Here is a 104,555-nt window from a genome sequence, read left to right as displayed (position 1 = left end):
CCTGTCCTGGGGGACCCCCAGCCAGTCAGGTTTTCAAGATATCCCTAATGAATATGCATGAGAGAGATTTGCATACCTGTCACTTCCATTATATGCAAATCTCTCTCATGCATATTCATTAGGGATATCTTGAAAACCTGACTGGCTGGGGGGTCCCCCAGGACAGGTTTGGGAACCACTGGATTAGAGCAATGGTCTCAAACTCAAACCCTTTGCAGGGCCACATTTTGGATTTCTAGGTACTTGGATGGCCGCAGAAAAAATAGTTAATGTCTTATTAAAGAAATGACAACTTTGCATGAGGTAAGCACCTAGAAATCCAAAATGTGGATTATCTGAAATTATCAGAAGCAATTAAGGAAAGATTTATAAACCATAGTTTATAAATCTTGCCTTAATTGCTTCTGATAATTTCAGCTATACACAGCTGAAAGCAGTACAACATTCAGAAAGTGAAAAACTACCAAAGTGTCAACTGCAAGAGACAAGATTTTGGACCAACTATTTTGAGGCCCTTGGTATTATAAAGAATGATTCTTTATGGAAAACTTGTGCTTTAAGTGTCCGGTGGTCGCGTCCGCAACCGCCTTCAGCTCTCACCTCCTCCAGCGCCAGACACATACACAAGCTGCATTGCCTCCAATGGTTACCTTACGTTCTGGAATGATGCCCGCCTCACTGCCGTAACCTCACGCAAGCACTGTCCTGCGTCTCTGTAGCCTGTACGCGATTGTGAGATAGAGTGGAGAGGACAATCGCGTACAGATGCAGGAAAGTGCTTGCGTGAGGTGACGGCAGTGAGGCAGGCACTGTTCCGGAACGCGACAGCCGGACAAGACCGCCGGACACTTAAGGCATCTGTTTTCCATAAAGAATCATTCTTTATAATACCAAGGGCCTCAAAATAGTACCTGGTGGGCTGCGAGTTTGAGACCACTGGATTAGAGGGAAATAGGATGGAGTGAGTCCATCTTTTCATGGAGCAGGGCTGATATTTATTGTCCAAGGTTAGACGAGAGAAGTTCAGGGTAGGATTTTCATGTTCTCCAATCTTTCCTTGCAGTATTCTTAATATTTCCAAGAACTTCCTCCTGACCCATATAGCCATTTAACAGATTGAGTGATCAGGCTTTAGCTAAGTGAAAACACCCTGCATAATGAAGGAACATTTATTTGAAGTGGGAGCTGGAAAATCTACTGTAGTAAAAAGAACATAAGAACATAAGCAGTGCCTCCGCCGGGTCAGACCATAGGTCCATCATGCCCAGCAGTCCGCTCCCGCGGCGGCCCAAACAGGTCACCTGTCTGAATCACCAGAAGGGGCCTCCTTGCCATCCTGGTTTCCCATTGAAGTCCTATCTTCCCATCTAAGTCCTAACCCTCCGGTTTTGCACATGCACGACCTGGTCGGGTTTCTATACTTATTTCCTGGATACTTCTCTCAGTATCCCACGATCCCTTTATCCCTCAGGAATCCGTCCAATCCCTGTTTGAATCCCTGTACCGTACTCTGCCCGACCACCTCCTCTGGCAGCGCATTCCAAGTGTCCACGACCCTCTGGGTGAAAAAAAACTTCCTTGCATTTGTTTTGAACCTATCTCCCTTCAGTTTCTCCGAGTGCCCCCTCGTACCTGTTGTCCCCTTCAGTCTGAAGAATCTGTCCCTATCCACCCTCTCTATGCCCCTCATGATCTTGAAGGTCTCTATCATATCTCCCCTGAGCCTCCTTTTTTCCAGGGAGAAGAGCCCCAGCTTATCCAACCTCTCGGCGTATGGGCAGTGTTCCAGCCCTCTTACCAGTTTCGTCGCTCTCCTTTGGACTCTCTCAAGCACCGCCATGTCCTTCTTGAGGTATGGCGACCAATACTGCACGCAGTATTCCAGATGCGGACGCACCATCGCTCGATACAATGGCATGATGACTTCCCGCGTCCTGGTTGTGATGCCCCTCTTTATGATGCCCAGCATCCTGTTGGCTTTTTTCGAGGCTGCTGCGCACTGTGCAGATGGCTTCAGTGATGCATCCACCAGCACACCCAAGTCTCTCTCAAGTCTGCTGTCTCCCAACAATGCCCCCCCCATTTTGTAGTTGAACAACGGGTTCTTTTTCCCTATATGCATGACCTTGCATTTTTCCACATTGAAGCGCATTTGCCATTTGTCTGCCCAGTCCTCCAGCTTCTCCAGGTCCCTTTGCAGGTCCTCACACTCCTCCCTGGACCTAACTCTGCCGCACAGTTTGGTATCATCTGCAAATTTTATGACCTCGCACTTTGCCTCTTTTTCCAGGTCATTGATAAATATGTTGAAGAGTAACGGCCCCAGCACCGATCCCTGTGGCACACCGCTCGTGACTCCCCGCCAGTCAGAATATTGGCCCTTTACTCCAACCCTCTGCAGTCTACCCGACAACCAGTGCTCGATCCATCTGTGCACATCTCCTCCCACCCCGTGGTTCCACAGCTTCCTAAGCAGTCTTTCATGTGGCACCTTGTCGAAAGCCTTTTGAAAATCGAGGTAAATGATGTCGATGGGTTCCCCATTGTCCACCCGACTGCTTATTCCCTCAAAGAAGTACAGAAGGTTCGTTAAGCACGACCTTCCCTTACAGAATCCGTGCTGGCTTGTTCTCAGTAGACCATTTCTTTCAATGTGCTCGCAAATGCCGTCCTTGATCATAGCTTCCACCATCTTCCCTACAATTGAAGTCAGGCTCACCGGCCTGTAGTTCCCAGGGTCACCCCTCGATCCCTTCTTGAAGATAGGTGTGACATTTGCCAATTTCCAGTCCTTTGGTACCTCTCCAGTTTTCAAGGATAGGTTACAAACATGCTGGATTGTGCCCGCTATTTCCTGTCTTAGTTCCTTCAGAACCCTTGGGTGGATCCCGTCCGGACCCGGTGATTTGCCGCATTTTAACCTGTCTATCTGTTTGAGGACATCCTCCTTACTTACCTCTATGTGTTCCAATTTTTCAGCCTGTTCCCCACTCATGAGCTCCTCTGAGTCCGGTATATTAGATGTGTCCTCTCTCGTGAAAACCGACGAGAAGAACGTGTTCAACCTCTCAGCTACCTCTTTATCCTCCTTAATCACTCCCTTCCTATCCCCATCGTCCAACGGCCCCACCTCCTCTCTCGCTGGTCGTTTCCCCTTTATGTAACTGAAGAATGCCTTGAAGTTTTTCGCCTCCCTGGCCAGCCCCTCTTCGTATTTCCCTTTTGCTTTTCTAACCTCTCGGTGGCATTCTTTTTGGTATTTCCTGTGCGCCTGGTGGTTTTCCTCCGTTGGGTCCTTTTTCCATCTCCGGAAGGATACTTTTTTGTCATTTATTGCCCTCTTTACTTCTGCTGAGATCCAAATCGGGTCCTTTGACCGCTTGTTCTTGCAGCCTTTCCTGAAATTGGGGACGTACATTTTTTGTGCTTCTTGCAGGGTGTCCCTGAATAGGGTCCAGGCGCTTTCCACAGTCTCCATCCTAAAGATATTTCTGAGCTTCTTCCCCACCACAGGAGGAGAAAATGTGTGCAATAATATAATTAAAAAAAAAAAAAAATCTTTATAATCTTTATCAACTTTTATTCAACTACAGTTTGTTTACTGGGAGACCTTCCTTGCTGTTGGGGGGCGGGAAGGGGGGGAGAGAGCTTTTTACCAAAACTGTGGAAAAGAGAGGATCAGGCTGCCAGAGTCAATACGTCATGCTCCGACTCTAGCAAGGCTGTGGAGTCGGAGTCGGAGTCGTGAGTACCAGAAACTGAGAAGTCGGACTCGAAGGATTTATCTACCGACTCCACAGCTGCGATTTAAAAACATATAGCTAAAACCAGGGCTGTGGAGTCGAAGACAATTTGGGGTACCTGGAGTCCGAGTCATGGGCACCAGTAACTGAGGAGTCGGAGTCGAAGGATTTATCTACCGCCCTGGTCTCTAGCAGTATTAAAATCCACTCTTAACTCCCACTCGCTGTCAGATACCTTTACCCATTGTATCATTTCCTCTACCAGAATCTCTCCAATCCTGAGATATCCTGTCTGTCCAAATTAGATTGTAAGCTCTTCAGAGCAGGGACTGTCTATTGACTGCTAAATGTACAGCGCTGCGTACACCTTTCAGCGCTATAGAAATGATAAATAGTAGTAGTATTAGGATCAGTTTACTCCCACCTGTTTCTTTTTTTGTGGGGGAAGTCTTGAATCTCCATTTCCTCCTTTAGTTATCTTGCTTCTGAGTCACCTCCTCCCTCTTACTAGTATCAGGAGTAGGGTTGATCCTGTTAAATTACAATAAATCATTGGCTCCCTCTGGGCTTCCTTCTGTCCAGTAACTGAGAACTGGTCACTAGAGAATGACACAGGGACATAATTTTCCCCGTCCCCGCGGGAACTCATTTTCCCGTTCCCTGCCCCCATTCCTGCAAGTTCCATCCTCATTCCTGCACAATCCTCAAACACTTTAAAATCGTAAGTAGCAACATTCTAGAGCTCAGATTGTGATGTCATAATGCCTCATTCCACCAATGCCTAAGCTCCGTCCTCACCTGCACAAGCCTCAAACGCTTTAAAATCATAAGTAGCAACATTCTAGAGCTCAGATTGTGATGTCATAATGCCTCATTCCTCCAATGCCTAAGCTCTGTCCTCATCTGCACAATCCTCAAACACTTTAAAATCATAAGTGTTCGAAGCATGTTCAGTTAAAGCAGAGTTTACAGGAATGGGGCAAAAATTGCAGTGACAGGATGGGGAATTTGAATTCCTGCAGGGACGGGGACAAATTTGTCCCCGTGTCATTCTCTACTGGTCACTGACATTTTCACAAGGTTCTGCTTGGGTACAAAGTTATACAACAAGGCCTTTCAGAAAAAAAAAATAAAGCTCTCCCCTCCCCTTTCCCTTGAAGATCTGCAATAGCACATCATAAAGAAGTGTTTCTCAAAAGTCATAAACATTATCTTGGGAAGAAGCCATTTTTAATCTGTTGCTTTATCCAAAAGTTTCTTCCTGGTTTTTTTTTTGTAATTCCTGCTCAATTATTACTAGGGCTGGTACAGGGAGTCCTAAGCCTTCATCTGCAATTACTCAGTGGTTTAATCCTGTTATATATTGCCCTTCAACATACTTGGTCTAATCATTGCTGTGACGGTCCTGGGCCGAGGCCATCAATGCTGGATTAACCCCGTCAGCAAAGTAAGCACGTGCTTAGGGCATCAAGGGAAGGGGGCACCACAGAAATGTTTCATCGACAAATTGATCGTTTAAATTAATTCAATTTTTTAGCCATTTTCCAAAATTCAACGAAAAATGAATAAGTTCTGTTTCTAAAGTGTTCTCTCTTGTGTTTATCCTGCAAAATAAAGTACACTGTGCTCGCAGATTGGAAGCCGTACAAATTTTGAACAAGTCTTGACACGTTTGGAACAGCGCAAGTGACGGGTACTAGCTCAGAAGAAGTTCTTCGTCTAGTTGCCAACTGTCACGGGTGTTAATTGCAGGTGCATTCAGAACCTCTTCTTGCTTTCGAAGCCTCAAACAGCCTAATGACTATTCCAATAGCACACTCAGTTCTGGCTCTTTAATCTATTAAAATGGAAGTACGTTTTGAATATTTTAAATGCGTTTAATTCTATTCTTGGATATGAGCTCAGACATTTTGGCGCACTCACCCAACGGCGCCGTGCGCCAAACATGCGTTTCGTGCGAAATGTGCTCGTGTCCACTCATGTTGCACAGTCTACTCTTTCAATACTATTTAGTTCTGTTTGTTCCAGCCTTTTTTGATAGAACATAGTTAAATTTATTTCAGTTTTACAAGCGTTGTTATTTAGGAGTATTTCTGAAACACCAATGTATTCTGAAATTCTGAAACAAAATCTCTATTAATTAAAGCACATGATTCAGCATCAGCACTAAGCTGGGAATTACATTGTCCGTATTATTCTGCTTACGAAATGTGTAACTATGTTGAATGCCGCATAATAATTCAAACAAAATATCCTTTTTATTTCTATATTTAACAGACTAGTGTTTCAATCCGTTAGATTAACAGGTGCTAGAATAGATGTGCAGACAACAGTTTTAAAAAATGTACTGAAAACTTACCGTGAGAGCTTTAATATCCATTGTACGATTGATTTCTTTTAAGTTTTTCTATTTTTCTTATTTGTTGTTGGACACTGTGGACCTTAAAAATTGTTTCCCATTTTTCCAGCAGACCGCTGTGCCACTCGGGCATAGAGGTGAAATTTAAAAACCCCAAATGCCTGAGAAATCTCCTCATCTCGTGAGATCCTTCTCTCCTGCAACAATCTTATTCCAAACTGCTCCACCCTCCCCAACTAACTATCCATACAAACATGCAAACATGTAGACCAAAGCCTCGGTTACCCCAAAGCTCCAACTGAACATAACACACATACTTTTGAGACAACCCAAGAAACCCTGACTAACTCAAGAGTGTAAAGGAATGCCTGGTGCTCAGATGCTTCCCTGTTTGGTGGTTATATTATATTGTGTTTGTGCAGGTAATCTTACCTACTCTAACTGTATTCCATTTGCTAATATCACACCGTTCGGCACTGTCAGTTTACTATCCAACCCGTAAGTTCCCCTAGGATTCTATCCAGCTACCCCCCCCTTAAAAAAAAAAAAATTGTATCTTCACTGGAAAATGTCCAGTCAAATCTTCTGTAATCCGCCTTGAACTGCAAGGTATAGGCGGAATAGAAATCCGTAATGTAATGTATGGAGTGTAAAACTGAGCATGTGTAGTTAAGGTTTTTATTATTATTGCTAATAGTAAGATAATTTTTTTATTTTTTAATGTTGTATATCTATAAAATTTCCTTATAGATAATATTCCTTGTGAAGATTCTGTTTGAGTTTGGTAATAGTTTTCCTTGGTTAGGGCCGTCTACAACTGTTATCAGAATGTCAGAAAAACTTCTAACTCTAGAAAAAGCTACATATAAATGGCCATGGCTGAATACTGGTTCTGACAAGTAAATGCCCACTTTTTCTAAAATTTGCCCCTGAGCTTTATTAATTGTCATGGCTAAGGCTAATGTGACCGGAAATTGTCGCCTTCGTAATGTAAAGGGCAAATCAGTGGATATTGGAGCAAAATCAATACGTGGAATAAAAACTAATTCTCCTTCTGCTGAACCAATGTAAGATCACTCCCTGCCCACCTCCCCAGCACACTCCTCCTCCCAAAGTAAATTAAGATTGTTCCTTGCCCCCTACTAACCATACCCCTCCCCTCAAAGCAAAGCAAGATCACTCCCTGATTCCAACCAAGCACACCCCCTTCACCCAAACCAATGCAAGATCACTCCCTGCCCCCATCCCTAGTACACCTCTCACCCAAACTAAAGCAAAATTGCTTCCTGCCCCAAGCACAGAGGTTTACGCTTATCTGAGAAATCTCCCGTTTTCTAAAGCAGCTCTGATGCAGGCTTCTTGTAGCGATAGGGAAACTGCTGCTGGAGGAAACAGCCACACACAAATCACCACAGTTGCTAGCATAGATGTGTAGAGAGAGGAATTTCCTTATTTTTTCATTTCTGTATGAGTGACTTTCTGTCTCTCTCCCTTGCCCACTGTCTGTCTGTCTTTTTTTGGTTTCTCTCTCTCTCTCCTTGGCCGCTGTCCATCTGTCTGTCTTTCTTTCTGTCTGTCTCTCTGGCCCCCTGTCTGTCTTTCTTTCTGTCTGTCTCTCTGGCCCCCTGTCTGTCTGGCATGCTTTCTTTCTCTCTCCTTGGCCACTGTCTGTCTGTCTTTTTTTTTCTCTCTCTCTCTCTCTCCTTGGACGCTGTCTGTCTTTCTTTCTGTCTGTCTCTCTGCCCCCCTGTCTGTTTGTCTTTCTTTCTCTCTGTCTCTCTGGCCCCCTGTCTTTCTTTCTGTCTGTCTCTCTCCCTGGCCCCCTGCCTGCCTGTATTTCTCTGTCTCTTCGTGGCCCCCTTCTGTCTTCCCCCCAGAGCAAAACATGATTGCTGTGTGCCCTCCAGCATACCCCTTCCCCCAAAGCAGCCCCCTTTCCCTCTCCCCCTCCACTTCCCTGAGCAGTAGCAGAATTTTTACCAGCATGGTAATTTTTATCTCGTAGCACCTACACGACATCCTCCTGCGTTCCTCTAGGTGCCAGCTAACAGGAGACAAACCGCCACTGCATGACACCCTCCTGCCGTTCCTCTAGGCACCAGCTAACAGGAGACAAACCACCACTGCCATTGAAATCGCTGCACGCGCCACAAGCCGTCGCAAGCGCCTCAAACCGTCACAAGCCGTCACACGTGTCTCAAGCTGCTGCATGGGCCGCAAATAGAATACGTCCATGGAGGCACACATCACGGCAGTGGGGATCATGCCATTTCAACTGCGCATGCATGGGTAAGGGTTTTATTAAATCTCAAGAACCAAGATGAAATGGGTTCAGTTAAGTGGTAAACAAAAACAATCAAACAAGAGAAAACTTTAGAATGAGAGCTCAAGACTGCAAAGCTAACTGATGTCTTCACCCAAGTTCCACAACATGATATACAGATTCCGGGTCAAAATCAATCTCCGTCATCAGAAGTGGACACAAATATGGCAAATACCACTCTGATCACTTCAGAATCAAAATGTGATTACGTTAGACTCACTAAGGTGTCACAAGCAGGTTCGTCTAGCACATGTCTCATAACTAATCTCACTTTGCCTGTAAATTCTCTTGATACGGATACCTCTACTGCACATGTTGATTCGAATGACTTTACAATACAGTTTGGGGCTCAAATAATTGCTGAAAATGAAGGGTTAGTGGATCATGGCAATGGCAGTGAAATTATTCTGTCTGTAAAAGATGAAGAAAATTACAATTTAGCTAAAGATCCAGGGTTGTGGCTTGATTTCTCTGCTGATGATGTGGCTTATTGGATGGCTTGTGGGCCCAGTAACTGTCAACAGCACAATGGGCCATTTGATAAGTCTTACTGGCATTTTAGTAATGGCAAAGCAGTAAGGTATTGTTCACAGAAACTTTTTAATGGGACAAAAGCCAATAGTGAGAAATACAAGAGAGAGTGGTTACTGTATTCACCATCAACAGGATCAGTTTATTGTTTTGTTTGTAAACTGTTTGCTCCTAAAAATTTCTCAAATTTTGCCATAAGAGAAGGGTTCAGTGACTGGCGAAATACCATTGAAATTGATAAGCATGAGAAAAGCACTACTCACCGAGACTCTTTGCTAACTTATTTAACTCGCAGACAAGGTGCGGGTTTGAAGTCATGGTTGGAGAAATAAATTCAGGAAGAGTGTGATTACTGGGAACATGTCTTGAGGCATGTCATAGATGTTATTTGTATGTTAGCTGAATGTGGTTTGGCTTTTCGAGGAACAGAAGGTTTGGATCATTGAAAAATGGGAATTTTTTTACGGCTGCTTGAACTCATAACCCATTTTTAGCCTGCCATATTTCGAAGTATGGAAATTCCGGCAAAGGAAATCCTTCTTACCTGTCAAAAACCACCTGCGAGGAACTTATTCAAGTAATGGCACAAAAGGTCCATGCGTTCATTGTTGACAAAGTTAAATAAGAACATAAGAACATAAGTGCCTCTGCTGGGTCAGACCAGAGGTCCATCGTGCCCAGCAGTCCACTCGCACAGCGGCCCAACAGGTCCAGGACCTGTGTAGTAGTCCTCTATCTATACCCCTCTAGTTATTTTAACTTGTCCGTTGATTCAGCACCAGATCTATCACATATCGATCAGTTAAGTGTTGTACTTAGGTACTTAAAAGATGGACAGCCTATTAAACGCTTTTTAACCTTTTTGGAAATAAAAAGCCACACTGGCGAGAAAATGGCAAACCAAGGGCTCCTTTTATGAAGGTGCATTAGGGCCTTAACACGTGGAATAGCGTGCACTAAAATGCCCCGTGCACTAGCCGCTACCGCCTCCTCTTGAGCAGGTGGTAGTTTTTCGGCTAGCGCACGCTATAGCACGCGCTAATCCGGTGCATGTGCTATAAATGCTAGTGCATGTTCAGAAAAAGAGCCCCAAGTCTTGCAGTACTTACGTGAAGCTTGTAGACTAAATTTTTCAAAATGTAGGGGTCAGTCTTATGACAATGTTGCTAACATGTCTGGGCGTTATAAGGGGATGCAGCAAAAAATTTTAGAAACAAACAAGTTTGCTATATATGTGCCATGTGCAGCTCATTCACTAAATCTGGTTGGCCGAAGTGCTGTTAGAAACACAGAAACATAGAAGATGACGGCAGATAAGGGCCATAGCCCATCAGGTCTGCCCACTCTACTGACCCACCCCCCAAGTCTACTATCCTAGGGATCCCACTCCTGGTGACAGGTTCTCTTGGCTTAACCCTCTAAGGGATCCCACATAGGCATCCCAATTGCTCTTAAATTCTTGCACGCTGCACGGGAGCTCGTTCCAAGGATCAACCACTCTCTCGGTGAAGAAATATTTCCTGGTGTCGCCATTAAATTTCCCGCCCCTGAGTTTGAGCGGATGCTCTCTTGTGGCTGAGGGTCCTTTGAGAAAGAGAATCTCTTCTTCCATCTCGATACGGCCAGTAATATACTTAAACGTCTCGATCATGTCTCATCTCTCCCTACGTTCCTCGAGTGAGTACAGCCGCAAATTTTTCAGCCTTTCCTCGTACGACTGCTGTCAAGAGGCTGTTAATTTCTTCTCTACAGTACAGTTACTCTATACCTTTTTTTCAGCCTCAACCAGCCAGCAGATGGGGATAGAGAACAAACTTTTCAGTGGCTTCACTCAATCTATAAGAGACAAATGTAGGTATAGAAAACAGACTTACCAGTATTTCTTTGTCTCTTCTTGCTCTTTCTTCCTTTCCTCCCAAATTTTCCTTCTCCCTGTCATCTCCCTTCCTCTTTCGCGCCCATTATCTCTTTCCCATCTGTGTCCTGTTCCTTCTTGGAGTCAAATTTTTCTAGGACAGAGACCCTGTATCAGTGAGGTATGCCAAAATATGTGTCCTGAACTGTATGGGGGATATTCTGTGTTCAAGGCACAGAATGAGTGTGTTACTTATAGATTCAGGTGATAAGAGTGGTATCCTTTTTACTATGCGACATTAAGGGCCTCTTCTATCAAACTGCGCTAGCAGTTTGTAGCGTGGTGAGCCGTGCTGAATGACTCGCACTGTTCCCGATGCTCAAAGAGTTCCTATGAGTGTCGGGAGCAGCGCAGGCCATTTAGCGTGGCTCTCTGCGCTAAAAACTGCTAGCGCAGTTTGATAGAAGAGGCCCTAAGTGTTAACATATGCATAACAGGGGAAAAAAAACCCCATGGTAATTTACCTGTCAGTGTGAGCTAATTGTGTGCTATTTAAAAAAAAAAATTTCAGAAGAGGGAATGTCATGAGTGGGGAACGGGCCTGGAAGTGTTGTCCAGTAATTTGTGTTGACATTAGCTCACACTAACTGGATAAAGCTGACTTAAAAGCAGGAGCACTTAGAGCCAGATTCCACAAACGGCAATGTAATTCAGGGCTGCCTGCAAAAACTGTGCCAGTTGCATGTCAGTCACATTATAACGCTGTTTGAAGAATTGCAGCTAATGTCAAAGGTAGGCACCAGTAATGTAGGCCTTCATAACCTTAGCCTACATTTCTGGTGCCTATTTTTTCTTTTCTTTATTATCTCATGGTATCCTTAGATGTCTCTGGGGCATTTGACTCTGTAAATTTAGAAATTTTATTAATGAAATTTAAACAACTAGGTTTAGCAGGAGATGTATTAAAATGGTTCACATCTTATCTAAATGAAAGAGCTTTAAGGGTGAGAAGTAAGGGTGTGGTGTCAAGAATAGTGGAAGTTAAAAAAGGAGTCCCACAAGGGTCAGCCTTATCGGCAATGCTGTTTAACATCTATATGGCCTCACTGGGGAAGAAATTTAAAGAATACAGAATATATGCCGATGATATTCTGTTCTTCCCAATAAAAGACATCCCTAATATCGATCTTTGCTTGCAAAAGTACTGTATATGGAAATGATCGGAAGTTGGATGAGTGAACATGATTTGAAATTGAATGTTAACAAAATGGAGGTAATGGTGGTGAAAGGTCAAAGAGACAATTTTGAGTTTAAAAATGTGGTTGTTATGGAGGAAAAACTGCCGGTAAAAAAGGAGATGACATCTTCAACATCTTTATAAATGATTTGGACATTGGTACGACGAGGGAGGTGATTAAATTTGCAGACGATACAAAGTTCTTCAGAGTAGTGAAGACACAGGGTGATTGCGTAGATCTGCAACGTGACATAAGAACATAAGAACATAAGCGTTGCCTCTGCCGGGTCAGACCAGGGGTCCATCGTGCCCGGCAGTCCGCTCCCGCGGCGGCCCCCCAGGTCCATGACCTGAAAGTGTTTCCTACCTAACCTGAAATATCCATACCCTATTCGCTCAATGTCCTGTACGGTAAACCTCTATCTGTACCCTGTTATCCCCTTCGCTTCCAGGAAGTCATCCAGTCCCTTTTTGAACCCCAGAATTGTACTCTGTCTTATTACCTCTCCAGGAAGCGCGTTCCAGGTGTCCACCACCCTCTGAGTGAAGAAGAACCTCCTTGCATTCGTTATGAATCTGTCTCCTCTCAGTTTTTCTGAATGACCTCTTGTTTTAGTTGTCCCTGCTAGTCTAAAGAATCTGTCCCTCTCCACCTACTCTATGCCTTTCATGATTTTATAAGTTTCTATCATGTCCCCTCTCAGTCTCCGCTTCTCCAGGGTAAAGAGCCCCAGCCTGTCTAACCGTTCGGCATATGAAAGGTTCTCCATACCCTTTATCATCCTCGTTGCCCTCCTCTGGACCCTTTCGAGTATTGCCATGTCCTTCTTGAGGTATGGCGACCAGTATTGGACGCAGTATTCCAGATGTGGGCGCACCATTGCTCGATACAGTGGCAGGATAACTTCTTTTGTTCTGGTAGTGATACCTTTTTTGATAATGCCCAACATTCTGTTCGCTTTTTTTGAGGCTGCTGCACATTGTGCCGCCGGCTTCATTGTGTTATCTACCAATACCCCCAGATCTTTTTCCTGGCTGCCTTTCCCGAGTACCCTCCCTCCCATCGTATAGCTGTACATGGAGTTCCCCTTCCCTATGTGCAAGACCTTACATTTCTCCACATAATCAGGCTCGAGGAATGGGCATCAACATGGCAGATGAGGTTCAACGTGGATAAGTGTAAAGTGATGCATGTCGGGAACAAAAATCTCATGCACGAATACAGGATGTCCGGGGCGGTACTTGGAAAGACCTCCCAGGAAAGAGACTTGGGAGTTATGATCGACAAGTCGATGAAGCCGTCCGTGTAATGTGCGGCGGCGGTGAAAAGGACGAACAGAATGCTAGGAATGATAAAGAAGGGGATCATGAACAGATCGGAAAAGGTTATCATGCCGCTGTGCCGGGCCATGGTGCGCCATCACCTGGAGTACTACGTCCAGCACTGGTTGCCGTACATGAAGGAGGACACGGTACTACTCAAAAGGGTCCAGAGAAGAGCAACTAAGATGGTTAAGGGGCTGGAGGAGTTGCCGTACAGTGAAAGATTAGAGAAACTGGCCTTTTCTCCCTCAAACAGAGGAGATTGAGAGGGGACATGATCGAAACATTCAAGGTACTGAAGGGAATAGACTTAGTAGATAAAGACAGGTTGTTCACCCTCTCCAAGGTAGGGAGAATGAGAGGGCACTCTCTAAAGTTGAAAGGGGATAGATTCCGTACGAACGTAAGGAAGTTCTTCTTCACCCAGAGAGTGGTAGAAAACTGGAACACTCTTCCGGAGTCTGTCGTAAGGGAAAACGCCCTCCAGGGATTCAAGACAAAGTTAGGCAAGTTCCTGCTGAACCAGAACATACGCAGGTAGGGCTAGTCTCAGTTAAGGCGCTAGTCTTTGACCAAGGGCCACTGCATGAGCGGACTGCTGGGCACGATGGACCACTGGTCTGACCCAACAGCGGAATTTCTTATGTTCTTATGTTGTCCTGGGAGTGTGCTTAGATAGCTGTTTGACAATGGGAAACCAAATATTAAAAAATAATCAGGGTGGGATACATGCAACTTCAAATGCTTTATAGATTGAAGCCAATATTACCAACACACGATTTCCATACTATGGTTCAGACATTGATCCTGAGTAGGGTGGATTATTGTAATTCACTATACCTAGGAGTTGTGAAAGGGAAGTTGAGGGCTTTGCAAATGCTTTTCAACTCTGCTGCAAGATTAATCACAGGGGTTCCTAGGAGTACCCATATAACTCCTGTGTTGAAGAAACTACACTGGTTACCTATGCAACAAAGAACGCAGTTTAAGATTGTTGTGATTATACATCAGACATTGTATCATGCTTCCCCAAAGATCTTACAAGAATTTTTTGAGATCTATAAACCAAGAAGAGAGCTTAAAGATGTAAATGGGATGAAATTAAGTTTGGAAGGTAGAATGTCGACTATGCATGCTAGGATCGGAGCATCAATGATATCTGTGGCTGGAGTACAACTATGGAATGCCTTGCCTGGTATCCTGCGGTTTTGTATGGAGAGGTTGAATTTTAAGAAAATGCTGAAAGCTCAATTGTTTGCTAATGCCTTCTTATCCTAAGATGTATTTCAGTTGATAATCACCTTCTAGAATTTTTCTGGCATCGAAGTATGATTTAAAGCAGGGGTGTCCAACCTTTTGGCTTCCTTGGGCCGCACTGGCCAAAAAAAAATGTTTCTGGGGCCGCACAAACGCACAAATACTGCAGCAAGACAGAGGAGGGAACTGGCAAGATGGTAAACACCCGGGGGCAGCAGAGGAAAACACTGCATCGCCCTTGATCGGGGCCGCCCAAAATAGTTCATGGGGCCGCATGCGGCCCTCGGGCCACAGGTTGGACACCCCTGATTTAAAGCTTGTTTGTACTTCTGAACTGATCAAATTTGTGCTCTATCCCTATTATACAGGGACAATTAACGATGTTGTCTTGATATGTCTGTTATACATGACAATCAGAGGGAAGCAAGATTCTATGTATGTCATTTGGAAACCGTATAGTTGTATGCGGTATATAAATTTTTTAATAAATATTTGTTAATTTTAAACATACAGAATCAAGTTTCAAGTTTATTAGGATTTTATATACCGCCTATCAAGGTTATCTAAGCGGTTTTTACAATCAGGTACTCAAGCATTTTTCCCTCTCTGTCCCGGTGGGCTCACAATCTATCTAACGTACCTGGGGCTATTGAGGATTAAGTGACTTGCCCAGGGTCACAAGGAACAGTGCGGGGTTTGAACCCACAACCCCAGGGTGCTGAGGCTGTAGATCTAACCACTGTGCCACACACTCCTCCTCAAGAATCAAGAATTAATCTTGTACAGAAAAGAAAGTATTAGCTAAGAACAAATGATACATAATCTATATCTAAAAAGAAAATACATAAGCTAATCCATCTCAAGTCCACAACATGGTTGAGATCCTTGATTACTTGAACGAAGAAAAACAAATTTGCAAAAATCTAAGGAAAACTAAGGGCTCCTTTTACTAATGCCTCCATAGAGCTTGCGTTACTATTTTCCATTTAGCGCGGGGTTTGCACGCGATAATCTTCAGCGCATGCTAAAAACACTAGCGTACCTCAGTAAAAGGAGCCCTAAGTACCAACATCAGAACCAGAATTTAATTTCTGAGTTCAATAACTTCAAACCCCTTCGAGATGCTTTAGTGACAGAAATGCAGTTTAGTGTGAAGGTTCGAAAAATACATATTTCAGGGATTTATATTTCACTACACATTTACAAGGGCATCTTAAATAAAAGGTGCCTCCTAAAAGCAAAACTTCAGGTTTTAACATCAAGAATTGTCTTCGCTTTTGAGTATCACGCAAAACATCTGGGAAAATCTGAGTTTTTAAACCCAAAAACTCTGTGTCTATTTTGGAAGAACATCTTCATTATCCAAAATTTATCAGGTAGAAGGGCAACCAAAGATACTAAAGTAGATGGTTTAGCAACTTCTTTATCGGATGTCTCTAATATGGTTGAAATGTCTAATACATCTCCTTTGGGATTTTGATATTAGTTTGCTGATCTTGTAATTATTTTGTGGTACATAATAGCCTAAGGAGAAAGGGGAGGTACCTATCTTTGACACGAATCACGCCTACAGAGGCACCTAAAGGCGCCTGTTATTTCCGGCGCAAACCATGCCTACTTCAACTTTAGACATGATGCTGGCACTGTTTTTGTAGGCACCTACATTTTTTTAAACAAGTTTTTAATTGTTTTTTAATCAGCGCAATTACTGTGCCAATTGAACCAACGAAGGGCTCCTTTTACAAAGCTGCAGTAGCAGCTGCTGCTGCGGTAATCGTTATGAAGCCCACGGGGACTGAACGGGCTAGAACATTTGTTGCATAACAGCCGCTACTGTGGCTTTGCATAAGGGCGGGGGGTAAGTTAGCCAGCTGTACCACCTAAATTACAGCATTTAAAGAATTTGGGCCTCAGGGCCTTCTAAACTAGAGAGTTGCGTGGGGACAGAAATCCCACCCATCCCCGCCCGTCCCCGCCAGGATCCTCTCCGTCCCCACCCGTCCCCGCCAGAATCCCCATAAAAAGCAGCAATTACTTCTGACAGGATCATCAATTCCATAGTTTCTTTTGTGTTTGCGCTGCTGTTTTCCTTGTGGAATCTCTTTGGTGGAACCCTTTTTTTTGTTTTCTGTTAAGGTAATTAACTTATAAACCCTCTCTTTTACTAAGGCTGACGTGTCCATTATATTATATGGATGTACCCTGTTTCCAAAGCCTTCCATCCCCGTGGGAGTCCCGTTGGCTAAAGGGGGGTCCCCGTGGGAGTCCCGTGGGCCAGAGGGGGGTCCCCATGGGAGTCCCGTGGGTTAGGGGGGATTCCCACTGGACCCCCGCAGGAACCGCGGGATTCCCGCGATCCCCGTTCCCTTGCAGACCTCTATTCTAAACAGGAGATGGTAAATGCTCCCACATCAATAATTTTGTAGGTCTCATCCTCTAATGCAGTGTCTCGCAAACTTTCCAGCCGGCAGCACACTAAATCCAGTGCCCCGGCTGGAAGGCACCCGGAAGTGTGCAGACCGACGCAATGACATCACGCATATGGGTGGGTAAGCAGAGTGGGCAGACTTGATGGGCTGTAGCACTTTTCTGCCGTCATCTTCTATGTTTCTATGATGTCATCACATTGACATCTGCGAAATTTCAGGAGGCACACTGGTGTGTTGCGGCACACAGTTTGTGATACACTGCTCTAATGGAAAAATTAGAATGGGACCTGCAAAACCTTTTTTAAAAAGTCCTATTTCAGGGACACACTACAAATGGGCTTAGCATGCAGGGAAGTCCCACATTAAAAGACGTTAAGCCCATTTCTCAAACATCTTAATAAAAAGGCCCCCGTGTTTGGTAATGATGGTGCACTTACTTAAAACAGTTGCTCTGGTCTTCCATGCGGCACTCCTCTCTCCCATCCTGTTTTTTTGTGGTGGTTTTTATTTTTTTAAGCTGTAATAGCGGCATCTTCACCTTTTTTAAGATTTTTGAGGATGGGGAATGTTAGAAGCCTTAAAATTATATTTTGTGAAACTCTAAAATCAAAATTTTGGCTTCTTAAACAGAGAAATACTCGTATAAAGAAAGGCAGGTTTTGAATTCATTCATCTGTCTGGAAACTGCCCACTTTAATCCGGCTAAAAGTGTGTGATGTTTTCCATAGTGCACGTTTATTAACTGTACTGTGAGGAGGCGTTCTTAAGAGTTGTGTTTAAGGAAAATAATGGTCAAAGATTGTATTTCCAAATCTATGCGTACTGTTTTCTCTGGAAATTTCATCTACATGTAGTCCCGCTCCGCAGCCATTCTGTGGGCTCTAGACAACTCCTCAGATTAAATACCCGTCGCCAGGGCTCACAACAAAAAGAAATTGATGCTGATTTTCACACACAGTCCTCACAGATCACACGCACCTCAATTCACAGTCTCTCTTGAGCTTGGGAGTAGGCCAGGGCTGGATAACTCCGGTAGGCTGGAGGAGTTGTAATCCCAGATCTCAATCGCCACCCAGTCAGACCAGGCACGGCTCCTAAGCTGCAAGGAATCCAGCCTGGTCCAAGGGTGCATTTGAACAAACAGGAATCTTTTGTTTAACTTGATTGCAATTTTCCAATTTAACTATGTACAATTTACTGAGTTGAAAGCCATTAGGTTCAAACAGTCTTTTCAATTAATCATGCAATTTTTTCTCTGTCCATCCTCCCCCTTGGTACCATAAAGGGGTCCCTCTCAGCATACAAGGCATTGGCAGGAGAATGAGAATAACGAAGCCCTTCTTTCATTTGCCAAAATAGTTTTCTCACTTTCAATTCTTTTCTTTCTGTTCTCTCCCAGGAACTAGTAGGAGTCTCCTTCAGTCTCCTGGGCTTTGGCGGGAAAATCAGGATCAACCAAACGCCAGAAATTTAGCTCACACTCTCCTTTTATAACCTCCCCCCTCCCCTCAGGAAAAGGGACCTCCTACCCCTCCCACATTGCTTTTCCAACTATTCCAGCTTAATCTCAGACTCAGTATCCCTCTGAAAAATCCACTGTCTCTGTCTTTATAGTAAAGGCATTTTTCAGGGGGAGTTAACACACAAACTACAGGTGAAAGTCCACACAGTGCAGGCATTCTCACTTTGAAAAGTAAGTACAAACTTGTAGACTACATCCAGGCAGAGAATTTTAAAAAAAAAGTCCTCATGCAATATAAGATAAGAACCATAACATCCTTTCTGAAAGAAGAGGAGATGATATTTTTTTTTCTGAGAGGAGAGGAGTACAATTCTGAGTAAGCAGTGGCATAGCAGGGGTGAAAGGCATCCAGGGCGGTGGTGCCCCTCCCCCTCCCTCTTCTCTACCCCCATCCCCATACATTCCTTCCTTGCCCCCTCCTGCCACATGCGCACACCTTCCCTCTTTAATGTTCCCAGCACAAGCAGCAACCCCTCTGATATCACTTCCTAGGCGGCTGAGGTGGAGATTGGATTGAAGTCTACAAATTTCTGGGTGGTGCAGAACGGGGTACAAGTGGATTGATTTTTCACTCCATCAAAAATTACAAAGACTAGGGGCCTCTTGATGAAGTTACAGGGAGATACTTTTAAAAGAAAATAGGAGGGAATATTTTTTCACTCAGAGAATAGTTAAGCTCTGGAATGCATTGCCAGAGGATGTGTTAAGTGCGGTTAAGGTGGCTGATTTAAAAAAGGTTTGGACAAGTTTCTGGAGGAAAAGTCCATAGTTTGCTATTGAGACAGACTTGGGGGAAGCCACTGCTTGCCCTAGATTGGTAACATGGAATGTTGCTACTATTTGGGTTTTTGCCTGATACTTGTGACCTAGATTGACCACCGTGAAGATGGAATGCTGGGCTAGATGGACCATTGGTCAGGTCTGACCCAGGAATGCTATTCTTATCCATGTAATCTGTCCAGCTTCATTACTAGTGCAGTGCCATAGGAACCCCAGTTATTTCCGTGTTCTGTCTTGGAGTTTCTTCTCTTTTCTCGCTGTAGTTGTTGACTTGGTGTTGTGATTTCTTCCCATGGCTTTCCAGTATCAACTTCATGCTGATAGCTCTCTGTACTAGAATTTTTGCCAGGAATCAAGTTCCAAATTCAGGATTGGTGCAAGGGTAATACATGCTACATGCGTTAAGCAAATCAGCCTTACACCTGTCCCACTCTGCCCTCCCCTAATTCATCCTACTGGCTGACTTCCACTTACTTGCAGCTCTGCATTGTTCTTTAATACCAATACTGTGAGCATGAAAACATGGAGTCAGGTGGGGGAAGGGGAATACTTTCTGATGCTGATCTCACAATGTATGAAACCTGCATCAGGAAGTGCTAACCTGTTATATTCCACTGTTTTTCAAAGATTGGAATCCCCATATATTAGGAGTCTAGAACTATATACTCCTGGATTACATAAAGGTTGGCCAAGTTTGGCCATGATCTTGAGATGCGTATGCAACCTAATTGATTAATGAGCCACTAACAAACAATAATTGGATTCTATCAATCAATTATCAACATTAATTGGCACCAGTTAGAAGTTGTGGGAGCATCTACTTGTATGCCACTGCTGCCGAATATTCCCTTTGACCACTGTGGCACTGTCTGGACACTTTGGAGGCAGTCCAGGGACAGCATCATGGTGGTCCCAGAAGCTATGTGGGTACCAGCAATATTCAATGCCGATGCCTGTATAACTAACCAGGACTGTGGCCAGGTGAAGGTTTGTCTGAAAATTTTGGGGGTTTATTCTTCCCCAAGACCATCATGTAAAAGGGGGAGAGGGTGGTTAGCAGTTTTAGCTAAACAGCCAATGATTCAGCTGGCTACATATAAAGAATTGTTGCTTTTAAGAAGTAATAGTAATCCAGTGATGTGTGTGTGTGGTTTGGGGAGGGGGGGGGGGTTATTGCCTCTGGGACTTAGCAGTGCTAATTGGGAAAATGTATTGTAGACTTTAGCTGAATTATTTGTGTCCTGTCCCAGGGATTTTAATATTCATATGGACAATATTGGTTTGATGGACCATTGGTCTGACCCAGTAAGGCTATTCTTATAAATATACCCACTCATAATGGAGGACATTGAGAACTTGTAAGCACAAGATCTATGCAATCTTCATTGCAAATTTCACAGATACTTGGTCATGATATCTCTTGGTCTGATCACAAAGCCTTATCTTTTATACTTGATGTTATACTTGATGGTCCTATTCAACAATCATCTCAACCAGATTTGGTTCAGCGTATGGTCTGGGTTTATAAGGCAGTTGATTCCATGTTATTACCTCCTTTGTTTTGGAATGCTCTGTGGAACAACAAGCCATTGTGTGGGAATCTTATGAGTGAGATTGGGGATGATTATGTGAACAGACCAACTAGCATTAAGTGGTATCATGCATATACAGTACAAGTGTTAAAAAAGCTTTCTTAGCAGCAGCTCTTAGATCAGGAGTAGGGAACTCCGGTCCTCGAGAGCCGTATTCCAGTCGGGTTTTCAGGATTTCCCCAATGAATATGCATTGAAAGCAGTGCAAGCAAATAGATCTCATGCACATTCATTGGGGAAATACTGAAAACCCGACTGGAATACGGCTCTCGAGGACCGGAGTTCCCTACCCCTGTCTTAGATGAATATTCCTAGATGATGGGGGGGGATCAATCAGTATTCCCAAATTGTTCGAGTCATCAGTAATTAGAATTGTCCATCCATCCACCAAGATCTGGCTAGGAAGAAATTCAACCAAAAATCTACTAAGCATATGTACTCCCTGTTTTCTCAATGTTTTAATCTTTTAATACAAAGAGTGATGTTTTATTTCAAATGAGAAAGAATTCCAATCTTGTTCCCCTGGCCATCCCTGCACTCCTCTCTTGCTCAATTCCTTTCTTCCTCTCTACTGATTGAAGAGGAAAATACATGTTGGATGTGCTACTCTCTGAGGGAAGAGGACTGAAGTGCAGGGCCCAGAACATTTTTTAAAATTCTTCCTCCCCAATGACAGCCCTATATACATCTTTCCTGTTGCTATAGCACAAAGTCCAGAGAAAAGTGACTTGATGAATGTAACTATTTCCCTTGATAGAGATATAGGGCTCCTTTTACGTAGGTGCGCTAGGGCGATAACGCGCGGAATAGCGCTCGTTAAATTGCCGTGTGCGCTAGCCACTACTGCCTCCTTTTGAGCAGGTGGTAGATTTTCAGCTAGCGTGCACTATAACACGCGCTAATCCAGTGCGTGCGGTAAAACCCGTAGCGCACCTTCGTAAAAGGAGCCCATAATTTTGTGAGTGTTGACTCTACAGGATTGTAGTGTTTCAGGACATTCCGTGGTTGGAGAGAAGATACAACTTACATAGAAACTGATGGAAGATAAAGACCATCAGGGGCATTTTCAAAACACTAAGGCATTCAAATACTGGCATAAATTGGCACTTGGACATCCTAATTGCCAGGATGTCCAAGTGCTGATTTTCAAAACCATCTTTCTGGACATCTTGTGAGTCGTTCTACTTGCTGTGCATCCAAGACTAAATGGGGGCATGTTGGAGGCATGTTCTGGGTAGGCTTTGGCAGGCTTAGACTTGGATGTCTTGTGGTAATAATCAAACCTTTTCCAAGACGTCCTGGGCAGAACTTAGACGTTCTGAGGAAGACCTGTTTTCAAAGCATCTAAGTACCAAAAAGGTACGCAAACTGACCCAGATGACCACTGGAGGGATCAAGTAATGTCCCCCTCCACACTCCCCCAGTGGTCACTGACCCCCCTCCCACCTCTAAAAAATCTGAATCAGTACATGCTTGTCTCTAGAACAGCAGCACCTAGTATGGGAAAGCCTAGTAGAGCATCACACAGGTGTCTTAAGTAGCCTGGTGAGTGGGCTAGTGAGCCACAGAGAGGAGGATCTATGCCCAAAAGCCACTCTAACCACTACATTTATGGTGAAAAGTGTGAGCCCACCAAAACTCCCTCAAATCTTACTATACTGTCAGAGAGGTGCCACCTGCAGCCATAAGGGCTATTGTGAGGGAAGAAAGGTGGGTATAGTAGGTTTTGGGGGAGTTTTTGATGGCTCACCATAAATTATAAGGGGGTCGTGGTGAAATGTATATCTGGCATCCTTTATGTGAAGTTCACAGTAGTGCCTCTAAGGTGTCCCACTGCTCTGTTGGAATGTCCAGTGTTGACCCCTCCCATATCCAAATGGTCTGCATTAGGATGTTTTGTACTTCGACATTTCTGTGGTTGAAAATGGAGAATAAAGTTGGACGTCCTGGCGGTCACGATGTCTACGTAGACAATTTTCATTAAAAAATTGGAGGGGGGGGGAATGCCTAACAGTTTTGCCTCTGACTTTGGATATCACATGGGAAACGTCTGAGTCAGACTTAGACGTCCTATTGAAAATGTCCCTCTATATGACCTATCCAGTCTGCTCATCCATGCCATCTACTAATCTCGAAGATCCTTTCCTTTCCCTTGTCCCATGCTTTCTTGAATTCAGATATAGACTTCATCTGCATCACCTCCACTGGGAGGCCATTTCACACATCTACCAACCATTCTATAAAGGAATATTTCCTTAGATTATTCTTGAGTCTGTCCCCTTTCACCTTCATCCTAGGCCCTCTCATTCCAGAGCTTCCTTTCATTTGAAAGAGGATTAGCTTCTGCATGTTTATATCACAGAGGTACTTAAATTGTCTCTATTGTATACCTCTTCTCTCACCTTTTTTTTTCCCCCAAAGAATACATATTGAGAGCTTTAAACTTGTCCCCATTTGCTTTATGACAAAGATTGCTGATCATTTTAGCATCCCTCTGGACCAATTCCATCCTGTTTATATTCTTTTAAAGATGCAGGACATAGGCACTATCACCTCCTTTATCCTGCTGGCCATTCCTCTACTCACGCACCCAAATATCCTCTGGCTGTCACCTTTTCTATCTATTTGAACACTTAAAATCATTAGATATGATTACCCCCCCCCCAAGTCCTGCTCTTCTTTCGTACACAGGAGTACTCCATCCCCTCTATACTATAACACTCCCTTGGTTTTCAGTAGCCAAATGCACGACACTGCAATTTTTAGCATTAAATGTCAAATTCTATACCATTCTAAAGTCTATGCTAGATCCTTCCTCATATTATCCTTGCCATCAGGGGTGTCTAACCTGTTGCAAATTTTGGTATCATCTCCATAGAGGCAAACCTTATTACAGAGCATTTTCCTAATATCACTTACAACAATGTGAAAAAGAACTGGACCAAGAAGCAATCTTTTGGGCAAACTACTGATAATATCCATTTTCCCTGGGTGAATTCCCTTTACGCTGCCCCAATCAGTTACTTTATGACCCATATCAAGAGTGCTCAGTTTATTTATAGATCACCTATGTGGAACCTTGTCAAAGGCTTTGTTGAAATCTAAGTACACCATATCAAGTACTCATCCTCTAGTCACCCAGTCTGATTGCCTGAGCGGACTCTACTTGGAAAAACCCTGTGTACACATACACACACACATATGTATATATACAAAACACTTTAAAAGGAGCAACAAAACTTTTATTGTTCTCCAAACCTGAGCCTGTTTCCATATGCTCAAGGAAGGCAAAACAATTGCTTGATTCTTAGAGCATTAATTTAGTTCCATATTTCAGTCTTCATTTATCACAGAACTTTACTCAAGCCCAACTATGAGTTTCACAATTTTCAAATTATGAGGTTGGCTTACCTTAGCCAGCACCTTTTAACATCCAAGTCTTCAGTATGTAGAGCAGGCTTCTCCCCCTACCAGTCTCTTTCTCTCACAGTGTTTCTCTGGAAACTTCTTGTCAGCTGTCACCTTGGCACTTTCAAAGACTTTCCCTTCCCTTCCAGGGCTCCCTTTCAGCCCACAATTAGGAAAGGTTTCTTCTTTGGGCCTCTCCTCTGGGACCTCTCTCCCACGGGGACCTCTCCTAGCTGATCTCAGGCTAAAGCATATATTCATCTTCCTGCCTGAGGATCACCCCTATGACTCAGCAGGGTTGTTCAGACAAGTGCATTCTGGGACTTGTAGTTCATCCCCTTTTGGGCTAGTGCCTCCTGCTGCCCAGTGGTACAACTGCAGTCCCAGTGAGAGAGAATCCCTGACTCTCTCACACCCAGTCAATGAAATTAATCAGATTCATCTGATAAAACCTACCTCTCATAAAACCATGCTGTCTTGAGGTCCTGGCATTAACTTACCCTCCTCTTGTGGTTTTCCTTGAATGTTTTATCTACTTTCGATTATTGTAAACATAGAAACATAGAAATAGACGGCAGATAAGGGCCCACGGCCCATCTAGTCTGCCCACCTTAATGTCCCTCCCCTACCTTTGCCCTGTGAATAGATCCCATGTGCCGATCCCATTTGGCCTTAAAATCAGGCACGCTGCTGGCCTCAATCACCTGTAGTGGAAGACTATTCCAGCGATCAACCACTCTTTCAGTGAAAAAGAATTTCCTGGTGTCACCTCGTAGTTTCCCGCCCCTGATTTTCAACGGATGCCCTCTTGTTGTCGTGGGACCCTTGAAAAAGAAGATATCTTCCTCCGCCTCGATGCGGCCCGTAAGATACTTGAACGTCTCGATCATGTCCCCCCTCTCTCTGCGCTCCTCGAGCGAGTATAGCTGTAATTTGTCAAGCCGTTTTTCGTATGGTAGATCCTTGAGTCCCGAGACCATCCGGGTGGCCATTCTTTGCACCGACTCCAGTCTCAGCACATCCTTGCGATAATGCGGCCTCCAGAATTGCACACAGTATTCCAGGTGGGGCCTCACCATGGATCTATACAATGGCATAATGACTTCCGCCTTACGACTGACGAAACCCCTTCGTATGCAGCCCATGATTTGTCTTGCCTTGGACGAAGCCTGCTCCACTTGATTGGCAGACTTCATGTCCTCACTGACGATTACCCCCAAGTCTCGTTCTGCTACCGTTTTTGCTAGGATCTCGCCATTAAGGGTATAAGACTTGCATGGATTCTGGCTGCCCAGGTGCATAACTTTGCATTTTTTGGCATTGAAGTTGAGTTGCCATGTCCTAGACCATCGCTCCAGTAGGAGTAGGTCGTGCATCATGTTGTCGGGCACTGAATCTTCGTCTGTTGTGCATTTGCCCACTACATTACTAAGTTTGGCGTCATCGGCGAATAATGTTATTTTACCTCGAAGCCCTTCTGCCAAGTCTCTTATAAAGATGTTGAATAGGATTGGGCCCAAGACTGAGCCCTGTGGTACTCCACTAATCACCTCCGTCATTTCGGAGGGGGTGCCGTTCACTACCACCCTTTGGAGCCTACCTCCAAGCCAGCTCCCAACCCATTTCGTCAATGTGTTACCTAATCCTATAGAACTCATCTTGCTCAGTAACCTGCGGTGTGGTACGCTATCGAATGCTTTGCTAAAGTCCAGGTACACGATGTCCAGGGACTCCCCAATATCCAGCTTCTCCGTTACCCAGTCAAAGAAGCTGATCAGGTTGTACTTCCATCCCTTTTCCCACATTGGTCCTCTCTGTCCTGTAAGTCATGTATTTGCTGTATGAATTTTTTGTTTCCCTGTATACTGTCATAAATTGCTTTTAGAATTGTGCATCACCTTGAATACATGATTAGGCGATTAATCAAATTTTAAATAAACTTGAAACTTGAGGTCAGACTAACCAGCTTGTTGTTTCCAACTTCCTTCTTACTTCCACATTTGTGGAGAGAGACCACATGTACCCTTCTCCAGTTCTCTGGAACCACTCAACTCTAAAGAAGCCTGGTAGTCAGTATGGTCTGAACCTCTGCAGGAAGGCCCCAATGCAGTGGGGGTGGGGTTGGACTGCTCTGGGTTCTGTCTTCATGGGGAGCACCAGCGCTTTCCCGCCTCCCAGGCCCAGGATGTGATGTCAGAAGGGAGTCGAGGTTGACATGAGGAGCAAGTAAAAGATGCCGTTTGCACTGGTGAACATTTCAAAGGTATGCGGGGGTGGGGCCGGAAGTACTCAAGCAATGGGGAAGAATGGAGGGCACATGGCGCAGTGATTAAGGGCACCACCACCCCAGGCACTAACTTCCCTTGCGATGCCACTGCCCCAATGGACTTCAGATCCACCACTCTGACCACTCAGCCATGATCACCGGTTCATAGACAAAACCGCGGAAGACAAAGGCGCGTGCCGACAATTGAGCGCAAGACGGAGGCTCGCACCGAAGAAAATGACAGTTTTTAGGGGCTCCAACGGGGGGGTTTGTTGGGGAGCCCTCCCACTTTACTTAATACAGATCGCGGCGGCGTTGTGGGTGGTTTGGGGGGTTGTAACCCCCCTCATTATACTGTAAACTTAACTTTTTCCCTGTTTTTAGGGAAAAGTGAAGTTTTCAGTAAAATGTGGGGGGTTATAACCCCCCAAACCCCGCACAATGCCCCCACAATGTGGCGCGATCTGTATAAAGTAAAGTGGGGGGTTCCCCCCCATACACCCCCGTCGTAGCCCCTAAAAACAGTTATTTTCTTCGGTGCGCACCTCCGCACTGCGCTCAGTTGTCGGCGCGCGCCTTTGTCTTCCGTGGTTTTGACCTGACACCATGATCACCACTTGTCACATAAACTTATCACCTTAGTCAGAAGCTATTTAGAGACATTTAGAATGATCCTCTCCTCCTTTTTTTAGTTTCTAGATTGACCGTGTTTTTTAATATACAAAATCTAAAAAAAAAAATATTGGTCCTGGAGTTTCCTCTTGCTCTTTTGAACCTTCACTACCCCAGAGAGCACCTTCCAGAGCACAACTAACATAGACCCTAAGCTGGGTCACTAGATGTCACCTTAAAGCAATGGTTGACACTTCCTTCCCCCAGTGGTTGTGAGCATGCTTCTGCTGCATCCCTAGATCCTTTCCATGACTGCATACAGAACATTTGTTGGCTGTAAGATTGACCTCACTTTTGCAATTTCCTTATGGACTGTGAAGTTTATGCTGCATGTTGCTTGTTACCTATGGCAAGACAGCTGAAGGACTGCAGATGGAGAAACTATGCAGTTATTTGGATGCAATTGCAAAAAGCTGGGGCACGGCAAATGTTATCCCAGCCCTCACCTTATATCAAAGCTGAGCCCACAATTAATTTTAATGATTCAGGGAGTTAATTTCTCCACTGTTTGAGCAATCTTTCTCTCTGTCTCTCAAGTCCCACTGATTGTGGTGATAACAAGAACAATTTAACACTATCTTCCCCCCCCCCACTCAACCAAATATCATGAATCTTGCTTCAGACCTCAGGTTATAAAGGAATCAGAAAACAGCATACACAAATGCTATAGAAAAGAACATGTGAGGAGACAAAGTGCTCCTCTCTTAATCTCATCTTTGTTAGGTGCTCTGGAGCCCCTGCAGGCCCCTCCTCAGGATACTAATTCATGACTCAGCCCCAGATATGTTCAGAATACAGTATTAAATACTCTTCCTGTGGCACAGAAATGTAATAATACCCTGTAAAGTGTTATACATACCAACAGCGGTATCTGGAATGAAGCCACTGACTTTGAAGGGAGATGGTTGGAGGCTTTGGTTGATCCTTGTCCCTTTCTGCTGGCCAATGGCAGACTACAAAGCTACCTCTCGGTACTCCTCAAGTTCTCTCAGAGGTCACTCCTGCAGCTTCAGTGTCTTTCTCGGTGCTTGAAATATCATACCAGCGTTCCAAAAGAAGAGGGACTCCAGCATAGCCCTCATACCTCCAACAGAAACCTCCAACACAGGAACCCTTCAACAAACAAGCAATTTCAACACAGGCACCCCTTGATGGATGGGAGCCTCCAAAATGAACACCCCGGAGGGACAACTCCAACTCAAGTACTACCTGATAGAACACTCCAAAATGGGTACCCTCCCTAACAGATGGAATACTTCAATATGGGCAGCCCCCTAGGGATGGAAGACTCTAACACTGGTGTCTGAGATTTAGTCAACCTCTGAATATTCAAATATATGATAAGACTTTCAACCACAATTTTTAAAATTATCTCTCTGAAGAAGAGTATGTAATTCCATGCATTATTAAAACTGCAGCTTTTGTCAGAACCACAGACCTGCTGTAGGGGCACCCGAGGAACATCCTGAGTTAGTAATGTTAAATACAGGAGAGGTGAGAACATGGCATGCTGGACAGGGGTGAAGACCCCCCACAGATCAGGGAGTGCAACAGGAAAGGTCAACACAGGGCATGAAGGGATCTAGCCAGTTCTTGCTCTATACTTGTCCAATGGAGAGACCACAGTCCAGGCTGTTCTCTGAGCCTGCAGAGGAATCCCGTGATGAACGGCCCTGCAGGAAGCGGATAATCTTCTCGATCGTAGCATCCTGGTATTCATGAGACCACCTGGCATCATAACAAAGAGAGGAAAATAATTAGGTGAATAGAGATAGGTATACCTGTAACCTGTTCTGAACTCTTTGGGGAAAACGGTATAGAAAACGAATTACATAAATAAATAAAATAAACAGACTTTTGTGCCCACAGCCAAGAGGTAAAGGGAATAAACAGAAACATAGACTACAAAAAACAGAGCTAAGAGGGTGGTTTGAAAAGTTTGGTAAAAAAGCAAATTAAAACAACGTAGTCTCCATCGAGGGCTATAAACGTGGAGGGGCAAAATCTAAACAAACGTCTAAGTCCATTTTGGGCCTAGGGTGCTAGTTGCCCAAAGTTGGCAATGAAACAAGAGGAGAACTTGCACCATTGCTGTCACAATTAGAACTAGTTTGGCAGTTAACAATGCAGTGCCACTTAGCAAGAGGCTTATTTGTCAATTGTAGCCACATTTACCGACGCTGCGTCTGGAAGGAGCAAAAAACAATGTGGAGAAATGATGTTCTTGAGATGGACTTTATTAATGTTAAAATAATATTAAAACTTGGCAAACCACATAAAAACCTCTAGGACACAGTCCGCTGAAAAGCTTTGGACCCTGGACCAACAAAGTCCGTGTTTCGATACAATGTCTTCTTCAGGGGTCCTCATAAAGTCCTATGGTAAAGATACGTGGATAAAAATGCCAGTCGGAAATAAACTGATCCGTAAAAGCTGTGTGCAAGACAGGGGCTCAAAAAGCGTCATAGATGTGATGGGTCACATGGGTCATAGGTTACACAAGATGACCCACTGTCAGCTCTGAGGTGGAGCCTCGGTCTGACCTAGTAGGGCAACTCTTATGTTCTTATTTCCTTGTGCTTAATTTACTCTCTGAACTTGCTGCTACTGCTTTTCAGTCAATGCAGAAAAGAGGCATAACAGTATTGGCAGTTTTCCAACATATATCAACATCTGGTGTCATATATAGTTGCCTATGCCTAAATCCAGGCTTGCACTTCTCATTCCTAAGTAAAACTTTTAAGACTTGGAATCTGTGCATCCTCCTTACAGCTCCCTAACTAAATGTCTGCCCATCGGACCAAGCCTTAAGCTGCTTCTGCAACTTCAGGTCATCCTTCTCAATTCCTCACAGTGTTGGAAGATCATCCCACCATAACAGAGCAAGTTGAAAGTCCCTAATGTACCCTAATCCAACATCCTTAACTGGTATTACCAATAAAGCTTTGTCCCCTGTGTGCACAGCATCTGCTTTTGGATATACAGTACTCCCCTGAAATTCCAGGAACCCCCGCAAATTTTGAAAAAACGCAAATGCAGGGGAGGCAGGAGAGGGAAGCTGGAGCACTGGCGGGTGAAGAAATCACTCATGGTCTGCTCTGACTGCCTCATCCTGTAGTAAAGTCGGGCTACACCAATCAGGAGCTGCTTTGACTGCCCCCTCCTTACTACGCCACTGACTGTCATCAATCTAGATTGACCCAAGTAGGCTCAAAGCTATCTGGGGTATCTAAATTGGTTTATTTAAAATTTCTTGTTTAGCTTCAAATGAAAGAATAGCTCTAATAATTATAGACATCAGTGAAACTCATGTTTCCCAACTAATCCTTCCCTGGGGGAAAAAGTCTGATTCTCTTCTTTCAACTACCCCCCAATGGTCCATGCTCTTTGACCGAGGTTAGGAGAAGGCTGTCAGCACCTACTTGATCCCGTTGAATTTCAGGACTGCCCTCATATCCTCAGGAAGGTTCTTTGGATCTGGCCACTCAAAATGCTCAGTCACTGGGACAATGTTCTTCCCACTAGTTAATGCAGTCACAATTTCCTAAAAAGAAACATAATAATTTAGCATCCAAGGAGTGAAAACCATGTCACCAGATGTGCACCATGACAACTTTGCAGATACCCCAGAAATAAATTAAATTGAAATCTTCATTTCACACAAGTCTATTCATTTAAATTTCAGCCAGTCTCACGGGTTGAAGCAGAATGTTAATTCCCCAGCTTCCTTGCTCTCGGAGCTCATAATGTTCTCACTCACTGTTTATGGTTTTAAAATACTATGAAAAGACAATGTAATATGGGAACCCACCCGGCATTCCAGTTCCACTCCCATCCACTCAACTATCATCCAGCAAGATAAAGTGACAGGCATTTATTTAAGTTAAATTGCCCCACATTGCTGTGCTGTATGTTTCTTATTTTGTATGATTGTTTTTTGTAAAACCATCTAGTTACAGGCGGTTAAGAAATCTTTTAAATAAATACTATATGCATTTTATCCATATATTTACATGTATACTTCAAATAAAATAATAATCAGGGCCAGTGTTGACACTTTTGCACTTCTTCCTATCACTAATATATCTAAAAAATGTCTTGTCTCCCCATTATATCATATCAGTTATTTTTTCTTCCATTTGCATCTTTGCTTTCCTGACTACTCGACCAGCCTCTCTTAACTTTTCCAGATATTTTTGCCCATCTTTCTTTCTGTGATCTTTTGTAGTTTATGAAAGCTAACCTCTTATTCCTTACCTTGTCAGCTACTACTTTTGTGAACTAAAGCAGCCTTCTTTTCCTCTTACTTTTTAGTTTCTAGAAAGCTTTTAAAAACAGTTTTATTTAAGAAATTTTTGAACTGATTGTTTTTATGATTTTTTCAATATTGCCTGTTTAACCGAGCTTGTTTCCAGTCATCTACTTTATTGTAATCCATCTGAACTCATAAGGGCTATGGCAGCATATAAAAATCTCCGTAATGTAATGTAACTTTTAAAACGATTCCTTTGTAAATCAACATGCTGAAAACTCCTCCCTCAGCGTAACTAAAGCATGAACATAGAAACATCCTGGGGGCATGTTTGCACTATTGCATTTTCAAGTCTGCATGTGTAGTTGAAAAGACCTCTTCAAATTCCACAGTTACACAGTATATGATGGAAGATAAAGACCTGCACGGTCCATCTAGACAGGGCCGCCCTGGGCGCTGTCTTGGTGGGGGTACCAGCACCCATCCTCCTTTCCACCCACCCATCCACTCCTTCCCAATTCCATCCCCCCTCCGCCGCACCTCTTCCCTTGTACCTCTTTCATTTTCCCGGTGCGAGCAGCATCATGAACTTGCTATTTGCATCAGCATCAGCTCTCTCCGACGCGACTTCCGGGTCCTGCACCTAGGAAGTGACACCAGAGGGAGAGCTGACACAATGCGGGCAGCAAGTTCGTGAAGGGAAGGGGGCGTGTGCATAGCAGGGAGGGTCAGGAAGGAGTGGGGGAAGAGGATGGGCACCACCGCCCCAGTGGCTACTCATCCTCGCTGCGCCATGGAGTGCTGGGGTGTGAAACAATCAGAGCAATTGCCCTGGATCCCTATTCTAAGGGGGCCTTAAGGAAGCAAGGGCTTTTGGCAGATTTTGGGGTCTCTCCCACGTTTCTGCCCTGGGCCTCATTATGTCTTAACACTAGCCTTGATAATAATAAGCAAATCTCAGTTAATTGTTGAGGAGCAGGAAGGAACATATACCGCATATTAATGTTCTGTCTACAAATACAAGAATGTATGGGCCAGTCATCAATTTTAACTACTCATAAATGCACATGAGTCGAGTCTCTCGTTTGAAAGGAAGCTCTGGAATGAGAGGACATAGGATGAAGTTCAGAAGTGATAGGTGATAGGCTCAGGAGTAATCTAAGGAAATACTTTTTTACAGGAAGGGTGGTAGATGCGTGGAACAGTCTCCCAGAAGAGGTTGTGGAGACAGAGACTGTGCCTGAATTCAAAAGGGCCTGGGATAGGCACGTGGGATCTCTCAGAGAGATAAAGAGATAATGGTACTGTGGATGGGGAGACTAGATGGGCCTTTTGGCCTTTGTTTGCCATCATGTTATTATGTTATTATATCTCTCCAACTCACATCACCTTAATATCTAAACCAGCAATAATTATAACATATAGAAGAGGGTTTCTATGTGAACGCTGAACCCTCTTCTATATGCTCACGTAGAAACCCTCTTCTATATATTATAACTGTGTAATTTATTGCTGGTTTAGATATTAAGGTGATATGAGTTGGAGATTTATATAATATCACCTTTGTTAAACAAAGCTCCCTGTATTGTTTGTGTAATTATGTTATTATAACCATAAAGCTCTATGACCTTACAATGCAGGTATAAAGAGCCTTAGCCTATTGGAAGAGGAGATGCAAATGTTACGAGCCTTAGCCAATAGGGAGAGGAAGAGAAAATGGTTACTGCAGATGGGCAGACTAGATGGGCCATTTGGCCTTTATCTGCCATCATGTTTCTATGTATATAGGTAAATGTTTGGCTAGAAGCAGTGGCATAGTAAGAGGGGTGCGTGGTCTTCCTAAGGGCACAGCACCCCTTGCCTTTCCCCATACCTTTTATACTTCCCCGGCGCAAGGTTGCTGCTCTCTCTGATGTCATTTCCAGGACCCGTGCCTAGGAAGTGACATCAAAGGGCCAACCAACCCTGATGTGGGCATGCTGCTCATGACAGAGAAGTTAAAAAGGTACGGGGAAATGGAAGGTGGCGCATTGGGAGGGGGGGGGCGCCGCTCACTCTTATTACTCCACTGGCTCGAAGACAGGTTGGGCCCCCTTTGTTATTCTACCTTATGGACCCAGTCCTTGCAGTTGGTGTCCCCCATACACTTGTCCAGGGCATTGGCAGACAAAACCAGCACAAAGTTCCTGGCACTGATCACGCTTTGAATCAGCTTATCTTCAAATTTTCCAGCTTCCAACTTCTCCACATCAATGAAAGCCGTAAAGCCTTGCAACTGCAGATGCACCTTCAGGAGACTGGTGGGAGACAGCAACACAAATCATGAAATCACAATGGGCAGCGAGTGCAGAATGACAATGAACCAGCCAATTGTGACTGTCTCTGGAAAAACATGCGTAAAATCACCAGAAACCCACTGGTGCTTTTTTTGTGATCTTGGGTAAATCATTAAAACCTTCAATTGCCTCAGGTACAAACTTAGGGGCCTTTTTACTAAAGATTAGCGAGTGCCAACAGAATTAGAATACGCTAAATCCTGCATTTCCTATTTTATACATATGGCCACATGGCATTTAGCACACACTAATGTCTATTATTGCTTGCTAAGCTTTAGTAAAAGAGCTCCTTAGACTAAGCTTTCTGGGAACAGGGAATTATCTCTGAACCCAGATGTAACTCGCCTTGAGCACCTACTGGAAAAGGTTGAGCTAAATCCTAAGATATAGATAGATAGATAGATAGATAGATAGATAGATAGATAGATAAGCATTAAGGAATTAAAATTATGGTTAATGTAGTTGTAATTTATTAATGAACTAGCTTTATAGCCCGTTACATTAACGGGTGCTAGAATATGTGTGTGTATGTCTGTCTTTATTTCTTTCTCTCTCTCCTTAGCCGCTTTCTTTTTCCTTGGTTGTCCACAACCAACCCTTGCGTGCTCCCCCTGTCCATTCTTCCTTCCTTTTACCTCCCCTGTGTCCACCACCACCCCTTCACTGCTCCCCTTATCCAGCAGCAGCCCTTCTCCCTTTGTTTTACCTCCCCCCTGTGCATCAGCACCTCTTCCTGCTCCCCCTGTCCAGCAGTAGGCCTCCCTTCATTTCCCCCCCCCTGTCCATCAGCACCTCTTCCTGCTCCCCCTGTCCAGCAGTAGGCCTCCCTTCCTTTTTTCCCCCCCTGTCCATCAGCACTTCTTCCTGGTCCCCCTGTCCAGCAGTAGGCCTCCCTTCCTTCCCCCCCTCTGTCCATTAGCACCTCTTCCTGCTCCCCCTGTCCAGCAGTAGGGAGCCTTCTCTTTTTCTCAGTCTCTGTTCTTGTAGTATTTCTCAGTGGGGAGGTCCCTATGTCGCCTGTGTGACATCCGATAGCAGGAAGCAACGCTCATCCGGGCAAGCACAAGCTGAAAGAAAGAGCACGAGTCGAGGCTGGGGGGGAGGGGGGAAGGAAGCGACCGAGCAACTCTTACCTTACTGTAATCGACCGGGAACGCGGCGAAGTTCCTCGGCTTGCAGATGTCTAACATAGTGTGACAGAAGCACCGTGAACATGTTTGGTGGGGCATGGCCCAAACCCGCCTCTCCTGGAGCCGGAGATCACGCGGGTCTTAGTGCACATGCGCGTCTAGCGTTTTATTATATAGGATATGTTTCTGTTTAGTTTAATTATATAGTTCTTGATTACTTGGTGTGTATTAATGGAATTAGTATGCTCAGCTAGTAAATTAATGACCTCCCCCCCATGTTTTCAGAGCCCCTGACTGGATACAGCTCTGAGCTCTTCTGCGTCCTCCTACTTTTTTCCTCTCTGGGAAGTGGGAACACACCTGGCAAGTTGGGAGCCTGTACTCCGTCGGTAACTGATGAAAACATCAGGGCCTTCGGCACTGGATTTTCCAGCACTGCAGGGTAATGGTGAGTGCAGCATATCTAGAGAAAGAAAAAAAAAATACAGGAGGAGGCACAAGGTCACTAAGGTGAATTAGAGGCCCAGAACAAACAGATGCAGCGGGAGGAAGAGAGATAGAAAATGTCTCAAGATCTCCCCAGGCTTGGGCTCCTTCTACCTCTTGCTGCAGATAGGATGCGCACACGGTGGAAACCAGTGTTGATGTGACAGTCCTCCTCCAATTGTTGTTCAGTGACTCGGTGTAGGAAGTTGCGATCAATGCCACAGGCCACCAAGTTGTATGTGTACTGCCGGAACTTGGGGTCAATGCTCCCCAACCAGTCTGCCAGATTGCTCCGGTCACAAGTTGAGTAATTGGCAAATGTTTTCAGCTCTGTCAGATCACGTAGAAACCTTGAAAGAAAAAAAAGCATAAGTCCTGAGATCTGTTGTAAGAAAATTAATGGAAACACTTTTAAAACAGAGCATGGTGATATTTCTGGAATCTGGTGGATTACAGGACCCGAGGCAACATGGATTCACTAGAGGTAGGTCTTGTCAGACAAATCTTTGACTGAGTGACCAAAGAATTGGATAGAGGGAGTGTGCTAGATGTGGTGTATTTAGATTTTAGTGAAGCCTTTAACAGTGTTCCACATAGACATCTAATAAATAAACTGAGTACCCTCAGGGTGGATCCCAAAGTGACGGGCTAGGTCACGAACTGGTTAAGTGCAATTTAATCAAATTTTTAATTGAACTTGAAACTTGACAGAGGGTAGTGGTTAATGGAGATCGCTCTGAGGAAAGGAATGTTACCAGTGGTGTGCCTCAAGGTTCTGTTCTTGGGCCTGTTCTTTTTAACATTTTATAAGTGATATTGCTGAAGGGCTGTCAGGTAAGATTTGCCACTTTATGAATGATACCAAAATCTGCAATAGAGTAGACACCCCGGATGAAGGAAGACTTAGCGAAACTTGAAGAATGGTCTGAAATTTGGCAGCTAAAATTTAATGCTAAGAAATGCAAGGTCATGCATTTGGATTGCAAAAACCCAAAGCAACGGTACAGTTTAAGGGGATGAAGAACTTATGTGCGTGACGAAGAGTGGGACTTGGGTGTGATTGTATGTGATGATCTTAAGGTGGCCAAACAGGTTGAAAAGGTGATGGTGAAAGTTAGAAAGATGTTAGGGAAAAGGAGGTATTGATGCCTCTGTATAAGACTCTGGTGAGACCTCCTTTAGAATATTGTATACAATTCTGGAGACCACACTTTCAAAAAGATATTAAAAAGATGGAGTTGGTCCAGAGGAAGGCTACTAAAATGGTGCATGGTCTTATGGGGACATACTTAAAGATCTCAATATGTATACTTTAGAGGAAAAGTGGAAGAGGGGAGATATGATAGAACCTGGCATCAGTGCCCCTAGGGGGGGTGCCAATTTATAGAATCGTCTCCATATTCATTTGAATATTGTGCTAGGTTATTCCACATGGAGTGAAACATCTGGGTTCATACAGATAGTACATTAAATGGTAAACATGGAAATAAAACTGCAGCTCTAGAAAGCATGAAGTACAAAGAATCCACAGTGTTGTGGAGGAGTGAGGGGAAACACCCTGGGGGCAGGAACAGATGATTCTTAGCACTAGGGGAGTTAGAAGTGAAGTCTGGGAGCAGGAATAGAGGATCCTTAGCACTAGGAGAGTGAGAGAAAGTCTAGGAACATGAACAGAGGATTTTCAGTAGTGGGGGAGCAAGCGGTAAAGCCTGGGTACAGGAAGAGAAGATTCTTAGCACTAGGGGAGAGTAAAGCCTGAGACTGGTACAGAGAATCCTTAGCAGTGGAGGAGTGAGGGACCATCTATTAAATGTCAAAAATGTACAGTGCTATATAAGTGTTAAACAGCAGTAGTAGTAGTAATACTGGTTATCGGGGAGGTGTATGGTATTGTAGCAGGATGGGAGAATGGGAAGAGGTAGGTCCTTATCTGGTGTCATGCTCTAGGATGCCATAAACAAATATTTAATGGAAAACTTTATGACCATTCAGCCTGGAGTTTGTTATTCCACTTATTAAATAATATATTAATATTTACTATAATAAAGCCTTTATTTTGGCAAAATGTCTGTAATAATTTTGTTCATTTTCTGTGATCTTCTTCTGATGCAACTGTAAAGCACAGTTACTTACCGTAACAGTTGTTATCCAGGGACAGCAGGCAGATATTCCCACATATGGGTGACGTCACCGACGGAGCCCCGCAGCGGACAGCCTCGAAAGCAAACTTGCTTGAAGATCTCGAACTTTCGAGTACTGCACCGCGCCTGCGCGCGTGCCTTCCCGCCCGAACTAGGGGGCGCATCTCCTGAGAGGATCCTCAGTTCAGATACCTAGCCAAGAAGCCAACCAGGGGAGGTGGGAGGGTTGTGGGAATATCTGCCTGCTGTCCCTGGATAACAACTGTTACGGTAAGTAACTGTGCTTTATCCCAGGACAAGCAGGCAGCATATTCCCACATATGGGTGACCTCCAAGCTAAGTAAAAAGGGATGGAGGGAAGTTGGCAATTTACGAAAAAAGATTTTGCAAAACAGATTGGCCAAAATGGCCATCCCTCCTGGATAAAGTATCCAGACAATAATGAGAGGTGAAAGTATGAACCGAGGACCAAGTGGCAGCCTTGCAGATTTCCTCAATAGGAGTTGATCGGAGGAAAGCTACAGATGCCGCCATAGCTCTAACTTTATGGCCCGTCACTCGACCTTGCAGAGGAAGACCAGCCTGAGCATAGCAAAAAGAAATGCAAGCAGCCATCCAGTTGGAGATGGTACGCTTTGATATAGGACGACCCAACCTGTTTGGATCAAAGGATATGAAAAGTTGAGGAGATGTTCTGTGAAGCTGAGTGCGTTGCAGGTAGAAAGCCAAAGCACGTTTACAGTCCAAGGTATGAAGAGCCGCCTCTCCTGGGTGAGAATGAGGCTTTGGAAAAAATACAGGCAGAACAATAGACTGATTGATGTGAAATTCTGAAACAACTTTAGGCAAGAATTTAGGATGAGTACGGAGAACCACCTTGTCATGGTGAAAAACTGTGAAAGGTGGATCAGCCACTAGCGCTTGTAACTCACTGACACGACGAGCAGAAGTGAGGGCGATCAGGAACACAGCTTTCCAAGTGAGATACTTGAGATGAGCTTTGTCAAGTGGTTCAAAAGGAGATTTCATAAGTTGAGCTAAAACAACATTGAGATCCCAAACCACAGGAGGTGGTTTAAGAGGAGGATGGAGATTGAGAAGTCCTTTCATAAAACGAGAAATCATAGGATGTGCAGAAAGGGATTTTCCATCCAAAGGCTGATGAAAAGCAGCTATAGCACTAAGGTGGACTCGGATAGATGTAGTCTGAAGTCCAGATTGTGATAAATGAAGTAAATAGTCCAGAACTGATGTCAATGAAGCAGATCTGGGTGGTAAATTATGTGTAGAACACCAAGCAGAGAATCTTGTCCACTTTTGACCATAACATTGTCTAGTGGATGGTTTTCTGGAAGCAAGTAAAATATCTTGTACAGACGGAGAGAATTGAGAAAAGTCTGTTAAAGAGAAAGGTACCAAGCTGTCAAATGTAGAGACTGTAGATTGGGATGAAGCAAAGATCCTTGATTCTGCGTGAGTAGAGAAGGAAATATTGGTAGAAGTAGAGGCTCCCTGGTGCTGAGTTGAAGTAGAAGGGAGAACCAAGGTTGTCTGGGCCACCGAGGAGCTATCAGAATCATGGTGGCATGGTCTGACTTCAACTTGACTAGAGTCTTGAGAATCAGAGGAAACGGAGGAAAAGCATAAAGGAACTGATTCCTCCAGTCCAGTAGAAACGCATCCGCTTCGAGACGTTGAGGAGTAAAGATGCGGGAGCAAAATTGAGGCAGTTTGAAGTTGAGAGGTGACGCAAACAGATCTATCTGCGGAGTCCCCCAACGAGCAAAAATTTGGCGAAGAGTAGGAGAATTGAGTGTCCATTCGTGAGGTTGTAGAAGACGACTCAATTTGTCCGCCAAACAGTTGTGTTGACCCTGAATGTAAACTGCTCTGAGGAAGATGTTGTGGAGAATCGCCCACTGCCACAATTTCAGAGCCTCTTGACAGAGGGAGTGAGATCCCGTCCCTCCCTGTTTGTTGACATAATACATGGCTACTTGGTTGTCGGTACGTACAAGAATCACCATGTCGTGAAGAAGATGCTGAAAAGCTTTGAGAGCATAAAATATCGCTCTGAGTTCCAACAGATTTATAGGACACCTCCGGTCTGCTTGGGTCCAGAGCCCTTGAGTGCAAAGACCATCCACATGGGCTCCCCATGCATACATTGACGAGTCGGTTGTGAGAACCTTCTGATGAGGAAGAGGGTAAAACAGTAAACCTCTTGAAAGATTCAAAGAGAGCATCCACCAACGGAGAGACTTTTTTAATGAAGGAGTGATGGAAATTAGTCGAGTTGGTGGATCCACTGATTGTTGCCATTGAGATGCCAGTGTCCATTGAGGAATACGAAGATGAAGCCTGGCAAAAGGAACCACATGAACTGTAGAGGCCATGTGACCGAGCAGAACCATCATTTTCCTTGCTGGAATAGTGGAAAGTTGGAAGAATTGTTGAGAAATCTGAAGGAGTGCATCCTGACGTGGTTGAGGAAGGTATGCTCTCAGATTGATAGTGTCCAGAGTCGCTCCTATGAACTGGAGAGACTGAGAAGGAATTAGTTGAGATTTGGGAAAATTGATGTGAAATCCCAGACTTTGAAGAAAGAGAATAGTCTGTTGGGTCGCTACAATAACCCCTGAAAGAGAGGGAGCCTTGATGAGCCAGTCGTCTAGGTATGGAAATACTTGGAGACCCTGGTTGCGAAGAGCTGCAGCTACAACCACAAGGCATTTTGTGAAAACTCTGGGGGAAGAAGCCAGTCCGAAGGGGAGAACTCTGTACTGAAGATGAAGATTTCCTACTTGGAATCTGAGGTACTTGCGAAAAGCTGGATGAATGGGGATATGAGTATAGGCCTCTTTGAGATCGAGGGAGCACATCCAATCCCCTTGATCCATCAAGGAATATAGAGTTGGCAGAGTGAGCATTCGAAATTTCTCTTTGACTAGAAATTTGTTGAGAGCTCTGAGATCCAAAATCGGTCGCAAATCCCCCGTCTTTTTGGGAACTAGAAAATAACGGGAGTAGAATCCCGAGTTCCTTTGGGAGAGAGGAACTTCCTCCACTGCTCGCAGGAGAAGAAGAGCCCGAGCTTCTTGAAGAAGAAGAGGAAGATGCGACTGATTTGAAAGACACTCTCTTGGATGGCGATCTGGAGGCACCTGAAGGAGTCGAAGAGAGTATCCCTCTCTGATAATGGTAAGTACCCAGAGATCTGATGTTATGAGCTCCCATTGATGATAAAAATTGGATAGGCGACCCCCTATGGGGAGGGGAGAATTTGGAAACAGAGAAATTTGAATGCTCAAGTTGAGATTGTCAAAAAGACTGAGCAGGCTTAGTGTTAGCAGGGGTCTGTGACTTCTGTTGTCGTTGTTGTGGAGGAGGCCGACGAGCAGGAGGTTTAGAAAAAGCAGGAGTTGTTTTCTGTGGATAGCGACGTGGAGTTTGTTTAAAACCTCTAGTTGGTACAGGTTTAGGTTTTGGACGGATGAGGGAAGCAAAAGAGCGCTCATGTTCTGAAAGACGCTTTGTAGCTGCCTCAATAGAGTCATCAAATAATTAATTTCCTTGACAAGGAAGATTAGCCAATCTATCCTGGAGGTTAGGATCCATGTCCACTATCCGTAACCATGCTAATCTACGCATGGCTACTGCAAATGCCGAGACTCTAGACGAGAGTTCAAAGGCATCATAGGAAGCTTGTAGCATGAATAGTCTCAACTGAGAAAGAGTCTTAAGGATATTTTTAAATTCTGATAGACGATTGGTAGAGATATCCGGGTAAAAGGAAGACAAAATCTTTAAAAAATGATTGAAATAGGACGTAAAAATGTAATTATAATTTAGAACTCTATTTGCCATCATAGAATTCTGGTATAAACGTCGACCAAATTTATCCATGGTACGGCCTTCCCTACCAGGAGGAACTGAAGCATAAATTTTGGATGGATGTGCTTTCTTTAATGATGACTCTACCACTAGAGAATGATGAGAAAGTTGAGACTTTTCATATCCTTTAGATGGAACCGTTCTGTAACGAGACTCCAATTTAGATGGGATGGCAGTGATAGAATAAGGAGTCTCCATATTGCGAGTGAAGGTCTGCTGGAGGACAGGAGTCATAGGCAATCTGAGTGACTCTTTAGGAGGATGGGGAAGCTCCATATCCGGCAGGTACTCAGGAGTATATTTAGAGTCTGAATGAAGGTCTAGCTTAAGAGCTTGGCCCATATCAAAAATAAATTTGGCAAAAGAAACTGATTTTGGGTCAGATGATTCTTCAGGAGAGCCACTGCGAGATTTATGTTGTACTGAGTAGGATGGAGAATTTTCTCTAGAGTATGTGGAAATGTTCGATTCCATACGCATAGTAGGAGAAGAAGCTGTACTGTGAAGTGGAGTAAGAGAATGTTTCCTCTTCAGACTCCTGGATGGAGAAGTACCCGGTGTACGTGGTACCGAATGAGTCGAGGTGTGTGGAGAACTGTCTCGACGGACTGGTTTCGATGGGGTTCTGGATCGAGAAGGGCTTCGAGTGGAGGCTCGATGTCGAGATCCCTGCTTCGTCTTCGAAGAACGAGACAAAGAAGCCTCGGTATCCAACGGCGAAGACTCCCTCCGAAGCTTGGAGGCAACATGTCTCGAATGCTTCGACCGATGCTTTGGAGGAGGAGAGCCCGGAGACGACTCCGATGAAGAAATGTTTTTCGGTGTCCGGGATCGGCTTCGGGAGACTGGAAGCTCCGGTTGAGTAACAGGCTGGTCAGCCCGAGGCAAGGTCGAGGACGGGACCAGTTGAGCCACCAAAGAATTAATCTGAGTGGTGAGGATAGACTTTAACATGTCTTCCAGCATCGGCACCGAGACAGAAGATTCTGACCTCGTATGTGCAGCAGTACGCTCCGAAGAGGGCGACCTCGAAGGTGAGTATTCCCTTATCTTGGAGGTACGCTTTGAAAGTGGTCGCGCCGAGGACTCTGGTGGCTTCTTGGATACGGCACCTGAAAGGGAACTCGGAGACTTACCCCCCGTAGAAGGCTTCGTGGAAGACGTCGTCTTCGAGGCAACCGAAGTAGAAGAGGTCGAGGCCTTCGAGACCGAAACTCCAGCCGGAGTCTGGGTCGAGGCCTTCGAGACCACAGGTGTCGAGGTCGTCGGAGTCGAGGCCTTCAAGACCGGTGCAGCCGCCACGGTCGAGGCCGGCTCCGAAGATTGCTCCATACCGAAAAGTTGAAAAAATTGAGCACAACGCCGCCGAAAAGCTCGTGGAGTGAGGGTAAAGCAGCGATGACAATCTTCTGGGGAATGAGAGGAACCCAGGCACTGTAAACAGCGGCAGTGGGGATCGGTGACCGAAATCACCCGATTACACTGTCGACAACGTTTAAACCCGGTAAGAGGCCGGGACATGGAAAAAACAAAGTCCGTGTCGAACGAAGGAGCCTAGGCCTAGGCCCAAAGCTCGACGGCCGAACTTAAAAGGAAAAAAGAATATACTTTTTTTTTTTTTTTTTATACGAAAAAGAAAAGAAGAAAGATAAAATTAACACAGCGACCGACTTTAATTTAAAAGAAACAGCCGCGGTGATGAGAAGGCAATGCTGCAGAGAAAGAAAACGTGTCTTCTTGTCTCCGCGGAAATAAACGAACTGAGGATCCTCTCAGGAGATGCGCCCCCTAGTTCGGGCGGGAAGGCACGCGCGCAGGCGCGGTGCAGTACTCGAAAGTTCGAGATCTTCAAGCAAGTTTGCTTTCGAGGCTGTCCGCTGCGGGGCTCCGTCGGTGACGTCACCCATATGTGGGAATATGCTGCCTGCTTGTCCTGGGATAACTGATGTTATCTTTACAATGAGATAGTATGACTGTCTTCAGTTTTTGGTCCATGAGTATAACTAACCTCTTCCGGGTGATGCTGGAAGTCATTCCAAGGTCATCTATTAAGTCCACGTCTGTGAGTTTCAATAGAAGATCTCCATCAACTTGGTGATCCTGCAAGAAGCAAGGGGCTGTCAGAGAACAGTGAACTTACACAGAGATCAGTGACTCCACGCAGAGGAGTAGAGAATTCATGCAAGCAGCAGAGACCAGGGAGCCATGTAGAAATCAGTAAGCAGAGAACCCATCTAGGGAGCAGAAAGTAGCAAGCAGCAAGCAAACACAGGAAATAGAGAGCCCATGCGTGGAACAGAGATTAGCAAAGCCAATGCAAGCAATAGAAAATATCAAGCCAAAACCTGAAATAGACAGCAGTAAGCAGAGAGTCAATGTGTTAAGCTGAGCACGGAGAGCAGCACATCAATGCAGAAAGCAATAAGTCCATCCAGAGAACAGAAAGAAGTGAGCTGACAGAAGGAACAGAGAGCAGTAAATGAGTGTGGGAATCAGAAAGCAGAGATCAGAGAGCCAATGCATGAAGCAAAGTGCAGTCAATGTATGGAGCAGCAAGCCCACAAAGGATGATGCCTATGATATGATATGTTAAGGCACAACAATTTTAACTTGATTTAAGAAGTATTGATGGTGTACATAGAGAAAGGAAGAAAGAGAGAGAATTGTTGGACATATGGTGGAGAGGAGGGAGGGAGAAATATTGATGTTGTGGAGAGAGAAGGGTGGGAAAGGTGGATAGGGATGCAAGAAGGAGAAATTTTGGACATGGTGGTGAAGTGATTTGAAGCATGGTGCTGGAGAGGGCCAATATATGAAACTAACTTATCTCTGGAATTACTAATGTAAGATGAACTATCCATAGGTTATAAATCCTTGCTCTGTATCTGTTAATTTAGGATGATCAATTGTATTAGACCAGTGGTCTCAAACTTGTGGCCCGCCAGGTACTATTTTGAGGCCCTCGGTATGTTTATCATAATCACAAAAGTAAAATAAAACAGTTCCTTGATCATGTCTCTTTAGCTATAAATGACAATATTATTATTAAGACTAGTCAAAAGGAAAGATTTATAAATTATAAAGAGATTTACCTCATGCAAAATTGTCATTTCTTTAATAAGACATTAACTATTTTTTTTCTGAGGCCCTCCAAGTACCTACAAATCCAAAATGTGGCCCTGCAAAGGGGTTGAGTTTGAGACCACTGTATTAGATGAATGTCACTTTAGTCTTGTCTTAATCATCTGTATCTCGTTTGTTTAATTATTATGTATGTTACCTTGTAACCATTCTGAGCTCTCTGGGGAGGACAGGATATAAATTGAATTAATTAAATAAATATGTAAAATTGTACTCACAGAAGGTAGTATATACAATCATGACCCTTTACCTTTAAGATTAGCAATGGACAGAGGAATGTGCCACGGAGTCGCCTAATTCAGGCTGCTGGAAACAACCAGAAAGCAACTTATGCTGAGGAATACTAGTCTTTATTCAATCTCTAGGCCACATTTTAAGGGATTATACATAACTACATGAGCAATTTGGTAAGACATAGATGTGATATGTTGTGTATCGCTGTGCATTCTCAAATACTGGGAAAGGTCGGATTAGTAACCCTACCAGAAATCTCTCGCTGTATGAACTGAATCCAATTTGCTGCAGCCAGGTTTGAACCTCCAGAGGCCTCCAGTTCGGCACAGTGCGTAGAATACGTCGAGGGACCTCCTCACCTATCATTTGCAGGGCTTTCTTAGCCAGCATGGATGCAGTGCCATCTGCGGAGTAGCACACGATCCTCTTCAGGCTTTGGGTGGCACCGATTTCATTAAACATCTGGAAATACAGGAGTAGAATCATTTGTTGTTCATCTTTTCTCAGCTGAAGTATCACGAGGCTGAAGTCGTGGTACAGAGCCACAGAAAACCCCATCAACTGAGTTAGGGAAACCTCAGCACCAAGGCAGAGAGTGAAGTACTAGGTGAACTTCAGAACTTACAAATCACATAGTTCTCTCAACTTCATGAATTTTCTGTTACTACTAGCCTGTGCCAAACTAGAACCAGTGACGTAACCATGAAAGACTCTATAAACCAAACCTATCTGCTCTCGGAACCTATTTGCCCAGATACTTCAAGTGATAGCTCATAAGAACATAAGAAGTTGCCTCCACTGGGTCAGACCAGAGGTTCATCGCGCCCAGCGGTCGGCTCCCGCGGTGGCCCATCAGGTCTATGACCTGTGAAATGGTTCCTGACCATATCTATAACCTACCTCTACTTCTATATGTACCCCTCAATCCCCTTATCCTTTAGGAACCTATCTAAACCTTCCTTGAACCCCTGTAATGTGCTTTGGCCTATCACAACCTCCGGAAGCGCGTTCCATGTGTCAACCACCCTCTGGGTAAAAAAGAACTTCCTAGCATTTGTTCTAAACCTGTCCCCTCTCAGTTTCTCCGAGTGACCCCTTGTACTTGTGGTTCCCCACAGTCTGAAAGCTCCATCATGAAAGTGGCAGATGAGAGGGCAATGATGCTCTCAGGATCCCCAGCACCATGTACCTAATATTCCCAGCTCTAAGCACAAAGTGAGCGGTATCTCATAGCATCGGATGTGCCCGCACTAGACTCTACCTTGGTTTTTTTCTGTCTGCTTTTGATGGTAGCCTCCACGCACAGGTAAAAGACAGCAATACACTGCGCCTCCAGCCGTGAGCTGTCCAGCAGTGGCACCAGACGCTGCAAATCCCCAGCATTCCTACCCTGTGTGTTGTCACTGCTATCCAGCAGTCTGCTTGCAAATTCTTGTGGATCCAGGGAGGCAATGAAGGGCTCCACCAGTGCCAGTGTCCCCGATCTCTCCACTTCCTTCTCGACCTCCTTGTTGGCTGCCAGCACGGTGATGGCTAGGCAGGCATGGAAACGGATCAGTTCGTCATCCTTGGAGAAAACCAGCGGGAAAAGCCATTCTGCCGTTCTCTTATCGATCATTAAACGCTGATTAGCTTGTCCACTGTACATTGCACAGTTGGCTAGGCCCACTGCGCAGTGGCGTAAAACCACAGCGTCAGTCCAGCGGCACCAGTACAGGATAACGTCCAGGCCACCGTTAGAGATGAGCTGGTAGCAGGTCTCTTCGGTATGTTTGAACATATGCTCCAGGATTCCAGACATACTCCTTGCCAACTGTGTATCATCCCGCTGCTTGACAAGATTCAGGATAACGCCCAGTCCAACACGTGCAATGCGATCCCTGAGAAGTAAGAAAAAGGAAAGAGAGATACAGGCAATGATTATGGGATCATCAGAGAATGAAAGCTGTCTTACTCAAGTCAGTTCATTATCATTGCCACTGCCACTGTGTGCACGATTATGCATTAGCTTATCACCTCTGCCATTGCAGTAAGTAGAGTTTATAAAAATGGGGAGGTGTTGACCCTGCTAAGGCACCTCAAAAGTCCTTATCATCATCTCTCCCTGTCCTTCCCTGACTCCATAAAGATCCAACCACCCTATTTCTTGTATATTACTGACTTTATTTGCTACTTACACTTGAGTTTGCATGCTGCAGATTTTCAACAACTGCAACACACCCTTGAAATAGACATTTTAGAGACTCAAGTTTAAAGTTTATTGGTGCATGATATACTGCTTATAATAACCTAAATGGTTTACATTAAAGCAGGGGTGCCCAATAGGTCGATCGCAATCGACCGGTAGCTCGCCAAGGCAAAGTGAGTCGATCATCCAGGACTCACTTTGCTTTGGCGATCTATCGGGCCGATCAGTCTTCCTCTCCCCGACGTCAATTCTGCCATCGGAGAGGAAGTTCGGGCCAGCCAATCGCTGCCTGACTGGGCGGAACTTCCTCTCCGACGGCAGACCTGACGTCGGGGAGAGGAATGCTAGTCGGCCTGAAGCAGGGAGAGCATGGGGCGGTGTCGGCGTTGGCTTTGGGGCCTGTTATCCATTGGTGGCGGTTTGGGTCCTGTTCCCCGATGGCAGCGGCAGCGGCAGTGGCTTGGGGAAGGGCAGGGAGAAAGAAAGAAAGGGGGCAGGCAGGGAGACAGAAGGAAAGAAGAGAAACAGAAAAAAGAAAGGGGGCATGAAGAGAGAAAGAAAGAAAGGTCAGGGAGAGAGGAAGAAAAAGTTGGGGGAGGGAATGAGGTGTGGAGGAGAGGAAGCATACAAGCTGAAAGAAAGATTGGATGCACAGTCAGAAGAAGAAAGTGCAACCAGAGACTCATGAAATCACCAGACAAGGTAGGAAAAATGATTTTATTTTAAATTTAGTGATCAAAATGTGTCTGAATTTATATCTGCTGTCTATATTTTACAATACGGTCCCCTTTTACTAAACTGCAATAGAGGTTTTTAGCGCAGGGAGCCTATGAGCGTCGAGAGCAGCGCTGAGCATTCAGCGTAGTTCCCTGCGCTAATAACTGCTATTGTGGTTTAGTAAAAAGGGAGGGGGGGTGGGTATTTGTCTATTTTTGTATGGTTGTTACTGAGGTGACAGTGCATAGAGTCATCTGATTTGACCTCTTTGAAAAAACCCCGGAATAGGAATGATAATTAACAATTCTATGCGTACAGTGTGCGTTGTGTTTTTTTAAAAATTTTATTGTTGGTAGATCATTTTGACTTGATCATTTTAAAAGTAGCTCGCGAGTCAAAAAAGTGTGGGCACCCCTGCATTAAAGCATAGTTTAGAAGAGAAAAAAAAAGAGCACTTTCACGGGAGGTAAACACAAACTCTTCTAAGATAGAGAGGGAGACTTCACAGGAGACAGGAGGGAAACTGCAAGGGTTACATCGTTAAAAAAAAAAAAAGACGGGGGCAGGAAAAGGCATAGTAGGGTACAGGTATGCATAAATCACAGATGTCACAATCTTAGTCTATACCAGTGTATTGTACAATGTGTGCCCCATGAAATTTCAGGTGTGCCATGACACATTGGCGAGGAGGAGCGTCATCCACGCTGGCTGACTGCCTACAAGACGTGACTCTCGCATGTGCATAAATGCCAGCATGCTGGCCACGCACTATTCTATAAGATGGCTCCTAAATGCGATGGAGCGTTGTTTGGACAGAACTCAAGTGAGACACTCTATTACACGTGCAAAAAAACTCTAGGCACAAGCATTTGTACCAGGTCATGCCTAAAAATGGCATATATTTGCCCTGTTAAGTTAGTATTCTAAAGCTACCCCTTGTAGGACCACCCTCTACATTCCATTTTAGTTGGCTGTCTCGGGAGACTGAATTTAAGCAGACACTGACCCCTTCCCCTCCACCCCCCGCTATTCAGACAAAGGCCAGATATTCACTGCCAGGCCATTTCTGACAACTGGCCTTAATTATCCAGGGGTTTTTTGGCCACTAAAAATTTGGCCAGTTATGACAGATCAGTCATAACTAAGTGGTCCGATTAAAGCAGTTCACTTAAGCTATTGGGCGCTGATGATCGGTGCCTAACAGGTTAAGTCCCACAACTTAGCCAATTTCATGGTAGGTGCTAATTGCGAATATTCAGCAGGAGATAGCCAGTTATAGTTAGCCACAAAAAAAATGCTATTTAACCAGATCAGTTAAATCAGTGGTCCCCAACCCTGTCCTGGAAGACCACCAGGCCAATTGGGTTTTCATAAAAGCCCTAATGAATATGCATGGAGCAGATTTGCATGCCTGTCACTTCAATTATATGCAAATATCTCTCATGCATATTCATTAGGTCTAGCCTGAAAACCCGATTGGCCTGGTGGTCCTCCAGGACATGGTTGGGGACCACTGAGTTAAATAGCACTGAATATTGGCTAGTAAAGTCCTTTGCTGTATTAGTTCTCTACTGGGAGATGTATGTATGTGAGGGGGGATGTAGTTTATAAATCTATCTTTCCCCCTTCCCCCCCATCCGCAAACGACCTAGCCAAATTTTTCAACGAAAAGATTACTACCATAAGGAGTTCTTTCCCCCCAGATGTCTCTTACAATTCTCTGCCTCCCAATGACTCCAACCCTATCCCTGCTGATAGATCCTGGACTGCCTTCAAACTTGTATCCGAACCCCAGATCTCTAAACTTTGTCTCAAACTGAAATCCTGCAAATGCATCCTAGATCCTTTCCCATCCTACCTTTACGAAAACATTCCTGCGCAGGCCATCTCCTCCCTTACCAGTCTTATAAATACTGCTATACTATCGGGCCTGTTCTCCACAGAAATGGGACACATTGTCTTATCCCCTCTTCTGAAAAAAGCCGATCTCGACCCTTCCTTACCATCGAACTACTGCCCCATAGCAAATATCCCTCTTCTAACTAAACTGCTAGAGGCCATAGTCGCTACCCAGCTCTCTTCTTACTTAGAAAGATTCTCCATTCTCCACCCCTACCAACATGGCTTCAGACCCGGCTTCAGACCCAGCTTCAGCACTGAGTCCCTCCTAGTTTCCCTAATTTCAAAGGTTCAACAACTACATTCTCGTAACAAATTCGCTGTTCTTTTACAATTCGATCTCTCTGCAGCTTTCGATGTCGTCCACCACGACATACTACTTTATCAACTTTCCGAGATAGGAATTGACTCCACCGTCCTAAAGTGGTTCTCAAACTTCCTTCGCTCTCGCTCCTACACTGTCAACACAAATGGCACCATGTCCGTACCTTGGACACTATCTTGCGGTGTCCATCAGGGATCACTCCTGTCCCCTATTCTCTTTAACATCTACATGTCCTCCCTGAAGCTCCTTCAACTTTCCCCCCTTGAAACAATCTACACATATGCTGATGACATCCTTGTCCTCCTTGAAACAGACCAGAACCTCACCAACCTCCACGAGAACATTACATCTTGCATAATGAGACTCCACTCCTGGTCCCTCTCGGTACAGATGAAACTAAATGAATCAAAAACAAAATTACTCTGGCTCGGCCCAAAGTTAGAACACCTGCCCACCATCTTCGCACTACCCACAGGCGCTGCTCTGCACCTTGAGTTCTCAAGCAAGGTCCTTGGCATCACTATTGATTCTTCTCTCTCCCTCAACGAACGCCTCAACTCCTTGGCAAAATCATGCTTTTTCAGCCTCCACATGCTGAGGAAAGTAAGATCCTACTTTTGCCAAAAACATTTCGCCGTCCTCGTCCAATCCATCATTCTCTCCAAACTTGACTACTGCAATGCCATTTACTTATGCCTAACAAAAAAAGTCTTCAAAGACTCCAGCTTATCCAGAATACTGCAGCCAAGTTGATCTTTGCAAAGCGCAAATCTGACCATGTCTCCCCACTCCTGTCCAATCTTCACTGGGTCCCAGTGATTTCCAGGCTCCTGCCTGGCTTTTAAGATCATTCACAGCATCCTTCCTCCCCTAATCTCACTATCCTTTAACTCCTCGAGTCCTGACTCCATCAGACCCGCCCAAAGATATAAACTATCCTTCCCCTATTCTCTATGCAGGTAAACTGGGAAAATCTATTCTCTTCAAAATCACAAGTCTCTGGAACAACCTTACTATCCCGTTGCGGAACCTGGGCTCTCTCCAACTATTCCGCAAGCAACTGAAAACTTGGCTCTTCTCTAACATGTAATTCTATTTTCCCCCTTACTCTTCCATTCTATATATAAGCTCATGTAAACCTTTTCCTTTCTCTTCTTATATTTTAAGTTCTTGTAAACCGTGCCGAGCTCCACTTCCGTGGAGAGGATGCGGTATATAAACTTAAGGTTTAGTTTAGTTTACACACAAATTCCCAGCACTCAATCAGTCCAAGAGAGTAAAGACAACAGTACCAAGGGTTCCTTTAAGATGGAAAAAATCATCTTGACGGTTGAATGACTAAAAATATCTTGTCTAATTGAAAACCTTTTTCATGCTGGGTCTTTGGTGAGACTAAGAACTTTTTAGCAACTGTCTCTAGCCCATGGGCACTGTCACATGTCCAGGACAGGACATTTTGTACTGTTAAAGGTAAGCCAACTGACAAATCTCATCAAAACTGCAGCTTTGAGTATAGCCATACGGAGGCTGCACAGACCGATCCATCTCCAGCACAAAGGCTGTTCTACTGAGTGTCATTCACATTTCTTTTCCCCTTCGGATGCAAAGTGGATTCTACACGTGACATACAGAATTCATTGCCCAGTTTTGTCCTAGTCCAGATGTAGGCAATTCCGGTCCTCGAGAGCCGGAGCCAGGTCAGGTTTTCAGGATATCCACAATAAATATGCATGAGATAGATTTGCATCTCAAGGAGGCAGTGCATGCAAATCCATCTCATACATATTCATGGTGGAGATCCTGAAAACCTAGCCTGGCTCCGGCTCTTGAGGACCGGAATTACCCACCCTTGTCCTAGTCAAATATACCACCTTTGACTATGTGACAAAGGTGATTTCCTTCGCCTCCAAAGGGGTAAAGGGCTTGTATTTTTCTAGGTATTGCTCTGTCCATAGTCACTCAGAGGCCGATGCAGAGATGTCTGAGCATGTGGCTACTACGAGCCCTAATACTGCAGAATACAGTAAGTTTATTATAGAAAGCTCCACAAAATCCTTAACCAGTATAAATTCCTATGGCAAGGCTTCTATACCATCATGTTTTTTTTATTGATCAAGTTTCAAGTTTATTAGGATTTTAGATACCGCCTATCAAGGTTATCTAAGCAGTTTTTACAATCAGGTACTCAAGCATTTTTCCCTCTCTGTCCCGGTGGGCTCACAATCTATCTAATGGACCTGGGGCTATGGAGGATTAAGTGACTTGCCCATGGTCACAAGGAACAGCGCGGGGTTTGAACCCACAACCCCAGGGTGCTGAGGCTGTAGATCCAACCGCTGCGCCACACACTCCTCCTCTTGATGACTTGCAATGGCCCTTGTTTTCTTTTTTCCTTTATCTTCTTTTTGGGATACGGGTTTATGTTTTTTTGTTTTTCTTTGTTTTTTATACTGGCTTGGCGTTTGGACTGCTACGGGCTGCTGTTGGTGACTGGATGTTCATCGATGGGTTGAGATCATGCCGCCGTTCCTGGGAGAATGGTGTTGAGTGTGACTGAAACAGGACCGGAGGATTGAAATCATTGACTGTTTGGGTGGAGGCTGCTAACTGTGGGTGAGCCGTTACAGGACATTTGCTTCTTTTTCTGCAGTAATTGGTTGGTAACCTGATTGGAAGAATTATTTGCTGGGACTCTGAAACAGCTCAGAGCGAAACAGGGCAGCTTTTTTTTCTGTGATTATTTTGTTGAAGAGTTGTGTTCTGCAATATTCCTATGTTCAAGGAGACTGCGACTGTTTTTGCCTTTGGTGAAAGTTGTTGTGGAGTTTTTTTTTTAGAGACCAGTGACTGTGATAGAACCCACGTTGCACGACGTAGTTGTGCTGACAGGGGAATATTAAATCTGAGGTCTCTTTTTCTCCACTTTTTGGGATGGAGTAGAAGCCTTGCCATAGGAATTTATACTGGTTGAGGATTTTGTGGCGTTTTCTTGATTTATAAGCAGCATAGTTCGTATGAGTTTCTGGTAAGTTTATTTTAGGCAAATTTTGTGCTGCAGTAAATGGAGGTGGGGAAGAGCATGCCACATGCATGTGCACAAGGTTTTGCAATAAGCGCAACTTCTTATACACATGTCTGAGCCTAAACAGAATCAGCATGCATCGGTGCCTGTTCTTCAGTGCCTATATATGAGCCTTTCAAAAGCTAAGCCAATAGTTGATTTCTGCATCAGCTTTGCAGCATGTTAAGCATTCAGTTTCCACACAGAATACATTTATTAGAGGTCAATATTCCACCACATGGTAAATGTATAACTTGAAACATCTAACTTAAACATTTTCAAATCGCACGTACATTCAGTGATACTATCTCTCTGGTTCTATATAGGTCACTCAAAGTTATGGAGCCCATATGTGCACATAAACTAATTAGTCAATTGGGCGCAATCAATTCTGGTGTTAAGTTCATTGGCACTTAAGTAGCACTAGGTCAGAGCTGCCCAAGTCCGGTCCTCGAGATCTACTGGCAGGCCAGGTTTTCAGGATATCCACAATGAATATGCATGAGAGAGAGATTTGCTTACCAAGAAGGCAGTGCAGGCAAATCTCTGTCATGCATATTCATTGTGGATATCCTGAAAACCTGGCCGGCCAGTAGATCTTGAGGACCAGACTTGGGCAGCCCTGCACTAGGTGCTACTCTATAACACAGGGCCGGATTTAGATGCCCTAAGCACTAACTCATTTTGGTGCCCTCTTACACTTGTAGACTGTATAACATGAGTAGACATGAGCACATTTTGCACGAAGGCATGTTTGGCGCACAACGCCATTAGGTGAGTACGTCAAAACGTCTGCGCTCATATCCAAGAATAGAATTAAATGCATTCAAAACGTACTTACATTTTAATAGATTAAAGAGCCAGAACTGAGTGTGCTATTGGAATAGTCATTAAGCAACTTTGAGGCTTTGAAACTTTGAAAGCAAGAAGAGGTTCTGAATGCACCTGCAATTAACACCCGTGACAGTTGGCAACTAAACTTAGAACTTAATATGAGCTAGTACCCGTCGTTTGCGCTGTTCCAAACGCGTCTAGACTTGTTCAAAATTTGTATAGCTTCCAATCTGCAAGCACAGTGTACTTTATTTTGCAGGATAAACATGATGACACAAGAGAGAACGCCTTAAAACAGAATTTATTTATTTTCCATTACATTTTGAAAATGGCTATAAATTTAATAATTTAAATGATAAATTTGGCTATGAAAAATTTCTGTGGTGCCCCCTTCCCTTGATGCCTTAAGCACATGCTTACTTTACTTATAGGGTTAATCCACCACTGCTATAGCATTGCACACCCAAATGTCCTGCAAGCAATTTTTACCGAGTTCATGTGAGCAAATTCTTTTTTTCGTGAACAAACCATTTCCAACCGCTTCTGCCCCCTCTCTCATCCCACCCTCTGCCACCAGTGTCTGCCCCATTCCATTTCCACCAGTATCTACCTCCTCTCTCTCTCTCTCCCCCCCCCCACATCCACCAGCATCTGTACCCTCTCTCTCCCCTACCCCACAACTAGCGTCTGCTCCCTAGCATCCCCTCTGCTGCTACTGCTTTCCCAAAACAGCAGCAGCAAACTGAAATAAACCAGCTTCGGGACCTTCCCAACCATATCAGTGGCTGCCCCAGAAGTGGCGTCGGAGAGGGCAGGCTGGCAGCCGCGCGTATGTGCGGGAAGGTCTCACTGCTAGCCTGTTTCAGTTTGCCACTGCTGCTGCGGGAAAGCAGCAGTAGGTGTTGGTATCTACCCCACCGGCTGTGCGGCAGGGCTGAAAGGTTGCATGGCCTTCTACTAAAAGGCGTTTGATCGCTCAAAAAGGAGCAGGGCCGTGGGAGGCCATGAACATTGAACTCTTGTATTCAATGTAAGAATCTCAGACAATTTTTATTTTATTTTTCTTTCCAGCTTATGATTTATCTTTAATCTTATCTATTGTTTTGCCTTTTGTCTTTATTTTGTTCTATTTCTATCATTTAAATTTCTCCAGAATTCTACTGTTCAACGGCTCCCCCTTCTGCTTCTATTCCTTTCTCTCCTCTCTTCTACCTTCCAAAGTATTTAGATCAATGCTGTCTTGTTAAAATGTTTATTTTATTTTTATTTTTCCTCTAACTCTACTTTTCACTTCTCTATTACCCTCCAGGTACTTTAGTTAGATTGTGAGCCTTCGGGACAGTAAGGGAATTTTTCAAGTACCTTTCTTATTTCTAATCTTAATGTATATTTTCTGTAAACCGCTTAGAACCTAACGGATGTAGCGGTATATAAGAAATAAATTACATTACATTACAATTTTTGAAAAAAGGATATTGATTAAGACTTGATTAAATTAAGGTGGTTTTTCTGTCTATGAGGAGGCACAAGAGAGGTCTGTGAGAAAAGTCGTTCTGGACTGTGCCCTGTGCCCTGGACTGTGCCCTTACTACTTTTGATAAAGATGGACTTTTGTATAACTGCCCATGAATTGAGCGAGTAGAAATAATTTATTGAATTGGAGGGGCACAGGTGTTATAGAATACTGGGGTTATGCGCCCAATATGCGCGCCAGGATTTAAACCAGGTTTCAGCGGGTGTAAAGATTTTTCCTGGCACCTAAATTTGGTTCAAAGCCAAACACAAAGAGAAGAGAGGTAAACACTGCCCAGAGGAGCAAACAGAACAAATAAAGGGCAAGGCTGATATCCTAGTACAACCACGGTGAGCTTTATTATATAACTATAAAAAGTCCCAACAGAGATCCAAGTTTCGTCAGAACTGCCTTCTTCAGGGGACAAAACAAATGCAATGGTTGTAATGCATTAGATTAGAGTTAAAACCTATATTAAACTGTATAGGGCTCCTTTTACAAAGCCGCGCTAGCGGGTTTAACGAGCATGACTTTTCACCACGCGCTAACCCCCGCGCTGGCTGAAAAACTACCGCCTAATCAAGAGGAGGCGGTAGCGGCTCGCGTGGCCGGTGGTTTAGCGCACGCTATTACGCGTGTTAGACCGCTAGCGCGGCTTTGTAAAAGGAGCCCATTGCCCGGTTTAGTCTGTTAGAATACACTAAAAATGATATATACGCATCGTCGTCTCGGATCCCTGTTAGGACTTTTTATAGCTATAGTTGGTGGTACCTAAATTTGGCTGCCATTTAGAGAATTCACCCCTGTTTGTTTAGATATTGCCACTGACTATGAATGTACAATTTTAAACATCTAAGTTAGACTGAAGTCATACCTGTTATTTGAGTGGGCCACCTAGATTTATACCTTATATACATTTAGGCCCAAATTCTATATATGATGGCTAATGTTATGTGCATGCTAGAGGTCTGCATGGAAACGGGGATCGTGGGAATCCCATGGGTCCCGCAGGGGTCCCGCAGGAATCCCCCCTAACCCATGGGACTCCCACGGGGACCCCCCTCTGGCCCACAGGACTCCCACGGGGATGGAAGGCTTTGGAAGCAGGGTTCATCCATATAATATAATGGACGCGTCAGCCTTAGTAAAAGAGGGGGTTTATAAGTTAATTACCTGAACAGAAAACAAAAAAAGAGTTCCACCAAAGAGATTCCACAAGGAAAACAGCAGCGCAAACACAAAAGAAACTGTGGAATTGATGATCCTGTCAGAAGTAATTGCTGCTTTTTATGGGGATGGACGGGGATGGAGGTAATTTCTTGCAGGGATGGGTGGGGAAGGAGAGGATTCTGATGGGGACGGGTGGGGAAGGAGATGATTCTGGCAGGGACGGGTGGGGATGGAGAGGATCCTGACGGGGACGGGTGGGGACGGAGAGGATCCTTGCAGGGATGGGTGGGGACGGAGACGATCCTTGTGGGGACGGGTGGGGACAGAGAGAATCCTTGCGGGGACGGGTGGGGACAGAGAGGATCCTGGCGGGGACGGGTGGGGACGGAGAGGATCCTGGCGAGGACGGGCGGGGACGGAGAGGATCCTGGCGAGGACGGGCGGGGATGGGTGGGATTTCTGTCCCCGCGCAACCCTCTAGTGCATGCATCAGCACATGTAGCCAATGTATGCACATAACTTAAATAATAGGACCAATTGGCGTCAATAATTGGCAAGTGACAGCTCATAACTGACGCTAATTTGAGTTAATTGAAACTTCCAGTCTCTCCTCATACGTCTTCTGGCGCAAGCCTCCTATCATTTTCGTCGCCCTCCTCTGGACTGCCTCAAGTCTTCTTACGTCCTTCGCCAGATACGGTCTTCAAAATTGAACACAATACTCCAAGTGGGGCCTTACCAATGACCTGTACAGGGGCATCAACACCTTCTTCCTTCTACTGGCTACGCCTCTCTTTATACAGCCCAGCATCCTTCTGGCAGCAACCACTGCCTTGTCACACTGTTTTTTTGCCTTTAGATCTTTGGACACTATCACCCCAAGGTCCCTCTCCCCGTCCGTGCATATCAGCTTCTCACCTCCCAGCATATACGGTTCCTTCTGATTATTAATCCCCCAAATGCATTACTCTACATTTCTTTGCATTGCCATTTTTCTTGATGCCATTTAAAGAATCAGCCACATGGTGCGTATAGCTTTTATAGAACTGTACTTCACGTAGCACTAGTTGACATCAACGTTTTTAGGCGGCTTATATAGAATCGGGCCCTTAGCTACTAAATATTACTGCTTACATGACTAAGGGTTCCTTTTTCTAAATGGCAGTAGAGGATTCTACCGCGGGCCAGTGAGGTAAATGCCCCGACGCTCATAGGAATTCTATGAGCCGTCGGAGCATTTACTTCATTGGCTTGTGGTAGAAACCTCTACTGCCATTTAGTGAAACCCAGCACAAGTTAGTTGTCTAAGTCAGTGTTCCTCAAGTCGATCCTGGAGTACCCCCTTGCCAGTCAGGTTTTCAGGATATCCACATTGAATTTGCATAAACTTGATTTGCATACACTGCCTCCGTTATATGCAAATTTCTTTCATGCATAACATTGTGGATAGCTTGAACACCTGACCGGCAAGGGAGTACTCCAGGACCGAGTTGAGAAACACTGGTCTAAGTGGCATCTCTTAAAACTAATAGATTATGCCCTATTGGAAACCATAGGAGGGACCTACCTAGACACTACCAGGTCTACCCACTGCACTCATAGAGAGACCCACTCATTCACTTAACACACAAAACAAAAAAAAAAGGAAAAAGTGGAGAAAAAGCCTCAGTTCATCTTCATATGGCAAGAAACTCCACTTATAAATCACTATTAAGCAAGGTCCAAAATGTATCACTTCACTCAGCAGTGAGAAACACTATGGTAGCCCTCGTAGGAACCACCTCAAAAAGATCTAGTCCTTCCTGAGGTTTTTCTAAGTGGCATCTCCCCAGAACACCTAAATCTAGCTCCCTTTTTTTGGATAGATAACTTTGATCCAACAATGATTTGTATTGGCACAATTTATGTGTTCAAGTGTCACAGATTTTTCTTTTTAAAAGCACTTATGTGCTTGGCAGTGCTGTTGACCACACAAGTACTTTTGAACACTGACCTCATTAATTGTTACTCTCAAATCCTATTTTCCTTCCACCTACCATCCTTCCAGACAGGTAAGTGCACGGAATGTTCTCAAGTTCTATTTCTTCCGTATGACACAGAAGATATTTTTGTCCCTGCAATGGTCTTCCTGCTCAGAACATTCATATCAATACTGTACTCAGCACTTACTCTATAACTGCACAGCACGGAAGGAAACAACTCTCCTTAATTTAAAATGAAGCAAATATTGTTTTGTGAAATACATGAAAACAATGAAAAAAAAGCATAGTTCTTGCACTATGTTCTAAATATAGGGCTCCTTTTACTAAGGTGCACTAGCATTTTTAGCGCACACACAAAATTAGCACGTGCTAACCGAAAAACTACTGCCTGCTTAAAAGGAGGTGGTAGCGGCTAGCGTGCGTGGCATTTTAGCGTGCGCTAAAACCACTAGCGCACCTTTGTAAAAGGAGCCCATAGTCACAGAAAATGGGATGCCTTTTCAATGAAGAATTAAACAAGCCAGTGGCGTATCTAGGGTATGTGACACCCGGGGCCAATCATTTTTTTTTTATATAATTTTATTTTGATAATCTAATATAATAAAACGGTAAGCCACGCATGCGCACTTCCTAAGCGTGCGTCCGTTTTCCATGAGCTGTAGCACACATAGGAAGTGCGCATGCGCGGCTTACGGTCTGGTCTCACAAGGCAAGACAAGTTGATGTCGGCCACGACGGCGGCTGCTGGCCGCCCCAAGCTCGCTCTCTCTCTGGCGGCCCGAGGCAGATGTCAGCCGCGGCGGCTGCTGGCTGCCCGAAACTCGCTCTCTATCTTCCTCCCTCCCCCCCCCAGGCGGATGTCGGCCGCGGCGGCTGCTGGCCGCCCGAAGCTCTCTCTCTCTCTTCCTCCCCCCCCAGGCGGATGTCGGCCGCGGCGGCTGCTGATGGCGGCTGCAGGCCGTTAACATAAATAGGCCATGGAGTTCAGCAGGAAGGTATGGGGGGAGGAAAATACTGCACATGGAAGTGGGGTGGGAGGGAAATGCTGCAACACACGGAAATGGAGGGGCAGAAAAGGGGTTGATGGACAGGGGAATAGGTGCTGAGGAACAGGGAGGGGGCAGAAAAATGAAGACAGGGGGAACAGGAAGGAGGTGGTGATGGACAGGGGGAGGTAAAACAAAGGGAGAAGGGCTTCTGCTGGATAAGGTGAGCAGTGATGGGGTGGTGGAGGACACAGAGGAGGTAAAAGGAAGGGAGAATGGACAGGGGGAGCAGGCAAGGGGTGGTAGTGGACAGCCAAGGAAAAAAAAACAACAAACAGATAGAAATACAGAAAGTGGCTAAGGAGAGAGAGAAAAAAATAAAGACAGACACACACACATATATTCTAGCACCCGTTAATGTAACGGGCTATAAGACTAGTTCAACAATAAAGTTATTGAAGTACACAAGAGCCTTGTCATTTTACAAAGAAAAAGAAAATTTGTAGCAATTCCAAACATCAATCTATTTGACAAATAATTTTAAGACTCAATAACAGTCCACACACTGGAGAGACAATTTCACATAACAGAAGGAGTGATACATATTCCTAAAATTGTAAAGGAAAAAGTAGGAAGTCACAGTGGCGTACCTAGGGGGGGGGGGGGGGGGGGCGGGCCGCCCCGGGTACCAGCCCTAAGGGGGTGTTCCCGGCCTTGCCGTTCAGTCCCCCGCCACCCCCGAAGGACCGCTCGCCCCCCTGGCCTCCCCGCACCACCTATGAACAGCCGCAGCAGGATCGCGAAGTCAGCGTCAGCATCCCTGCGCTGCTTCCTACGACGCGATCCCGCCCCTCCTCTGACGTCAGAGGAGGGGCGGGACCGTGGCGCAGGAAGCAGCAGGGATCGCTGACGCTGACTTCGCGATCCTGCTGCGGCTGTTCATAGGTGGTGCGGGGAGGCCAGGGGGCGAGCGGTCCTTCGGGGGTGGCGGGGGACTGAACGGCAAGGCCGGGAACACCCCCTTAGGGCTGGTACCCGACGCTGACTTCGCGATCCTGCTGCGGCTGTTCATAGGTGGTGCGGGGAGGCCAGGGGGGCGAGCGGTCCTTCGGGGTGGGTCGGGGCATCAGGCCTTCAGGGTGGGGCGGGCGGGCAGGCAAGCAGGCTTTCAAGGGGGAGGGGGTGACAGGCAGGCAGGCAGGCCTTCAAGGGGGGACAGGCCTTCGGGGGGGGGTGCAGACATTCAAGGGGTGCAGGCCTTCAAGGGGGGCAGGCAGGCCTTCAGGGGGGTGCAGACCTTCGGGGGGGGGGTGTAGGCCTTTGGGGGGGTGCAGACCTTCAAGGGGGTGCAGGCCTTCAAGGGGGGAAAGGCAGGCAGGCCTTCAAGGGGGGGGACAGGCCTACAAGGGGGGGGACAGGCCTACAAGGGGGGGGGGACAGGCCTACAAGGGGGGGGACAGGCCTTCAAGGGGGGGTGCAGGCCTTCAAGGGGGGGTGCAGTCCTTCAGGGGTGGGGTTTAGGCCTTCAGAGGGGGACAGACCTTCGGGTGGGAGGTAAAGTCCTTCGGGGGGTGCAGGTCTTCAGGGGTGGGGTGTAGCCCTTCGGAGGGGGGACAGACCTTCGGGGGGGGGGGGGTCCTGGTGTAAAAGTACACAGAGGGAGAGAGGGAAGGGGGGGTTCAAAGATACATGCATATGCCAGACTTTGGGGGTTAGAAATAATGGGTCTAAAAACAGAGGAGTGGGAGAGAGATGGTGCATAATGGGATTTAGGGAGGGAAGGAACAGAAAGGGAGAGAACTTGGAAACAGGGGATGGTGTGGAGGGGGGATAGAGATACTGGATAGGAGGATAGTTGGGAACAGAAAGGGAGAGATGGTGGATCCTGGGGTGGTGGGGAGTTGAGAAAAGGTGAATCTGTGGATGGAGACAAAAAAAAGGAAAGATGCCAGATCTCCGGGAGAGGGAAGGGAAACAGAAGGGGAGAACAGAGATGGCAGACGGATGATTAGCACGGAGAAAGGAGACCCTGGCAAGCAAGACAACAAGAGCCTGGGACCAACAAGATTTGAATATTGATCAGAGAACAAAAGGTAGAAAAAATAATTTTATTTTCTGTTTTGTGATTACAATATGTTAGATTTGAAAAGTGTACATGAGACAGCTTGAAATGGGAACTTTTCTATTTTTGTGAATGGCAAGGCTGAGTTCAGTTAAAATATATGCTTTATAAGAAAATATAATAATGTGTTTTATAAAGTTTATAAGCATTGCTGGCATACTCGGTGAGGTGTTCCTAGTGTTGGTGGTGGTGGTAGCATGTCAGTGTGTTGAGAGGAAGAGGTAGTCTGGGAAATTCTGCTGAGCAAACTCTGGGCCCATTTCCACCCCCAGTTAGTCCACTCCACTCAACTGGTTCACACACTGAGTGGGTCTTTGGGTGTTATTTCTGGGTAGTTGTTTTAGAATCTCTTCCAGTGGTTTGTCAGTATCTCCTTCTGGTCCAAGGAAGGAAACTTTGTCAACCTTAGCATTGACCTTCAGAATATGTTTGTAACAGCGCTGCTTGTGTGGCATTAGGCTATGTAGTGATCGAAAGAAAAAAAACAGACCTTTGCACATTTTTGCACTATATGGTGGGTGTATGAGGAGATTCATTTCCTGCACAGTTAAGTCCATTTTTTCTACTGAATAATAGTATAGGTACAATGAAAGTAAATAGCAAAAATGTTTGAGTAGATAATTAAGGAAATCTTTTTCATATTGCTTGCTTATGGACTGGGAAAAAAGACTGTTCAAGCAAATGTCTCCAGAACTGCTTTAATGGAAAAATGTGATTTTTTTTTTTTTAAGTACTTTGTGAAATTTATTGTTGTTGTGAAATTTATTGTTATACTTTGTTTAAACTTAAAAAGCGGTGTCATTAACAGTGAATCTAATCGAAAAAATCGATTCAACAGGGTGAATCGGATCGAATGAAATATTTTTCTCTGAATCGGGCAGCACTATTGGCTACCATGAGAATGGGCTACTGGGCATGATGGACCATTGGTGTGACCCAGTTAGGCTATTCTTATGTTATGTTCTCATCTGTAGGGGCCTTTGTTTTCACTTCTTATTTTAATGTATTTTTTTCCTGGGAACTTATCAGTGTTTTTTTATAATGGGAACAAAAATGGAAGAGAATTAATGTGTGTGGAATGGGGGGGGGTAACTAATTTCTTCAGCTAAATAATTCAATCCACTTCAAACAGACATAGGAGAACTCACGCACCATTCACACACCCTCCAACCAAAAACGTCAAAAGAAAAAAACTGTTCGACAACCTCCTAGCCATTCGAGCTGCAACACTTGACCCCCAACTCTACAACCTATTGACCTCGACCACAAACTACAAAACCTTAAAAAAAGAAATAAAAACCCTTCTATTAAAAAAACACATAAAACCAAACTAACATAATCAGAACTGTCCCAAGCATCACCTGCAACTACTCCATATGTACTTCTGATGTCATGACAATTCAGACATAATTTATGTTATGTTATGTTTGGAATAATGGTTACATAAATGAGGTTCAATAAAAGAAAATTTTCTGTGGGAGCATTTGTTGGAACTTCTGTTATCCTGATTTCTTCTATCTGTGGGCTTTCTTTAGCTAACCTACTTATCTGGGGCTTTCCACTTCTGCAGCTGCCCTTTTCACGGTCCACTTTGCGCTTGCACTCTCTGGGGAGGGGGGGTTGGGTCTGGGCTTGGTGGGGTAGGTGTGTCTGGTAGTTTTGTCTGGGTGGTGGCTGGGTGTTTCTTGGGTGCTTGTTGTGCGGATTGGTGTGTCTGGTGAGCGGTCTGGGTGTTGTTGCTTGTGGGGGTTTTTTTCATTATAAAATATGGCTGAGGGTCTAGTCCGGCTTATTATTCTTGTGGGTTCTGGGGTGGGATTTGTTTGCTTGCCCCAAGTTTTGGCCTTTTGTTGTGTATTGCTATGCCTCTCATTGGCAATTTTCTCTTGGGAGAGGCTTGTTCATGCTTGTTGTTGCTGTTACTCTCATTCTGTGTTCTTTTTGATAATGTATAAGTTTCTGTACAGACCATGGTTGCTTGTCTGGACCTTTTGCCATTCTCAATAAAAATACTTTGGAAAAAAAAAAAAAAAAAAAGAAAATTTTCACTGCCTGTTTCTATTCTGACCATTTATTCCATTTCATGGTTATTGCAAAAAAAAAAAAAAATTTTACATGAGGGGGGGGGGGGGGTGTCAAAAAATGATGGGCCCCGGGTGCCACATACCCTAGGTACGCCACTGGGAAGTCATCCTCAATTATTTAGTGAACCAATCAATAGGATTCACCAGGTTCCCTGCAGTACTACCCCTTTTCCTACTAAGATAAATTGTAATTGGGAAGGCTCATAAAAAACATAAGAATTTTGATCTAAATAGATCAAACATTTACAGGGATAACGTAACTGAAATTTAGCCCCCAGTGATTTCACATCTTCTTTCATTCCAAGGAAACTTTTCCTTTTTGTTTGCGTTGTTCTTTAAACATCTGGAAACATAGAAATTTTTCTTTCCAAAAAGGAAGTTTCTCCCTGCCTAAAAAAAAAAAAAGGCGAAGGAGTGCTTCCTTATTTTGTTGGAACACAAATGTCACAAGAAGCGTAGCACATGTAATAACTTCCTCTTGAGAACTTTCTAGTATGTTTGAAAGGTCCATGGGACTCAAAGCTGTTGCCTGAGGTTGAGTCTCAGGATCAGAAGAGGAAGATTTTTTTGAAAACGCCGGCAATAATATATATTTTGCCGGTGTTTTCTAAAAAATCTTCCTCTTCTGGGGCCAATCATTTTTAAAACCCTCCCCCCCCAATATAAAAAAAAATATGTTTAGTTACTTAGTTTAATATTCCATCCTCTCAGAGAGCTCAGAACGGGTTTAACATTCACAGTGTTCCAATATAACATTACATAGGGTTATAACTTCTCCAACCCCACACAGGTGTTGAGGTGTAAACAAAATAAACCAGAAAGACTTTTCCTCTCTCCGTTAGGTCCTAGCTCACGCTCGCTAACACCAGCTCTGGCAAGATACACATTTCAAATCTGACATATTGTAATCACAAAATAGAAAATAAATTTCTTTTTTTTTTAACCTTTTGTTGTCTGGTCACTTTATTATTCAAATCATGTTGGTCTCAGGATATGGTTTCTATTTGTCTTCTGTTAACTCGCTCACCAGGGTCCCCTACCAATTTGACACTTTCTTCATTCTCCGTGCTCACCATCCTCTCTTCCATCTCTGGACCTTCCCTTCCACTGCCATAGCCAACATTTCTTTCCAGCTGTGTACCATCTCTCATCTCTCTCTTTCTTGCTTTCTCTCCCTGCCTTGTGCCCTGGGTCAAACCTCTCTATTCCCCTCCATGAGGCATGGAACATGTTGGGTGTATAATCCACGAACAGCTGGGTATGCAGAAACTGTCAGCCAAGTGGATGGTCAAATGTTTGAATGCTGATGAGAAAAGACAAACGCATGGACACTTTCAGGTTGATTTTGCAGCATTTTCAGCAAGTTGGTGCCAGCTTTTTGAAATGACTAGTTGCTGATGATGAAACATGGTTACACCACTATGATCCTGAGACAAAGCAGCAGTCCATGCAATGGGGGCACTGAGGTTTCCAAGGCCAAGGAAATTCAAGATCCACAAGTCAGCAGGAAAGGTCATAGCCACGGTGTTTTGGGATCAGGAAGGTGCTGTAATGACTGACTCTCTTCCAAGGGGCCAAACAGTTAATGCAGAATACAGTGGTACATCGGTTTACGAGTGCACCAGTTTGCGAGTGTTTTGCAAAACGAGCAAAACGTTCGCAATATTGGTGCCTCGCAAACCGAGCTTACCTCGATGTACGAGCACCTCCCCCCTGCTATCCGGCACCACCTGCGCGATCCGGCACTCCTCCGCTTGCGTGGCCCCCCCCCCCCCCGCCGCGATCCGATATCCTCCGTACCCATCACCCACCCGAACGTATCACTTACCCCCCCATCTGGCATCCGGCACCAAGGCACAGGACATGCCGGTGCCGGTGCCCGAAGATCTCTCATCCTTTTTGCTGGGCCTTGAGCATCTGCGCATGCTCAAGGCCTTAGTTCCTGCTCTCTCCGAGATTCTCGAGATCTCCGAGAATCTCGGAGAGAGTAGGAACTAAGGCCTTGAGCATGCGCAGATGCTCAAGGCCTAGCAAAAAGGATGAGAGATCTTCGGGCACCGGCATGTCCTGTGCCTTGGTGCCGGGTGCCAATGGGGGGTAAGTGATGCGTTCGGGTGGGTGTTGGGATGGGGAGGATATCGGATCGTGACGGGGGGGGGCGATTCGAGCGGGGGAGGATTCTGGATCATGCGGGGGGGGCCTTCGTGAGCAGGGGGGGAGTAATGCCGGTTCGTGGGGGGGGGGGAATGAATCAAGTGAGTTTCCTTTACTTTCTATGGGGAAACTCGCTTTGATATACGAGTAATTTGGTTTACGAGCATGCTTCTGGAACAAATTATGCTCGTAAACCAAGGTACCACTGTACTACTATAACTTGCTGTGCTGATTAAAGGAGGCATTGAAAGAAAAAAAGGAGAAGAAAGCTGCGGAAAGGAGTTCTCTTTTTGCAAGGCAAGACAATGTACCTGCCACAAGGCTGGCAAAACGATAGATGTTTTGACGCAGTTGGGGTTTTAGTGCATAGACCATCCACCTTAGTCACCAGATCTTGCTCCATTTGACTGTTTTCTGTTTCCAAACATTAAAAAGAGTTTGAAAGGGCGATGTGCCAAGTGTGTTGAACTTAGGGGTGAATATGTACAATAATTGTATGTTTCATGGCTCTGCATCATTCCCTTCTTTGTTGGTCTGAGAACATTTCAACACTCGTAAGAGAGCCATGTAATGAGGCACATGAATCAGTAATAGTGCTACAGACTAGAGGTCTGCACGGGAACGGGTATCGCGGGGGTCCCGTGGGAATCCCCCCCTAACCCACGGGACTCCCACGGGGACCCCCCCTCTAGCCAACGGGACTCCCACGGGGATGGGAGGCTTTGGAAGCAGGGTTCCTCCATATAATATAATGGACACGTCAGCCTTAGTAAAAGAGGGGGTTTATAAGTTAATTACCTGAACAGAAAACAAAAAAAGGGTTTCACCAAAGAGATTCCACAAGGAAAACAGCAACACAAACACAAAAGAAACTGCGGAATTGATGATCCTGTCAGAAGTAATTGTTGCTTTTTATGGGGACGGGTGGGGGATGGAGGTAATTCCTTGCGGGGATGGATGGGGACGGAGAGGATCCTGACGGGGGCAGGTGGGGACAGAGAGGATCCTGGTGGGGACGGAGAGAATCCTGGCGGGGATGGGTGCGATTTCTGTCCCCGCGCAACTCTCTACTACAGACCTGGGACTGGGTCTCTTGCCTGTTAGGAAATGGAGAGTAGAGGCTGAAAGGCTCTGGGCTCAATACAGGTGCACATGTTCTTTGAAGGTTTACACCTACAGAAGTAATTTTCGAATTATCTGCACTGGGACAAGACTGTGAGAACTTTTTACCTGTGGGCTTTGCATCAGTTTTGAAAGCAAAAGAAATACATTACTGTATTTTTAATTTGAAAATTGCTACGTATAGACAGTACACGATTATTAGCTTCTTATGTGGCTAGATTTTTGCTGACCAAGTATGCATAAAGATTTAAAAATATCTGTGCAGGTACTTTTTTTTTTTTTTTTAAACGATGTAACCCTTGCAGTTTCCCTCCTGTCTCCTGTGAAGTCTCCGCCCCTTCTAAACTGTGTTTTTAATGTAAACCACTTAGGTTATTATAAGCAGTATATCAAGTACCAATAAACTTGAAACTTTCCTGATCTAAACACAACCCCAGAAACACTTTCTCTTAGTGCACCACTTAGGGAGGCTCCAACCTAATATTGATGTTTGAATTATAATAAAATGTACAGAGGACATGGGAGTATGATGATGGTCCCCATGAAAACTCCTTAGCAGCTCGCTTGAAGAAGTTCTGGGTACTGAACACTTCGCATGCACACATTAATTGCTAGTGTTTATTTTTATTTTTGATTTCTATAAAGTATTTGATTAGTTGGCATACAGCCTGTATATTTATATCTTTTTTGTGGTTACTTATCGAAAAGAAATCAAAACCCTACTTTTCAAAAAATTTATCCAGATATCTTAACCCAACCCTTCCCCTTCCTCCTAGATAAATTCTCCCCCAAAACCTCCACTTAAATAATCTCTTCCTCCCCAAAACACCAACCAAGTATTCAGATCCCTGAAATGTAACGTAATCTTATTTGCACTCTAACTGTAATCTATTTGTTATATCACATAGTAACGTACAGTCAATTTAATATCCAATTTGCAAGTTCTTCCGGAATTAATCCAGGTACCTCTCCTCCCTTGTAACCAAAAAAAAAACCCAAAAACAAAACTGTTGTAACTTCACTGGAAATGTCCAGTTAGCTCTTTTGTAATCCGCCTTGAACTGCAAGGTATAGGCGGAATAGAAGTCCCTAATGTAATGTAATAACTTTGTATAGGATATTGTTGAATTTAAACTTCTAAAATATAGTTGTAGCATTGAGGGAGGACCATTTTTAGTGTGAGGAAAATGGGGATTTTTTTTGCCCACTTATTAGGATGCAGTAATTGTAGAATAAAGCACCTGGATACGAGTGGCATTCCACACACATAAACTATAATTAATCATTTAGAATATGCAGAATGTGGCTGATTTCATACACTTGATGCCTAAGGTGTAATGTACAACCATTAGCTACATTATTTGCTTGCCTGTGTGCTTACCTATTCTCTGCCACCAGAATCTGCTCCAGGAGCTGGGATGCTCCATTTCTCACCTCCACATTAGATGACTGCAGTAGATTCAAAAGCAAGTCTAAGCCTCCCTCTAGCCGGATGGTATCACACAACCCTTGAGCCACTTCTCTCCCCAGCGTCGGCATCATCCAAGCTTCTTGCACTAGCTGAAAAATCTGAGAGATCCCTTTCAGCATATTCTCAGTGGACACGGCCTGCTTCAGGGACGAAATTGCCACATGAAGGTCTGGCAGGATGCGATCTAAAGCCACCTGAACATCCATACTGATTCCCGGGGATACTTCCCTGCCAGCAATCCCCGGGTCTGCGGATGGCCACCAGCACATGTGGTTCACCGCCTCCGGGACGGAGATGGAGAGTCTATCGTTACCGAACATGGCAAAGAGTTTACAGAGTTTGTAGGCTGAGAGAAGGAGAGCGAGCACCATGGGCAGTTCTTAGCGCAGCATCCGAGGAGAGTTAGAAGAGGAAGGTGCAGGCCTTCCTTACCCCCGAAAGCAGGGAGCTCTAGTGCTTTTAGCGCAAGAAGCTCTACTAGTGCCGGAGCATGAAGGCCGTCTCGCGCTCTCTTTCCTTTGTGCACGAGGGGGGGTGCACGCACCCGCATCCCTCCACTTCCCGGAACGGCCGCAGGATGACGTCACGAGAGAATCCCCGTCAAGTGCAGGCGTCTCCATGGAAACAGCATCCCGATGCCATCCGCTGCCGTAGGGTGACGTCACGGCCTGCCCTGCCCGTCAGGCACGGGCAACAACATCCTGGTCCCTAACACAGCCGCTGTGGAGATCAGTAGGGAGAACAAAGGAAGCTTTTGCCTATTATTGGAAGCATAACCCGGGGCAAAAGAGCTAAGACTTCCGGTATATCAGTATAAAACCTACAATAGCTAGGGCAATAGTTCCTCTTCTAATGCTGGCCCTGCTCTGGAGTGCCTTCAAGCATTTACATTATTATTTTAGTTCATTTGAAAGTTTAGATAAACCTCTGCGGCTCAGCTATTATCTATTTTACTCTGTAAACTGCTTAGATTTAACATTGTTTACATTTACAATATATCAAATAAACTGAACTAAACTATTATAATTATAACTATATAACTAATATATATACTATATATATTATATACTATATAGCATATCTATTATAAACTATTATAATTTAACATAGAGTCTCAGAGGGCTATCACCATCCATAAAGCTTTCAGTGAAACCTTCTCTGTTTTCATAAAGTAAAACACATAAACATATAAAAATATTGGCAGATAATAACTTTATAGCCTATCCAATCTGTCTGATCACAACAACTATTAAGCTCTACAACCCTTAACAGCGGAACCTGGAGGTGCCCGCTTCCCCAAAGCACATACTTCCTCCCCACCCTTCATACCTCTAACCAATCCCAAGGAGACACTCAAACCTGAAATCAGGCCGCAGCCCTGTTTATTGTAAAATAAACATATTTAAATAACATATTAACATATCTTAAATAACATCTTACAAACAGCATTAAATAACAGATTATCAAATCACCATTGTGACCCTAATCCCGAGCTACTGTCACAGATGTAAATGGCCCCCGACCCCGCCATCTAAACAAGGGTCCGAGGGGTGGCATGTCCCCACATGCCCCATTGTCCAGGGTCATCCGACCCACCAGGCACAGCTCCCAGCCGGCCCACCGCTCATCCCTTGATGAGCCCAGCAGCCAGTAGCTCGGGATACCATCACCCTAGCCTCAAATGCCCACCCCCTGACTTAATGGGCGGGAGGGTGGGAAAGCCGCCTCGGAGGACCAGAAACCGTTAGGGTCCTCCGAGAGCCCTCCCTTTTATCCCCCTACCCATCATTTCCTCCGGCTGCGACCTGCCTAATCGGAGGTCAATCCCACGGTGGGAAAGACCTCTCCTACTGCGGACCTACTGCCCTTCCTTAACTAACACCCCCACACACACACACTCTCCTAACTGACAGGTGACCTCACGGGCCTCCCAGCTCCACGTTAATGTCACCCGTAGAGACTAGCTCTCGGGCTTTATATTCCTACTCCAGAAATGCCTTGTGCTTTCCTGAATTCAAATACTGTGTCTCCACTACCTTTACTGGGAGGATGTTCCATGCATCCATCACCCTTTCTGGAAAGAAATAGGAAGGTTCTTCAAAAAGTTTCTGCACTTTCATATTTTTGTGGCAAATGGTTGGGGCAGGAGAAGTGGTAAGAAGGTGTGTTGTAGGATGTCATATGACTAGTCAGTCAGACATCAGAGTGATTATGTGGAAAAGTGATGCAATTTGCTTTTGAGATAGTTAATAAATAGTGTTTAAAAAATACAAGTGTGGAAACTTTTTGAAGGTCCCTCGTATTTCTTTAGATTACTTCTATCCCTTTTCACCCTTATCCTATGACTCTGCATTCTAGGGCCTCCTCCTGTGACTATACCTTAGAGGTATGCAACTATCTCTATCATATCTCCTCTTTCCTACCTCTTTTTCTGAGGTATGCATGTTTAAATCTTTATGTTTTACCCCATATGCTTTATGTTGAAAGTTGTAGATCATCTTAATAGCTGCTCTCTGGACCATCTTCATTTGCTTTATATCTTTTGAAGGTGTGGTCTCAGTTGCACATAGTACTCCACATGAAGTCTTATCTGAGGCTTATACAGAAGCATTGTCAGCTCCGTTTTCCCATTGGTCATTCCTTCTCCTATGCACCCAAACATTCTTCTGGCTTTTGTCATCACGTTAGCAACTTGTCTGGTCACCTTAACGTCATCAGAAATAATTGCACCAAATCCTACTCTTCATTAATGCATAGAACTTCACCCCTATACAATATTGGTGGAAGTTTGCAGCTGTAATACATAGCACTGCATTTTTTTTTATATTAACTGTCACACTCTGGACTATTTCTCAGGCTTTGCTAGATTCCTTCTCATGTTTCCAAACCTTCAGGGATAGCTGCTCTGTTGCAAAAGACAAATACTTCCTCATAGCTGTTCCAAAATATTGCTTACAAAAATGTTGAACCGAAGAATGATCCCTGTGGTATCCTATTGTTAATGCCCCTTTCCTCAGAGTGAACTCCATTTACCACTATCTTTTGTTGCCTCTCACTCAAGTTAGTAACCCAGGCAGTCACTTTAGGGACTATACCAAAGGTGCTCAGCTTATTGCCTACACATCCACATGCTAATTTTATTTTGCATTATTATACACTGAATGCAAGTTTGGTGATGATAAGAACAAAAGAATTGTCATACTGAGTAAACTGAAAGTCTATCTAGCCAATAGTAACCAACCTAGGTCACAAGTACTATATTCATTGATAAGACAACATTTAACCTTTTATGTGTACAGTATCTCTTTGTCCCTCGAGCAGCTATAGTATATGGGGCAGCTGCACTGTAAATGCCTCCCTACATTTTAATTTCCATATTTTATGAGACCATCCATTTTTTTTTTATCATTTTAGCAAATGCTTCTCCTTTATTTTGAAATGTTTAAAACTATATTATTCAGGCACTCTTCATGGCTGACCAAGCCTTGATCTTACCTTTAATTAATCAAGTATGCTAAAACCTATAATTGGCTCCTGTGTTCTTTATCTACTGGTCATTAGGCACACTTCTTCATTTGGAGCACTGGTCTTGACCTAGGGGCTGCCGCGTGAGCGGCCTGCTGGGCAGGATGGACCACAGGTCTGACCCAGCAGCGGCAATTCTTATGTTCTTATGTACGTGGTCTCTTTTTCTCTGATGTGATGCAGAATCTGTGCCTAAACTCTGATGCTTCCCTTTGTCTCTTGGTAGCTACTGTGATCTCTCTTATGTTCTTACATTTATTTCAATGATGGGTGTAGTGGGTAAGGATTTCTTATCTGCTGTTCTTCTACTCCCCATGCCATCAGGCTGCTGCTAGTAACTAGAATCTGAATCCCTAGACCCTAAATATGGCTGAGATGGCTATGTGCACGTAGCTGGGCTCCATTTTAGACTAGGGGTGTGCTAGATCTGCAATCAAAATAGCTTGGGCTTTTGGCCAGCCTTTTGCCTGACACTGTCACATCGCATAAGCAATGTCGTTAAATCCACTTTCTTCAGATTACGACAAATTCGTTCAGTTTCTAAATTTTTATGTGCAAAATTACTTAATATCTTGATTCATTCTTTTGTCATCTCTAAACTCGACTACTGCAATGCGTTATTCAAAGGTTTACCTCAAAAAGAAATTAGACGTCTACAAATTGTTCAGAATGCCGCTATTAAATTAATTCATAAAGCAAAAAAATTTGATCACGTCACTCCCCTACTTAAAGAATCACATTGGCTACCTATAGCACACCGTATTCTATTCAAGATATGTCTACTCACATTTAAAACTCTCATTTTTCAAACTCCTGCTTTTATCCATAGAGTCTTAATTCCATATTCCACTATTAGAACATTGAGATCACAGGACCAACATTTATTAACCATTCCTTCTTTAAAAATCATCAATACTAGACGTCTTACTATCTTCTCGGTGACAGCTCCTCAATCCTGGAATGATCTTCCAACATATATAAGAGAAGAAAAGAATCTAGATAAATTTAAGAGTAAGCTTAAAAGTTTCCTTTTTAATGATGCTTTTAGCGATTAACGATCTTTTATTATCTTATTTTTAGTAATTTTCCCCCCCCATGTTATTACCCTTTTTTTTTTTTTTTTATATATGCATTGTAACCATTAATGAACTTTCCTTTTGTTTCTAATTAATGTCCAATAATCTATGTTTATTTTAATATTGTGATTTGTGTTTGTAACAGTATTTATTTATATAATATTTTACCTATGTTTTATAACTATGTGTTTTATTTTGTACATCGCCTTGAATTTTGATAAGGCGATTAATCAAACTATTTAATAAACTTGGAAACTTGGAAACTTGGCATAGAACAAATCTTGCAAGCATATATCTATTCAGGGTAGCAGAATACCTTTTAAGTAGAAGTATGCCAAACAAATCTACCTCTGCTCCTTTAAGCCCTGGAGTCATTGGTGCTGTATGGGGCAAAAGTTCGATTAGGCCTTAGACTTGATGGCTGACTTCATTGCACTCTGTGGATCTAATAGGTCAGACGTTAAATTCACGAAATGGAAATCATCCCATGATTCCATAGTTTAAGACATTAGTAAAATTTTCCAATCAAATGTTTTCATGCACTGCCACAAGTATGCGGAATATCGGCGTCAAAAGCCTATGTCCTGATAAATGATGCAACTGAGCAGTGCTTGGTATTTGAGCAACAGGAGGTAGATTTTCTCATTAATTAGTAACTAGGGACTTTAAACAAAACTGCAGAGGTGAGACTTAAATACACAAAGCTTTGTTTGCAGATGAACAAACAGGATATGTCCCCATACTCAGAGGCAATGGAACATCTTTTTGGTTGTAGGGGGCCAAACAAATCAAATTCCAGAGATCTCTAGTGTTGGGCAAAACATATGTTGAGTCATGGCCCAGCATATGCCACTCACTATGCAATGGACTGGTAACCTTAATAAGGATCATTTCCTATGCAACACCTTTTTTTCCCTTCACTGCACTAAGCTTTCTTCTTTCCTATTTATATTGTAGTTCCTTTTTGTCTTCTTTAATTTCTTTGTAAACTGCTTTGATAAGCTTTCTCCTTAGCGATATATCGAGACTGATAATGAAACTTGAAACTTAAATCATACTATCAGATCTTTAGATTATTTTCCACTGTCTGGTGTCTGCTTCACTATATAAAGACTGGGCTGAAATTTTACCTGCGATTTAAAAAAAACACACAAAAAAACATCGTACTACAGAACATCCCAGTCTCCCAGAGTAGGGACAGACTTTCCAATAGACAAAGTAGGGTTTACATTACAGGTAGCTGTCCTTAGGGCTGCAGCTGCCCCACCATCAGTAGTCCACCTATGTCACTGAATGTGATGATACTGTGTGACCCTGTGCTTATTTTATACCAGCCAATAGTCTGATGTGACATGAAGGGAGAACTCTTCTGGACCCACCACAACTTGCAAGTTCAGAGAGGGATCTTATGAAGCTGGGAGGGAAGGAGATAACCAGAGACTTAAACTCTCTATTGCCCAAAAGAAGAAAGTTATCCTTCAAGAAATTCAAGGCTGCTGTTAAAATATATTTTATTAAGGCTTTGTAAGGAAATCTATCAATGCTGGGGTATAAATGTGTGTCCTGTGCATATTGGCTAGTCTATGCTCCCTCATTCTTTGAGAGTGTGCAATTCTTCTATTAGTTTGGTAACTTTTCTCTTTCCTGTCTTTGGAAATAGTGTTCCTTTTCTATCTTTAAAAAGTTTTCAGTCTGTAAATAGTCTGCCATCTTTCTGCTTTAAAGCATTACACGGACTTGTCCCTAAATACATTACTGACCTTTTCTCCTTCTCAGCCAACAGACACAAGAGAAGTTCACATTCCAACTTCGTTTCCCCCCCCCCCCCCAGTGAGAGGTTGCAAACTGGAAAAAAAACCCATGAACACCTTCTCTCACACCAGGCAGCATCATGGGGTAAAGACCTAGAACAACTACTTTCGCCCTCTACTTATGAGGAATTTAGGAAACGTCTAAAAACACACCTGTTCCTAAAACATCTTGACAACTGATTCACTTTCTCTCTCCCCTCGATAGCGACTAACTGTCCTTTTGATCACTATTCACCTCAACAATGAATTTCCTGTCTTATTTCTTCTCTTTCTTCTTCCCCTCTTGAAGTCAGTCAATTTGTACCTCTGCTTAATCTTTTGTAAACCGCATAGAACTTCACGGTAATGAGGTATATAAACTGTTATTATTATTATTATTAACCTGTATGCCAGGAAAGGCATATAGAAAGTTCCCAGAATAAACATAAACATATCTCTCTATATGCGTTCTCTAAATGAGCTAGACCAGGGGGTGGGTAACTTTGGTCCTTGAGGGCTGCAACCTGAACGGGTTTTTAGGATCTCCTCAATGCAATCTATTTGCATGCCCTGCCTACATTGTATGCAAATAGATCTCAGGCATATCCAATGGAGAAATTATGAAAACCTGACTAAGTTGCGGAACTGAGGTTGCCCACCCCTGATCTAGAATGAAATGCCATTTAGAAACTTTTACAAAAATAGGTAAAATATCTTCTCCCCCAACCAGACATTGCCTGTACATTTTTCTTCTTAATTGTTTAGCATTTAATATTGTCTTATTCCAGCCCACCCTGTTGGGGTCTGGGGCTTTCATACTTCCATTCTCTCCATTCTTATCTGCCTTACCCCCAGACCTCTAGCTTACCCCTTGCCGTTTAGCTGATATAAACTTATAATCCAGTATAGAGGAGAGGTTTGGATATAAACTGAAGCAATCTTAGGAGAACAGCCATATTTAAAATAGATTCTTAAATAACTTTAAAATATTTTTGTCCCTAATTTTGGCATACTAATATTGGCTGCAGTACAAGTATAGTTAGAGGGGTGGTAGATATACCTCAGAGCTGAGTGGGGGGAAAGCACTGCAGCAACCCTTAGCAGAACTCAGATTATTTATTGCCAACAAATTTCTTAAGAGCCAAAAACAAGCAGAGATGGCCAAGGTATTCAGGCTGGCAAAATCTTTAATAGGGAGCTCGCATTGAACATACATCAAACGAACCCAATACGGGCCATGCTTTGACAAATGCCTGCTTCAGGAGTTCATAATCTCCTAAAATTGTAATACTGTGTGAAGTCTGTTATTTAGAATGTGTACCCACAAATAAGCAGAGCCAGCACCTCAGCATTTTCAAAATGACAGTGAATGGGTAAAAAAAAACAAATTTCATAGACCATGCCTTTCTGTGGTACAGCCAAGGTGGTTTACATATTATACACAGCTACTTTGTCCTTAAATAAGTTATATACACTATGGGGCTCATAATCAAAACTTAACTACGTCTATAAACCGACCCAAGTTGGCCCTTGGTTGTCCTAAAAGACAGGTCATCCAAGTACCAACAATTGAAATGACTATTTAGACGTATCCAGGGACATTCTAGGCCTCTGAATTCCACTGTGTGCCCAGAACTGAAAGGGCCTTTTATGGAGGAATGGTTAGGGCAAGATGTGGGCCAAACTACTCTTAGGGCTCCTTTTACGAAGATTTGTTAGCGGTTTTAGCACACTACTCGCTAACGCCTCCATAGAGCTGGCGTTAGTATTTTCCGTGGAGCGCAGGGTTAGCATGTGCAGCATTGTAGCATGCGCTAAAAACGCTAGCGCACCTTCGTAAAAGGAGCCCTTAGTCATCCTGCAGCAATAATCGAATGTTTGAGACTGCCTAGACAAAACATATATGTTGTGAGTTAGATGATGTAAAGACAGATAAGAACATAGAACATAAGAATTGCCATCTCCGGATCAGACCCTGGGTCCATCAAGTCCGGTGATCCGCACACGTAGAGGCCCCACCAATTGTGCCCTGGCATGGTTTTAGTCCCCATGTCACTGTATGCTTCTCAAGGGAGATGTGCACCTAATATACCCTTACCCATATTACTCTATGCCACTCCTAAGGAGATGTGCATCTAGTTTACCCTTAAACCCTAGAACGGTGGATTCTGCAATTACTTCCTCTGGGAGAGCATTCCATGTGTCCACCACTCGCTGCGTGAAACAGAACTTCCTGATATTCGTCCTGGACCTGTCCCCCCTCAGCTTCAGTCTATGTCCTCTTGTCCATGTCACATTGGACATTGTAAATAGCTGCTTTCTCTGCTCTTTTTTGTCGAATCCTTTCAGTATTTTGAAAGTCTCGATCAGGTCCCCTCGCAGTCTCCTCTTCTCAAGGGAGAACAACCCCAGTCTCCTAAGTCGTTCCTCGTAGTCCAGGTTCTCCATACCATTCACTAGCTTCGTTGCTCGTCTCTGCACTGTCTCTAGCAGTTTTATATCCTTCTTTAGGTATGGAGACCAATGCCCAAAAGGTATCCAAAGTGACCAGAAAACCACTGCAGAGACAAAGTAAAGACCCACACACACTCCCACCATGATCACTGACCCCATCGCACCCCCACAAAGTTCAGAAACGTACATACCTGCCTCCGGAATGTAGAGCTGTACAGAGGTGGCTTAAGTAGTCTGGAGGGGTAGGCTGCTGAACCATAGAGAGGAGGACCCAGGCCCATAAGCCACTCTAACCACTAAAGGCTTTTCTCTCTTCTGTTTAGCTTTCTATAAATTCAGCTCTGTGATGTTTGTGTGTTATATAATCTTCAGTAAATTTTGATTTTTTTCCCATACATATATGGTCTAGTTCAGACTATGTGTGTATGCATTTGAACTTTAAAAGCTACGCGGTCATCAAAGTACATGTTTTTTAACCTATTGTTATTCCCTTTTATGTTCTCCTTTTCTGTATGCATTGTAGTTCCTCCCTGTTTCCTGTTGTTGTTCTTGTCATCTATTTGTCTATGTTACAGTCTTTTATTCCCCCAAATATTCTGTCTGTTACTACCTGGTTTTTTTTTAAAAAATTGTACATCGCATTGAATTTTTGATAATGTGATTTAATCAAAATTTTATTAAACTTAAACTTACATTCATGGTGGAAAATGTAAGCCCACCAAAAAAAACCCAAACCTTACTGTACTGCCATATAGGTGCCACCTGCAGCCATAAGGGCTATTGGGGTTATAGACAGGTGGGTATTGGGGGGGCTTACCATAACCTATAAGGGAGTTGTGGTGAGATGTTTATATGGCACCCTTTTAGTGAAGTTCCCTGTAAGGTGCTCCACTGCTCTGTTGCCATGTCTGAGTGGCCAGCTCATCACAATGCTGGCTCCTCTCACGTCCAAAAGATCTTGTTCTGGGCATTTGGGACTTGGATGAAATTTTGATCGAGAATGTGGTATAAGGATAGACGTGGTGGCAGTCTGGATGATCAAATAGCTGGACATACAAACAGACAATTTTTAAAAAAACATATTTTGGACGTATTTTTCAAGAATGAACATTTTGCCGCTGCCAACTTTGGGCAGCTAGCATTGTACATCCAAATCGGACTTAGACTTTTTTTATTATTATTATGGTCCTCCACTTCTATAGTTTGAAAGTCTTCAAATCACTACCCATAACATAGGAGTTGCCATAATGGGACAGACCAAAGGTTCATCAAGCCCAGTATCCTGTTTCCAAGAGTCGCCAACCCAGGTCTTAAGTACCTGGCAAAATGCCAAAGCGTAAAACATGATCCTAGGAATAAGCAGTGGATTTCCTTATGGACTTTTAGGAAATTAGCCAACCCTTTTTTTAAACCCTGCTAAGCTAACTGCTTTCACCACATTTTCCTGCAATGAATTTCAGAATTTAATTACATGTTGAGTGAAGAATATTTTCTCCAGTTTGTTTTAAATCTATTACTTAGTACCTTCATTGCATATCCCCTAGTCCTAGTATTTTTGGAAAGAGTAAATCTACCCATTTCACTCCAATACCTTGTGTTTTTACAGAGCCCCACTGTACCAGGGAAAGGAGATGACGTGCAGGTAGCAGTTAGAGCGTCTTGGGTGTAGGGCTTGCTTTATTCTTTTAACCTTCCCTTGTATAATGGTTTTCAGCTTCTTCATCAGCACTTCCTCAGCCAATCTGGTTCTGGTAATCCATAATTAATATATATGTGTATGTGTATGTCATATGCAATTTGATTTTATATATATAAGTATGTAATTTGTTATAGTGTGTTTTTGTATTGATTTGTATGACAAATGTTAATGTCTTATTTTGTATGTTAATATGTAACTCGCCCTGGATAAGGGTGGGGGAGAAATAAACAAACATAAACATATAAGAAATATTTATACCTGCTGTTTTTATTATTTGAAAGAAGCAAATGCATATTCATTGACGAAGTGGGTCTTGAGAACTGGGCAGAAAATCTCTGTCCATGGAAGTACAATAAGTGAAAGCTAGTTCTGGAAACTGAACCCATTCAGCAGCAAAACTAATAGTTATATTTCCAGAGTGACAAAAGAGAAAAGAGAGTACATGTTGACCACCTTTTCCCAGTAACAGAAAGTCAGTGGGAAGACAAGGTTATGTAAACAGTCAGATTGGTTAACAGGGAGTGTGGGAGCGACAGAGCTTTGAAAGTCATAAAGGCAGCAGCAAGGACAGGAAGAGCAGTTCTTAGCTCCCAGCTATGAAACTTCTACTGATTGTAGCAGCTCTGCTGAATCTTCTTCTGTCTCCAGTCTTGACAGATGAGGGTGAGTTTGGAGCCAGGTCTATAATCTTAGATTAGGTGTCATTGTAGACAATACGCTGAAACCTTCCACCCAATGTGTGGCAGCAGCCAAAAAGCAAACAAGATGCTATGATTTATTAGAAAAGGGATGGTAAACAAGACTAATGATTGAAGTTTACAAAATCCTGAATGGTGAAGAACGGGTACAAGTGGATCAATTTTTTACTGTATCAGTATTTACAAAGACTAGGGAACACTCGATGAAATTACAGAGTAATACTTTTAAAAGTAATAGGAGGCAATATTTTTTCACTCAGAGAATAAGTTCTGGAACGCATTGCCAGAGGATGTAGTAAGAGCGGTTAAAATAGCTGGTTTTTAAAAAGGTTAGGACAAGTTCCTGGAGGAAAAGTCTTCTATTGAGACCAGTGGCATACCAAGGGGGGGGCGGGGGGGACGGTCCGCCCCGGGTGCACGGCCCAAGGAGGTGCACAGCTGGCCACTCACCAGAGAATAGGCTGCCGCCGGGGAAAGGCTGCCATTGCCATCATCAGAAACAAGCCGGCGCCAAGTTCTTCCTTCCTGCTTCTCTTCCCCACGAGCCGACCAACTCTAGCCATTCAGCATCAATTCTGACGTCAGAGAGGACATTCTGGGCCAGCCAATTGCCTGGCTGGCCCGGAACATCCTCTCCGACGTTAGAATTGATGTCGGGCAGCGAGAGTTGGTCGGCCCGCGGGAAAAGAAGCAGGGCGAACTCGGCGCTGGCCTGTTTCTGATGGCCAATGGCAGCCTTTCCCCAACGGTGGTGGCAGCAGTATGTTTCCCAATGGCGGTGGCATGGGGGGAGGGCAGGGAGAAAGAAAGAAAGAAAGAAAGAAAGATGGGGGAGACAGGGAGCCAGAAAGAAATAAAGGGGGAGGGACAGGGAGCCAGAAAGAAAGAAAGGGGGCAGGGTGAAAGAAAGAAAGAAATGGGGCACGGACAGAGAGAGAAAGACAGACATATAGAAAGAAAGGGGGCATGGAGAGAGAAAGAAGGGGGCAGGATGAAAGAAAGAAAGAAATGGGGCACGGAGAGAGAGAGAAAGACAGACATACAGAAAGAAAGGGGGCATGGAGAGAGAAAGAAAGAATGGGACAGGATGAAACAAAGAAAAAGTTGGGGGAGGGAATGAGGTCTGGAGGAGAGGAAGCATACAGGAGGCTGAAAGAAGGGAAGAAATATTGGATGCACAGTCAGAAGAATAAAGTGCAACCAGAGACTGATGAAATTACCAAACAAAGGTAGGAAAAATGATTTTATATATATGCTGTCTATATTTTGCACTATGGGCCCTTTTTACTAAACCGCAATAGCAGTTTTTAGTGCAGGGAGCCTATGAGCGTCGAGAGCAGCGTGGGGCATTCAGCGCAGCTCCCTGCGCTAAAAAACGCTATCGCGGTTTAGTAAAAAGGGAGGGGGTATATTTGTCTGTTTTTGTATAGTTGTTACTGAGGTGACATTGCATAAAGTCGTCTGCCTTGACCTCTTTGAAAACCTGCAGAATAAAAACGATAATTAACATTTTCTCTGTGTACAGTGTGCTTTGTGTTTTTAAAATTTTATTGTTGGTAGATCATTTTGACTTGGCCACGAAGGTAAGGGGGAGGTAGGGAGGGGAGCTGCTGAAAGACATCTAGTAATCCTTGCAGGCTTGACTGTGCAGGGAATTATTTTTGTAAAATCATGTTTTGTTATGTGACTGGCATTATGAATGAATAGAATGAAAATGATATAAAATTACTTGCTTGTTTTTATGTGTGTGCGCTGAAGGAAAGTGGAGAGAGAGTGGGGAGAAGACGCTGATTTATAAATTGACAATTGTACAAAATATTGTTTCTTTTTATACTTTAATATAATTGCAAATATCCCTCTCCTAACCAAGATGCTAGAGTCCATCATTTCTTCCCAACTCTCATCATACTTAGAGAGATTCTCTATTCTTTTACCCTATCAATATGGCTTTCGTCCTAACTTCAGCACCGAATCCCTACTGTCTTTCCTGATTTCAAGGGTTCAACAACTTCACTCTCGAAACAAGTTCGCCGTCCTCCTACAATTTGACCTTTCCGCTGCTTTCGACGTTGTTCACCATGATATTCTTGTTTACCAACCCTCTGAGATAGGTATCAACTCCACAGTCCTAGGTGGTTCTCTAAATTCCTCCGCTCTCGTTCTTACATTGTTAACATGAATGGCACTTCATCCTCCCCCTGGAAACCGAATTGTGGAGTCCTGCAAGGCTCTCCACTATCCCCTATCCTTTTCAACATCTATATGTCCTCCCTAAAACTCCTCCACCTATCCCCCCTTGAAACAATTTACACTTATGCAGACGACATCCTCGTCCTCCTCGAGACCGATTCGAACCTCACCGACCTGTCTAAGAACATATCCTCTTGTATAATGAACCTACAATCCTGGGCCCACACTGTACAAATGAAACTGAATGAGTCCAAAACAAGATTCTTTGGCTCGGTCCAAAACTAGATCACCTACCCACCTCCATCCCACTACCCTCTGGCTCCTCTCTGCAGCTTGAGTTCTCGAGCAAGGTCTTGGGCATCATCATTGATTCCACATTGTCCTTCAATGACCACCTCCAATCCTTGGTAAAAAAAATGCTTTTTCAGCCTTCACATGCTGAGGAAAGTTAGATCCTGCTTCCATCAAAAGCATTTTACCCTCCTTGTCCAATCCATCATCCTCTCCAGATTGGACTATTGCAACTCTATCTACTTAAGCCTAACTAAGAAAAACCTCCACAGACTCCAACGGATTCAGAATGCCGTGGCCAAGCTCATCTTCGCTAAAAGTAAATTTGACCATGTCTCCCCGCTCCTGGCCAAGCTCCACTGGCTTCCGATAATCGCCAGGGTCCACTATAAATGTGCCTGTTTAACTTTCAAAATCCTATATGGTATCCTCCCTCCCTTTATCCCTCTTTCTTGGAATTCCTCAAACCATAATACCACCAGATCCTCCCACAAATTAAAACTATCCTTCCCCTCGCTAAAAAGCATTTCCCACACAGGAAAGCTAGGGATCTCCCTCCATTTCAAAATCACTGAGCTCTGGAACAACCTTACCTCCCCTCTTCGGAACTTGAGCTCTCTCCAAGTTTTCCGCAAACATCTGAAAACCTGGCTTTTCTCAAACATGTAAGTCTCCCTTCAACTTAGGAATCAAGGAAACTCTTATATCTTGGCATCCCAAGTCCTCTAAATTTTCTTCACACTTCTACCTCTAACCCTCTGTTGTAGTTCCTTCCTATTTCTCCTACTGTAAACCGCGTCGATCTCTACGAACGTGGAGATGATGCGGTATATAAACCTAAGGATTAGATTAGATTAGATAAAACAATTCAAGGCTTGTGTGGATGGAATCAGGTGGTTTGTGGGGATGAGGACCGAGCTTACAGGGATTAGTCCAATAAAATGGTATTTTCTTATTTCTCATTATTTGTTTTATTTTTATTTGTTAATTTGTAAAGTGGTGATTGTTATGTATCAGTTTTTTCAAATTTACATCTACTGTCTTTATATTTTGCACAGTATTAGAGGACATGTATTACTGTTAATGTGATGTTGTGGTGTTGCATTGTATGCAGAGTCTGGTTTCTTGGCAGTTCAGTTTAACTTTTTGTCTACATATTTCTATTTTTAGTTTGTGATTATTCCATATTGGGCGAGTGTGTATCTGTCTGTGTGTAGGAAAGGGACATGGCTTTCTGATAGCATCGACTGTACAGGATCAATTGACTGTGCAGGATCTGGTTTGTTTAGTTTTACAATGTATGTGTTGTGTTCTAGTGCTCACTGCAGTGTTTAAGATGCTGCCTTTTCCTAGGTACACTCTTGTTGTGCAATGTGTGGATTGTTACTAAAAATCATATTTTTCATATAGATGGGGGGGAGGGGGGTGTCACATATGCTAGGTACGCCACTGATTGAGACAGACAGGGAGGAAGCCACTACTTGCCCTGGATCGGAAGCATGGAATGTTGCTTCTATTTGGGTTTTTGTCAGGTACTTCTGACCTGGATTGGCCACCGTAAAGACGGGATACTGAGCTAGAAGGGCCATTGCTCTGACCCAGTAAGGCTGTTCTTATGTTCTAGTTTTATCTAGGCGGAGGAAGATATCTTCTTTTTCAAGGGTCCCACGACAACAAGAGGGCATCCGTGGAAAATCAGGGGCGGGAAACTACGAGGTGACACCAGGAAATTCTTTTTCACTGAAAGGGTGGTTGATCGCTGGAATAGTCTTCCACTGCAGGTGATTGAGGCCAGCAGCGTGCCTGATTTTAAGGCCAAATGGGATCGGCACATGGGATCTATTCACAGGGCTAAGGTAGGGGAGGGACATTAGGGTGGGCAGACTGGATGGGCCGTGGCCCTTATCTGCCGTCTATTTCTATGTTTCTATGTTACACCTAATTAAGAGCTGAACCTGTCTCTGTTTCTTCACTGAGAGAATGGAGATTTGTGGGAAGTTGAAGGAGTACAGCAATGTATTAGAAAGAAGAAGCACAGAGGGACTGAAAAAGAGAGCACAGGGAATAAGAGAGAGAGAAATTGATGCATTGCAGAAGCAGCCTCGCAGACTGCCTTTTTTTTTTTTTTTTTACAATTTGTCATTCAAACTAAATTTCTGATATTGTTGTTATTTTAGAGTCCTGTGTGGGGCGTTGTGATGAAGGGTTTAACTCCCAGAAGAAATGCCAGTGTGAGCCTAAGTGCATTTACTTTGACAGCTGCTGCTTTGACTTCAGCACCGTCTGCAATCCAAAAGGTAATACCCCACCCTAATACTGCACTTTAGTTCTACCATACCCCAAACATTGCACCCAGCTCTTACCCTATCCCAGTGCTGAACTGTCTGCAGTTTAACTTATAACATTGTCATAGCATTGCACCCACCTCCATTCCTGATCGACTTTGGAACTTGGATTTGTAGAAGTTGTTTTGTCCAGTCACAAGCCAAGTGTTGCTTTTATATTCATAGATATATCATTGATGTGCACCGAAGTCTGTATTTTTTTTCTGACACCATATCAGTGCAATAAGAGAGGGGGGGGGGGACTTCATCAATGAGTGCTACTGTTAAGAGAGGTTATTTTACCACAAGTTGTAGCATAAGGTTTCACTGGATAATATGGGACTGTGGAGGGGATTTAATAGAGACTTTTAAAATAATAAAAGGATTTGATAAAAAAGACCAAGAAGCAGCATTACTAACTTTTTCGGATGTGACATGGACAAGAGGTCATAGACTGAAACTGAGTGGCAGCAGGTTCAGGACGAATATCAGGAAGTACTTTTTCACACAGCGCGTGGTGGGGAATTTGGAATGCTCTCCCGGAGGATGTTGTGACAGAGATTACTGTTCTGGGATTCAAGCGCAAGTTGGATGCACACCTTCTTGCAAATCATATTGAGGGCTACGGTATATCTGGGTCTCCAATCAGGAGTACCTAAATGGGCCGCCGCGTGTGCGGATCACCGGACTGGATGGACCTCGGTCTGATCCGGTGAAGGCTTTTTCTTATGTGCTATAATAGCATGACTTGTGGTAAAATAGTGTGAGAGCAATATTAATACAATACCAGTGCCTGTCTCTGCTACAGGAGCCACCTATACACTGAAGAATTACTCAAGGCAGCCTCATAGACTCAACAAGCATAGATGGCAGCCTTAACTGTCTAAACAGACTATGCTATACTAGAGCACAGAATCATAACGTTGGCTGATCTTGCCAGAAAAAAAAGAGCACTTTGAAAAATATGTCACCAAGTGCTCCAAAAAAATTGGCAATATATATCACAAAAAGAAAAGAAAAGAGTGCTCTTTTTTTCTGGCAATATAAGCCAGATTCTGTGCTCTAGATTAGTGGATGATTATGTCTGTCTGTCCAAGTTAGATTGTAAGCTCTTCTGAGCAGGGACCATCTATTAAATGTCAAAATGTATAGTGCTGCGTATGCCTTTTAGCACTTCATAAGTGATAAGTAGGAGTAGGAGTAGAAACAGTATTGCGAGCATACCACAGTGAACCTATGGTACATTCAAGAAAGCAGAGATTTGGGTTTCTGTCAAGTACTTGTGACCTAAATTGGCCACTGTTGGAAACAGGATACTGGTGTGACCCAATATGGCTGTTCTTATGTTCTTATGACATATTGTACGAGCCACACGTTCATGCGGAAGTTTATCCAGTGCACAGATAGATAAACCATGAGTTTTCTGCTCTCTTTTGGACCATAGGGACCCCTGAAGAAAACAATTCTGTCAAAACACAGACCGTGTTGGGTCCCACGTTTTCAGAGCATTGGGTCCTTCTTGTTCATATGTACTTTTATGTGGATTATCAAGTTGTACTTATAATAGAGTCCATATCAAGAACATCAATTCTACACAGTCTTCTTGCTTTGCATATCGTTCTCTACTGTGGGGTTATTGGGTCAGTTTCATTGGTTTTTGATACTATAGTGATAAACAGTGGTGAGCAGTGACATAGTAGTGAGTAGTACTGACTTAGGGCTAGATTCACTAAGCAAACTGATCGTGTACCGATCGGTTTGCGACCCGATTTCCTTCCAACCCGATTCACTAACCTCTCCTCAGATCCGATCCGATTTTGATCCGTGCATGCAAAGTAGGCAGGGACGCGATTCACTTTAAAAAAAGAGGGACACTAGCTGGGCTGACCGATCCAAAAATAAGCAACTGCTCAGGTCCTTCCAACTGCCCTGCCTTCTGCTGCCCTGCTCTCTGCCCTGCTTCGCTGCTCTTAGCCCCGATCTCCTGCCTGCCCCAATCTCCTGCTCTCAGTCCCGATCTCCTGCCTGCCACGATCTGCTCTCTGCCCCATCTCCTGCTCTTGCCTCAAATCTCTCCTGCCACCCTCAACTCTCCTGCCCTTCCCCGCAGTGCAAGCCCATGGTTTTAACCCATGGGATTAAAGCGTGTTAAAACCATGGGCTTCAAAGAAAAAAATAGCAAAAAAAAGTTTTCTGCTCTGCCAAGCACGGAGGGCCAGCGCATTTGCAGACCATCTACAGTCAAGGAAGATAGTCTGCACTAGTGCTGCCCGATTCAGGAAAAAAAATTTTGATTCGATTCAGCCTATTGAATTGGTTTTTCGATTCGATTCGATTTTCCTGCCCAATTGGGTGTTTTTTTCAAACATCCTGGTGGGTTTATTTTATAGCCTCTTCACCCCTTTTATAGCCTCTTCACCCCCTTTGCTTTCTCCTAACCAAACTGGTGCTGTGGTGTAAACAAAATAAACAAACAAAAAAGACTTTTCCTCTCTCTGTTAAATCCTAGCTCACGTTTGCGGTCTAACACCAGCTCTGGCAGGATACACGTTTCAAATCTGACATATTGTAATCACAAAATGGAAAATAAAATTAGTTTTTCTACCTTTTGTTGTCTGGTCATTATTCAAATTTTGTTGGGCCCAGGCTCTGGTTGTCTTCTGATAACTTGCTTGCCAGGGTCTTCTTCTTTCTTCTTTCTCTGTGCTAACCATTCATCTGCCATCTCTGTCCTCCCCTTCCATTTTCCTTCCCTCCCCCGGAGGTTTGGCATCTTTCTTTTTTTTTCACCTCCATCCACAGATCCACCTTTTCTTAACTACCCTTACATCCAGCATCTCTCCCTCCTTCCCCCACCACCCCAGGGTCCACCATCTCTCCCTTTCTTTTCCCAACTACCCTCCTATCCAGTATCTCTATCCCCCCCCCCTCCACACCATCCCTTGTGTCCAACTTCTCTCCCTTTCTGTTCCTTCCCTCCCTAAATCCCATTGTCTCCTCTATTTTTAGACCCATTATTTCTTCCCCCCAAAGTCCAGCATATGCACGTCTCTTTGAACCCTCCTTCCCTCCCTCCCTCCCTCCATGTACTTCTACACCAGGGTCCTCTCCCCTCAAGGTCTGTTCCTCCCTGAAGGCCTGCACCTCCCCCTGAAGGCCTGCACCCCCACCCCTGAAGGCCTGTCCCCCCTGAAGGCCTGCCTGTCTCCCCTGAAGGCCTATGCCACCATCCCTGGCCTGTCCCTGCTTTTAAGGCCTGTCCTCCCCTTGAAGGTCTGTCCCCCCCTTGAAGGCTTGTCCCCCCTCCCCCGAGGGCCTGTGCCACCATCCCTGGCCTGTCCCCCCTTTGAAAGCCTGTCTCCCCCTTAAAGGTCTGTACCCCCCTTGAAGGCCTTTTCCCCCCTTAAAGGCCTGTTCCCCCCTTGAAGGCTTGCCCCCCCCCAAGGACTGCGCTCCCCCCCCCCTCCTCCGGGAAGGCCTCTGTGTTTCCCTTGGCCTTCCTGCACCATTTACCTTATAGTTTTAGCCTGCAGCGAAGATCGTGGTTACAGCGTCTTTGCAAAGTGCTTTGAGCTGTTTCCTCTGCTGCGGTCCCATCCCTCCTCTGACATCAGAGGTAGGAAGCGGCGGAGGAAACAGCTTAAAGCACTTTGCAAAGACGCTGTAACTGCGATCTTCACTGCAGGCTGAAAAGGTAAACAGTGCGGGGAGGCCTTCCCGGGGGGAACACGGAGGCCTTCCCGGAGGGGAGGGATGCGCAGTCCTTCAGGGAGGCCAGGGGGGAAGCGGGAGGCCAAGGGGGAAGCTGACAGCAGCACTTCCTGACTGACCCTCCCTCCTCGCCCTCTAAAGCAGATGCAGCAGCGGCCGGCCAGCAAGAGCAGCGCTGCCGCTCCTGCTTTAGGGGGCGAGGGGGGAGGGTCCGAATCGGGAAGCCGATTAATTTTTGTTTTTAATCGATTCGAATTGATTCACCTGAAGTGAATCGGTGAACCGATTTGAATCATGAATCAGGCAGCACTAGTCTGCACATGCTCAAGGATCACTCTACAGTGACCCACGCGGTCGTGGGGGGGCATGCCAATGATTGCCCCCATTTACATGCAGGCCTTTTGTGAATTTATCGGCCTGCATGCAATCGGACACGGAAAGTAAGGTTAGTGATGCAGTAGTGAGTAGTAATAAAGATTCAATAATAAGCAATGAATTTGTAGTGAGTAGTGAAACTGTGATAAACTATGTGATAAGCAGAACTACAGGGATAAACATTGATTTAATAATGTAGTGGTGAACAGTGATAAACAATGAATCAGTGATAAGCAGTGATTGTGTGAAACTAATAAACTATAATAAGCAGTACTACAATGATACCCATTGATTTAGTGATGCAGGGCTGAGCAGTGAAACAATATCAAAATAAGTGTGACATTTGTATTGTTTTCCCTAGTGACACGAGGAGATGTATTTATTCTGCCAGATGATGACTACCTTATTTATAATGACACCTTTATTTATAATGACACCGCCCTAATATCACCTGTTGAGCCGGAGACACAAACACAGGAAACAGAAGAACTGGTTCCCACAGAGCTTCCATTTGAAGAGCACACAGAATCAGAAACAGAGATTGAAGACATAGAACCCACTATCTCCGTGTTCAATGAAGAGGAAGAGGGGGATGAAGAGGAAGAGCTGTGCAGTGGAAAACCCTTTGATGCATTTACTGATCTGAAAAATGGCTCCATCTATGCCTTCCGAGGTAAACATATGCAAGAGGAGCAGGGCGGACCCAGGGGTGTACCAGGGGGGGCCAGGGGGCAGAATGGGGCAGGGCCAGATGTCCTCCTTTACCCGATGGAAAATCTGGTAACCCTAACCCAGAGGAAGGACCCCAGGTCTACTTTGCTTCCCATGCGGTCTAGTGGTGCATTGGGGCAGGAGTGATTCCAACTCTTTCAGTGATGAAAATGACTACCGAGACTTCCAGTGGCAGTTTCACAAGACTCTGCAGCAGGGAGGGAGGAAAAATGCTGCCTTTTCATGTCGGGGAGGGGGGGAGGGGAAGTCTCCTGGTTTGGGGAATGCTGATGGTGAGGAAAGTGTTCCAGTTTGGAGGGCGCTGACAGTGGGGAAAAGTCTCCCGATTCAGAGTGCACTGCCAGTGGGGGTGGGAGGGTGGCTGGCCAATGGCAGTGGCAGTGGCGGAGGAGGGACATTAGCGGGATGGAGGGAGGGTTGGTGTTAGGAATGTCTGACAGCACAAGTAATGGAAGGGGAGGAATGGTGGAATATACACCTCAGTTTATATTAGAGATACCATTTTTGCCCTATCAATTTATATTTAAGTATATTCAGTATATGCATTTTTATGAGATTGTTTTAGGATTGATCATATTGAAGTGATTATAATTGTCAAGTTGATCAAAATCTTAGGAGGTGGGAGTCCATGAACCTAAAAGTTAATTGAGGGGGACACAGGGCTGATACACTTCGGGTGGCTGCTGTGCTTGCACCAGCCCTGTCTAATTGTTTCTTTAAAGTTTACAATGTGAAACAGTAGGATTGCAGTTTTTCTTGAGGAATTGTGATTATGTTTTCAGGCCAACAGTACTGAACTTCCCAAATACTTGGAGAAATTAAAAAGATGCAAGTGAGAAGCTATAATGGATGGTCTATTAAATGATAACAAAACTTGAAAGCTTCCATTTCGGTACTAATGGAGTCCTTAGCACAGTGCGGTATCTAGGCAGGATTCTGGGAAATGTGGAGTATACGAGTAGGGAAATGTTTTGGGAAGAGAGAGAAGAGTACAGCTGGAAGGTGATGCAGGAGCAGATAGAAGGAGGAGTGTGTGGCGCAGTGTTTGAAGTTGCAGCCTCAGCACCCTGGGGTTGTGGGTTCAAATCCCGCACTGCTCCTTGTGACCTTGGGCAAGTCACTCAGTCCTCCATAGCCCCAGGTACATTAGACAAATTGTGAGCCCACCGGGACAGATAGGGAACAATGCTTGAGGGCCTGATTGTAAAACCGCTTAGATGACCTTGATAGGCGGTATATAAAAACTTAATAAACTTGGAGGAAGGGAAAAGATAGAGAATTTTGCTGGGTGTCTCAACCTTCTTTGAAAGTTGTATTTCATTACCTCCTTCTTTCCATTTCTTATACTCATGCCCTCCTTTCCTCTCGTCTATGTCTTTCTCTGCTGCTCCCAAGGGAAATATTTCTATGAACTGGATGATAAGGGTGTTCAGCCAGGATTTCCTAAACTCATTAAAGATGCCTGGGGCATTGAGGGTCCTGTGGATGCTGCCTTCACACGGATAAACTGCCAGGGAAGAACTTACCTGTTTAAGGTATGTGACCAAGTCCTGCTCACTCACGTTCTTTCCATTATGACTGTACACTGACCTGGCTGCTTTTCACCCCAGGGCAGTGAATACTGGCGCTTTGACAATGGAGTTCTTGATCCAGGCTATCCCAGAAACATCTCAAAAGGATTCAAAAACATCCCAGATCATCTGGATGCCTCCTTCGCTCTACCAGCGCATAATTCTAAAAGCAAGGAAAGAGTTTATTTCTTCAAAGGTAAAGCAATAATTTCTTGGTGAGGTAATGCTGCTGATGCTGTTGCTTCTGAACAGATAGTACATTTCATTATAACAGACTCACTTATAACGGAACCTCGCCTATAGCAGATGAGGTCCGCTGGCCCCGGCTGAGCGCCATTATAAACATACAAAAAATCATCGGAAATAGCGGACTCGCATATAACGGACTTTCGGATATAACAGACAACTATTTTGGTCCCCAGAGCCACTTTTAGCTGTAGTTTTATTCGGCTATAACGGACAGGCAGGCTCTGCCTACAAGGCATGTGGCGTGCCAGTTATATAGTATCAAAATGCAGTCCAGAAAAAAAAGACAGAGTATTTTTCTTTCCAGTACAGTGTTCTGGTTTGCAATCATTTCGTACCATACCAATGTTTTGCTGAGTTTTGTTCTCTGATATGCTTGTGCAGTGACTGTTGTTCATCGATTTATATTGTTTGAAGTTGCCCTAAATAAAGTTTTTAAAAAATGCATCTCTGGATATAACGGACTCTGGATATAACGGACCGTTTTTCCAGGTCCCTTGAAGTCCGTTATAACAAAATTATACTGTACTTGGGAGGGAGCTGAGTTGATGAGGGGATATAAGTGAGAGGCTTTTGTCTGTGGAAATGAGGAAAAAACAGTTTTGTGTGCAGAAATGTAACAGTTTTGATAAGGTAACCTTTGGGGGTTATTTGATGTGTAGAACGGAGGGAAAGAAATGAGCACTTTACCACTTGTACCCGTTCTACTCCACTCAGGATTTTGTAGACTTCAGTCATATCTCACCTCAGCCATCTCTTTTCCAAGCTGAAGAGTCTAAAATAAAAAAAGAACTGTCTTCCTTGAAGATAAGAGTGGATCAGTTACTTGTATTGTGAGGATAGTCCACTAGATCCTAAACATAGAAACATAGAAACATAGAACATAGAAACATAGAAATAGACGGCAGATAAGGGCCTACGGCCCATCTAGTCTGCCCACCTTAATGTCCCTCCCCTACCTTTGCCCTGTGAATAGATCCCATGTGCCTACCTATCCCATTTGGCCTTAAAATCAGGCACGCTGCTGGCCTCAATCACCTGTAGTGGAAGACTATTCCAGCGATCAACCACTCTTTCAGTGAAAAAGAATTTCCTGGTGTCACCTCGTAGTTTCCCGCCCCTGATTTTCAACGGATGCCCTCTTGTTGTCGTGGGACCCTTGAAAAAGAAGATATCTTCCTCCGCCTCGATGCAGCCCTTAAGATACTTGAACGTCTCGATCATGTCCCCCCTCTCTCTGCGCTCCTCGAGCGAGTATAGCTGTAATTTGTCAAGCCGTTTTTCGTATGGTAGATCCTTGAGTCCCGAGACCATCCGGGTGGCCATTCTTTGCACCGACTCCAGTCTCAGCACATCCTTGCGATAATGCGGCCTCCAGAATTGCACACAGTACTCCAGGTGGGGCCTCACCATGGATCTATACAATGGCATAATGACTTCCGCCTTACGACTGACGAAACCCCTTCGTATGCAGCCCATGATTTGTCTTGCCTTGGACGAAGCCTGCTCCACTTGATTGGCAGACTTCATGTCCTCACTGACGATTACCCCCAAGTCTCGTTCTGCTACCGTTTTTGCTAGGATCTCGCCATTAAGGGTATAAGACTTGCATGGATTCTGGCTGCCCAGGTGCATAACTTTGCATTTTTTGGCATTGAAGTTTAGTTGCCATGTCCTAGACCATCGCTCCAGTAGGAGTAGGTCGTGCATCATGTTGTCGGGCACTGAATCTTCGTCTGTTGTGCATTTGCCCACTACATTACTCAGTTTGGCGTCATCGGCGAATAATGTTATTTTACCTCGAAGCCCTTCTGCCAAGTCTCTTATAAAGATGTTGAATAGGATTGGGCCCAAGACTGAGCCCTGTGGTACTCCACTAATCACCTCCGTCATTTCGGAGGGGGTGCCGTTCACCACCACCCTTTGGAGCCTACCTCCAAGCCAGCTCCCAACCCATTTCGTCAATGTGTTACCTAATCCTATAGAACTCATCTTGCTCAGTAACCTGCGGTGTGGTACGCTATCGAATGCTTTGCTAAAGTCCAGGTACACGATGTCCAGGGACTCCCCAATATCCAGCTTCCCCGTTACCCAGTCAAACCTGTCTTGGGATTCCCCAGCCAGTCGGGTTTTCAGGATATCCACAATGAATATTCATGAGTGAGATTTGCATGCACTGCCACTTCTCTGCTATCCAACATTACCCATCTGTCTGTTTCTCCCCCGGTGCTATGCAACATCTTTTCTCCCCCGCCCTCCACCCTGGCCATCCAGGATCTCATCTCTGTCTCTTTTTCTTTTCTCCACATCCAACATTTCTCCTCTGTCTGTCTCTCGCTCTCACTACCATCCAGCATTACCCCATTTCTCTCACCATGTCTCTTTTCTCTCTTACTACGTCATCTCTATCTGTTCCCCTCACCTTCACCATCCAGCATCATCCCATCTATCTCTTTCTCTCTCGCTCTAGTTCCGCCCATTAATCACCACCCTTGCCCATCTCTCTTTCCTTCTTCCTCTACTGCCAACGTCCGGTGTTGCCCCCGCCCTCTTTTTTCCCCTTCCCCCTAAAGTCACTCCCTTCCTCCCTCACTGGTATCGTCACCCATGCTTGCTCGCCTGCTTTTCCGCTTCCTCCCCAACTCCATGGCTGCAAAAAAAAAAAAAAACCCAAAAGAAAGAAACTAGGTGCAGGACTATTGACTTGTGCATGCTGCTGGTGGCTCATGCAGGTCATGCCCCTCCAAAACATGAAGTTATGATGTAACTTCTTGTTTCAGAGAAGCAGAGATGCTTTGAGCCACAGCTCTATGCACAGGATCTTGGGTCCACACCTGGTTTCTGTTTCTTTGCAGTCAGGGAGAAAGCAGGCAAGCAGGTGAGCAAATGGGCAGATGACAACAAGAGGAGAGTAGCAGTTTAGTGCCGGACGTCATGTACCACTTGCTAATGTCTCATATTCATACTACATGTTGGGGACCTCTGCTTTAGAGAGTCCATAACAGAATTGAGATTTACACTCACGAGTCACTAAAATATGGGTATCACCTATTGCATCTGTATGCCACACCTCTGTGAGATGTTGTTCTTCATATGATACAGCTGCTGAGAGTATTTGTGCAGGCCTGCACAGTTCTGAAAGTGATCCAGGTATGCATATGTTCCACACATGCTACAAATGTGTGGCCAGCTCTTCCTACAGTGATGTGCACAGCTCTGTGTGCAGGAGCAGCCCTATAATGAGGCCAAATGAGGCGAAGGCCTCTGGTGGCACTGTTGATGGAATGGCATGTTGCTGCCAGCCAGCCTACCTGCTGGTCGGCTCTCTCTACCTCTCCCCTTCCCAGCATCTAATGCTTTCACCCTTCTTCCCCTCAAACGACATTTTTCCCATTCCAGCACCCCGCATCTACCTTCAGTTTGTCATAACAGTTGCCAGGCAGCGGTAGCGATTCACAGAACTACATGGCATCTTCTCTTCACTGTGACCCACTCTGAGAACTCCCTGTTTCCATTGGGGTGGGCTGCAGTGGAGAGAAGACACCAGGGTAGCTCTGTGAATCGCTACCGCCGCCTGGCAACTTATACGACAGATTGAAGGCAAATATGGGGGTGGGGGTGGGGAGGGGAGGTGGAATGGTAAAAATGCCGATTGGGGTGGAGAAGGGTGAAAGTAGAAAGCTTAACAGTTGGGGCAGTCCTTGTCCCACCACTATTTTGGTGCTCGGGGAGGGGGGAGGGGGAGGAGAGCACCAGCTCATCCCTTGCCTCAGGCAGCAGATTGCCTTGAGCCGCTCCTGTCTGTTTGCCATACAGAAGTGGACAACTGTTCTACATATGATGTAAATGTCTTCAGTTCTGCATGTGATCCAGGTGTGTTTTTGCTTGCTTTTTGCCTAGGGAGCCGGTATTGGCAATACCACTTTAAACATCAGCCCAGTCGTAAGGACTGTGAAAGTGAGACCCCCTCGATAATATTTGATCAGTATGCCTTCCTACAGCTGGACTCCCTCTATACCCTGTTTGGTGACCTCATGTCTGGTGAGTGGAAGACTTGAAAATGTCATATGAGCTTTCAAGAGAAACAGAAGAGAATCCAGGTGATCCTGACATGACAGATAAAGCTATGCCCCATAGAGCAACATGCGATTTTTCATATGCACCAAACTCTCAAATTATCTATTATTTTTTAATTAACTGTAAACCAAATCGAGTTCCTTCAGGAAATGATTTGGTATATAAATTGAAGACTAGATTAGATTAGATTAGAAAATGAAAAGAAGGCCCTGGTATTCAAACAGAATTATCTGGAAAATGGCAGCCATTATCCAGATAACTCCCTTAGTTGGTGTGCTCCGTGCATATTCAGTGACACTTTATGAATACATCACTCCAAAGTAGTGAAGGCAAAATGTGTTCAAAAAGAAATATCAAAGCAATAATGAATACAAAATAATGAAGGCGTTAACTACGGAGGGGAAAAGACCTCAAATGTCCCCGTGCCCAAAGCTCATGGCGTAGTTCAAGGGCACATCGGGGAGCAAGGATATTTTCATGGGCCAAAAACCCCTCCTTTGTGTTATATGTGTGAACGTGCTTAAGTGAAAAATATTTTAAATAACCACGTATAGAATCACAAAACGCACAAAAAGCAATTCTGCTTGCAAGCACAACAATCAGAGTGCTGCATTTAAGGAATCCCAGAACAAAACGGGAGACGTACAAGAAGACTAATTAAAGTCAAAAATCAAGCTGTTCAAACCAAAAAATGCTCAGTGAGCAACAACCAGCATGAACCAGCAGCAAAGCAGTGAATGGTGGCCTTAACCGTTTCACTTGATGGCTTCTTCAGGGGATATAAAGCTGGAAATAAATCCACAAAGTTGCACTGGTAAATAAGATCAACCCCACGGCTTGAGAACAGAATGTAGCTTGATATAAATGCCACAAATATGTTTATGTTTATTGTTCATTTGATATCTCGCCAAAGCAAAAGGTCTGGGCGACTTACAGAGAACAGAGGAAAGGAACGTCATAACATTATAATAAAGTCTACTTTCATATAAGTGACCAATCATACATAAATACAAGTAGTCAGTCATATATAACAACCAGTTGTGTTATCTTATTCAGATCAGTCTTCCTGAAGGGAGCAGTAAAAAGCTATTGTTTTAAAAAGTGTTTTTTAAAGAGTCTTAAATTTGGGAAAGGATCACTCCATCCTAATGGCAAGTTAGTCCATAGAAAAGGTGAGATTAAAAAAAAAGAAGAAGCTGATTTTCCCGTATATTCATAATGGGCTAGTTTGAGAGAGGGGAGAACTAGCCCGCTTGCATCAATTGACCTAGGTAAATATTCTTACAGACTTTCTCAATGCTATCCATATAAGGAAAATACTTAAGAGTACCTGATTGCTATTCAATGTATTGTAAATTGCTTTGGGTGAATCTCTTCATGAAAAGATGGTTAATAAATTCAAATAAATAACGCTGGTGCAATGTGTGGGTGGAGCAAGTGAGAGGACATGATCAAAACATTCAAGATATTGAAGGGAATTGACTTAGTAGAGACAGAGAGATTGTTCACCCTCTCCAAGGTGAAGAAAACGAGAGGGCACTCGCTAAAGTTAGAAGGGAAAAGATTCCGTTCAAACGTAAGGCAGTTCGTCTTCACCCAGAGAGTGGTAGAGGTTTGGAACGCTCTCCCAGAGGCTGTTATAGGGGAAAGCACCCTTCAGGGATTCAAGAAAAGGTTGGATAAGTTCCCACTGGAACAGAACATACGCATGTAAGGCTAGACTCAAATAGAGCACTGGTCTTTGATCTAAGGGCCGCCACGTGAGCGGACTGCTGGGCACGATGGACCACTGGTCTGATCCAGCAGTGGCAAATCTTATGTTCTTATCCGGATGAAGTTAGGATAACAAAAAAAAAGTGGCCTAGTTTTAATACCAGGCTGAATACTGATGCAGTCTGGACAGCAGCACAGCCCATCTACCTGTCTAATCAATATGCTCGCTATCCAGACAGGAGCTCTAAATATTCATCATTTATTTAATCACTGTAGCCAGCTGAATAGTTGATCCAGAAGATTGGTCCTTGAAAACTAACAGCAAATAATTTTAGCTTTTAACTTGAGCAACAAAGCAATCAAGGCTTTGTTACTTTTTGATCTTCTTACCTTTGCGAACTTGGATTTTCAGCTCTGACAGAAATTAAATTGAAAAAAAGAGAACGACTGCAGATGTTGGAGGATGAAATGCGTATTTGCTTGTCGACTGTCGAGCTGTGTTTTGAGTTAATTTGCACTCAAAAACAAGCACATCCATTGCATTGATTAGCAATTCTATTCTATCTACTTTAGTTTCATCATTGTTACAATTACCATAGATGGCTTTAAGAACTTTAAACAATTCTCAAATTTAATTTTTTTAAATTGGTTTTGCAATTTTATAATTTCAAATATAATGTGTGGCGAAAAACATTTGCTCTGTTTAGTATGCCAGAGCTAGAAAAGTTTGACAGACACTGCTGTAAGGTTGCATCCTCATATCAAAGGATCCTCTGTGATTATCTCAGGATTTCTAGAATTGTGTTATTGTTGTGATGCCTTCAACATTCTTTGCCCCTTTTCTTAGATGGAGAGAGCAAGCCACGACTCATCAGCAGAGACTGGAAAGGTTTGCCAAATGGTATAAATGCTGCTGTGGCTGGTAGGATCTACCTTCCACCACAGAACCAGAAAGTATTACGCAGGTCCTGGAGACGGAAATCCCGCAGAAACCGCAAAAGGTACCAGCGTAAAAGGTTCCCCTCCTGGAGCCGCATCTGGACATGGCAGTCTGAGGAAGATGATGACCCTGATTTTGACCCGGATTGGTCGATATCTATCATGCCACAATGCCATCTGGTCCAAAGTGCCTATTTCTTTAAAAAAGGTATGTCTGTAATTATCAATCTTCTTTAATTGGTCTGTTATATCTCTTGTATCATCCCTCATCGATCTTCTCTTCCTGTTTTCTTTCATCTTTCTTTTCTATCTCCTTTCCTATTTCTATCAGCTTTCACGTAAGGAAAAATTTCTGTTTGTACAAGTAATAGATGGAAGTAGGCAATAAATTAGGTAAGTTGGGGGAGGGTACCCACTCACATTCCAACGCAGTAAGTAACTGTCCTGAGGAGGTGAGTCGTAACTCCACTTCTGAATCCGAGGTAAGTACACACACTAAAAACAATACTTTAGGAGTCACACTAACTCAGACGGGAGACTCTTCACAGGGACTTAACAAACATAAGGTGTGGAAGGCTATGTATGTTAATGCACACAGTTTGGGCAATAAAATTCTGGAATTGGAGACGGAAATAATGAACGCCGACCTGGACGTGGTAGCAATATCCGAGACCTGGTTCACGGACTCACACGGGTGGGATATGTTTATACCGGGTTACAACCTACTTCGTCATGACAGAGAGGGCAAGTTAGGAGGAGGGGTAGCACTATACACTAAAGAAAACATCAAAACTACCAGAATCACGGATGTTAGATACACCAGGGAATCCCTCTGGGTGAACCTGGCCAGAGGAAACAATAAATGCCTGTACCTTGGTGTGGTATACAGACCTCCAAGACAACAGGAATACAAGGATATAGAATTAATCGAAGACATAGAGAACATCACTTTGCGTGGGGACACAGTACTGTTAGGGGACTTCAATATGCCTGATGTAGATTGGAACACACTGTCCGCAACTACCAGCGGCAGCAGAACACTATTAACCCCCATAAAAGGTGCACAGCTCAGACAAATGATATTGGGGCCCACTAGGGACCAGGCGATACTTGACCTGGTACTCACCAATGGAGACAGCGTCTCGGAGGTTTCGGTAGGCGATACACTGGCCTCCAGCGACCATAACATGGTATGGCTTAACCTCACGAAAGGTTTCTCTAGATCAAACACAGTAACAAAGGTCCTCAACTTTCGAGGCACTGACTTCGAACTGAGCATGGGTAATTGGACGCCAGCGCACTCATAAAGCTGCAGTTGCCAATTAAGCTGCTAGCTTTCACTCAAGGTGTGCAAAATAACAAAAACATGGAAATGACGCATAACGCAAGGTTTACCAAAATAATTATTTATTGCTTTTATTTTTCCATCATGGAACTCAAAAGGCTAGTTGCGTTAGCAGGAGGTTGTTATAGTTGTCAAAATGCTGGCCTTCTGAAAACGATCTCAACCTGATGCTTTGAAGCTCCCCAATATATACCTTCAGTCCAGTTTGACATCATTGGCTGTCAGCCAATCCACTAAGAGAGGCTGTCCTGAAATTTGGACAAAGAACTTTTCTTTAACATGGAATAAAAGTTCCAGAAATCATAATTTTTTGTTTACATTCATTTCTGAATATAAATAAACATTTTATAACATAGCCAAAGAAATGTTATCTGAAACTGCTTACTTGTGTCGAGAAAACCTACATTAAAAAGTGCTGAAAACTTCATGGCCCTGTCCTGTCAGCCTCAGAGAAAAAGGAGGGGCTGTTTCCCTCTTTCTCTCTGAGCTGACAGCTTCAACTTTCACTGGCATACAGATTCAGAAGCCTTCCTAAGAGTGGGTTTCATGTGCCCCCCTTTCTATGCTAGAGACTGCTACAGGTCTCTGATTCTAACTTAACCATTTCCAGATGCTGTGTTCAGGATTTTTCCTTAGTGTTCCTTCAAGTTTAAAATATATACAAGATTGGAAATTAAGTACATTCTTTCACATATCTCATCCATCCAGCACTCGCTTGGGGCCCCTTCATTCATAGATTCACATACCATGTATTTCATTCATATTTAATGCAAGAAAACTTTCTCTATTATGCCCAGTATACCCAGCTCAAGCCCATCTGGTATCAATTAGACCACGAGAGAAGCTCAAGGCGGGCAAAAACCTGAACAAAGACTAGGACATAGGCTGAACACAAAATGGAGTAAAGCCAAGCAGAAGACATAGAAAAACAGAGATGGAGTTCATGTATATCCTGATTTCTTCTATGATCTAGCTTAATAGCAAAGTACTTAAAAAGAATATTATTATGCTTTTCCTTAATGCTAATCTGTAGTGTGTTTTTCTGGCCTTGGCTACATCCATATTCAGATTTTTATTCACCAACTTTTCGTACGCTTCTATTGGGCATGGGCCTTAACTAACACATATGCTTGTATCTAACTTGAGTTATCCAGAATCATATGAAAAGCAGGCATTTTTGTAGAAAAACTCCACAAAATACTGCACTATCATGTCCTGATGTCCATTCCATTACCGTCCAATAGACATCGCTCCCTACTGGCCATGAGCTACTATTCCTCAGAACGCATGGGAGATTTTGTCCATCAGATGCTGCAAAACCAAGCTGGAGCCGATAATGTAGAGGCTATGTGGTCAACTCTGAAATCTACCCTACATGAAGCAACTAACCACTATATAAAAACAGTAAGCAAACGACAGAAAAACAACAGACCCCAGTGGTTCACTGCAGAGATTTCGGACCTCATTAAAGAAAAGAAAATAGCATTTATTTCCTACAAACAATCAGGAAAAAGGAAGGCAAAAGAAGACTATCTGACCAGGTCTAAAGCTGTCAAAAGGGCAGTCAGAATGGCCAAGCTTCAAATAGAGGAGACTCTAGCGAAGAACATTAAGAAAGGGGATAAATCCTTCTTCAGGTATATTAGTGACAGGAAAAGAAACATAGATGGGATAGTACGCCTTAGGCAACCAGACGGGAATTATGTAGAATCAGATTCCGATAAGGCCGAACTACTAAATGAATACTTCTGCTCAGTCTTCACCTGCGAGGCGCTGGGATCCAGTCCACAGTTGCAGACAAGGGAAAGCTCGAAGGACCCGTTTCAAAATTTTGAGTTTATGCCCAGTAGCGTCTACTGCGAACTATCAATACTCAAAGTAAACAAAGCCATGGGACCGGACAACCTACACCCCAGGGTGCTTAGAAAGTTAGGTGATGTCCTGGCGGAACCATTATCCATGCTCTTCAATCTTTCCCTGCGCACAGGAAGAGTCCCCTTGGACTGAAAAACAGCTAACGTTATTCCACTCCACAAAAAGGGCTGCAGGACAGAGACTGCGAATTACATCCATAGTGAGCAAACTCATGGAAACACTAATCAAACAGAAATTAGATACAATCCTGGACAAGGAGAATCTACGGGATCCCCACAAACACGGATTTACCAAGGGTAGGTCCTGCCAATCAAATCTGATTAGCTTCTTTGACTGGGTAACGAGAAAGCTGGATGTGGGGGAGTCTCTGGACGTCGTGTACTTGGACTTCAGTAAAGCTTTTGATAGCTTTCCACACCGTAGGTTATTGAACAAGCTGAAATCAATGGGATTAGAGGAAACACTAACTGCATGAGTTAAGGATTGGCTAAGCGATAGACTTCAGAGGGTGGTGGTAAACGGTATCCCCTCCAAAACGTCGGAGGTGACCAGTGGAGTACTGCAGGGCTCGGTCTTGGGCCCGATCCTCTTCAACATATTCGTAGGAGACCTGACCGAAGGGCTTAAGGGTAAAATATAATTGTTCACCGATGACGCTAAACTGTGTAACATAGTAGCTAAAAGCACCTTGCCAGACAGTATGACACGGGACCTACTTCTGTTGGAGCACTGGTCATCGACTTGGCAGCTAAGCTTCAATGCTAAAAAATGTAAAGTCATGCACTTGGGCAGCAGAAATCCGTGCAGAACTTATACACTAAATGGTGAGACCTTAGCTAGGACTAAGGCAGAACGTGATTTAGGAGTGATCATTAGCGATGACATGAAAACTGCCTATCAAGTGGAAAAGGCTTCATCCAAGGCAAGACAAATGATGGGTTGTATCCATAGAGGTTTTGTCAGCAGGAAGACCGAAGTCATAATGCCATTGTACAGATCCATGGTGAGACCTCATCTGGAATATTGTGTACAATTCTGGAGACCACATTACCAGAAAGATGTGTTGAGAATTGAGTCGGTTCAACGAATGGCCACCAGGATGGTCTCGGGGCTCAAGGATCTCCCATATGAAGAAAGGCTCAATAAATTGCAGCTGTACTCACTTGAGGAATGAAGAGAGAGAGGAGACATGATTGAGGCGTTTAAATATATCACGGGCCGTATCGAGGTGGAAGATGATATCTTCTTTCTTAAAGGTCCCTCGGCCACAAGAGGGCATCCGCTGAAAATCAAGGGAGGGAAATTTCATGGCGACTCCAGAAAGTATTTCTTCACCGAAAGGGTGGTTGATCATTGGAATGAACTACCACTGCAGGTGATTGAGGCCAGCAGCGTGCCAAATTTTAAGAGTAAATGGGATATATATGTGGGATCTCTAGGGGGGTAAAGTCAGAGGGGGTGGGTCATTAGAGTGGGCAGACTTGATGGTCTTTGGCCCTTTTCTGCCGTCATTTTCTATGTTTCTATGTATCTATGACTCAGCTTTTTGTAATGTTAATTTTATGCTATGTATGTTTTATATGGAAACTGTCTAGATATAGATAGTATAAAAAATTGTTTAAATAAATACATTTCTGAAGATCTCTAGTGAGAGTGAGGGTATATCATAAGTCTCCTGTGAAATACACTACAGAAGGTGATTTTCCAGCACAGAGGTGTGGTCATTTTTTATACATAGAAACAGAGAACATGATGACAGATTATGGAGACCATTTGACCCATCCAATCTGTCCCTCCATACTTCCTATTCAGCTTTACAGCTATCTAAGAAAGCATCTGTGCTTGAATTCTAATAATGGCCTTGTCTCCATCACTTCTGCTGTGTTGTAGATAGCATAGACCAACAAATGCAACATTTTCTCTCTCCATTGGGGCCTTTTAAAAGTCATGAAAACTGGCTGCAGCTGGATTTGGTTTCTACATGGGGATAATAGGTACATTAAAGGAATATATAACAACCCAGCCTCCCCCATCCAAGGAGGAAGGGCTGTGGCTCACTGGTTGGGCTGCTGCCTCTGCACCCAAAGGTTGTGAAATCAAACCTGGGTGCTGCTCCTTGTGACCCTGGTAAAGTCACTTAATCCTCCAGTGCCCACCACTTTGAACGTCAGCTTTGAAATGCCAAAGCAACAAAAAGGTGGTACAGTATACAAGTCCCCATTCCCTTTCCCTTATAGCTCTGACGTCTGACCATTCTGTCTGCCTTGGCAGATAACCAACTGCGCTTTCTGTTCACCCATGTTTGCACCTGCTGCCTCTGAAAGGTACCATCAGTATAATTCAAAGAAGACTAGTAAACTGACCTAGCAGTGAGCCCTCTGCTGGCGCAACTCCTCATTCTATGATTCCCTTTCAGATAAGTACTATCGAGTGAACCTGAAAACCAAGAGGGTGGATTTTGTGCAGCCTCGCTACCCCCGCTCCATTGCTCATTACTGGCTGGATTGCAAACACACTGAAAGACGAAAGAAGTGAGCAAAGACACCAAAAGTACCCGTGCTGGAGACCAAAGAAGACACAGAGCGGCTGTTTGAAAATTTCACTGGTGATTACTACTGCCATTTAACTTCACACTGAGACACCATTAAAAAAAATAAAATAAACAGAATAAAAAAAGAGAATGTTTGATGCTGCTAAACATAAGGAAATGGAGGGTGGGATCCTTCCGCCTCCTGCTCCATGCTGTAGAGAGATTGTTAATGACTTTATCCCAAAATAAACATTAATAAGAAAGAACAAAATAATGATTGCGGTAATTGTATATGAGTAACTCAGTCTCAAAATATGATATTGAAGAATGTAACTTACCTCCCCCCCACCCCACCTTTTTACAAAACCATAGCGCAGTTTTTAGCACCGAGTGCGGCGGTAACAGCTCTGACGCTTATAGGAATTCTATGAGCGTTGGAGATGTTACCGCTGCGGCCATCGCAAAAACTGCACTATGGTTTTGTAAAAAGGAAGGGAGAGGGAGGGGGTTAGTCAATGAGGGAAGGAAAAAAAGGGACGAGATTTTAAAGTATCAGCAAGCAGAATGTCACATAGTAACATAGTAGATGACCCGAATGGTCCATCCAGTCTGCCCAACCTGATTCAATTTAAATTTTTTTTTTTTTCTTCTTAGCTATTTCTGGGCGAGAATCCAAAGCTTTTCCCGGTACTGTGCTTGGGTTCCAACTGCCGAAATCTCTGTTAAGACTTACTCCAGCCCATCTACACCCTCCCAGCCATTGAAGCCCTCCCCTGCCCATCCTCCTCCAAACGGCCATGCACAGACACAGACCGTACAAGTCTGCCCAGTAACTGGCCTAGTTCAATCTTTAAT

The 104,555-nt window shown here is 44.2% G+C and overlaps 2 protein-coding genes across 2 annotated transcripts; one reads left to right on the top strand and one right to left on the bottom strand.

Annotated features, from left to right (window-relative positions):
* Positions 1-27,197: 27,197 nt before the first annotated feature.
* SARM1 (sterile alpha and TIR motif containing 1) lies at positions 27,198-68,922 on the bottom strand. The gene is made up of 9 exons (XM_033922290.1): positions 68,450-68,922; positions 46,173-46,791; positions 45,161-45,373; positions 43,545-43,636; positions 35,616-35,851; positions 35,376-35,478; positions 33,657-33,846; positions 30,720-30,841; positions 27,198-29,025 (listed from the first exon to the last, which is right to left on the bottom strand). Exons 1-9 carry the CDS (start codon positions 68,908-68,910, stop codon positions 28,896-28,898), a joined length of 2,166 nt encoding a protein of 721 aa, XP_033778181.1. The 5' UTR covers positions 68,911-68,922; the 3' UTR covers positions 27,198-28,895.
* Positions 68,923-79,616: 10,694 nt separating this feature from the next.
* On the top strand, positions 79,617-103,974 carry VTN (vitronectin). The gene is made up of 8 exons (XM_033922610.1): positions 79,617-79,746; positions 84,440-84,559; positions 89,034-89,345; positions 90,800-90,939; positions 91,015-91,171; positions 95,122-95,262; positions 97,859-98,158; positions 103,587-103,974. Exons 1-8 carry the CDS (start codon positions 79,680-79,682, stop codon positions 103,703-103,705), a joined length of 1,356 nt encoding a protein of 451 aa, XP_033778501.1. The 5' UTR covers positions 79,617-79,679; the 3' UTR covers positions 103,706-103,974.
* The last annotated feature ends 581 nt before the right edge of the window (positions 103,975-104,555 follow it).

Source organism: Geotrypetes seraphini, chromosome 15, assembly GCF_902459505.1.
Source record: "Geotrypetes seraphini chromosome 15, aGeoSer1.1, whole genome shotgun sequence".
Taxonomy (NCBI): Eukaryota; Metazoa; Chordata; class Amphibia; order Gymnophiona; family Dermophiidae; genus Geotrypetes; species Geotrypetes seraphini.
Note: the sequence above shows the minus strand (reverse complement) of the source record. Positions and strands in the feature narration are given on the sequence as shown.

What these genes read in the sequence shown, in the direction of transcription:
- SARM1 (XM_033922290.1), bottom strand. Translation starts at nt 68,910, where the DNA reads ATGGTGCTCGCTCTCCTTCTCTCAGCCTACAAACTCTGTAAACTCTTT. An exon ending in ACAGGCTCCCAACTTGCCAG is followed by an intron (nt 33,847 to 35,375) that starts GTGTGTTCCCAC and finishes GTCTCCCACCAG; the next exon opens with TCTCCTGAAGGTGCATCTGC. An exon ending in GCAAGGACTGGGTCCATAAG is followed by an intron (nt 30,842 to 33,656) that starts GTAGAATAACAA and finishes GTTTCTTTTTAG; the next exon opens with GAAATTGTGACTGCATTAAC.
- VTN (XM_033922610.1), top strand. Translation starts at nt 79,680, where the DNA reads ATGAAACTTCTACTGATTGTAGCAGCTCTGCTGAATCTTCTTCTGTCT. An exon ending in TCCAGTCTTGACAGATGAGG is followed by an intron (nt 79,747 to 84,439) that starts GTGAGTTTGGAG and finishes TTGTTATTTTAG; the next exon opens with AGTCCTGTGTGGGGCGTTGT. An exon ending in TGCCTATTTCTTTAAAAAAG is followed by an intron (nt 98,159 to 103,586) that starts GTATGTCTGTAA and finishes ATTCCCTTTCAG; the next exon opens with ATAAGTACTATCGAGTGAAC.